Below are 144,179 nucleotides of genomic sequence, written 5' to 3'. Positions count from 1 at the left end.
GACGAAATGGATATTAATTCAAAACAAGGAAGGAATTGATCCTATAAGTTACCAGAAGAGTACTTACATGTTACACTGACATAGGAAGAAAGCTCTGAAATAGGTATTTTTCCTTTGAAATCACATTATACAGTTGTTTACTAACAATTCACAATCTCAAAATATGCAATGGTCGAGGTGGGAAATATCTACAACTTATACATATGCAGTTTTCCATAATAGATATTTGAAGGTTTTGGTCCAAGTATCAGTCAAACTGAACAAGAATCCATACTGCAAACCAACTCTCAACTGAACTGGAGAGTTTGTATCCTGCAGCTTATGCACTAATAGTCTATACTGTATGAACGTCTGATAACTACACATCACTTGACTTTCAACCTCCCAAGTTTAATATCCAAAACTTCTTGATGAGTTTAATGGACAATCTCTTATCTTGTATGTCACGAACCTATAAAGATTCACAAATTCCTGAAAGACAATGGAAATGATACCGTTAACCACTTTGGCACTCTTGCTCCTTGGATGCTGTCACTGTAGGGGAGATAAGGTTTGACATCAAGTACTGGCTGTCAATAAAACTAAACCAAGTAAGTTTGATTTGAAAAAAAAAAAATCAGAACAAAAAGAAAATGGATGTGGCCAGTTGAGATAAAAATTGTAAAACTTACTGTCCCATCAACCAAATCCACACCAGAGAGTAGAAGCATACTCCTGTGTACAGCTTCCACCTAAAGTACACAGTATATTTTTATAAGACTCCAGACTTTCTCTTTTTCATAAGCATATTTTCAATTTTTTTTTTTTTTTATATGCAGTCAAACTTTAACTTTAAGATAAGAACACAAACAGAACGGTTTTATAGAGTAAAAATAATTAAAATGGTTATATGACAACAAAAAGGAATTAAACCTAATGTTGTGAATATCACATTTAAGAATGAATAAAAAAGAACAGACTCGGGAAATCGAAAACAAAATAACCAAGATAAAAAACACTAAGAACTAATGTGGTTCGGCTATATGTGCCTATGTCCACGGGGTAACAACATTAGTCTTTCACTATATCAATAATGAATACAACGGATAATCTTGCCAAGTCTCTAGGATTAAGACTTGTTGAAAAACCTGAAAAAACAAGAACAAGAAATACTCTTATCTCTTTCTTTTCTCTCACACATACTTTGCCCTCACAATATTGTCACACTCTAACTCCTTGAGTGGTATACAACTTATTATTTTGCTCCAATTCAAAACTAGTGCAATAGCCTGTTTATATAGACATAGGAAAGGTCTTCTTCAATAAGCATTACTAATCCTAATTGGAATCTAGTTATGAATCCTTCCCCACTTGAGAAACCAACTCCAATTGGGAAAACAACTTAAATTGGGTAAACAACTCCAGTTGGGAAAACAAATCCAATTGGGAAAACAACTTCAATTGGGTAAACAATTTAAATTGGATATACAACTTCAATTGGGAAAACAACTCCAATTGGGAAAACAACTTCAACTGGGTAAACAATTTAATCCTCTAAAACTATAATTCCTGATAGACTCGGGACAACTTATCATGGGCTGAAAAAACCCAACACCTAATACATTATTCCGCATACCTCACACCACTTCTCTAAATGCCGGAAAGGAACTTGGAGAGTAAAGAGTAAAGTTAAAAATGTAAAATAGTTGGCCTAACACACAGGATGCATAACTATAATACGATGTTAGAGAACGACTAGACCCAATAGCTTAATGTATATTAAGGTGTCCTTCCTCACGTGTGGCCCCATCCTGAGTGTAGATAGGGAGAGAGAAAAACATTTGGGTGCCCCCGACCTTGTAATATATGGGTGCAGCCCCACCCTGTAACATATGGGTGCAGCCCCTCCCTGCACCTTGCAAACCAAGAAAGAAGTGGGGGAATGGGGATTGAGTTTTAGAACCCTGTACCTGCAAACCAAGGCTATGATACCATGTTATAATTAGAGCATTCAATCAAAAACCAATTGGTAATTGGTGGATAGGTCTAAGACATATATATTTGATGCAAGGCTATATATTCATGATGTAAGTATTCCCTCAAGAAAAACCAAAAGAAAGAACAAAAAGAGAAAAAGAACGAAGCTATTAGATGGGTTTCCAATTGTGTGAGATTACTGAGTTTTGATAGTTTTTGAAAAACTTCACTTCCACAACCAAGGTTCAGTATTAGTCTAACGCAGAATGTTGATATTTTTTTTTCTTTTTTTTTTGAGTCACTATAAAAAGGTCTATTCAGCAGTAGTATAACCCTACCTTGGCAACAGTGAGTCCAATGGGGCATGGCCTGTGTGGAGATCGTGTTGCAAAGACTCCCCTCCTTTCACCGTTTAGTCTTGGTACCCTCACCTATTCATCCAGTCGACCTTTCCACAAAGTTAAAAAGAATAGCTAATCACCAAAGGCAAAGACAGTAGTATACCATACTCAGAGGCACACACACCTTGGCCTTGAACCTTGACTTAGTCGGATCCTTCCAAAGCTTCTCCAGATTTGTATTTAGATGGAAAACATATATAACCCAGCAGTGAGAATATTCTCCAAGACCCTCAAGCGATGCTGGAGGAACACGAGCTGAATTAAAAATCAAACAGGCCCTGGAAAGAGGAACAAGTAGAGGTTGTCGAGGGGTCCCATTCCTGCACAATTAAAAAGTGAAAGATCATCAATGTGACATTAAAGAAACCTTGCATGCACAACAAATGTGCACATTCTTACTTTTCCCAAACAAATATGCACTTTTTGAAAAGCTTTTTATTTTATCAATATATAGACAAACAAATGCAACAAACTTCTGGCAACCAAAGATGGGATAGCTTGAAAATGAGCAGACCTTAAGCCCTGAGAAACCAAGCATTCCCAAGGTGCAACTGCAAACTAAAGGTGGCTGAATATCCCATTCATGCACCAGTGTAAACTGCGCGCGTGTGTGTATAGGTGTGCAACATGTTACTTTAACTCTACGATAAACCTTATTCTAATAATTTCAACTGCAATGTTTAATTTATCTATCTGACTCCTTTTGCTCTGACAAGTGACAGGATAAAAATCCAACACATCCACTGGGGATGGAACCCAGAACTCAACCTCAACCCTTTAGATTTAGAAGGAGATAGGTGCTACTAAGCCCAAAGGAAATAGAATTTTTTCTAGCACTGCTGAAAGTTTTCACCATAATTTGATTTCTGTACATACTTAAAATCAAAGGGACAGAGCGTTTTGAAAACTACCGTTTTACTCAAAGGAAAAGACAAATGAAACCTATTAACTCAATCATCGGTTTTGGAAAATCAGATAATTTGGATATCAGTATTGGTCGGTCTGTTTTCTCTTTGTACTTTAGTTCCTTGATTAGCATCAGATTTCTTCAACCACTTCATGAGGAGTAAACAATTCTAGTGATTAGTAAACAATTCTAGTGATCAGATCTAGCTATATACCCACCCACTCAATCACTTTGGGCGCAATTGTATCATATTGATAGACAGATGATATATGAACATACAGTCAAGTGATGAGAAACAAAGATCTTTAAGTCGGAATACCAAACTTTGTCCACCCAAAATACCTGGTAGAGAAGCATGACTGGACGACACCAATAGGTGCCATGGGGTAAGAAGTCAGCTCCAAACTATCCAACTTAGGTTGCGTCAGCGCTTCTCTCAAAGCCTCCAAATACAAAATGATAAAGAATTAGCAAGCCGAGAAAAAACGCGAATGACATGTGAAATGCCAACGCTACGATCAATGTTACTTCCGGATACGCCTATGGACTGAAATGAACACAATCATGATCCAGGCAAATCCCTAAACGATTACGTAATGAAGTACAACAACATAGGCAAATAGTTAAGGTACTGTCCGGACAACAACCAATCAAATTTCCAATCACAAATGTATATGAAATAAACCAGCTCAATTAAATGCAGAATCACTGCTGGAGAGTGTACCTGCTGAGCCCGAATTCGACCTTGCCGTTCGGCACCACATATGTCTGAGGAAGCCTTGAGAGATTTCTGGAGCTCACCAATCTTGGAATCCAAATCCCTTGATTTTCTTTTCAACAAATACACTGTTAAAAACCAAAAGAAAGATAAATTACAAGAACCCAAATGCAATGCAGTAAGATGAACTACAAGAAAGAGAAATTACAAGAAAAGGCGGTGGAGGCGGAGAGCGCTACAAGCGCAAAGGTTATGGTGGCTCTTAACCATTTTGATTCATCTGTGCTGTAACTATAAGCCATGGAAAATTGTAACGGATTCTCTTCTCACAGTTAAAACAAAGAGTTTCCCCATCTGGGCGCTTGGTCGTGACATATAGGGTTTGGACCGAGGGTGGAAAACCGAGTTTTTTTTTTTTTTTTTTTTTTAACAAACAGTATTATTTCCATTAAAGGCTGAGCTTAGCATCAAAATGAGTTAGCAATAATATAGTTCAAATTTGCCTTTGGCGAGAATCGAACCTAATACCTCTCATTTGTAAGTGAAGATGAATATCACTAGGTCATAGTATTAAGTGGCAGAAGGGATAACCAAGTTGAAAGACCATGATTCGCCCAATAATGATTCTTCAGGCTAGTTGGCTCCCAGCTCGGAAGAGCATTAATTTGATCAAGTCCTAATGGAAGTAGAACTCTTAAAGGGTCAGACTCTGGCGTAGCTCAGTCGAGTCCTGGTTAAATTAAAATTGCCAAGAATCAGTTTGGTTTTCTAATAAGATTCGAATTATTCCATGAATCAAAACCTATGGTTGATCAGATAAGAATGAATCAAGTGCACAAAGGAACTAGGTTCAGAAATCTTTGTCCAATTCAAAGAAGCTAAAATCGGATAGAGTTTGAGTTTTGGCTAAAGAAGGGATTAAAAGGTTAAAGAGATGATATCTAGGTGATTGCCGAGTAAGCATAGTCCTATCAGGATTCTACCTTGGCAGACCTAATTACACGAAATCCATATAGAAGTGGTTATTCAATGTGAGAAGCCTCTTCAAATCAACAAACAACTCAAAGCGTTTTACGAGAAAATCCTCACTTTATGTAAAACCCTTCTCAGAACCCTAAGAAAAATACTAATTATCCTACCTCTCTTGTCAACACATCTTCAGTTTGGATAAGGAAACAACACTATGTTGACAACCGGCGACATCTTCAGTTTGGGTAAATAGCACTGGAGCTATAAATCAAGTAGACTTAGAAGCATCTTCAGTTTGGACAAGTAAACGACATTACTTCTAGTTGGTTAGTTATTATTCGTCTAGGCCAGCAAAAAGTTTTTAATTTGTTTGCCTAAAGAGGTCACTTCATTAGCTTCCCGGTGAACTGAGGTGTTCTATATGGTTAGTCCCATGTGCATTTCGTAGTTCGGCATTTAGGCAGCCAAACCACCATTTATCACAAAAACACTCATCTCCTTTAAGTATATTTGCCCATACAATTTGATACCAATTTGACGCAATTATATTCTCACAAATATAGTTTAAGCTATCAAACCTGATGCAAAAGGGCCTGAACTTCACAATTAATTAAGCAACCTTGTCTTTAGGTTCTAAAACCCCCTAAGCCGAGAGGTGTTACTTCCTCAGTTGCAATCGCTTAGGTACAGAAGTTAGCAACGCATTTTGTTGGAAATGTGCTCTAAAGCCAATCATGAGATGATATTTTACAAACATTTCATATGTTAAACTAATCTATAAAATATCGTTATTGCACCCTCACTAAGACATTAATAGGGCGATAGCTCAAGCTAGTGAATCAAGGTCTCATTAGGTTCCAAACACCATTGAGAGACTAAACCACATGATTGAGAATTGTGTATAATGGTGACATCGCTAATCTCAAGGTTGCTCCTAAGGATAATATAGATAACCGTTGTCTAGCCTATTATTCAACTATCTTTGGAATGACATCTTAAAAGGTGTCATCACTAAACACAGTTGATTGGCTTTAGTGCAAGTGGGAGATTTTTAAAAATGTGCCCTAAAGCAACATGAGATAATATATGAACATTTCACATGTTAAACTAATTTAGTTTAATGTAAGGGCAAATGTTATTGTTTAAAGCATCTCATTAAACGTTATATGCTTAAACGATAAGTCCAAGGAACATGTGGGTAAAAGATGTGATATAAAAAGTTAGATTCATAAGATCTTTCGCTTTCATACAAATATCCTAAATGTTCATGATCATATGATTGCTAATTTGGCATTGATAGTCTGGATAGATATGTCTGTACTATGTTTTCTCCCTAAAGAGTGACTAGTCTCGAGTTATTGGTGTGAATGACACCAAGATAACTATGTAGGTGCTCAATATTTGTTTTATGGCTAGGTCCTTAATCTTTGATTATGTTAAAGATATTCCATTTGAGAGTGTCCATGACATCGTTGGGTTAAATTACCTAGTCATGGAGGCAAGTGAGTGTACAACAAGAGATCTCTAACCTTCAAATTGTTAAGGGGAGAATACTTTATAATATGATTAAGAGTCTCTCATCAGAGCACATGAATGAGATTTAGGAAGTACGTCTCAAATCACATTCAATGTAATCATATAGACAAGAGAATCACATTGAAGAGTAGACATGAATAGACTATCAACCAAACAATGTCATCAAGAGTATTGATGTAGAGAAAGCCGTATTGCATTGTAATCTCAAGTCGAATAGGTTATCCAACCAATTCTAAGCTTGGGTAGCCATGACATACTGTTAGGTGTCCCTCATGGTTTTGTGGAATTCCCGAAGATTAGCAATCACTAATCTTTAACAAAGGGAGAATTGAATGTTATTTCAATTTCGCAATCAACTGTTAAGAGTTAAAATCAACCATTGCCTCGCTGATTGAAATGTAATGAATCGTACATCGTATAAGGATGAATGTGAAGAAATATCAATGAGATGGGTAAGTAATTAAATAGTTTAATTAAGCATGGTCAAGATAAAATAATTGGTTAATTAATCATACGAAATGTTTCATATTGGACTTTAAGTTAGTTTCGTGTTTTGTAATCCAAATGGGTTTGGTCAATAATGGCCCATTATGTTTAAGTTGTGCAACAACTAAAAAAAAATGGGCAGTTAACCCAACTAATAAGGGATGCTAGCCATAAGAAGGAAGTGGCTTACGTACAAGCTTGCCATTCACTTGGAAGTGGGTATACAAGTGGCTTTATAGCCAAAACTCATTGGGGTTTTTTTGAAAAGAAATTTGGGGGCACAACAACTCTCCTTTTCTCTCTAAGGAGGCTATCCATCTACAGGAAAATAGCTAGCAATATTTCTTACTCTAGACTATCCATCTTGTGTTCACACTACATCCTTGGTGTGGAGATTAGGAGGCTTTCAAATTTGGAAGCTTTGGAGATTCTTTTTCATCAAATCCTCAAGAAGCAAAGGAGCAAATTTTCAAGGAGAGAAGATCCAAAACACAAGGAGGCATCCATGGAGTTTGGAGTGAACTTGAGGGCACTCCACTTGGGTGATAATCTTGTGTAAACAAGGATGAGCTTTAAGGGTATGAGAGCTCAAAACTCTTTTCTCTTTAATTTATAAAGAGTCTTGGTTTACCAACACTAGGACTTGAATTTCAGCAAATTTAGAATTTCTTTTGAGTTCATGCCATCTTTAATAGTTAATTTTATGCATGTGTTGCTCAAATGTTCTAAGTTAGACAAAAGTTTCCCTTGACATTTGCCACCCTCGTCACATATATTTTACTCGCCTGACTGAGCTCAACCGCGAGTTGGCACGCTCGCATTCACAAGAAATACATAGTTAGCTCACAGTTACTTGGCCTACATGCCACGTAGACTTCGTAATTTTTAGGGTCAACACTAGGCCCTTTGAAAATTGAAAATGAAGGAAATTTTGTGAAAAACATGTTCATTTGAGCAACATCTATAGCATGCAATTAACAAATTAAAGGCGGAATCATGCTTGCATGCACTCAAAACAAAACATTACCCATTAAATTCAAAGCCTAGTAGATTGGTGAACCAAGACTCAACTCAAAAGAAAGTGAGTTGAGAAATTTATACCTTTGTAGATTCCTCTTTGCAAAAGCAAAGGATAATCACCCAAGAGATAGGGCCTTCATTCCTTGCTTCTTAGATCCATGGATTTGGATGGAAGAATAGGTTTCTCCAAGTTCCCAAAATTGAGAACCTCTAAGTCTCCACACCAAGGTAAGATGTGAAGAAGAGATGAGTGACCTTGGAAGAGAAAGATTACTAGCTAATCCCTCCAAGGGTGGCCGGCCTCTTTAGAGAGAAAGGAAAGCTTTGTGTTCTCTCCAATTTCCTCAAAAAAACCTTAAATGAATTTTGGCTATAAAGTCATATTTATACCTTCCTTCATTGGAGTGGCAAACTTGTTATTAAAGCAAGTTCACTACCCTCCTTTAAATGGCCGGCCTTAAGGGTTTATTGGGCTTTCAAGCCCTTTGTTTATTCAAGTTGTCATACAACTTGAGTTAATGGGCTTGAAATTCAAATCTCATTGGGCCTTGCGGCCCAAAACTAACCCTAGGTCTATAACGAACTTATTCGTTTGATTAATTAACATATTAATTAATTCTAGCCATAAATAAATAATTAAACCATTTAATTATCCTTACTCATCTCCGTTGTTTCTTCAATCTCTACCTTACACGGTGTACGATCCATTAGGTTCCTTTTAGCGAGGCAGTGGGCGATTAGAACTCTTTCAAATCGATTGTGAATTGAAACTTACTTTCAATTCTCCCTTTAGTGATTATACACGTTTAGGGCTTCCACAAACCATGAGTGACACCTAGCAGTATGTCATGGTTACCCAAGCTAATCAGAAGAGGTGGATAACCTATTCAGTTTAGGATTACAATGCAATACGGTCTTTCTCTAATACAATACTCTTGACCACATTGTTTAGTTTGATAGTTTATTCATGTCTACTATCCAATGTGATTCATTTACTTATATGATTACCTTGAATGTGATTTGGAACGACTTCCTAAATCTCATTCATACTCTGGCCAGAGATTCTTAATCATATCATAGAGTATTCTCCCTCAAACGGTTTGAAGGTTAGAGATCCCTTGTTGCGCATTCACTTGCCTCCATGGCTAAGTGGCTTAACCCCAATTATGCCGTGGACACCCGTGAATGGAGTGACTTTGACATAATCAAAGATCAAGGACCTAACCACAAGACAACTATGATGCCTCAGGTCAAAGGACTACTTTGCATTATCCCAACCATGAGTTCTCATGTGACATGAGTATGAGAACTCTTCGTTGATCGTGTTCAGTAAACTCATTCCTTATTGAGCACCTACGTACTTGTCTTGGTGTCAGTCACACCAATGACTCGAAACCAGTCACACTCACTAAGTGAAGACATAACACATACTGATCTTAACGGACTGTCAATGCCCAATTGGCAATCCTATGATCAGGAACGTTTAGGATATGTATACGAAAGAGAATGGTCTCATGAATCTAACTTCTCAGGAACGTTTAGGATATGTATACGAAAGAGAATGGTCTCATGAATCTAACTTCTTTAAATTACATTCTCCTAATTACATATTCCTTGGACTCATTGTTTAAGCATATAACATTTATATGAGACGGCTTAAAACAATAATCTATGCCCTTGATATTAAACTAGATTAGTTTAACATGTGAAATGTCCGTAAAGTATCATCATATGATTGGTTTTAGGGCACATTTCCAATAGAAAATGCATTCACCAAACTAGAAGTGGGGGTCTGATGTATGGAACTCCCATCACTGCTAACGGCAGATGTTCTCCAACTTTGTTTGATATTCTTAATGAAGTAGGAACCCTTTGACATGCCTATTGATGAGGCGATATTATACTATATATTTTACCCTATTCTTAGTGTTGATGCACAAAATTAGCGAGGACTTTGATACAACAGAAAATGTTAAGTTTGTGACCTTCGCTAGATTGCTCCAATCACTGGTGTGGATAAGTAAGTAAATGGATAGGGACAAGGAAGCAAACATAAAATGTACGTGGTTCACCCAGATTGGCTACGTCCACGGAGTAGAGGAGTTCTCATTAATTGTGAAGGGTTTACACAAGTACATAGTTTCAAGCTCTCCTTTAGTGTGTATTAGTGAATGATTTAGTACAAATGATGTTTGTACCATACTTGACCAATCCTGAAACTACTGAGTATCGGTCAACGTTATACTGTCAAGGACCCAAAAGAGTTTCCCTCTAACCAGGAGGCCAATCACAGAGCGACACGTGTTGACATCAGAAGCCAATCATAGCGCGACACGTGTCAATATCAGAAGCCAATCACAACACGACACGTGTCAATGTCAAAACAAAGCTAGAAACTGTTTTCTATAAAAGAAGATCATTCTCCCACAATATTTCCTAATGTCATTTGTACTAAATCATTCACTAGTACTCACAAAAGGAGAGCTTGAACCTATGTACTTGTGTAAACCCTTCACAATTAATGAGAACTCCTCTACTTCGTAGACGTAGCCAATCTGGGTGAACCACGTACATCTTGTGTTTGCTTCCTTATCTCTATCCCTTTACATACTTATCCATACTAGTGATCGGAGCAATCTAGCGAAGGTCACAAACTTAACACTTTCTGTTGTAGGAAAGTCCTCACTAATTTTGTGCATCAACATTTGGCGTCGTCTGTGGGAATGACACTTATTCCTATTCTTTTTAGCTTTGTTAAGCTGGTTTCCACCATTCGTACACTCTCTTTTGACCAGGCATCCCTTTCCAACATGGGGAGCGAAGGAAGCCACAGCACGTAGAATGACACCCCTCTTGCACTTGGTGCGAGGCAACGAAAGAAGAAGGGAAATAGGGTTGCTCTTCAAACTAAAGTCGATGAGCTAGAAGCTCAGAACAACAAGATAACAATGAAGAATGAGGTCCTCTAGGAGTAGTATGAGAATCTCTTTGAGACGCTCCACGAAAATAGGCGTACTCAAACACGCGAGCTCGTTACCCTTGTAGACATCAACTATCATCTGGGTGCCCCCCAACACGGAGGGTCGCCTTCCTTCGACATGGGTATCCCTAATGAGGAGCGAGCTAATCATCAAAACATTGATCAACATGAGACTTCTTTCAACCCAGCTGGTTCGAACCGAAGTAGGAGAAGTGGAGGAAGACACATTCTTACAGAAGAAGTGGAAGGATCGAAAGTCGTCTTTCGCGACTATCAAGATTTCCTAAAGCAACGTCGAGACAATCCTATCCATGTAAGCTCGAAGATCAATGACCCATGGGTCTCTAAAAGACTCGGTCCTCTCCTATGTCTCAGGCCGGCTACCAATTTAGGGAAAAGACAACAAGTCTTAGAGAAACACGAAGGTATAGGGGACTAAGAGATGTTTCGACAGACATAACTTGGAAGTCAGTATGGCGAGTCCAGGGAAAAATCACATGCTTTTGATCAAACCTTCATACTTCCAAGAGGATATGGAGATTTACGAAAGAAAGCTCCAGTGGTACATGACTCCACTCAGGACCCTCTTGTCCTACAACTTCTTAAGGAAGTAAACAAGTTGAAGGCCGAATGACAAGTTGAGATACATGATTGGAACCAACCTAGGCCTTACAAGGAGGATCCTCGACACCCTCTTTCAAGCGAAGATAAGACAAAAGCTTGGTTTACAACTCTATACTGGAATGGAGGACCCAATTGAACACCTTAACCTCTTTGAGTCCACCATGGCATATCAGATGCACACCGATGGAAAACGATGTCTTCTCTTCCCCTCCACCCTCTCTGGCGGAGCTCTAAACTGGTATTGTCGTCTTCTACTTGAGACAGTAGACTCATTTGAGAAACTAAGGAAACTGTTTGTCTCTCAACACATCTTCTAAACCGATCGCTTGCATTATGCAGATGACTTGTACACTATTCGCCAGAAGCCGGACGAGTTACTATGAGAGTATGCCGGTCATTTCAGCTATGAATATTCTCGCGGCGTTGAGGCAGATGACAAGATTGCCTTCAAGGCTTTCATGGCAGGCCTACGTGATTGTTTCTTCAAGTACATGATCAATGCTAATACTTAGAAGGCTTACTCTGAGGTGATGGCACAGGCTTACAAACATGCCTCCGCCGAGGCAAGGACATATCAAGGGAAACCCCCCACAACCACCCTTTATCAGCAAGTAGGGAGTGGAAGTCGGATCCAACCAAATGAGAAGACCTCGACCTTCCAAACGGCAGTAGTGCCTTCCTCTACCTTACTTAATACTTTGCCAAGTCAACAGACATATCAATCTCAGGGCAAAAGGAAAGATTTCCATCCTTACCTTTCGTGATCATATTGAAGCTTTGGCACATGAAGGAAAAATTGATCAATTCCTCTTTCACCCTCCAAGGGGTAACTGTAACCAACGCCAGGTGAATGTGATATATTCTATAAGTGGTGGCACACCCACATCTAAATCTTCTAACAGGGCCATGAAAAATAATGAACGAGCTTTAAGGTCTGGCCACCAAGTGTTTCACGTGGAAGACATCACGGGAGGTAAGTATCAAAAGCCTAACTGGGATCCAATATGTTTCTACCCTGAGGAACAAAGAAGTATCATCTACCCTCACAACGACCCATTGATTGTGGAAGCTCATATAGCCAACTTTAAAGTACGACGAATCCTGGTAGACACGGGGGCTTTAGTTAATATCATGTTTGCTGAAGCTTTCAGGGCACTTAATGTAGCTGAACACTTGCTCGATCACTTGATTTCCCCTCTGATAAGCTTCTCTGGTGATATCGTGCAACCTTTGAGGAGCATACATTTACCTTTCACCATTGGTACAGGCCCTTATACAGCTACCATTACCACTAACTTCCTGGTGGTTGATTACCCAACGACATACAATGTCATCTTCAGACGCACAGGCATTAATGATCTCAAGGCCATGGTATTCACACATATGTTGTTGATGAAATTTCCAACCCCCTATGGAAATGGTTACATCAGAGAAGATCAACTTAGTGCACGATCATGTTACAACACTTCGGTCAAGCAACAACACCTGCATGTGCCCAAGGAAACCCTTTCTATACATGACCAAGTCATAAAGACCAGCCCAGACGAAGCCAACTTGGATCTTCACGATGGCAATAGTCAACTCGACGATCCTCGAGATGACTCTTTCACCCAGCAAGCACAACCCGCTGAAGAGTTGGAGAAGGTCTCTATCTCAAAAGATTATCCGGATCGCATGGTGAAGATTGGCACCACCTTGTCACCACCCATTTGGTTGGCATTGATCTCTTTTTTGCAAGAGAACACTGAGGTCTTCGCCTGGTCATACGAGGACATGACAGACATCTCTCCCGATATCATCTGTCATCGCTTAAGTATTGACCTTAAGACCAAACCAGTGAGACAGAAGCGAAGATCTTATGACGCTGAACGGTATGAGGCAATGAAGGTAGAAGTTGAAAAACTTAAAGGCATATGCTTCGTCCGCGAAGTCAATTATCCAACGTGGGTAACAAATGTTGTCCTTTTTAAGAAGAATCTGACTAAGGAAAGTCTCCTGCTCTAAAAGGTCTTGTGGATAATGTGTGTCGATTACATCGACCTAAACAAAGGATGCCTAAATGATAGCTTTCCTCTTCCTCTTATAGATAGACTTATAGACTCTACGGCAGAGTGTGAACTTTTGAGCTTCATGGATGCTTACTCAGGATACAACCAAATCCTCATGAACCTTCCGGACCAAGAACATACAGCCTTGACTACTGACAGGAGACTATATTGTTGTAAAGTCATGCCCTTCGGCCTAAAGAATGCAGGAGTAACTTATCAGAGACTGGTCAATTCAATGTTTGCCGAACAGATTGGGAAGAGCATGAAAGTTTACGTTGATGATATGCTAGTCAAGAGTAAACATGCTGACCAACAATTCACCAACCTATCTGAAACTTTCACCATTCTGAAGAGGTATCGAATGAGGTTGAACCCCAACAAATGTGCCTTCGGCGTAGGCTTTGGCAAATTCTTAGGCTTCATGATAAGCCAACGAGGCATTGAGGCTAATCCCGAGAAGATCAAAGTAATCCTCGATATAAAGGAACCGGTAACTTCAAAAGATATCCAAAGCCTTACTGGCGAGGTGGCAACCTTAACTAGGTTCATCTCTAAGGCCACAAACAGATGTGCTCCTTTCTTCAAAGCACTTACGGGAAGTAAGAAGTACATTATATGGACTGATGAATGTGCTGAGGCATTCAAGAACCTCAAAGACTACATGAGTAAAGCCCCTCTGCTCTTTGAACCTGAGGTTGGTGACACTCTCATTATCTATCTATCGGTATCGGCTTCAGCAGTAAGTTTCGTTCTCATTCGAAATGATGATAATATCGAACAGCCTGTCTACTACGCTAGCAAGGACTTACAAGATGCGGAAACACGATACTCCAACATTGAGAAATTGGCTCTAGCATTGGTCATGTCTGCTCGAAAACTTCGCCCTTACCTCTAAGCACACTCCATCATCGTGCTTACCAATCATCCTCTTCGACAGATACTCCAAAGTCTTGACACTTCCGGACGAATGATCAAATGGGCGATAACATTGGGTGAGTTTGACATTTCCTACCAACCAAAGCCAGCTGAGAAAGGCCAAGCAGTGGCAGACTTCATCGCCGACTTCACATATCCTATTGACATTGTTTCTACGCCTAAAGAAGTGGTTTCATTACCCTCGAAAGCTCAAAAAATAGAACCAACAGCCCCAGCATGGAGTCTATATGTTGATGGCTCGTCCAACCAACAGGGTTGTGGAGTAGGACTAGTTTTTACGACCCCTGACAAAGTGGCAATGGAGTATGCTCTTTGTTTCAAATTCAAGGAGTCAAACAATGAGGCCGAATATGAAGCTCTCCTAGCAGGTTTACGTTTGGCCAAACACCTTGGGGTTAAACAAATTGATATCTTTAGTGACTCCCAATTGGTGGTTAACCATGTCACTAACAACTTTGACGCTAAGGATAGCTCCATGGCAGCATATCTAGCACAAACACAATTATTGCTCAAGCACTTCCACTACCAGATCATCCAAATTCCTCGAGCGACAAACAGTTATGCATATGCTTTTGCTCACCTTGCCTCATCGATGAAAGACAAAATTAGGAGAAAAATTCAGGTCAAATTGTTGGCAGCACCAAGCACCATGGCTACGGAAGTGTGCAACTTACAACAGGGGGATTGTTGGATTACCCAATTTATAGATTCCTTGCTCATGGTACCCTTCCAAATGACAAAGTCCAAGCTAAGCAGATTCGATACAAGGCTACCCGTTACTTGATCATTAATGACCAACTCTACAAGCAGGGTTTTAACCTACCATATCTAAGATGCCTTTCGCCTGTAGAGGCAGAAACTGTCATTCGGGAAATACATGAAGGAGTCTGCGGAGATCATGCTGGATCTCAATCCCTAGCACACAAGGCTTTTCGCCAAGGATATTATTGGCCAACACTCTACCAAGATGCCATCAGAATATCCCGCTCATATGAGAAGTGTCAACGCTACGTAACTATTCCTCATTCCTCTTCCGAGCCGCTCACTCTTATGATCAGCCATTGGCCCTTCGCCTAATGGGGACTTGATTTGATCGGCCCAATGCCTGCAGGGAAGGGCAAGGTTCACTATGCAATCGTTGCAGTTGACTACTTCACAAAGTAAGCCGTAGTAGAACCCTTGGCAACCATTACTGAGGCAAAAATAGAAAACTTCATATGGAAGAACATCATTTGCAGATTTGGCATTCCCAATGCGATTGTCACTGATAACGGGCGACAGTTCGACAACAATAAGTTCAGGATGTTCTGCTCTAAGTTCAACATCAACTTATGTTTTGCCTCCCCAGCTCATCCCAGTCTAATGGATAAGTTGAAGGCATTAACAAAATAATCAAGCGAACTTTGAAAACCAGCTTGGACAAGGCTAAAGGTTGTTGGCCAGAATTTGTACCCCAAGTTCTTTGGTCATACCGCACTTCGTATTAGACATCAACATGAGAAACCCCATTCTCACTTGCCTTTGGTACAGAGGCAGTTGTCCCAGTTGAGCTTGAGCAAGTAACGTTCCGAGTCCAGAACTACGTGCAAAGCGAAAATGACAAACAACTTACCCTCAACTTAGATCTAGTCGAGGAACATAGAAACCAGGCTCACTTGAGGAATGTAGCCTACAAGCAGCGCATCTCCAACTACTATGACTTAAGGGTCAAACCTCGTTCTTTCAAAGTGGAGGACTGGGTATTGAAGAAAAAATTACTCTGCGACAGAGTTTCGAGTGAAGGAACACTTAGTCCAAACTGGGATGGACCGTTTGAAGTTGTTGGCATCAGTCACCCTGGCTCCTACAATCTTAGAAGCTCCGATGGTAAGACCCTTGGCCATCCATGGAATGCTGAATACTTGAAGTACTATTACAAGTAAACTCACATTGTACAAGTGTTAAGCTTCAGCCGTTCGGCATCCTATGTAACGAAAACTATTTGGCATGAATTCAATAAAGAGGTGATTTAGACAACTCGGTCCTAATCCTTTTACATTCCTAACAATGAAACACTCGGTTTCATTACCCTTAGAAGCTCAGAAAATAGAACCAATAGCCCCAGCATGGAGTCTATATGTTGATGGCTCGTCCAACCAACAGGGTTGTGGAACAGGACTGGTCCTTACGACCCCTGACAAAGTGGCAATGAAGTATGCTCTTCGTTTCAAATTCAAGGCGTCGAACAATGAGGCCGAATATGAAGCCTTCCTAGCAGGCTTACGTTTGGCCAAACACCTTGGGGTTAAACGAATTGATATTTTCAGTGACTCCCAATTGGTGGTTAACCAGGTCACCAACAAGTTTGACGCTAAGGATAGCTCCATGGCAGCATATCTGGCACAAACACAATTATAGCTCAAGCATTTCCACTACCAGATCACCCAAATTCCTCGAGCTGCAAATAGTCATGCAGATGCTTTGGCTCACCTCGCCTTAGTGGTGGAAGACAAGATTGGGAGAAAAATTCAGGTCGAATTGTTGGCAGCACCAAGCACCATGGCTACGGAAGTGTGCAACTTACAACAAGGGGATAGTTGGATTACCCCGATTTATAGATTCCTTGCTCATGGCACCTTTCCAAATGACAAAGTCCAAGTTAAGCAGATTCGATACAAGGCTACCCATTACTTGATCATTAATGACCAACTCTACAAGCGAGGTTTTAACCTACCATACCTAAGATTCCTTACGCCCGCAGAGGCGAAAACTGTCCTTCAGGAAATACATGAAGGAGTCTGTAGAGATCATGCTGGATCTTGATCCCTAGCACACAAAACTTTTTGCCAAGGATATTACTGGCCAACACTCTACCAAGATGCCATTAGAATATCATGCTCATGTGATAAGTGTTAACGCTAAGCAACTATTCCTCACTCCTCTCCCGAGCCGCTCACTCTTATGATCAGCCCTTGGCCCTTCACCCAATGAGGACTTGATTTGATCGGCCCAATGCCCACAGGGAAGGGCAAGGTTCACTATGCAATCATTGCAGCTGACTACTTCACAAAGTGGGCCGAAGTAGAACCCTTGGCAACCATTACTGAGGCAAAAATAAAAGACTTCGTATGGAAGAACATCCTTTGCAGATTTAGGCATTCCCAATGCGATAGTCACTCACAATGGGCTACAGTTTGACAACAATAAGTTCAGGATGTTTTGCTCTAAGTACAACTTCAACTTATGTTTTGCCTCCCAAGCTCGTCCCCAGCTTATCCCAAATCTAATGGACAAGTTGAATCCATCAACAAAATAATCAAGCGAACTATGAAAACCAGCTTGGACAAGGCTAAAGGTTGTTGGCCAGAATTTGTACCCCAAGTTCTTTGGTCATACCGCACTTCGTATCGGACATCAACAGGAAAAACCTCATTCTCACTTGCCTTTGGTACAGAGGCAGTTGTCCTAGTTGAGCTTGAGCAAGCAACGTTCCGAGTCCAGAACTACGTGCAAAGCGAAAATGACAAACAACTTACTCTCAACTTAGATCTAGTCGAGGAACACAGAAACTAGGCTCACTTGAGGAATGTCGCCTACAAGCAGCGCATCTCCAACTACTATAATTCAAGGGTCAAACTTCGTTCTTTCAAAGTGGGGGACTGGGTATTGAAGAAAAGATTACTCTGCAACAGAGTCTCGAGTGAAGGAACACTTAGTCCAAACTGGGATGGACCGTTTGAAGTTGTTAGCATCAGTCACCCTGGCTCCTACAATCTTAGAAGCTCCGATGGTAAGACCCTTGGCCATCCATGGAATGCTGAATACTTGAAGTACTATTACAAGTAAACTCACATTGTACAAGTGTTAAGCTTCAGCCGTTCGGCATCCTATGTAACGAAAACTATTTGGCATGAATTCAATAAAGAGGTGATTTAGACAACTCGGTCCTAATCCTTTTACATTCCTAACAATGAAACACTCGGGTTCAAAGCTTCAACATGAATGCTTCCAACATGAAACAAAGTCTAAGTATATGTCAACAAGATTATACAAATAAACGAACAGCTTCACAATATATTCGTTCAATCATACATTCCAACACATTCATACATAAGCCAACTGTGCTTTGAAAGGGTTCAACATACTTTTTGTCATTCGACACTTGCTACAATGTGCCTAGACACCTTGCCCTTATTCTCACCAACTAGGTGATGAAATGTGAAGAAGGAACTCATCTTCATGCCACCAACCAGGTGATGAAATGTACAACCTGTACTCTAATATCATTTGGCAACTTACCACTCATGCCACCAACCAGGTGAAGAAGGAACTCATCTTTATGCAAATGTTGATGCACAAAATCGGAGGTCTTGGAACAACGTAAATCCGACCGTGAATCTGCGAGAAAGTAAATAACATAAGATGTATCGTGGTTCACCCCAAGGTTTGGGCTACGTCCACACTGATTATTGTATTTATTTGAAAGGTAAGGGAGAGAACCTCTGTAGTGTGATAGGGGATGTGAGGAGGCGTTTGAGGGTAAGAGGGCCTAGGAATTGGCCTTCCCTAATTGTGAGGGTGAGGAGTCTTTTTATAGAATAAGAGTTCCTCACTTATTACATATTTGCCTCTTCCCTTATTACATAATTACATTTAAGTCCCCTGAGTATTTGTACGAGATCTAAATACGGAGGCCCTAAGTATGGTATAAACAGTGGTCCCCCAAGTTTTTAGTCAATAGAGTCTTTTGGCTGGAGACTTGAAATTTAGTCCATGTGTGGGCCGAAGTAACTAGATGTTGTCTAGAACTGATGCTCGATATAAGGCGGTGCCCAATCTGAAATGATGCTCAACTAGAAGTAGCACATGTTGCAAGGCTGCTCTGCTTGTGTTGCCTTGGTTGGCTCGGCTTGTGGCGTTGAAAGTGAGATAGTCCCTTTTATAGAATAAGGGATCGCTTCTCATTACAAAAATGATGGGTTAGAGTTGGTGCTCACGGTGAGGCGATTGCTCAGCTGGCGACGATGCTTTCTAATGAAGGTGAGTAAGTCCCTTTTATAAAATAAGGGCTCGCTCCTCAATACATAAATGATGGGCTAGGAGTGATGCTTGCGGCGAGGCGGTTGCTTAGTTGGCGGCGATGCTTTGTAATGAAGGTGAGGGAGTCCCTTTTATAAAATAAGGGCTCGCCCCTCAGTCCATGAATAATGGGTTAGGAGTGATGCTCGCGGCGAGGTGGTTGCTCAGCTGGCAGCGATGCTCTCTAATGAAGGTGAGAGAGTCCCTTTTATAAAATAAGGGCTCACTCCTCAGTACATGAATAATGGGCTAAGTCCCCCAAGTATTTTTATGAGGCCCAGTTGAGGCCTAATATATGGTACATAATGTAGTCCCCCAAGTCTTCGGTCAATAGAGGCTGTTGGCTGAAGACTTTAAATTCAATCCATGTATGGGCCGAAATGGCGGTTGTTCGGAGACGGTCTTTGTAGACCATGCACTGAAACTTTGTAGGTGAAGCTTTGCAAGTTGAAACTTTGAAGCTCGAGCTCTGTAAATGAAGCTTTTGAAGCTAGAGCTCTGTAAATGAAGCTTTTGAAGCTAGAGCTCTGTAAATGACGCTTTTGAAGCTAGAGCTCTGTAAATGAAGCTTTTGAAGCTAGAGCTCTGTAAATGAAGCTTTTGAAACTAGAGCTTTTGTAAATGAAGCTTTTGAAGCTAGAGCTCTGTAAATGAAGCTTTTGAAGCTAGAGCTTTTGTAAAGGAAGCTTTTGAAGCTGATTACATGAGTGATGCTCATGGATGTTGACGTGAGTGATGCTCATGAATGTTTATATATGATTGAATGAGTGATGTTCATGAATGTTTATGTATGATTGACAGAAGTAATGCTCATGAATGTTTATGTATGGTTGACATGAGTAATGCTCATGTATAATTTGAAGTACTGGGCGTATTTTTTATCACCTGGTTGGTGGTAATAGCGGCAGGTTGCTGAATAATTTTGGAGTATTGGGGGTACTTTTGATCACCTGGTTGGTGGTAATAGCGACAGGTTGTCGAATAATTTTGGAGTACTGGGCGTACTTTTGATCACCTGGTTGGTGCTATTTTGGGCTTATGGGCCTTCGTCATCCATAACATGCTAGCCCATTTATTTTGGGCTTTGCCAGATTTTTTTTTTTTTACTATTATCCTCTGATGAGGTTTATACAGATGTCTCTGAAAGATAGGAAAAATAAATTACATCATACAGAAACAAGAAAAGTAAATCACATCATTCTGGTGGGGTGTTTATTCCTTGCTTTTGCTTTCTCTTTTGCTTTTGTTTTTCTGCTTTTACTTTTGCTTTCCTTCTTTGCTTTTGCTTTCCCATGTGCTCTTTTCTTTTCTGCTTTTGTCACTCCATTTCTTTGCCCACCCATGTTCCCCATCTCTGTCTGATGCAATCCTTTAGGCGTAGTTTTTGATAATCTCCAAATCCTTAATGTAAGATCATCACTGCAGGTAATCATTTTGTCTCCATTTTGCTGTCATGCATGTGCAGACATCAACTTGGCCTGTTATCTTTGGCGGGGTCGGTTAATAATGGTGAGCTCAGCCAAAAAGTCGTCTTCACCCTGGATATTATCCCGGGATGCTTTCTTCATCGCCACCTCCAAATTCTCTCCATTCCCTGCGATCTCACCACCCAGCCATTGATGGAGGAAGATGAGAAGGTGGTCAAGTCCGTCGTGGCGGGAACCATCCCTTCGTACTCTCTGGAGTCAAAGCTCGGAGATTGCAAGAGGGTAGTAGCTATCAGTCGCGAGGTGCTGCAGAGGATTACAGGGAAGTCTCTCACTGGTCTGCCATTAGAGGGTTTCGATTACGAGTCAATTTTGGGTCAGTGCTGCGAGATGCCAGTGTGGTACGTTCAGATTCCGGTTGGGATTGCCAGGCCTCTTATGCTCAATGGTAGAGAGTTCTCTGTGGCAATAACCACCACCGAAGGTTGCTTGGTTGCTGGCACCAACCGTGGCTGCAAAGCTATCAACTTGTCCGACAGAGCCACTAGTGTGTTGCTGAGAGACGGGATGACCAGAGCGCCTTGTGTGAGGTTCAACTCTACTAAGAGAGCTGCCGAATTGAAGTTCTACTTGGAAGACCCCAAAGAAGAACATAAACAGGGTTTTCATTGATATCCATCAGAGCATTATGGATGTTCATGTCGGATTCCTCAGCAGCTGTTCCAATAGAGTACCACCCCAGTATGTAAAAGTACGGGAACACCTTCTTATAGAGCTCTTGCTTCTTTTCGAGGAAGGCGCGGTCGAGGCAGTGAGTTGCAAGATCATAGAGGAGTTCGAAACCATTGAAGATCTCGACCGTGCAGCCCTTATGGACCCCAATAACGCAATCGAAGACTCGCGGACACGAGGAGAAGGAAGATGAGGAGGGTGAAGGCCCATAAGCCCAAAATAGCACCAACCAGGTGACCAAAACTACGTCTAGTACTACAAAAATTATTCGGCACCCTGCCACTATTATCACCAACCAGGTGACCAAAAGTACGCTCAGTACTACAAAAATTATTCGGCACCTTGCCACTATTATCACCAACCAGGTGATCAAAAGTATGCCCAGTACTCTAAAAAATTATTCGGTAGCCTGCCGCTATTATGACCAACCAGGTGATCGAAAGTACGTCCAATACTCTAAAATTATACATGAACATCATGAAGGAATAATTTTGAAAAACATGTTCATTTGAGCAACATCATATAGCATGCAATTAACAATTAAAGGCGGAATCATGCTTACATGCACTCAAATACAAAACATTTACCCATGAAATTCAAAGCCTAGTAGATTGGTGAATCAATAATCAACTCAAAAACAAAGTGAGTTGAAATTTACCTTTGTAGATTCCTCTTTGCATAAGCAAAGGCTAATCACCCAAAGAGATAGGGGCCTTCATTCCTTGCTTCTTAGATCCATGGATTTGTATGGAAGAATAGGTTCTCCAAGTTCCCAAAATTGAGAACCTTTAATTCTCGACACCAAGGTTCGATTGAAGAAGAAATGAGTGACCTTGGAGTAGTAGGATTGCTAGATGTACCCTCCAAGGTGTTGGCCTCTTTAGAGAGAAAATGGAGAGACAATTCTCACCAATTTTCCCCAAAAATAAACCCATTTATCACTTAATGAATATTTAGTTATAAAGTCATTTATATAGTCACTTCTTTAAGTGACCTAAATAACCAAACAACCCTAATTCATCTTCATGGCCGGCCATATAGGGATTTATGGGCTTTTGGGCTTTAATGAATCTTTATTCATTAAATTGTCATACAACTTAAGTTAATGGGCTTGACGTTCGAAGCCCATTGGGCCTTAAGGTCCAAAACTATCCCGAAGTCTTTAACGAACTTATTCGTTTGATTAATTAACATATTAATTAATCCTTGCCATAAATTAATGATTAAACCATTTAATCATTCTTACTCATTTCCGTTTAATCTCCAATCTCTACCTTTTACGGTGTGCGATCCATTAGGTTCCTTTTATCGAGGTAGTGGGCGATTAAAACCATTTTACATCGATTGTGAATTGAAACTATTTTCAATTCTCCCTTTAGTGATTATACACGTCTAGGGCTTCCACAAACCATGGTTGACGCCTAGCAGCATGTCATGGTTACCCAAGCTAATCAGAAGAGGTTAGAGAACCTATTCAGTTCGAGATTACAAATGCAATACGGTCCTTCTCTAATCTAATACTCTTGACCACATTGTTTGGTTTGATAGTTTATTTTCTCATGTCTACTATCCAATGTGTGTCTTGTGCTTATATGATTACCTTGAATGTGATTAGGAACACATTCCCAAATCTCATTCATACTCTGGCCAGAGATTCAAATCATATCAGAGAGTATTCTCCTTCAAGCGGCTTGAAGGTTAGAGATCCCTTGTTGCGCATTCACTTGTCTCCATAGCTAAGCGGCTTGACCCCAACGATGCCGTGGACACCCTCATGATGGAGTGACTTTGACATAATCAAAGATCAAGGTCTTAACCACAAGACAACTATGATGCCTCAGGTCAAAGGACTAATTTGCATTATCCCAACCATGAGTTCTCATGTGACATGGAATATGAGAACTCTTCGTTGACCGCGTTCAGTGAACTCATTCTTTATTGAGCACCTACCGTACTTGTCTTGATGTCACACACACCAATAACTAGAGACTAATCACTCTCCCTGAGAGAAGACATAGTACGTACCGATCTTAACGGACTGTCAATGCCCAATTGGCAATCCTATGATCAGGAACATTTAGGATGTGTCTACGAAAGAATGGTCTCATTAATCTAACTTCATTAGATTACATTCTCCCAATCACATATTCCTTGGACTTTATCGTTTAAGCATATAACATTTATATGAGACGGCTCAAACAATAATTTATGCCCTTTATATGTTAAACTGGATTAGTTTAACATGTGAAATGTCCGTAAAGTATCATCACATGATTGGCTTTAGGGCACATTTCCAACAATCTCCCACTTGCACTAGAGCCAATCAGCTTGGTCATCTTGATGATACCTCTTCTGTAGTCATTTCATAAATGGCTGAATAGTAGGCTTAGGTAGTGGATATCTATATGTGTTATCCATAGAAGCAACCTTGAGAATAACGACGTCACCATTATACATGATTCTCAATCATGTGGTTCAGTCTCTCATTTGAGTTCGGATCTTGATGAGACCTTGATTCCCAGGCTTGAGCTATCGCCCCATTAGTGTCATACACTTTCTGGTTGGAACCGAATAGAGAGTTCATAAATGAACTTTCCCATCCAAACAACATTGTTGTAAACTTCTATATGGCAATATATCTTGCATTCATAATGGAACACACTAAAGTCATTACTTTAATGTTTCCATCCAAATATCTCTTTAGTCATAATAAAGAGATATTCGTTTATCTCTTCATTCATAATGAAGAAACGTCCAATGATGGATTAGATTCATAATCTAATACATTTACGCTTCCAATACGTTACTTTGATTCTTCCTCGATCTTTGAGGAATTTATCCTTTAGTATTTCTTAAATACTTAAGGACTCACTTGACAGTTGCCATGGTTCTGATCCTGGGCTTGCACTGATATCGTCTTGTACCGTTCTAGGTACAACTCATATCAATGTTTTTCATACAATATGAAATACATAAATCACCTTTGTGCATGTGCATAAAGGATTCTATTTACGCATTATTTCTTTGGGAGTCAAAGGGGCACGTTCCCTTTGAGAAGGGTAACTTGCTAGTCTCACTAGAATCGTCCTTCTTATTGAAGTTTATCATCATATGAGAAACTTCCTAGCATCCATCGTCTATTATTAGGGATTGATATAATCCAATTATATCATGAAATATATCATTATAGATTTCCATCCCATGTATATAGACTATATCTCCCATATACATTCTATCGTTTATAGAATGCTTAAAGTCATAACTTTAACGAAGAAGTATTCTTTTCATTTCCAAAATTAATATATCATATATATTTAAATTTTTAGGAACATGATTAACTCCCACTAATCTTTTGTAAAACTAGTAAACAAAAGATTCATTTACATCTTTATGAGAAATCAAACGATTTGATCATTTTTCTCATAAAATGCAAATAGCTCCCACTAACTTGCTAAGATCCATGATGGATGGATCTCTACAACTTACATGTCTTGTGATTTATAGTTTTAGACATATATTATCAAGACTATCTTAATAATGGTTTCGGAAACCCATATTATGTCCAAACATTGAATCACCATTTAGTTGTAGCTAGCAATCTTCGAATTAATTGAAACTAAGACTACATCAAAAATGGTTCCTTTAAAGTCAACCATTCTCTTTGATTGTAGTCACCTTAAGCTACCAATTAGCTATGAAGGTTTCATTATTTCGAGTCAAATGGTACTTTACCATTTCCTTGAGTATATATCGTATATGCACTCAATGTAGTCATAAGGATTTTCATTCTTATTTCTTTCGAATTAAGAGGTGCAACTCTATGACATAGTCATAAAGTTCAAAACCATTCAACTGAGACGGTTTATAAATCCTTATCGACTACCTTGGAGCTTGTGGTATAGGAACTAGGTTGTTATATTTGTTGATTACTTTCTTGTCTCTCAAAGAACCCATTCTTTGAGTTCTATCTCTCGTTCATTTGCTTTTAGGCAAATCACATTGTAGAATTACAATGAACTACCCAACAAAACAACATTTGTTAGTTGGTTTATAGAAGCGATATCCAAAAGTTATTTTAAGGATATCCTACAAGATTATTATCAAACAAATATTGCTTGTTAGCACACAACCCCAAATCTTTAACATGCTTAAGATTTGTCTTTCTTTCCAACTACATCTTATGGAGTCATGAAAAATATTGGAAGATCTTCTCATTGACAATCATATTGTTTTTAGAAGTATATATCCTATATATGGGTAATTGATAACATCTAAAGAACTAAATCTTATTCAAGTTCGTTCTTCTCCTAATGGAGAAATACATTATCTTATGATGCTATTTTCCTTGATATCTTTCAAGGAAACTTATCTAAAGTGTTACCTTTCCTTGGATCAAATCTAAGGAGGTAAATACTTTAGATGTCTTACTCATCAACTTACATTACTTGAATTCTTTGAAACATTTTGCCAAGTATTCGGACTTGTGTTTATTCAAAATAAACTATAGTCCAACCGAGAGTGATCTTCGGTGAATGTAATTCAACATGAGTAATATTATGTTTGTGGACAAGTGCCACTAACATTTAAGTGAATTAACCTCAACAACTTTGTGATTCTTTCTTCTTTCCAAAAGAATAAAGATTCGAACATTTCGCCTCTATACAATTTTAACAAGAAGGTATTGGATCCGGATCTAACGATCCAAAGCATCCATCTTTCACCAACTCATAACTTATGTTTTTAGAGGAATCACAACTTAGTTGGGATTAGTCACTTCCTTGCAACCTTTTGGGTTTTAAGCATCATTATTTTCTAAACAGTTAACACTACCATATTATCTCTACTATAGAGATAATTAATTAGATTACCATAATCCAATCATTGATTAATAAAGAACATTGTTTTGTCAAACAAAACATTTATCCATTTCACATAGTGACGGAATTTAGTTCCTTAAAATTGGAATATAAAGACAATCTATGTTTTTCCAATTTCTTTGGTAGTTCATATGAGGAAGTAAGTACCATCTGCTTTCGCAGAGATCTACATTTGATTCACGTTTCCGAATGTGAAGCACTTTCTCTTCTCTCATTAATCTTCTACTTCTTATTAGCCACACTTTTACAACGATTGTAAAACATAGTTGCTAATACGAAATCAAGCATTCAAGTAGAAGAACCAACTGTTTTGAACTTTTCAAGAACAATTTACAACACCTTCGAAAAGTGTGTTCTTGACATTTGCAAGACATTTCTTGCAAATACCCCTTCCAATATCCATCCTTTCATAAAGAAAGTTTGTTCCCTTGGAGTTATTTATCTTCTTTATTTGACTTTCACCTTTGACTACATTAGTCATGGTCCCTAAACTCCCACTATCTCTCTTGAAACCTTTTTCAATTGTGTTATACACATCAAACATTTTGGAGAGCATGTGGTTATTTTTCACTACATAGTTTACAATAAACTTAGTGAACGATTAGGATAGGGAAACAAAGGTGAAGTCCTTGCCTAGTTTCCGTCTCGTTAAGTGGTTTATCACTTCAACACTTAATGATTCAAAATCATTATAAGTCCATGTTAATGGACTATTTTTGTCAACCAACCATTATGTTCTAAACATAATTACAAACTTTAAAGAGTTGTACAAGGCAACTCTTATTTCTTCACACAACAAATTGTAAGTGAAGAATCATGGCACATAAAGTGTCCATGCCTTTGTGCCTTCTTCTCAAGTTCTTTGTTCATTTAACAAAGAAACAAGCACTAAGTGTTTGCATTGACTAAGAGTTGTTCAAAGCAACTCCTATTTCTTCATACAACAAATTGTAATTGAAGAATTATGACATTTAATAGTGTTGTCCTCTTTATGATAGACCTTTTCTAACATATTCTTCTAATGATACATTATCAATAGGAAGATTGTGAGGATGAGACTACTTTGGTACTTTTACAAGCCATTAAAGACAATCTATGGTTTTGTAGTACCAAGTCCGTAAACTAAACGTTCGGCTTTTATTTGTCAAGTGTTGGATAGCGTTTGCAAATATATTGGTAATCAAATACATAACGAATATAAATTGATTGATTTTAAGCCATTTGATTTGGGTCTTTAAATCAAAATAGCAGCACCCACTATTTTTGGCAAATTCCATATCCCTCATAGGAATTCGAGAGTTTTGGATGAAACTCCTAGTAGGTTATGGGAGGCTCACTATTACCAAGCCCACCTCACGATGATACGATGTATGGCTAGCAACAATAATAATGAGAGAGTACGCTTACTCATTTGCAACTAATGCAAGTACCCATCTTATTTGGCCTCTAGAGAATGTCACCTCACAATGATATGATGTTGGCTCCATTTCACTTAGTTAAGTTCTTCCCACCATGCTTAGTGTGTCAAGGGGTTCAAGAATAGCCTCACGATGATACGATGTATAGCTATCCTCGTTGCCTACACTCACCTCATCATATGTATATGGATTCCTCCTGAGTATAAGCATGCACTTTGTACTCCCCCATGATAGGGTGAAGCCGGTGTACAAGTCATAAACGATTGGATCCCACCACGGTGGAAGGCCACGAAGAGATATTCTAAACATCTCTCGCTTATCAACTTAATATTGGTTTGGTTGAGGGTTTTGTGTCTCATCACATATAAACATACATTTTAATCTCTATTAAAACTATTTTGGTCCTATTACAACTATTGGTCCATCCCTTTGTTTTAGTTGTACATAATACTCCCACTATGCTTTTAAAACGATTTTTAAAGCAAGAGTATATGATACTACTAACATAAACTTTGCATTCATTTGATGGACTATATAGTTGCCTTAGGGCCTAAGGATGATTATGAACCTTTGTTTAGATTCAACACGAGCCTTGTGTTGAATCTCGGTCTAGGAATGAAGATTGATTTTAGTTACGCGTTTAATCACATTAAGGCGTGTTGTCTTATGGGCGTTGGACCCAACTACTTCATTTTCATGCATATCGTATAAAGCAAGAAAGAAGTACTTCAAAGTAAAGGTGAGCTTATGCTCATTACAACATTTGCATATAACAAATTACTTTAAAGTAAAGAAGAGCTTAAGCCCTTTTACAACATTTGATCAAATCAAATTACAACCAAAATCTAATCTACACATTCCCATGGTTCAAACAAATTTGAAACGCCTTTCACATAGCTCAATTATATTAGGCTTAGGTTCATAATCACCCTTTAATTAATTAACACTTTAACTAATTAATGAATGCAACATTTTCATTTGGTTTTTGTATCCATAAAATTGATTTAAATGGAGCTAAACAAAATGAAAATCCAATTCTCATTTAAAGAGACAAAACAATTTTGTTCTCATCCTATTTGGGCCATCATGCAATTAACCTCAACTTTTGGGCCATATTGCAATAACAAAAACTTTTGGGGTCACTTTGTATAATACACAAAAGTCACAACTTCATGTAAATACAACTAGAACCCAAACTTTTAATAATGCAAAAACTTCATTAAAGGAACAAAACAATTTGCCCTTTAGCGTTTTTGGACCTAAACGTCAAAACGTAAACTTTTGGGCCAAAGTGCAAATACACAAAAGTATCAAAACTTTATGTAATTGCATAAAAGCCCCAAAAGTACTCCCTTTGAGGGAGTGGCTGGTTTTAGGGAGGGATAAGGTTGGTGTGTGTGTTGATTTGTGAGTTTTGTCAAAAACATGCAAGTGTATGTAAGATAAGATATGTTTTTGAAATAATTCAAACACAATTATTTCAATCATCATTTATACAAATATTTAACACTTTAAATACATAATAAATCATTTAAAAACATATCACATAAACTTTATGAAATAATTCAAAACTTTGAATCAAAACACCAAACCTTTTTGTTCTTGGCAAGAACATCAAGAACAATGAAGAACATCCATGAAAAACCCAAATTTTTCCATGAACTTTTTCCACCCAAAAACATTCCAAAACCATTCTTACTTAAGGGAAATAACATCTAACCAAACTAGGGTACTTAGGGGTTCCAAAGAACACATTAAAACACTTTTAACAAGTCAAACAAGAACCCAAAAATTCACCCTTTGATTTTGGCCGAATTTTCCCAAAAGCATGGCACCAAATTTTAGCTCCAATATTCATGCTCATATGAACAACATCTACAACATTTGAGATAGCAAATTTTCCAACAAAATTTACTTTCAAAGAAGCAAGAATAAAGCTTGTAACAATTACAACTTTTAGATCACATACTATGAACTACAAAACACAAAAGGATTCACCAACTACTAGACCTAGGCTCTGATACCACTTGAAGGAATAATTTTGAAAAACATGTTCATTTGAGCAACATCATATAGCATGCAATTAACAATTAAAGGCGGAATCATGCTTACATGCACTCAAATACAAAACATTTACCCATGAAATTCAAAGCCTAGTAGATTGGTGAATCAATAATCAACTCAAAAACAAAGTGAGTTGAAATTTACCTTTGTAGATTCCTCTTTGCATAAGCAAAGGCTAATCACCCAAAGAGATAGGGGCCTTCATTCCTTGCTTCTTAGATCCATGGATTTGTATGGAAGAATAGGTTCTCCAAGTTCCCAAAATTGAGAACCTCTAATTCTCGACACCAAGGTTCGATTGAAGAAGAAATGAGTGACCTTGGAGTAGTAGGATTGCTAGATGTACCCTCCAAGGTGTTGGCCTCTTTAGAGAGAAAATGGAGAGACAATTCTCACCAATTTTCCCCAAAAATAAACCCATTTATCACTTAATGAATATTTAGTTATAAAGTCATTTATATAGTCACTTCTTTAAGTGACCTAAATAACCAAACAACCCTAATTCATCTTCATGGCCGGCCATATAGGGATTTATGGGCTTTTGGGCTTTAATGAATCTTTATTCATTAAATTGTCATACAACTTAAGTTAATGGGCTTGACGTTCGAAGCCCATTGGGCCTTAAGGTCCAAAACTATCCCGAAGTCTTTAACGAACTTATTCGTTTGATTAATTAACATATTAATTAATCCTTGCCATAAATTAATGATTAAACCATTTAATCATTCTTATTCATTTCCGTTTAATCTCCAATCTCTACCTTTTACGGTGTGCGATCCATTAGGTTCCTTTTAGCGAGGTAGTGGGCGATTAAAACCATTTTACATCGATTGTGAATTGAAACTATTTTCAATTCTCCCTTTAGTGATTATACACGTCTAGGGCTTCCACAAACCATGGTTGACGCCTAGCAGCATGTCATGGTTACCCAAGCTAATCAGAAGAGGTTAGAGAACCTATTCAGTTCGAGATTACAAATGCAATACGGTCCTTCTCTAATCTAATACTCTTGACCACATTGTTTGGTTTGATAGTTTATTTTCTCATGTCTACTATCCAATGTGTGTCTTGTGCTTATATGATTACCTTGAATGTGATTAGGAACACATTCCCAAATCTCATTCATACTCTGGCCAGAGATTCAAATCATATCAGAGAGTATTCTCCTTCAAGCGGCTTGAAGGTTAGAGATCCCTTGTTGCGCATTCACTTGTCTCCATAGCTAAGCGGCTTGACCCCAACGATGCCGTGGACACCCTCATGATGGAGTGACTTTGACATAATCAAAGATCAAGGTCTTAACCACAAGACAACTATGATGCCTCAGGTCAAAGGACTAATTTGCATTATCCCAACCATGAGTTCTCATGTGACATGGAATATGAGAACTCTTCGTTGACCGCGTTCAGTGAACTCATTCTTTATTGAGCACCTACCGTACTTGTCTTGATGTCACACACACCAATAACTAGAGACTAATCACTCTCCCTGAGAGAAGACATAGTACGTACCGATCTTAACGGACTGTCAATGCCCAATTGGCAATCCTATGATCAGGAACATTTAGGATGTGTCTACGAAAGAATGGTCTCATTAATCTAACTTCATTAGATTACATTCTCCCAATCACATATTCCTTGGACTTTATCGTTTAAGCATATAACATTTATATGAGACGGCTCAAACAATAATTTATGCCCTTTATATGTTAAACTGGATTAGTTTAACATGTGAAATGTCCGTAAAGTATCATCACATGATTGGCTTTAGGGCACATTTCCAACACATCACTCATGTCAATCATACATAAACATTCATGAGCATCACTCATGACAATCATACATAAACATTCATGACCATCATTCATGTCAACATTCATGAGAATCACTCATGTCAACATCCATGAGCATCACTCATGTCAATCAACATAAACATTCATGAGCATCACTCATGTCAATCTAGCTTTAAAAGCTTCATTTACAGAGCTCTAGCTTCAAAAGCTTTATTTACAGAGCTCTAGCTTCAAAAGCTTCATTTACAAAAGCTCTAGCTTTAAAAGCTTCATTTACAAAGCTCTAGCTTCAAAAGCTTCATTTACAAAGCTCTAGCTTCAAAAAGTTTCACTTGCAAAGCTTCACCTACAAAGCTTCAGTGCAGGGTATACAAATACCACCTCTGAACAATTACCACTTCGGCCCATACATGGATTCAATTTGAAGTCTCCAGCCAATAGACTCTATTAATCGAAGACTTGGGGGACTACACTTTACACCATATATTAGGCCTCAACTGGGCCTCATGAAAAATACTTGGGGGACTTAGCCCATTATTTATGTATTGAGGAGCGAGCCCTTATTCTATAAAAAAGACTCCCTCACTTTCATTAGAGAGCACTCATGAAAAATACTTGGGGGACTTAGCCCGTTATTTATGTATTGAGGAGCAAGCCCTTATTCTATAAAAGGGACTCCCTCACTTTCATTAGAGAGCATCCATTATTCATGTACTGAGGAGCGACCCCTTATTTTATAAAAGGGACTCCCTCACCTTCATTAGAGGGTATCACCGCCAGCTGAGCAATCGCCTCGCCGCGAGCATCACTCCTAACCCATCAGTTATATATTGAGGAGCGAGCCCTTATTCTATAAAAGGGACTCCCTCACTAGAGAGTATCAACTCTAGCCCATCATTCATGTATTGAGGAGCGAGCCCTTATTCTATAAAAGGGACTCCCTCACCTTCAATGCCACAAGCTAAGCCAACCGAGGCAACATAAGCCACGAGCCTAGCAGCCTCGCAGCATGTGCTACTTCTAGTTGAGCATCATTTCAGATTGAGCACCACCTCATATCGAGCATCAGTTTAAGACAACATCTAGTTACTTCGGCCCACACATGGACTGAATTTCAAGTCTCCAGCCAAAAGACTCTCTTGACTGAAGACTTGGGGGACTACTGTTTATACCATACTTAAGGCCTCCGTATTTAGATTTCGTACAAATACTCAGGGGACTTAAATGTAATTATGTAATAAAGGAATGAGCAAATATGTAATAAGTGAGGAGCCCTTATTCTATAAAAGGACTCATCACCTTCACAATTAGGGGAGGCCATTTTCTTAGGCCATGGGAAGAGTTTTCTCACCCTCAGAAGCTTTCTCCCTCACTCCCCTCACCTCTCAGAGAAGTACAATATCAGTGTGGATGTAGCCCAAACCTTGGGGTGAACCACGATACATCTTATGTTATTTACATTTTTGCAGATTCACGGTCGGATTTACATTGTCCCAAGACCTTCGGTTTTACTGTTTGTACCATACTTGACCAATCCCGAAACTACTGAGCACCGGTCAACGTTATACCGTCAAGGACCCAGAAGAGTTTCCCTCCAACCAGGAGGCCAATCATAGCGCGACACGTGTCAACATCAGAAGCCAATCACAACATGACACGTGTCAATGTCAGAATGAAACTAGAAACTCTCTTTTGTAAATAGAAATCATTCTCTCACTATATTTGCTAATTTCATTTATACTAAATCATTTATTAGTACTCACTAAAGGAGAGCTTGAACCTATGTACTTGTGTAAACCCTTCACAATTAATGAGAACTTCTTTACTTCGTGGACGTAGCCAATCTGGGTGAACCACGTACATCTTGTGTTTGCTTCCTAGTCCCTATCCATTTACTTACTTATCCACACTATCCACCTCCTTGGTACAACAGAAAGTGTTAAGTTTGTGACCTTCGCTAGATTGCTCCGGTCACTAGTGTGGATAAGTAAGTAAATGGATAGGGACAGGGAAGCAAACACAACATGTACGTGGTTCACCCAGATTGGCTACGTCCACGGAGTAGAGGAGTTCTTATTAATTGTGAAGGGTTGACACAAGTGCATAGGTTCAAGCTCTCCTTTAGTGAGTACTAGTGAATGATTTAGTACAAATGACATTAGGAAATATTGTAAGAGAATGATCTCTATTTATAGAAGAGAGTTTCTAGTTTCATTCTGACATTGACACGTGTCGTGTTGTGACTGGCTTCTGATGTTGACACGTGTCGCGCTATGATTGGCTTCTGATGTCGACACGTGTCGTGCTGTGATTGGCCTCCTGGTTGGAGGGAAACTCTTCTGGGTCCTTGATGGTATAACGTTGATCGGTGCTCAGTAGTTTCGGGATTGGTCAAGTATGGTACAAACACTTAGCATTAATTTATTGATTATTTTGGTAGAACTTTGATACTTTGTTATATATTTTTAATGTAGGACATTTGATTTCCTTTGGAGAAAAAAGTAACCAAACGGATGAATTTTGGAGTGATTTAAATTGGAGGATGTTCGTGAGTCTTTCAAGATGATTGCATCAAAATTCCATATTTTTCTACCTAGCCAGTTGACCATGGTGAAGAAATAAAAGCCCAGCGTGCAGCTTTCCCATATTGACATTTTTGGACATTTTGGGTATTTTGAAGGTCAAGACGGCATATTTTGAGGAAGATTCCTTCTGAGGATTTGTAGGTGACGTCTTCAAATTTCAAAAGAGACCTTTTAGGACCAAATCGGAGTTGATTTGGTCAGTCAAAAGACTAAATTTCTGAGAATTCCGAATTTCAGTTCAAATAGGAAACCTTTTATTTTTTGTTTTATTATTTTATTATGTTTCCTAGTTTTATTTTAAGACCTTTTAGGGTTTTATTTTGTAGTAGTATAAATAAGGGTTTTTAGCCATTAGGTTTAAAGAGGGGAGAAAACGCATGCACACTTTAGAGAGCTTTTGGATTCAAGTTTATTTTCAAGGTGTTTTCTATCCATGTTTTTAATAATATTTTATTTTATGATTGTTCGTAACTAGTTTCGTTTGCTAGGGCGAGGCCACGAGCCTTAGCAAGAATATGTAGTTCTTTTCAATTTGCTTATGATATTATGCATGCAAGTTTCGAATTATTAATCACTGTGCTTTAAACTATCTAATTGTCTTGATGGTTGGCCACCATTACGATATTTAGAAAAGTAATTTGATGCAATTTTGGCCGAGGGCTGTCCTTGAAATTGACGTTGGCTTCTTGTGGTTAATATGTGTAACTTCTTAGGATAGACGACACATCTTAAGGGTTACATGGTTTTTCAAAAGGTTTTCACAAAACTTAATGAGTCTTGCATGTTCACATTCGATCTGGACCATGGACGGGTTACATGTTAGATATATGTTCTATGTTAGAGGTTCAAAGTAGGGCATACTTTAGGAAAACCTAACCTTCAAAATATGCATGTGTAATTCATAAGTAATTGGAAGAACTACGTAGGATTGTTAAGGTGACGGCGGAACCCTAGTGCTCAAATTTATTTTCAAAACTATTTTCTTTTGTTTTATTTAAATTGCTAATTTATTTAATTGTTTTTAATTAAATCCGTTTTTAAAATTTTAGGTCATAAAATCACTTTTTTTTCAAACTTTGTTTTCAAATAATTAATCAAGATTTGGTTTTAACATAAATCATTCATTCAATCATTGTGGAAAACGAACTTGCTTGAGCTGCTATACCACGACAACCTTGTACTTTTCCAGGAGCATATCAATATGAGAAACAACTTAGAAAGAAATTGGAACAATCCATATTCAGAGTTTTATACCCTAAGTTTGCAAAAGCATCTTGAGCACTATTTTGAGCATTTTAATGTACCACAAGAGCTCTTGGTAGAGGACAAACTCTCTAAATTGTTGAAATCAACTGAGTTGTACATTGAAATAACCAATCAAGGGTTTCAAATTCAAGCATTAAACCATGAGAAAAGTTTTGATGATGAAGGGGAGATTGGTGAAGGAACTGAGAGAAATATGCTACTTGCTTACGCCCAAAGGAGGAAGCAGCACATGATAATACAAAAATTCTCCCAGATCCTTTGGCTACCCAAGTTCATGTCCCATAAAGCCTGCAGGAAGACATGAGTGTTAATATGCTAGGGGAGGTTCACATAAATTTAACATCTAATATGTCGCATGATCAGCTCTCTAACACACATATCGACTTAGATACAGGGCAGATGACTTATACAATTTATGTTGCTGAATTGACAGTCTAGCAGTACAAGCATTCAAATTTAAAGAAAATCTAGGCGAGTCCTACAAGCAAGCTAAAATCTACAAGGAAAATAAGCATAAAGAGCTTAATGGCAGCCAAATTCCTCATCAAGAAATCCAGTCAGTGCATAAATTGTGTGTGTTAAATACAAGGTTTAAGTTAGTTCGACGAAGACGTAAACCTTGCTAGAGGGAATTCTATTTGATTACAAAGATTCATTCACAAAGAATGCCAAATATGAAGGATTCAACCACTCACCTGAAACGCATAATTGATAAACATCTCATTCCGTACCTACTTTTACCCTGCGATGCTACTATGGAGTGCTTAACTCTAAGAGAACAAGTAACGTGATCATCAATTTCTTCCTCTACGTCTAGCTATAGACGTTAACTAAAGCGCTAATTGGGAGGCAACCCAATTTTTCTAACTCTTTTCTTTTTATTTCGTTTATTTTATTTTCCCGTTTTTATTCCTAATTACAAAAATCACAAAAAAAAAAAAAAATAAAAAAATTGAAAGAAAAAAAATTGCAATTTTTAATTCTTGTTATTTTTCTTTACTTATCTAATTAGGTTTTTGATTTGTGATTGCATACTGCATTCGGAACTGATTCGGTCTAATCTCAACTACGTGTGGAATCATACATTAACCGTTCATTCACCAATATACATGACCATATGAAAATCTATAATACATGCATGATTCTACAGTAGGGGATCCAAGTGTCCAGAAGGGTCCATATATCGCAGATTAAGTTTTGCGCAGATTTTCCTCGGCATTCATAATCAAGAGACGTGCAAAATAAATTCAGTCATACATGATACATGGACACAGAGACAAATTCCAAAGGGAAGTATACTGATGCATCGCATTGTACATAGATCCAGTGACTACCTTTCACATATTCAGATTAAGAAACAACATAATAAGTTTGGGGGTTGTCGACTATTTACCTTTCTTTTAGATCTGAAAATCATGGAATGGACTCTGCCAAAACTTTGCTTCCTCAAATCGGTGTTTGAGTTTTCTTTGTCACTCGAGTTTTCCTGGCACAGATTTGGATGTGCATGAGTAAGAATTTCAGATATCGCCAAGTGGAGACCATAATCGCAGAGAAAATGCATGATGGTGACAATCTGGGCTAGAATCAATGATCGCCATGGCTGGGTCCGGCTTTTGACAGAGATGGAAATGAATAGAGATACAGTTATGGAGGCACGGCTGGGTATCTGTGTTTGGGTTCGACAAAATCCAGGACCATTGGAAGATTTGGAATGACTAGAGAGCTAGGTAGGAATTGTTCGGGTCTTTGGTTAGAGAGAGGGCTGCGAGAAAAGAGAGAGAGTGTTGCAGATGCTAGGGTTTTTCAATTGAAACATGAAGCTGCTAAATCAGCTTAGCTGTTGCTCAAGATTAACACAAGTGTGGACTCGTACGTGTTGGTCCGCACGTTTTCACAAAGCCCTTGGTCACGAGTTCGATCCTAGCACCTGGTAATTTTCTGTCTCATTTTTCTATTTTGTTTCCAGCGCTTTTCCCCAACTTCAGGTCTTGTCTTCGAATCCAGGTGTGTTAGTTTCTTTGTCTTTTGTTTTTTGTTTTCTTTCTTATTTTATACTTTCTTTTATTGTTTTCGTTATTTTATTTTCTATTTATATTTTCCTCATTTATTTTCTTTGTCTTTGTTAGCTATTTTAAGTTTTTAAGGTTTTAATAATTTTGTTTTCTTTCATTATTTTCCACACCTTGAGGACGTGTGATTTAAGTTTGGGGGTGGGAAATATAATTTTAGATTTTTAATTTTTAAGTCAATAAAAAAATTTCAAATTTTAAGTTAATATCCATAGATTATTTTAAATGTTAGAACAAATGGACATGGTGAAGGTTAATCCCACAATAGTCTTTTCTATTTATCATTGCTTAAACACTAATTCATGAGTTATACTTTGAAAATTTGCACATTCACACCAACATGGTTTGTGGGGAGTGAGATTGAAACACTTACTTTTAGTCTAAGTTTAATTTTAATTTTTGTTTTAAGTAAAGTTAGTTATTGTTAGAAAGTAATAATTGTTCCACCCGACACTTTGCTTAGTAACCGGGTTAGTCCTGTCTGATCAACAATGATTCTCGCGTCAAACAGTAGAATTTTGGCATGGGGCAGGGTAATTAGTTGGTTTCATAGCCTTTTCAACTCGAGTTAATAAGTCATTAGGGGTGTTCTACACCTAGTGCCCTAAAGCTTTGTGGTTTGGGAGTCATTGACTTAAAACTCGCTACATGGGTTGGATTGAAAGAAGAAAAAAGTTATGTTTTGAAGTTAGTGTCACATCCATTGAAAGAAAATAAAAGTTATGACATCCCGACCCGGGCCCCCACCACATCCCAGGCTCGACTCTGCCGTAGCATGATATTGTCCGCTATGGGCCCCGACCACGTCCTCACGGTTTTGTTTCTAAAAATTCATATGAGAACTTCCTAGTGGGTCCCCCATCATGGGATTGCTCTCGCGTGAACTCGCTTAACTTCAGAGTTCCGATGGAACTCGAAGCCAATGAGCTCCCAAAAGGCCTAGTGCTAGGTCGAGATGAGAATATACATATAAGGCTTATACGATCTTTACCCCTGGGTGATGTGGGATGTTACATCTAGTATGTGTGAAATAAAAGGACAAGAGGTAAGGGTTTTAGTCGAGTCTCCTTAATTATGTTGGTTCACTTTACACCAAAGGAAGTTCATCAATTCTTTTCTAATTGATTCTAAATGGCTTAGACTTTGTAGTGGGATTATCTAAAACTTTTGGAAAGATGTTCTAATTTTTAACGTTTTCTATGGATTGCAACTTGAAGGTGAAATTTTGTCTTAGTTGACTTTCAATAAAGTTTGCTAGTTTGCAAGTTTTTATCTTTCTTTTTGAGTTTTGTTTTGCTTGATGACAAGCAAAAAGCTAAGTTTGGGGGTATTTGATGAGGCGATATTATACTATATATTTTACCCTATTCTTAGTATTAATTTATTGATTATTTTGGTAGAACTTTGATACTTTGTTATATAATTTCAATGTAGGACATTCGACTTCCTTTGGAGCAAAAAGTAACCGAATGGATGAATTTTGGAGTGACTCTAATTGGAAGATGTTCATGAGTCTTTCAAGATGATTGTATCAAAATTCCAGATTTTTCTACCCAGCCGTTTGATTGTGGTGAAGAAATAAAGGTCCAGTGCGCAGCTTTCCCAGTTTCTAGACGTTTTGGGTATTTTGAAGGTCAAGACGGCATATTTTGAGGAAGATTCCTTCTGAGGGTTTGTAGGGGACGTCTTCAGCTTTAAAAAGAGACCTTTTAGGACCAAATTAGAGTTGATTTGGTCACTCAAAAGACTAATTTTCTGAGAATTCCGAATTTTAGTTCAAATAGGAAACCTTTTATTTTTGTTTTATTATTTTATTATGTTTCCTAGTTTTATTCTAAGATCTTTTAGGGTTTTATTTTGTAGTAGTATAAATAAGGCTTTTTAGCCATTAAAGAGGGGAGAAAATGCACATACACTTTAGAGAGCTTTTGGATTCAAGTTTATTTTCAAGGTGTTTTCTATCCATATTTTTAATAATATTTTATTTTATGATTGTTCGTAACTAGTTTCGTTTGCTAGGGTGAGGCCACGATGACACACCCCGATCCTAGAATCAAGGCGTGCTGGCTGTCACGTGAGTGTGACGTAGCCAAAAGTGCGACACGGAAGCAAGATATAACAGAAATATGAAGGAATTTAAACCAACCACTAGCAACATAACCTACTAGCATACAAGAGAGAGTTATAAAGTAAAACACACGAATTCAGAGCGTAGGTATAAGTGCAGTTAAGTAGGACCATAATTAAAGTACAACACCCGTAGGTGAGTCCTACATGCAGAACGTCTGTCAGAATGTCACAAAAGACCTCGTGAGCCACCAACTGTTAACTAGAACTTGGAGGGGTGCAAAACAAAGGTGAGTGGGTCAGTAAAACCAAAGATTTTCCAAAAACATTTTATTTAAAACGTTTCTAACCCCTCACCGTAAAACCTGTATACTTTCCCAGAAAAATAGTATATAAACATATATATACATATATCATCAAAACTCCGCTCACCAACTATCAACATAACATCTCAAAAAGAATATGCCATGCCATGCCATGCCAAAATATAATATGAATGCATCAATATAATCAGGTGAAATAATAAATCAACCGGAAACCCTGCAGTGGTCCTGTACGGCTGATTCTATAGCTCACTATCCCATCCAGCCGGAGTCACCAACTGTGACCTGTACGGCCCTGCCGAAGTCACCAATTGTGAGCAGTACGGCCCTGCCGAAGTCACCAACTGTGACCTGTACGGCACTACACTGCACATAAGTCGGAACTACCTATAGTAGTCTGTACGACTAAGATGGTGAAATAATACGCTCTAGTGCTTCTCTCATCAATCATCTGTGCACATAATCTAAGGTCACCCACCAGTCGGAACCCCTCTAATGGTCTGTACGACTGGCATGTCGGAACCACCTCTAGTGGTCTGTACGACATCCACCTACTTGGATCCAAGGCGAGCGTGCGGTGTGGTGAATAATATAAGCACTAACACCAGAGGTGCAAGTTATGAGCTTTCAACATAATTCACATAAAATAAATCGTCTGAATAATGTAAAGACTCACCTGTGCGTCCACCGCGTCAATTCACATATATATGCATCAATTATCAATTTAAATATCTCAACAATTGCATGCATGGCAATTTAAATCATATTTTCATATAAACGCATTTTCTGGGAAAATAGTAGTATATAGGTAATACGAAAACAAAACTGCCCACTCACTGGTAAGTCGATGGGTCGTAACCCCCGTGACGTCCCTGGATGCGCTCGTCCTCAGGATAGGTGTCACCTATATGCGAAACAACTATAAAAACGTTAATTTAAACACATAACCAACAATTCGAAATAACTTCTCATACGATGCTCAATTTGGGTATATGAATATACCACATCGACCTACTCGACGTCATGGACGTCGAGAAATTTTTAGAAAAATTTTTGGAAGCTGTATGCGCCCCCACGAGCTGGGACAGGCACAGGGACACGCGCCCCCACGCGCATCATCCCTAACCTCGGCTCGCCGGACTGAACTTTCCGGCGGCTGGTTTCCGGCCAAATTTGAAACTCCTTGTTCTCCTTCGTTTCTCAACCATTTTCTTCGTATTTTATATCAATTTGAAGCCCCAAACATGTAGATTCACGATATACTACTTTAAAGCTCTAAAAACAACTAAATCTCATCGGGAAAATCCAAGAAAAACCGGCCAAACTCGAACCTAGTGATCCCGACGTCCAAAACCTTCAAACGAAGCACTCCAAGCTTCCTTGGGACCTCACTAAGCTCACTATAAGCTTAGGATTCCTTGAAACACAACATTTCACGTGTGCATGAACAGTGACACAAATTGGGGGGTTCGGGTTTCCCGTTATATCGAAGGTTTCACTATCTAAAATTAGTACCATTCAACTCAGGACGACGAAAGGATGAAGAATCTTACCTCAATAGCTTCGATCCGCTGAGTTTTGGAGGGTTTTGGGTGAGGTCCGTACGATATGGGTGAGAGAGAGTGAGAGAATCGTGAGGGAGGAGAGAGAGAGTTACGGGAAAGAGGGAGAGGACAGGGAGTGTGTGAGGTGTCCAACACCAATCCTCACCATCCATTTCATCTAATTCCCTAACCACAAAATTAACAAAAGCCAAAATTTTAATCCAAAACTTATAATAAGTTAAACCAAATAACGTCACACACACATACCTTAATACCCGCTAAGGGTAAATCCATCATTTCATGCTCCCGATATAAAATTTTCGGGACGGGCTGTGACACACGAGCCTTAGCAAGAATATGTAGTTCTTTTCAATTTGCTTATGATATTATGCATGCAAGTTTTGAATTATTAATCACTGTGCTTTAAACTATCTAATTGTCTTGATGATTAGCCACCATTACGATATTTAGAAAAGTAATTTGATGCAATTTTGGCGGAGGGCTGTCCTTGAAATTGACGTTGGCTTCTTGTGGTTAATATGTGTAACTTCTTAGGATGGACGACACATCTTAAGGGTTACATGGGTTTTCAAAAGGTTTTCACAAAACTTAATGAGTCTTGCATGTTCACATTCAATCTGGACCATGGACGGGTTGCATGTTAGATATATGTTCTATGTTGGAGGTTCAAAGTAGGGCATACTTTAGGAAAACCTAACCTTCAAAATATGCATGTGTAATTCATAAGTAATTGGAAGAACTACGTAGGATTGTTAAGGTGACGGCGGAACCCTAGTGCTCAAATTTATTTTCAAAACTGTTTTCTTTTGTTTTATTTACGTTGCTAATTTATTTAATTTTTTTTAATTAAATCCGTTTTTAAAATTTTAGGTCATAAAATCGCTTTTTTTTCAAACTTTGTTTTCAAATAATTAATCAAGATTTGGTTTTAACATAAATTATTCATTCAATCCTTGTGGAAAATGAACTTGCTTGAGCTGCTATACCACGACAACCTTGTACTCTTCCAGGAGCATATCAATATGAGAAACAACTTAGAAAGAAATTGGAACAATCCATATTCAGAGTTTTATACCCCAAGTTTGCAAAAGCATCTTGAGCACTATTTTGAGCAGTTTAATGTACCACAAGAGCTCTTGGTAGAGGACAAACTCTCTAAATTGTTGGAATCAACTGAGTTGTACATTGAAATAACCAATCAAGGGTTTCAAATTCAAGCATTAAACCGTGAGAAAAGTTTTGATGATGAAGGGGAGATTGGTGAAGGAACTAAGAGAGATATGCTACTTGCTTACGCCCAAAGGGTTACATGGTTTTTAATTAAATTCGTTTTTAATATTTTAGATCATAAAATCACTTTTTTGTCAAACTTTGTTTTCAAATAATTAATTAAGATTTGGTTTTAACATAAATTATTCATTTAATCCTTATGGAAAACGACATTGCTTGAGCTGCTATACCACGCCAACCTTGTACTCTTGCAAGTACTTTTAAGTGTTTTTATCCCTACTTTTGCAGATGGTAAAAATCCCTATCCCCTATTTTGGGAAAAAGATCATCACTGGATCCTTTTCCTAGTCGGTGTCCGTTCATCGTACATCGTATGGTCAGTTTTCATTAGGTACTATTTATATTTGAATTTTAAATTATTTATGATCTCACGATGTACGATGAATGAACACGATTGCGAGATCCCTAGGAAAAAGATCCGGCGAGGATCCTTTCCCCCTATTTTGGAACTACTTTTAAAGTATTTAGAAATATTTCAGATCACTAAATGTGATGTGTTTCTGATCATGTGTGGCATAAAAATTTGAAGAACTATTGAGTTTAAAAATGAACTTGAGGTACTTATGGGTTTAGCTTGCAGGAATTGATTTCTCTATCAGAGTTTTTGTTCCGACCCACCCAACCAAAAAAGGTTCATGACCTAATTGTGTTCGAGCTGCTCATAATGGATTACTTCACACCACAACCAATGTTTTTTTTTTTAAGGCATTATTATTTTCAAAAAAAGCTAAATGTTGTTTAAAAAAACTCGGTTTGTCACCCCCATCATGTAATATATGGTAGAGGACGTGAGTTCTTTGTTGTTCTATACTCAGTTTGAATTACTTTCACCAGAAAAAGACTCCTACTATTGTGGATGCAAATTTCCGCCACTTTCTTCTTGGACAAAATTGCACCTACAAATCAATTAACACCTTAGGTCAAGGCCAAGAGCTTCACGCGTCCACGATGAATGGGGGGGGCTTTGGCCGAAGAACCTCCGATGCCAAAGTTAGAATTTAGAAAGAAAAAGTGTTTAGAGAATTTTTAGAGAAAATGGGGTCTAATTTATAGAGAATGACCAATCCCCTTTTTAAAAGATGTGGCTGACCCTTTGGGGCTCATTTTGGTGTGTCATGGGTGATGGGTTATGTAATGGGGGATTAATTGGCATAATGGATCATTTAATTGGTGATTTAATGGATTAATTGGGAAATAAATCCATTAATTCACCAATTAATCTAATTTAAATGGAATGTTTGGAATGGTTACCTTGTGGAGTATATGGATGAAATAACTTTTATTTGTTACCTTTTTTGGGCATTTTTGACTTGGTTAAGGGATGATTGCCCGCTGCTTGTGTGTAGGAATCCTGGTAAGCCTCAAGGGTATTTTTGTCCTCTTTTATCCAAAAATCCACATGTCGTCTTGTGAATATTTTGGCTCGACAAATGCCCCCACACATGTTGGGTTGCTCGCAGAAAAGGGCAGCAGGTGTAGAGATCTTCTTGCTTTAGGAAAATTAGGATTGCTTCCTATTTTGATGTAGATTCTCTCTTTAATAGGAAATTAGATCCTTCTACGAAAGGGAAAATAAATTTTTCTCAAAGCCTATTTAAGTCCACCTTAAGTGGGTTATTAAATCAACTTCGAAGAGCAATTTATTCTACCCTACAAGAGAGAAAGAGAGCTTAGAGGATATTTGTTCCCCCTCCTCTAGCAATCTTCTACATCTTGCCCGTGCAAATGACCGTCTTTCGTTGCTTTCTTCGTCTTCTCCGTGCCGCACCGATGTAAGAAAAATTTAATTTTTCTTATTTTCTTCTTGGATAGTGCTGTCACGGGGCAACCATCGGGGTGGTTAGGCACATCGGCTAGCAGGAGCCAAGAGTCGGCTCGGCATGTGTCGAGGAGGTGTTGTGGCAGAGACCACAGCTTTAGGCTGATCGGTTTGGCTAGAGCCAAGGGCAGCTTATGCGGCTGGGGTTGCAGATTGTGGCACTGGGACATGCTAGGCGAGCCACATGGCTCATGTCCTTTGGGCTCTTGGACCTTACTCGGGCCAAGCTGGAATGCTGGCCTCGTGGGCCTTATGGGTTGCTGGAATGCTGGAATGCTAGGCATGCGGGCCTCATGCCTGCTAGAATGTTGGGTTGATCTCCTCTGCTAAGTCCCGTGAATGGCGTTGGCTGCTTAGTTCTCTTTGCCGGAAGTAAGGTGAACTGCTCCCAAAGATAAGTTAAAGAGGATCAAGGCGGATGCATTGGCTCATCTGATCGCTGTCGTAAAGCTTACTATGAATGAAGGTGGAAAGAAGAGATCTTCCCCGCCTGCTCAAGAGATGCTGGTTAAGAGAAAACTGAAGACTTTTCCACTACTCGTAAGGGTCTACTTGTTGCCGAGAGGTCTGTGATTGGCATGACTTCTTCCGATGGGAAGAAAAATGAGGCTGCTAGATCTGAGCATGTGGCGCCTGCCATCGAGAATGGCTAGTACGATTACTGATAGGGTTGTTCAGTGTAGAGGTCCTGTCGTGCCCCCAGTGCCGAAGTCTGTACTAAGACGTCCGTTGGAAGCTAAGTCTGGTTCACCTTTGGAGAGGCTTGCTATTATGAAGAGCGATATGGTAGACTTTGCTGCTAAAGTGGCACTAAGACCCACTCCCTTCGTTGCAAAGTCTGACTTCTCTGCTGGGAAAGAAGAGACTACTCGAGTGGGCAGCTGTGAGAAATCCACTAAGCTTGCTTCTAGGGAGGTTGCTGAGACCCATATCCTTTTAAGAACAGATCTGTTTGAAGACATGGACGCTTGTGCCAAGTTTGTTGATAGTGTTAGAAAGGTTGTTTGCCCAAGTTCCTTTGCGAAGCATATGACCCAATATAGAATGACTGCTCTACTTGTTATGATGCAGATGTAGCAAGGTTGCCAATGAGGTGGCAAATACTATGGCAGTTGAAGCTTATTCCTCGGCTGAGGAGATCAAAAGGTTGGATTCTGAGTTCGTTTCTTTGAAGGGGACTAATATTTCTGCTCCCACTTCTTTGCAGCTTGAGACTGCTCGCCAAGAGATCGTTGACTTGAAGACTAGTCTTGACGCGATCCAAGTTAAGTATGAAAGTGCAGAGAAGGAGATTGGATGTTACATACCTCAGATTCAAGATCTTGAGTTTGCAATTTATGAGCTTCGTTTCGCTGCTTATGCAAAGGATGAAAGTTGATTATTGCTTATAATCAAGTGATCCACTTCAAAAGAATCGTCGATAGGCTTGAACCCCAAGTGTTGGAACTTCAAGGTGTACTGAAGATCAACGAAAGTTTGAAGAAGGAAGTGGATGAACTGTAGCGCGTCCGTGTTGGTCTGCTTGAGGAGAATGAGCAGCTGAAGGGTGAGAAGGATGAGCTCGAGGTTTCGAGACCTTTTCTATTTCTTCGGAAGACTTGCTTGCTTTTACTTTTGAGGCTTCCATTGGTGAAGTAGTTGGAGAAATTGGTGCCCAGGCTGGGGCAGTCGGGGGTGATGCCGCTGTTAAGAGCTTCGCGGCTGCTGAAGGTGTGGCGACCGAATAGTCGTGGGATGTCCAGGCTGCTAAAGTGTAGTCCTCTAGGTAGCCTTTAGGATTTTCTTTGTTTTTCCTTGTAGCTCTTGTTTTACTTGAACTCCTTCGGCATTTGCTAATTGTTTATAAACATGTTTCCTTCTCTTTTCTTCATCTTCACTTCTTTTGTTCATGCCCTAACCTTTAAACTTTATAATTCAGTGGCAGGCGTGTTACTTTTTTATAAGTAGACAGACCCGCGTAGCTTATGCAGTTGTATGTGTTGGTGTAGAGCTTTACAAAGTTGTTAGCCATAGGGTTGGTAGCCGGATGCCTTACTTACAGAAGCAAACAAGTCAGCGTAACCACTAGGCTGTTAACCTTGGCTTTCTCCAATTCCGTAAGTTGCGTAGCAAGTATCACAACACTTTAGGACTTGGTGTAGGTTGTTCCGCGCTTGGCAGAGGTGAAGTTTATCGACTACGTAGCATGTTGGTAGTGGATAAAGCTTCGTATATGCGCTAGCTTGTTTAACCTTTCACAAGAATGTGTGGTTGTATAAGCCTAGCGCGGAATTATTGCTCAAAGGGCAAGCCGTAAGCAGTCTTCCAGAAATCGTAGGCTACCTTAGTGCACTCGGTAGCAGCTTTAAGGTTCCAGGGTAATCGTCCATCGGATGTACTGCGGAATGTGCCCCCTCCGTCTCTAGGGCCCGGTTCCCTACATATTAGGCCAAGAGACCCAAAATTCTTTAGTTAGCTAAGCCTTGAAAAAGACCATTGTGGCTACTTCTAGGAATCCCGGCGTAAAACCATCGTGCATCTAGTTATACTAGGGCAGCTAGGCTCATCCACGTCTGGATATTCGGAGTGTAGAGTTTATCCTCTTGTCTTGGAGAGCTGACCCATGTGGGTGCTGGTGAATTGGGTTACCCTCTCGCACTGGAGAGCAATTAGTTTACCCTCTCGCACTGGAGAACATGGTTGGTCCTTCAGGGGGCCCAATTCCAGCGATGAATCCCTAAGAAGAGCGCGGTTTTCTTTTGAAGTGCAGGAGTGATAAGTTGTTGTAAGCATATAGCTGAGCCAAGTTGTGATTACTTCTAAATTCCTCATTAAAAAATGAGTGAAATGAACGAGAACTTGGCTGTAGGGTATGAACTGCATAACAACTGGATAATCCTTAGCTTATGAGGTAGTGCCCATCGAGCTGCTTGAGTTTTTGGGCTTTGATGTAGCGGGCGGCCACACATGGTACTTCCTTAGATTGTAGGCGTTCCGTTTTATAGTGGCGAGGGTGTAATTACTTTTGCTGCCTACTCTGTTGATCTTGTATGGACCTTCCCAGATGGGATCCATCTTTTTGGAGCCTTTTCTGCGGGCAATGATGAAGGCTTTTCTTAGTACTAGGTCTTCGGGCTGGAATTACCAGATCTTGGCCCTTATGTTGTAGCTGGTGATGAGCTGCTGCTGGTAGGCTACAATGCGGGTGATGGTCTGCTCGCACTTCTCCTCTGGCAGATATAAGCTTGTGGTCATCTCCTTACTGTTCTGCTCAATGCTTGGTAGTATAGTGGTGATACTTGGCTTGATGACATTAGGATGAATAATTACTTCTTAGCCAAATGTCAAAGAGAAAGAAGTCTCACTGGTTGCTCGTCTTTTGGTGGTACGATATGCCCATAGACATCCGGGGAGTTCGTCTGGCCATTTTCCCTTCTTGTTGGTGAGGGATTTCTTGAGGCAGTCGAAGATCGTTTTGTTGGATGTTTCGGCTTACTCATTGCCTTGAGGATATATTGACATGGACATGTGCTATTTGATGCCATACTTTTGGAAGAAATTCGCCAAATTTCTGCCCATGAATTGTGGGCCATTGTGGGTGACGATGGACTGAGGGATGCCAAATCGGTAAATGATGTTCCTCCATATGAAGCGCTCTATGTTAGTCTGAATGGTGATCATCATGGGCTCTGCTTCTACCTATTTGGTGAAATAGTTGGTTGCCACGATCATCATGCCTTTGCCCCTAGTAACAGGCAGCATAGGTCCTACCAGGTCGATTGCCCACTGCATGAACAACCAATGACTCATCTGTGGGTGTAGCTCGCTGGCAGGCAGTGTTGGTATCAGCTTGTAGCGTTGGTAGTGGTTGCACTTTTGTACTAACTCCTTAACATCTTGGTGCATGATAGGCCAATAGTAGCATGTGGTAAGAGCTTTTTGTGCTAAGGATCAACATCCGGAGTGGTTTCCACAAACGCCTTCATGGATTGAGCTTAGAACTTTCAAGTCGTCGAGAGGTGCTAGGCAGCGGAGATGTGGTCTAGTGTGGGATCTTTGGATGAGAATGCTGTGACACTTAGGCTACTGGCTCCGTCTTTATGCTTGGCTTGTCAAGATATTCCACCGGAATAGAGCGTTTTGAATAGGTGATCGAGGGTGGAGCCTAGGTCGGCTAGTACGTCTGCATAGGCGTTGTCAAGGCTAGGCGTGAAGGTGTTGCAGGGAGCCGTGGAGCTAGGGCCATGTTACATGTAGCAGGAGATGCTCAACTTCTGGTATTGGGCCACTCTAGAGCTGAATAATGGAGCAAGGGTCGGCTAGGGCCGTGTGACGCGCAGCAGGAGGTAATGCTCAACTACTGGTACATGTTGCTCTTACGTAGAATCTTCTAGGGCGACGAGGACAAAACTTGCTTCTGAGTGTTCCTTCCAGTGTTCATCTGCCCTTGGCGTGTCTTTTGGGCCGAGTTGTTGCGTTCGTCAGAAAACTTTGCATCCACCAAGGTCTACGCCTTTATTGTCGCGCGTCTGGATTCAGCGGAATAGTGCGTCATGATGATGACTGCGTGCGTTTGAAGGTAAAACTTAAGCTTTCAAGTTACAACAACTATTGCCAAAGTTAACTTTTGAATTTCTAATAGCATCGAGAGAGCTTTTGAACTGTAGAATACAGGTAGTCGGGTCCCCAGCTCTTCTCGCATGATGATAGAGCTTATTGCTGCTCTAGATACCATCAAACATGCGAATAAGTCCTCCGCTACTTCTGGTTTGGATAGTAGAGATGTGATGTCCGGTACTTCTTCAAGTCCTTGAATATGCATTGGCAAGCCTCGTCCCAAAGTGCATGCTTTTCTGCCAGAGCGAAAGAGTCTGCCAGAGTTAGATTTTCTTTCATGATCAATTTTTTGAATGACGGGTGGTCTGCTGGAAGTCCTTTTTGGAAGGCTGCTCTAGCTATCGAGTCGTTGCATCTGACTATCCTTGCCTTCTCTGCTTTGAACCTCCTCACATAGTCACGAAACGACTCCTTTAGGTTCTTCTTGACGTCGAACAAATGGTCGGACTTCTTTTTGATCGAGCGATAGGATGAATATTCTTTGGTGAAAACTAAAGAAAGTTCGTCGAAATTCCCAATGGATTGTGGCAACAGGGTGTAGAACTAATTTTGCGCCTCGCTTTGTAGAGTGGTGGCGAATATCTTACACATAAGATCATCGTTGTTTCGATAGAAGATCATTGCGCTTCGGTAGTGCTTTAAGTGTCTCTCCGGGTCTTTATCCCATTTGAAAGATGTGAAATGTGGCATATTGAACTCACGTGGAGGCTCTGCCTGCTCGATCTTGTCCGTGAAGGGTGACCTACTTATATTGGTCATGTTCCGTTGAAATACCTTGTCGGTGACCTCATTATGTTGGAAATTGCACAATCGTTTGGTTAAGAGTCTCTCTACTTCTTCCTGAATTTGTCTTTGTTAGGGTAGCGGAGCTCTTGGCTGCCCTCAACCGTGACTTGATGGTCTAGGCTGCTCTTCCATGTGTTTAGCTCGTCTATGCTGCGAATGCGGTACATGTAGTGCGTTCCTAGCAGGCGAGCGAGTTCTTCGCACGCTGCCGGTTGAACTTGAGCCGTATTGAGTGATTGCTTCTCTCCGTTCATCGTGCTGCCTACTTCAATGTGAGGTGGATGATGCTCATTGCGGGCTTAACCGCGAATGAACATTTCACTTGGAAGGCTGCTCATGTTGACTATCGGAGTGTGACCCCAATTGTGGAGGTATGCTAGTTTGTGGGCTTAGTCGAGAGTGCACGCTCTTTCGTGCTCTAAGACGGGTGTATACGCTATCTCGGGGACCTAATCGAGAGTGTACATTGCTTGAACGCTTGGTTCATGGCTGGTCGAGTAGCTGCTTACTGAGACGCTGCTGTAGAGGTTCTTTGTCTGCCCTTGTTCTACTTCGGGACACCTTATCTGGGGCACATTACATCTCGGTGTGCTATAAGAGCTGGTTCACCAAGGTCGTCTGCTGTGCGAGGGCGCTCGTCAACTCTATGACATGTCGAGACAAGTGTTGTTCTCCATTTGGGTTAGAAGAGCTTGGAAGAAATGTTTCTCCTTGAGCAGTGGAAGTGTAGTAGACTCCGGGCGCGAGATTTGAGTTGGGAAATGTTAAATCTATGAAAAAATGTGGTGAGAATGCCTTCGGCTCAATGGTAGGTCTGGATAGTTGAGATAGTCTTAGGCCAACTTGGGCTGCTTGGAAAGCCACGAGAGCAAACTGGGTCACTGGAGTAGGCTGGGCCGCGAGAGTGGGCTGCTCGACGGGAGCAGGCTGGACCACGGGAGTGGGCTGCTCGTCGGGAGCAGGCTGGGCCACGAGAGCAGATTGCTCGGTGGAAGCAGGCTGGGTTGCGAGAGTAGGTTGGGCCATGAGAGCAGGCTGCTCGGCGGGAGCAGGCTGGGCCACGGGAATGGGCTGCTCGTCAAGAGTAGGCTGGGCCACGAGAGTGGGCTGCTTGGCGGGAGCAGACTACTCGGAGTGTGATGCACATGGGTGCGAGCCTTGGGCTCAGCTTGGCCACACATTGAGTTCGCGTTGGGCTTAAAGTGACATGGCTTGGGTCGTGGCCTCGGTGCCATGAGCCTTGGATGGCACTGCTTAGGCTGTGGTAGCGGTGCCATGGACCTCGTCGCAGGTAGTGGTGACCGTGGTGGCCACTGCGGTGGTTGCCATGGTGGAGCCCCGTATCGATGGTGCCGCTCTTATGGTCACATTTAACCTCTTGGATCGCCATGGTCCCATTTCTTGAATATTAGAATTTTCTAAATTTCTAGCCATTATATTTTTCTTATACGTTTTATCAAAGAACCTTTGCAAATAAAAAATTCTAATAGTAAGAACGTATGAAAAATATTCAAATGGACTAGAAAATAGAGAAAAACCTTTTTATGCGAGAGTCTTCTACGAGTATGGATATCAGCTCTCAATAAAAACACCAATTTGTGGATGCAAATTTTCGCCGCTTTCTTCTTGGACAAAATTGCACCTACAAAACAATTAACACCTTAGGTCAAGGCCAAGAGCCTCACGCGCCCATGATGAATGGGGGGGGCTTTGGCCGAAGAACCTCCGATGCCAAAGTTAGAATTTAGAGAGAAAAAATGTTTAGAGAATTTTTGGGAGTTCTGCAAGAGTATCAACTTAGGTCTTTTTAGAGAAAATGGGGTCTAATTTATAGAGAATGACCAATCCCCTTTTTAGAAGATGTGGCCGGCCCTTTGGGGCTTCTTTTGGTGTGTCATGGGTGATGGGTTATGTAATGGGGGATTAATTGGCATAATGGGCCATTTAATTGGTGATTTAATGGATTAATTAGGAAATAAATCCATTAATTCACCAATTAATCTAATTTAAATGGACTGTTTGGAATGGTTACCTTGTGGAGTATATGGATGAAATAACTTTTATTTGCTACCTTCTTTGGGCATTTTTGACTTGGTTAACGGATGATTGCCCGCTGCTCGTGCGTAGGAATCCCGGTAAGCCTCAAGGGTATTTTTGTCCTCTTTTATCCAAAAATCCACATGTCGCCTTGTGAATATTTTTGGCTCCACAACTATTGTTCTAGAGGCAATAGACTTGTTTGATACTTGGATATTGCATCCATTTTTTGGAACTCTTGGGTTGCACAACGGCATCAACGTGCCCAGACAATCAATAGTGATTAATGAACCTCACTTCAGGTAGAGCACCTCAGGTGGTTTTTAACATCAATGAGCGTGACTACTGTAGACATCGAAATTTCGATGAAATAAATGTTCACCAACAAAATAAATTTCGACTCGCTATGACTTATGTGGCACACTATAGATCTCACAAATCGCACACATGGTATGTGACTCATCAAAGTTGAACAAGTCATTAACAATGATACGTGTTGACATCTGGTAATGCAAAAGAATATGTGGCACACTATAGATCTCACAAATCGCACACATGGTATGTGACTCATCAAAGTTGAACAAGTCAATAACAATGATACGTGTCGACATCTGGTAATGCACAAGAATTACCAAAATAAGTTGATGGTGCAATTAAGGAATTATCTTTTAATTGACTTTGATTAAATCAAAATATAAATCCTGTCAACTAAATTATTTGGTTAATACTAAATCAAATTCTCTGATCTGATTCAATCGCCGTAAGATTAATTTACCAAGTTGTTTGATTTGGTTTACCAAATTATTTGATTCGGTAGACTTTGATATATATCAAATATAAATATTTCAATTAATTTATTTGGTTAAATCACCAAGTTAATTGATTTGGTTCTTTCCATCCATAAGATTAATTTGGTTAAGTTACCAAGTTAATTGATTTGGTTCAAATTAATACCAAATCGAGTTCAAATCAAGTTTTAGTCAAGACAATTCGTGGAGACAAATTTCATAAATCAAGGCCCTGACAAATGAATTTATCCAATGCAAAGAATCATGGAGAGACCTATAAATATGAGGCTCCAAGACAAAGAAGGGAACTAAAAAAAACACACTAGAAACTCAAAAGACTTGGAAAATTCTATGCATTCTTCATCACTCTGGCAATAAACCACCAAGCACCAAACACACGTGTTGGTTCATCCACCACCAAAGATGAAGTCCACCCATCACTTGACATTACTCGTGGTCTAGTTTCATTCAAGATCAAGCCCCCAACAGCCTTTGAAGAAAACACAAGCTCGATTCAAGATCAAGTGTTCATCACCCTTGAATTAAATTGTACTTTGGAGTAGACTTGACATTCGTGTCATTTTCTGACATACTCGATATCTTAATGGGTCATGTTGTATAACACTCGTTAAAGTAACCGGTAATATGAACCGACCCAAAATCGACCCGTTAATATTATAAGGTAATATGACTTAATTCATTACCCATTAAAGAAAATATATTTTATAAATAATGAAAATGAAAAACATAATTTGACCCAAAAAAAGGAAAATATAATACTAACATAATATATGCATACCACATTATCACATAAATATTACTTCAAATCATTAAAAAAAAACATTTGACTTTCAAGTATTATATACTCCACAATAAGAGCCTCATGAAAAAATATTAGTATATTACTACAAAATACCAAATGTTCAAGGATATGCAAAATGAAAGGAATTGCGTTTCAAGGTTGAAGAACCTTGCACGTTTTGTTTGATATTTTAAAATTACTTGATTTTTTTTATTTTTAATGTGTTTTTATTTTTATTTTTAATCTCACTCTTTGAGTATGGTTGTCACATCCCTGCCCAGGGTCCACCATATCCCGGGTCCGCTCCATTACTGTAGCATGATATTATCCGCTTTGGGCCCCGACTACGCCCTCACGGTTTTGTTTCTGAGAACTCACACGAGAACTTCCCAGTGGGTCACCCATCATGGGATTGCTCTCGCGCGCTACTCGCTTAACTTTGAAGTTCCGATGAACTTTGAAGCCAGTGAGCTCCCAAAAAGCCTCGTGCTAGGTAGGGATGAGAATATACATATAAGGATCACTCCCCTGGAAGATGTGGGATCTTACAATCCACCCCCCTTAAAGGGCCCGACGACCTCGTCGGCACAACACAGCCAGGGTTAGGCTCTGATACCAAATTGTCACATCCTGACCTGGGCTTCACCACATCTTGGGCCCGTTCCACCACCGTAACACGATATTGTCCACTTTGGGCTTACCATTCCCTCACGGTTTTGTTTTTGGGAACTCACGAGCAACTTCCCAGTGGGTCACCCATCCTAGAGTGCTCTAGTCTCCTTCTCGCTTAACTTCGGAGTTCCTATGGAACCTGAAGCCAGTAAGCTCCCAAAATGCCTCGTTCTAGGTAGAGATGGAAATATACATACAAGGCTTACATGATCCATTCCCTTGGGCGATGTGGGATGTTACAATCCACCCCCCGTAGGGGCTCGACGTCCTTGTCGGCACACTTCCGGCCAGGGATTGGCTCTGATACCAAATTATCACATCTCGAGCTCGCTCCACCACCGTAGCACGATATTGTCTACTTTAGGCCCCGACCACGCCTTCACGGTTTTGTTTCTGGGAACTCACACGAGAACTTCCTAGTGAGTCACCCATCATGGGATTGTTCTCGTGCGAACTCGCTTAACTTCGGAGTTCCGATGGAACCCGAAGCCAGTGAGCTCCCAAAATGCCTTGTGCTAGGTAGGGATGAGAATATACATATAAGGATCACTCCCCCTAGACGATGTGGGATCTTACAATCCACCCCCTTAAGGGGCCCGACGTCCTCGTCGGCACACCCATACTGAACGGCAGAATGGCTCTGATACCAAATTGTCACATCCCGGCCCGAGGTCCACCACATCCCGGGCCCGCTCCACCACCGTAGCACAATATTGTCCGCTTTGGGCCCTGACCACGCCCTCACGGTTTTGTTTCTGGAAATTCACACGAGAACTTCCCAGTGGGTCACCCATCATGAGATTGTTCTCGCACGAACTCGCTTAACTTCGGAGTTCCAATAGAACCTGAAGCCAGTGAACTCCCAAAATGCCTCGTGCTAGGTAGGGATAGGAATATACATATAAGGATCACTCTCCTGGACGATGTGGGATCTTACAATGGTTTACTATAAAAATAAATAAATAAATAAAACTTAAATTTTTTAAATTTATATAGAATAATAATACAAGAATACATATTTAATGTACATATACACTATGGCAATTGTGTTTTATAAGAAGTTTTTTTAGTAGTTTAAAAAATTAAAGTCATCAAAATAATTTTTTTCTTAACGAGTCGAAACGGGTTACCTTCGTGTCACCCTCGTGTAAACCTATTAAAGACCCGTTATTAACGGGTTCTTATCGTGTGACGCAATAATGACTTGATTAGTTATCGTGTTGATCCAAAACCCGATATTTTCGTGTCGTCTACATCTCGTGTTAACAGGTTGTCTAAGAAATTGATAGGTCTACTTTGGAGATCGAATTAGGGGAATATTCTTGTAAAGAATGAACCATAGAGGTTGTAACACTAAATATTTATTAATACAAATTTATTTTGTACACGTGTTCTTGTTTCATTCGTTGCAGGATATTTTGTGTTTACAACTACAACATGAGTTACTTATGGCAAACGCATATGCCCTAAGAGGGGAACTTTTGTGAAAATATTTTTGAAACCCACAAATGACGGAAGTTGTTTTTCAAGTTCCAAGAGGCATATCGTAAAGATGTGGAAAAATGTTTTGGTAAACTACAAGCTCAATTTATCATAATTCAACGGGATCCTCGTATGTGGATTAGAGATACCCTTCGAAGCAATATGATGGCTTGTGTAATGCTACACAACATAATTGTTAAGAATGAGCGGGATGATGATGAAGAGTCAAATGACGACGTTTATGAATCAATGAACTCAAGGAAATATGAACACTCAATTGAAGACTTTGAGCCTATGGTAAATTGTGTTCTAAAAATCAGCATAGGCAGTTGTAGCCGCTGAAATTAACCCATAGTTGATAAAAAAAAAAGAAAAGAAAAGAAAAAAGGATTTAGGCGAGAGCTAGAGTGGCCTAGGCGAAGTTTGGGCAGGCTAGGCAGGAGAAAAGGGCGCTCTAGGTGTTTCTTTTTTAGCTTTCCAATTTCATAAGAAACTCCATTAACACTTCAATTTACAAGAAATAAACTCGATTAGATTATAATTCAAAATTGGACAAAACCCAAAATAAATTACCTTGGTGTGTAAAGCTTGTCTCTTATTTTATGGTTGAAATTATGGAAAAATTCGAGTATTAAGATGATAGTTTTTGCATCTAATCCAATATCATAGTAGATAAGGTGGTGAGTTTCCACCCATGTATCCCAGGTTCGAAACTCTCTCCTCTAAATTATTGTAATAGTTTTGAACATTCATCTCTCTTATTAATAATATATATGTATTTTTTAAATGATAGTTTTACTTCCATTTTTTTTTTTTTTTTTTTTCTGTTTTCAAACTAATGAAAGGAGGAATAGAAAGCTCTTCTTGGTTCCAATGAAGAAGAAGAGAGAATATGAGTTTCTCTCCCCCATTCCAACCCCACGTGACCGACTCTCACCCCACCTTTTTTTTCTTTCTTTTTTTTTTTTTTTTTAAAATTGATATCCAATCAAGTTGAGCCAACTAGCATCTAAATAACATGGTTGAATGCGTATTAGGTAAAAATTCTTGCATGCTCCAGGGTAAACATTGCACTAGCAAATGAAAGGTTAGATGATAGTGAATGATCCAACGATCGGGGAAGAAGCATAACTTTAACTTGGCAATCGGTAAAGACTTCCAACAAAATTGATAGAGAAAAAGAATAAAAGTTTAAAATTACCATATGAACAAAAAAAAAAAAAAAGGACAAAGCATAGATAAGATAAAAAGAAGACAAAAAAAATCACATACAAGTAGCAAGTCAAGGAGGAAGAAAGCTTTCGTTTTTCAAGCCAGCGGAGAGCATCCTCTCATTGTGATTTAGGCACCTTACCCAACCTTTCTCTCACCTCCTCCCTCTTCCAATCCTCCACTTCTTTCCCTGTCAACCTCGCCCTCATCGATGCCGAATCCGCTGAAGCCTTACTCTTTCTCCAATTGAAATCCTTAGTCTCCAAGGTTACACATGCCTTATTGAATCTTAACATACAGAAAAATGACATTGTCCCCATATTTGCCCTTATTTCCATCAACTTTCTAATTTGCTTATTATCTCAGGAAGGAGAAAGCAAAAATGGACTAGCATGAAATCATCTTCAATTTAGCTTAGGGCTTTTACAATTCAACTTTCAATTCTCACAGAAATTGGTTGTAAAAACTACGACATACGGATATTTGAATGGTTTTTGTAATAAATTATGTTACTAAGCAATATGCATCAAAGTTAGAAGACGGTCCAAGTTTCTCAGTAATAATTTCCATAGAATGGAAGGGGTTGTTGAAAAGTTGTGGAAGAAACTAGAAAGGCAAATCTTAATTTAGAGAGGTCACTAAGAGCACAGTGATGTTAAAAAATATCCTCAAATTGCAAGACCAAAGGCACCAAACTTTTTCAAAACAACGACAAGTGTGTAACTTAACCCTGATGAGCACATATTTTATTATTTATTTCACCCTGAAGGTTACATTTTATGATGATATGTTGGATTTAAATGAGAGGAATTATATGACTTAGAGTTTTTATAGTCAAACTAATTAATTTGATCAAAATCATGCTAGTTTCTTAGTTTTTAATATAATGTCCATTTTATTTTTTTTATTTCATATGTTAGATGATATTAGGGACAATGTCCAGTTTAAGTTGGGGGGGGGGGTGGAGATGAAAAAAAATTGAAAATTTTCAAACCTTTCAACAAGAATTGGATTTGCGTTGTTTTTATGTTGCTTTGTCAATTTTGAGTCAGTTCATTAGTTTGTCTTGTTCTCACTACTTAAAAAAACACTAAAAAGTTGGAAATTTTAAAACGGAAAAAAAAATCATAAATTTGAAAATCCAAAAATGTTTTCTTATTTTCTTTATTGTTTTGAATTAGTTTTTTTTTTTTTTTTTTGTTAGTTTCCTGACTCTATGATATGATTGAATTGAATCTGAACCATGGTGATTGAGTAAGTAGTAAGCACTTGTTAAATTAACTTTCGTATTTTCTTGTTAGCTGTGTACCTATTGATGTAAAACTAGAGCATGATTTAATGCTTCGTATGTAACATAGTGACCTAATGTTACCCTTGTGAGCCTAATATGATTGAACATTCATGGATCAATCACATTTATTCTTGTACGTATGATCTCATTCTTACATGAATCTCTAGAACTTGCCCTATATCTCTTGATTCATGTAATAACATGGAAAAGATATAGGCCATTTTTGGATCGTTTGAGCCTTTCATGCCTACCTTATATGCCAATTTTATAGTTAGTAGCCCTTTGAGCCTTAAATTAAGCATTTTCTTTGTTAGCCACATCTCCTTACCATGCTCCGATATTAGAGTTGACCTCTTATGCACATACATATCCTTTATTGTTTTGAGAAAGTATTATAGAAGTTGTGCTATTAGGGTTTTGTTTATATAGAAAAATGGCTAGTGTGTACTACATTGAAATTAAAAATGAGGGGTGTTGTAGCTATGTAAATTTAAGGGTTGTTAATAATAATAATAAAAAAAAAGTGACTACAAATTTACAAGCTACTTGTTATTTTATGTGTGGGTGGTATGAGTTTCATTTATTCATTTAAAAGTCTGGAATAAATTAGAGAGGGTTGAGTATGCAATTTCATAGTTTGGAGGAATAAACTTTTGATGAAAAATGTATATTTAGATTTGAAGTTTTAATGCGGGAGTAGCATGTGCTACTTGTTGCGAGTTATATATTAGTTAGAGTGTAAATATTAGTTTATTGTCCCACATTGGTGAAGTATATAAATAATACCAATTGTAACTCCTATATATACTCCACTTTGGAGATTAATGAATATATAAGAAATTCTCAAATATTGTCATATATATTTTTGGTATTTACCATGTTTAGTTCAATATGGCATCAGAGTAGTTTGCTCTTGGTGACCTGTGTGCTTTAATTTTGTACCCACATTTTTCGTGATTTCCTTCGTAAAAAAAATTAAAAAAAAAAAAAAAGTGAATAGTGGCGCGCTACAGTACAGTGTGTGAACAGTTGTCTGCTTTGTGAATAGGTCCTCTACAGTGCCATAAACAGTGATTGCTACAACCCGCGAATAGTGCTCTGCTACAGTGCCGTGAACAGTGCTCTGCTACAGTATCTGGTAAATTGTTTTCATTCCGCTGTATATCGTTTGTGCCTTTATTATTTGTGATTTTTGTTCAATGGCTCAATATAATCATAGTGTTGTTATGCATCTTGGTGGAACAAATAAATGGATAATAGATACTGGGGCCACTGATCATGTGACTAGTGACCCTAGAGTGTTTGATGAATTATGTGACTATGTTCGTGATCCGTATGTTACTAGTGCAAATGGAGCACATTCCCCTGTGAAGGGTGAAGGCACTATCTCTCTGACTCCAACCTTATCATTGATCCGTGCTTTACTTGTTCCTGATCTTAAGTGCAATCTTTTGTCGGTAGGAAGACTTCTTGATACCTTATATTGTTCTGCTCACTTCTACCCTACGTATTGTTATTTTCAAGATATTCAAACTCAGAAGATAATTGGTCATGGTAAAAGAATAGGGGGTTTGTACATCTTGACTATGGAGGATACTGTTGTTTCTGGTTCAAATAATCATCAAGTTTTAAGTGCTAAAGTGGATGACAGACATGAAATTTGGTTGTGGCATCGACGATTGGGACATCCATCATTCAGTTATATGAAACATCTATTTCCTTCTTTGTTTCGCACTTGTAGTGATTTAGAGTTCAATTGTGAAACATGTGTCATGGCTAAGAGTCATCGTGCTTCATTTCCTATAAGTGATTGTAAAGCTACTTTGCCATTTGATTTGATACATTATGATGTGTGGGGTCCAGCGAAAGTTACTTTTAATGGATTCCGTTGGTTTGTTACTTTTATTGATGGTTGTACTCGGTTAACTTGGGTGTTCTTGATGAAGAATAAAAGTGATGTTCCGTTACTTCTTCAAGAATTTTGTACAATGGTGTCTACTCAGTTTCAGACCGAAGTTAAGGTCTTCAGGTCTGATAACGGGGGAGAATATGTGAATCACACTTTGGCATGTTTTTTTCGTGATCATGGTATTATTCACCAAACGGCTACTCCGTTTACACCCCATTAAAATGGTGTGTCCGAACGGAAGAATCGTCAAATAATGGAAGTTGCTCGGTCCTTGATGTTGGATAAATGTGTTCCTAATCATTTTTGGGGTCATGCTGTTTTGGCTACTGTGTATTTGATCAATTGTTTTCCAAGTACGGTTCTTGATTTTCAGACACCGTTCGATGTGCTACAACAACATGTTTCTCTTGTTTCTGTATCAAAGCTTCCTCCGAAAGTGTTTGGATGTATTGCGTATGTGCATGTCTACTCTCATCAGCGGAGTAAACTTGATGCATGTGCTCTCCGGTGTGTCTTTATTGGGTATGCTAACAATCAGAAAGGCTATAAGTGTTATCATCTTCCGACTCAAAAAACTTATATTACCATGGATGTCACATTCCATGAGGAAGTTTCGTATTTTGTGAAGCCCTCTTCCGACTCTCCACTTCAGGGGGAGAGAGGGAGTGAAGTGCAGATTCGAAGAGATGGTATGGATGATGTGTTACAGGCAGAGTTGGGAACTGATAGGAGCATATTTATGCGACTTAGTTAGCTTTTTTCTTGGTATTTATGTTGTTAGTTCGTAGTTATTTTAGTATTTTAAGCTATTTTCGTGTGTTTGTAGGTCCAAAGGGTTAATGTGGTAAAGAAGTGCATTTTGGAGCATTTTGGAGCATTTTTGGGCATGGAATGGATAGCATATGCTTGGAGCAAAAGGAATGGACGAAATTTGAAGTTTGTGCATCATCCTCTCCCTATAAATAACCATTTTAGCACACTCATTTCACCCAACACATTCACCTACCACTACATCCACTCATTACAACCACCCAACACATTCACCTACCACTACATCCACTCATTACCACCATCCACTACATCCTCTCCCTAGCCTATAAATACATTCATCCACCCTTCATCAGGGGAGACATCAATCCAAAACACACACACACATCATCTACACAATTCTCCACTCTTTGCCGCATTCAATACAACCTTCATCCAAACACATCCATTCATCTTCACATCCATTCCTCCATACAAACAAACCTTCAAACACTTACCAACACCTTGTGCCGTAGCAAAGGAAGGGAAGGAAAGTGCTTGGACGTGCTTGCGGTCCAACTTGGATCGTTGGAGCGTTTAGGTGTTTTCTTTCTTTTGTTTCCAATGTTTAAATTCATTTTCTTTTGTTTTGTTGTGAATATGAGTGGCTAAACCCCTCTTGGCTAGGGGTGATTTCAAAGCCATGATTATGTGTGTAATATGATTTGATAAATTCCAGTTATGAACTCTTGAATCGTAAATGCAATTGGCTTAACTATTTGATTGATAACTTATTTGTATTTGTTAATTAAGGGTCGACACTTAATTGGCATGCATAAATCCGTTGCTAGAATATAAGGAAGTTTCACATAATCGTTACAAACTTATATTCACATGTAGTGAAGGTCGCTTATAAACGATCGCGTTAAGTTTAATTCTAGCATGAGTAACATGATGTCATAGTTGTAAGTGCTTTGTCAATGCTTATGATTTTCATTAAACGTAATGATCTTTGATTGTATCTCTATTATGATGTCATATAGGGAACTTTAGAAGAATGTTTTGGGTTGTCGAATGATGTCATCCAATCCAATAAAACAAGGAAAATCTGAGAGTTAACTAGTGATGTCACGGTTAATATGGAGCATTTTCGTTCATAATTCAATGAAGTAGTAACTAGAAATTGAGTTATTTGCATACATGTCATGTGTGGAGAAAAAGCCTCTGGCTATCTCATCCATCATTTTATTTCTCACATTTGTTTTACAATCTGTCTAATTTTTCATACTTGTTTGTTTGTTTCAACTTCATCCAAATCAAAACCCCTTTTAGTTTTTTGTTTCAAAGTGTTTCAAATCTGTTTTAGTTATGTTCTTAAGTGTTTTGATTCAAGTAAAAGTCAATTTTCGTTCAAAGTCATTCCTAGTGTCTAGTTTAAGTTTATTTGGTTGTTTTAATCTGTTTTGAGTATTTTAAGTTTGCTTTGAGTCTTGTGAGTCTTATTAAGTGTTTTTAAATTTAGTTTTATGTTTTTGAATCAGTTCAGAGGTTATTAGCAAGCCCTCCTAATCCCCGGTCCAGAACGATCCCTACTTATACTTGTACTACAATTGTCAAAAGAGAGTTAAATTTGTGTGTTAAGATAATTTTCACATCAGGAACAAAACCTATTATGTTGCGTGATATTGATCAGTCGACTACAGATAGTGATCGGTCACCTGTTATTCCCAGAACTATTTCTACTGATGATATATCAGATGTGCCCAGCGAGTTGCCTATTAGTATGTCTGACGAATTGCTTTCTAATGATCGGTTGCCTACTGCTGATATGTCTAACGAGTTGCCTGATAATGGTTCGTCCAATGATGATTCTTCTAACAGTTTGGTACAAGATGGTGGCACACATGAGGTAAATTCTGACGATTCTTCTACTTATCAGTTGCCTCCACGAGCTAATCATGGAAAACCTAAAGTACAATATGAGCTTGATATGCATGCCAAAGCCAAATATCCTATCAACAATTATGTGTCTACTCATCGTTTATCCAAACCATATGCATCTTACATATGTCGACTATATATAGTGATCGGTCACCTGTTATTCCCGGAACTATTTCTACTAACGATAGATTAGATGTACCCAACGAGTTGCCTGTTAGTATGTCCGACGAATTGCCTTCTAATGATCGGTTGATCGGTTGCCTGCTGCTAATATGTCTAACGAGTTGCCTGATGATGGTTCGTCCAGTGATGATTCTTCTAACAGTTTGGTACAAGATGGTGGCATACATGAGGTAAATTCTGACGATTTTTCTACTTATCAATTGCCTCCACGAGCTAATCGTGAAAAACCTAAAGTACAATATGAGCCTGATATGCATGCCAAAGCCAAATATCCTATCAACAATTATGTGTCTACTCATCGTTTATCCAAACCATATGCATCTTACATATGTCAGCTATCTAGTGTATCAATTCCAACAAAATTGCAAGATGCCTAGTCTGACCCTAAGTGGGTTAATGTCATGCAAGTTGAGATCGAAGCTTTGGAAAAGAATTCTACCTGGGATTTGGTTCCTTTACCAAACGGAAAAAAAGCCGTTGGATGTAGATGGGTGTTTACTATTAAGCACAAAGCAGATGGTTCTATTGACCGGTATAAAGCTAGATTAGTTGCTAAGGGTTATACTCAAACCTATAGGGTGGACTATCATGAGACATTTGCTCATGTTGCCAAACTTAATATTGTGCGTGTTCTTCTGTCCTTAGCAGCAAACCAGGATTGGCCTCTGTTGCAGTTTGATGTTTAGAATGTTTTCCTTCATAGTGATCTTAAGGAGGAAGTGTATATGAATCTCCTACCTGGTATTGGAACATCTCCTGGGAAAGGTGTTGTATGCAGGTTACGAAAGGCTTTGTATGGTTTGAAACAATCTCCTAGAGTGTGGTTTGGGAGGTTTACAAGTTCAATGAAGAAGTTTGGGTATATCCAGAGTCATTCAGATCATACTTTGTTTCTAAAGCGACAAAATGGTAAGCTAACAGCATTGATTATTTATGTTGATGACATGATAGTAACTGGTGATGATCAGAAGGAGATACAACGTCTTCAAAAGTACCTAGCTACTGAGTTTGAGATGAAAGAATTGGGTGAATTGAAGTATTTTCTTGGAATCGAGGTTGCACAATCCAAGCATGGTATTTTTCTATCTCAACGGAAATATGTTCTTGATTTGTTAGCTAAAATAAGTATGTTAGATTGCAAACCTGTTGATACCCCAATTGAGCAGAATCATCGTCTGGGCTTATTTCCAGATCAAGTTCCTACTCATAAGGAACGATATCAGAGGCTTGTGGGGAGATTAATTTATTTGTCTCACACTCGCCCTGACATTGCTTATGCAGTTAGTGTGGTAACTCAGTTTATGCACTCACCTAGTGAAGCTCATATGGATGCAGTAACCTGTATTTTGAGGTACTTGAAGATGGCTCCTGGCAGAGGCCTGTTTTTCTCCAAGAATGGTCATTTGAATGTCGAAGGGTATACATATGCAGATTGGGCAGGTTCGATCACTGATCGGCAATCTACATCTGAATACTTTACGTTTGTGGGTGGTAATTTAGTTACTTGGAGAAGAAAGAAACAAAAAGTGGTGGCTAGGTCAAGTGCAGAAGCAGAGTTTCGTGGTATGTCGTATGGTATATGTGAGTTGTTGTGGTTGAAAAAATTGTTGAGAGATCTTGGGTTTAACCCCAAAGGTGCTATGAAACTTCATTATGATAACAAGGCTGCTATTGAGATTGCTCATAATCCAATGCAACATGATCGAACAAAACATGTGGAGATTGATCGACATTTCATTAAGGAAAAATTGGATGCTGAAATTATTATGTTTCCATTTGTGAGATCTGAAGATCAACTTGCTGATGCTCTTACTAAGGTTGTGTCTAATAGTGTGTTTTCCAACTCGCTTGACAAGTTGGGCATGCGTGACATTTTTGCATCAACTTGAGGGGGAGTGTTGCGAGTTATATATTAGTTAGAGTGTAAATAGTAGTTTATTGTCCCACATTGGTGAAGTACATAAGTAATACCAATTGTAACTCCTATATATACTCCACTTTGGAGATTAATGAATATATAAGAAATTCCCAAATATCGTCATATATATTTTTGGTATTTACCATGTTTAGTTTAATATTGGTATTTACCATGTTTAGTTCAATACTACTTGGTGATAGGAGCATATTTATGCGCCTTAGTTAGCTAGTTCTTATGCATTTTTGTTATGTTTTCTTTGTTAAAGTAGTCTTTTAAGCTACTTTCTTGTGTTTTCAGGTTTAGCGGACGTATTACATGAAATGATGCAATTTGGAGCTTTTGGAGCAGAAAGTGAGCTTGAAGTGAAAAGGACATGCTTGGAACGCAAGGTTGGGATGAAATTGAAGAGTTGAAGATTTGAGGTTTCCTACTTGAAGTAGGAAAGCTAAGCCTAAAAGTTTCCATTTTGGGTTGATCTTTCCTAAATCGGAATTGGCAACCAAAGTTTCTAAAGTTGGAAGTTTCTATTCTTGGAGGTTTCCATTTTCGTGAGTTTCTATTCTCGGTTTTGGGCTTTTGGATGACCCATCCTTAACTCTTGGACCTATGCCGTACCTAAACCCTAACCCTAGCCCATTGTTTCAGCCGCACCTAGGCCTTGTTCACATGCAAAATCTGATTGGAAATCCCTAAGCCTATGCCGCACCTTTCCATCCAAAAAGCCCTATTTTACAAACCTTAACCCTAGCCCATTGTTCTAATCTGAATTGCTAGGGTTTTTAAGTGCCTATATATATATTTCTACACCCTAGCCGCACAGATAACCCATTCTACAAATCAGAAATCGCAAAAAATCCCTTCCCCCACCTTGCCGCAGCCACCATTCATTCCAGCCACATCCATACACCTTGCCGCAACTCTCCTTCATTCCAGCCACCATTATACACCTCCATACACCACCCACACACCTTGCCGCACCCCCATACCATCCTAATTCCCTTCCTACATCAGAAAACCATCCAAACAGCCTCTAAACCAACTCTGCCGCAACAAGGAGAAGAAGAAAGAGGAGCTTTCTGTGCAGATTTCAAAGTGGACTTCTTTGGCATTTTAGGTGTAATCTTTCTTATGTCTTTGATGTTTCAATTCAATAAACTTTGTGTTGTGAGTATGAGGAACTAAACCCCCTTAGTTGGGGGGTGATTCGAAACCATGTACATGCTTGCAATTTGATTCGATTACATTCAGTTGTTATTTCATGAGTTATGGATTCAATTCGTTCATCTATTTGATTGATAACTTATTTGTGTATGTTGATTAAGAGTGCACGCTTAACTTTCATGCATGAATATGATGCTAGATTACGAGGGAGTTTCACCTAATAGTTACAATCTTATAATCACAAGTAGTGAAGATCGCTTGAAAACGATCGCGTTGAATGAACTCTTAGCATAAGTTTCATGCAATTCATAGTAACAAATGCTTCGTCAATGCTTATGTTTTTCATAGAACGTAATGATTCTTGCTTGTATCTCTATTATGCAATTCATGTAGGGAACTTGTAGGGAATGTTTTGGGTTGTCGTATGCAATCATCCAACTTAAGAACTTGTGGAAAAACTGAGGGTTAATTAGTGCAATTCACGGTTAATCTGGGGCGTTGAGTATTTATAATTTATTGGAAGAACAACTGAAAATCGTTTTGTTTGCAAGTGTGACATGTGTGGAGAAGAACCTCCTAACTAGCCTTTTATCCATCCCTTTCACCAAAATCGTTTTTACAATCTGTGTTAATTAAAGTTTCTGTTTTGTTTTCAATTTCTGTCCAAAACTAAATCCCCTTTTATTTTGAAGTCTTAGATTAGTTAGAAAGTGTTTTGATTTGTGTTTCTAAGTGTTTTGATTCAAGTTTTCACTCAAATTCGTCCAAGTTCTTGTTAGGTTCTCAAAACTGCCCAGAAAGTGGTTTTTAGGCAGTTTTGAGTCATTAGGTTGCTGTTTTGAGTTTTAGGTTTGTTTAAGTGTTTTAACCTTTAGTTTTGCATTCTTTGAGTCTAGTTTAGTGTTTTAAACTTTGTTTTTGAGTTTTTAAGTCAGTTTCCAAGTGTTTAGCAATCCCTCCTAATCCCCGGTTTAGAACGATCCCTACTTACATCTTTGCTACAATTTGACAAAAAGAGGGTTTAATTTGTGTGCTTATCTATTTCGCATCACTTGGTTTGCTGGGTTTGCTTTCAAATTAAGGTTGTTGATGTTGGAAAACTTCTAATGTGTACTTTCTCAAAAAGTTTTGGTTTCCATATCCGTTCTTTTATTAGCTTATCTCTCTTAGCCCCATTACAACCCAACTAAAGATCTTTTGATCCAAGGAAATACTTGAATTTGATACTGAGTTAGGTTGACAAGCAAGCATGTGACGGCATGTTTAATGGACCATTTATGTGAAACACATTCACCTAGAAATATGTGTGAATGAGTATGCCCAGTGAGAAGGTCATTTGTTTGCATATGATGATTTTAAAAAGCTTGGAATTGCATTGACATGGTTATTACACGCATTACACTTCACAGATGATTGGAAGGTTTTTGCTAACATGTGGAATATGGTTGATTCACTTACTTTGTGCGTATGAAAATAATTTATTATTATGAATTCTGGATTGAGATTCTTTGAGGTTACACAAGGGGAAGCTAATGTTTTCCATGCTCTTACTTTTTCATGTTTTTCTTTCTTTTGCTCGAGAACTAGAAAAATTTAAGTTGGGGGGATGAGCGCATATTTTATTATTTATTTCACCTTGAAGGTTACATTTTATGATGATATGTTGGATTTAAATGAGAGGAATTATATGACTTTAAATTTTTTATAGTCAGACTAATGAATTGGATCAAAATCATGTTAGTTTCTCAGTTTTAATATAATCAGGTGGTATGTTTAAATGCATATGACCATTGATTGAAGTGTAGACTATGAATTTAAATTACGATTTAGAAAAATACACGTGGCTTAAATTTGTTTTACTTCAATCTCCTTGCAGTTACTCATTAGAATAAAATTGGAGGATGTCCATTTGGGAAATACAATTACCATTTCGAATCAAATAGAGAATTGAAGAGGGCAATATGAAGGTTATGGTTGTGGTTTTAAACTTTTGTTAGTTACAGAGAATGAAAGAATGAAGCTGAAGGGGAAAGGCAAAAGAAACAAAAAGGAACAGCTGGAGTTTAATTTGCATTAAGTTAGATATAATTGGTATTAATTTAGATATAATTGAGGCTGCTCATTATTGAAGAAATCAATGAAAGAGTGAAGAAGAAAAGAAAGAAAGAATAAGATAACAAGTAGAAGAAGCAAGAAAAATTTTGGAAGACAAAGAAGAAAAAAAGGGCTGATTAGTATAAATTGGGCTGGTCATTATTCAGTAATCTAGATGCCATAGATTGTTAGCACATATGAGTATACGTAGTAATCTAGATGCCATAGATATTATATAAAGTATGGGAGCTAGATCGTCAAATTGGATGATTACGCACTAATAATTAACTGTTGGAATTAAATTGGATTGGTTATGGTGAATCGAATGCTCTAGTGTCCTTCACAATCAAATTATAATTTGTTTTTCTCTACTTGTTTGTTATTCTCAATCATTTTTTAAGTTCATTTCCCTTTTACATTCACAATTTTAGAATCCTTTCGCAAATCATCAATGTTACAAATTTCAATTCAAGTGCAATTAAAATAAGTTAGATAATTAGAATTATCAATCTTAGTTGGAACGATCTTGTGCTTGCCTACTACACTACTTTATGATCCGGACATTTGCGAGTATTAAAATTTGAACTTAATTGGGTTAATTTCGGTTAATCTAATTTTGACAACAAACCCCAAACATGAAGCAACAAAGGAATAGAAAAGAAAATCAGAGTGTTGGTTCCCCCCCCCCCCCCCCCTTTTTTTTCTCTAGATCACAAAATAGTAGAGTTGTTAAGAGTTCGTTTTCATGACTACGATTGAAATGGTCAACGTAATCATGCTTTTGACTGAAAGATCACGGAACAGTGGAATATCTGGGATTTTGTTTCATGAAATGATGAATTAACTATGCTTTTGATTGAAACAAGACACGTTCATTTGGTACTGGTAGTTTGTTTGCAAGGACGATAATAATCTGCAATGTATTTATAGTTTTAATTTTTAACCTAAATTTGGGATGTAGAACAAAATTATTATATTAAATGCTTCGTGTGGAGCAAAAAATAATCACAAAGTGACACGTGGATTTCAGACCAAAAGAGGACAAAAATACCCTTGATGTACAACGGGATTCCTACGCGCGAGCAGCGGGTAATCATCCTCAACCAAGTCAAAAGTGCCCAAAATAGGTAACAATTCAAAACCTATTTCATTCCATATATTTTTTACCTCATTTTCCCTCTTTTAGCTAATCAATTAGCTATCATTCTATAACCTACAAAATATTTCCACATAAATTGAGCTAATTGGCTAATTAATGAGATTATTACTTAATTAATCCATTAATTGTCAATTAAACTATCCATTATGCCCAAAAAATACACTAAAGGCCGGTTCCCCAAAGGAACCAGCCTTCTCCTTCATCTTTCCACCATATACTTCCTTTTTTTTGACATTGATTAGTTAATCAATTAAGCCATTATTTTAAATTATACCATAAACTCCCGAAAACATTCCTTTTATTATGTTAATTAGCCAAATTAATATATTTATTCCTAATCAATATGTTAATTGCTAATTAAATCACCAAGTAACACCCAAAATGTGCATAAAGGGCCGGCCACTCTTTCTCCAAAGAGGATCGGCCATGCCCTATATATTGGCTCCCATTCTCACCTAAAACCTGGGTTCACATTCTTGCAAAATTTCAAAAACTCTCTAAACACTTTTTTCTCTCTAAATTCTAACTTTGGCATCAGAGGTTCTTCAGCCAAAGCCCCCCCATTCATCGTGGGCGCGTGAGGCTCTTGGCCTTGACCCTAAGGTGTTAATTGTTTTGTAGGTGCAATTTTGTACAAGAAGGAGGAGGAAATTTGCGTCCACAAATTGGTGCTTTCATTGAGAGCCGAGATCCATACTCGTAGAAGGCTCTCGCATAAAAAGGTTTTTTCTCTATTTTCTAGTCCATTTGAATATTTTTCATACGTTCTTATTATTAGAATTTTTTATTTGCAAATGTTCTTTGATAAAACGTATAAGAAAAATATAATGGCTAGAAATTTAGAAAATTCCACAAGTGAAAATTCCAATACTCAAGAAATAGGATTGCGGAGATCCACGAGGCAAAATGTGGTTGTAAGCAGAGTGCCACTACGAGGTTCCACCATGGCCCAAGTCGTGCCTTCCAAGCTTGCGCGAGCTTGAGCCCAAGCCTCGCATTCGCATGCACCACACACTGAGCAGCCTGCTTCCATAGCCCAGCCTGCTCCCACGACCCAGCTTGCTCCCGTAGCCCAGTCATCTCATGGCTTCCTAAGCAGCTTAAGTCGGCCTGAGACTATCTTAACCATCCGGACCAATCATTGAGCCAGGGGCATTTTCACCACATTTCTCAGCAGATTTGACATTCCCCAACTCAAATCTCGAGCTTAGAGTCTACCACCTTTCTATTGTTCAAGGATATGCATTCCATCCAAGTTCTTCCAATCTGAATGGCGAACAAAACTTGTCCCGACAAGTCATAGAATTGGCGAGCGCCTTTGCACAACAGACGACCCTGTTAAATCAACTTTTGCAATGCACCAAGATCCAACATGCCCCAGATAAAGTGTCCCAAAGTAGGACAAGGGCATACGTGGAACCTATCCGATAATGGTCTGGCAAGCAGCCACTCGACCAACCACAAAATGAGCATTCAGGCAGCATACATTCCTAATTGGGCCCCCGAGACAATGTATACTCCCGTCTTAGCACACGGAGGAGCGTGCACTCTCGGCTAGGCCCACAGGCAAGTATTCATTCACAGTTGGGGCCACACTCCGATAATCAACACGAGCAGCCTTCTAGGCAAAGCGTTCATTCTCTGCTAGGCCCGCAAGGAGCATTTTCCACATCACATCGGAGCAGACAACACAACGGACGAAGAGATGCAATTACTCAATCCGGATCAAGTTCAACCGGCAACCTGTATAGAATTCCCTTACCTGCTAGGGATGGACCACATGCACCGCCGCCGCAGCATGAACAAGCCAAAAGCATGGAAGAGCAGCCTAGACCAGAAGATCAAGACCAGGGGCAGCCGAGAACTCCGCTACCTCAGCAAAGGAAAATCCAAGAAGTGGTAGAAAGACTTTTCAATGAACGGTTGCGTGACTTCCGGATGAGATCGAGCAAGCAGAGCCTCCAAGCAAGTTTAGCATGTCGCACTTCACATCTTTCAAAGAAGATGGAGATCCAAAAAGGCACTTTAAGCACTACCGAAGCGCGATGGTCCTTTATCGGAACAATGACGCTCTTATGTGCAAAATATTCACCACCACTCTACAAGGCGAGACACAAGATTGGTTTCACACCTTGCCATCACGATCCATCCAGAATTTTGATGATCTTTCCTTGGTTTTCACCAAAGAATACTCATCTTGCCACTCGATCAAGAAAAACCCAAAGGAGTCACTCCGTGACTACGTGAAGAGGTTCAAAGCAAAAAAGGCGAAGATCGTCGGATGCGATGACTCGATAGCAAGTGCAGCCTTAAAAAAAGGACTCCCAATAGACCACCCACTGTTCGAAGAAATGATGAAAGAAGACCTAACTTTAGTAGATTCCTTTGCCCTGGCAGATAAGCATGCACTTTGGGATGAGGCTCGACGAGCAGAAAAGGCACCCGAGCAGCCTCAAAAAGAGTCGACAGCTGCTCAAAGGAAGAAGGACGGGAAGCAGCCCAGCAAGGGCAGGGACCGACCTATGACCAAAGAAGGCTCGATAACCAAGAGCTATTCTAAGTTCTCAATTATGATTCATCAAATCCTTTGTGACATCAAGAACGAGCCATGGTTCAAGCTGCCGAAACAATCAAAATGAGATACTTCCAAGTTAGACCACACCAAGTATTGCGCATTCCACCGAGGTCCTGGTCACACAACCGACAACTGTTACACTTGGAAGAACTACCTGGAGAAGCTCATGAAAGAAGGAAAAGTCGATAGATACTTGGACAAGCCAGCTGTGTAGCCAAGAATGAATGCAGATGATGATGAGGAGTCACCAACCAAGATGATTCGAATCTATGGTATTTTCGCCGAATCCGAGCACTTAGGGGCCACTGATAACTTCAAAAAAGGAAGATTCAACAGGCTTTACTAATCTTACAAGTCCAAGCAGTTGATACCCAACCTGGACCCATTATTAGCTTCACTGAGCAGGATGCAGAAGGCGTCGATTTCCCACATGACGATGCACTAGTAGTATCTGTCCAACTAGCCTATGCTATAGTTGACAAAATGATGGTTGACAATGGAAGTGCAATCAACCTACTTCAACTCTCAATCATTCGGAATGTGGGTCTGGAAAGCACAATCATACACCGAGCAGAGGTACTTACCGAGTTCAACAGACACACCTTAACTGCCATCTGATACATCACACTTGACGTGAAAACACTGTCAGTCATCTTAAATCAAATGTTCACAATCATAAGCGATTCATGTCCCTACAATGGGATTCTTAGGAAACCTTGGTTGATCAATCTGGATGCTGTCATTTCCGTCAATTATCAAAAAATCTAATTCTGCATCCTAGAGGGAGGAGTCGGAAAGATTAAGTCTGACCAGGCCTCATCCCGACGATGCACTGTGCAAATGTTGAAAGAATAAAAAAAGAAGACCTTTACCCCCGTAAAGGCTACCGAAGTCCAAAGGGACAAAGAGGCTACCAAATAACAATTACAATAGGTGGATTGAGAAAATGGCGCCCAAGCAGACGAGATAGGATGGAAACCCGAAGAGGACGCCGAAGACATCATTCTTGATCCCCAGCAGCCGGAAAAGACGGCTAAAATTGGCTCACGTTTAAACCTAGTTAAGAAGGAATAACTCACAACTTTCCTTAGAGAAAACCAAGACGTCTTCGCATGGTAACCATCTGACATGCTCGACATTGACCCCGAGATGGCCTGCCACAAGCTATACGTCGACCCCGCTGCCAAACAGGTAATCCAAAAAAGAAGACATTTCGCACCCGAGCGAGTAGTGATCATTGAGGTAGAAATTGACAAGCTATTGGAGGTCGGATTCATAGAAGAGGTAGCACACTCAGCATGGCTTGCCAATGTTGTACTAGTCATGAAGAAAGAGAATGGCAAATGGAGGGTTTGTGTAGACTACACCGACTTCAACAAAGCATGCCCAAAAGACCCTTATCCTGTCCCCTGGATCAATCTATTAGTAGATTCAACTTTTGAGAACCAGCTGCTCAACTTCTTAGACGCATACTCCGACTACAACCAAATAGCCATGTACGAGCCCGACAAGGAAAAAATCACGTTCGTGATAGAGCAAGGCACCTACTGCTACAAGGTCATGCCCTTTGGCCTAAAAAACGTGGGAGCCACTTACCAAAGGCTAGTAAATATGATGTTCAAGAAGCAAATTGGGGTAACCATGAAGGTCTATGTTGACAATATCATGGTAAAGGGCAAGCAGCGGTCAGATTACATTCGCAATTTGGCAGAAACTTTCAATATCCTTAGAAAGTACAAGATGAAGCTCAATCCTACCAAATGCACGGTTGGACTATCTTCAGGCCTATTCCTAGGGTACTTAGTAACCCAACGAGGAATTGAAGCACATCCCAAGCAAATCTGAGTGATCATAGAGATGAAGTCTCCAACTACCATGAAGGAGATCCAAAGCTTGACCGGACGAGCAGCTGCCCTCAACCTCTTCCTCTCACGATCCACCGAATGATGCAAGCCTTTTTTCAAAGATATCAAGAGGGCACAACGAGAAAAATGGGATGAAGAGTGCGAAAAAGCTTTCCAAGACTTGAAAAAGTATCTCATATCACCTCCCTTACTATCCAAGCCGGAAGCAGCAGAGGATTTATACATTTACTTGGCAGTCTCCAAAGTAGCAGTAAGCTCTGCCCTCATAGGAGAAGAGCTGGGGGCCCAACTGCTGCCGTTCTACACTTCTAAAGCTCTTCTCGATGTGGAAATAAGATATCCGAAGATCGAAAAATTAATTTTGACATTAGTTGTTGCGGCTCAGAAGCTCAGACCATACATTCAAGCTCATACAATCATTGTCATGACTTAGTATCCTCTACGATGAATCTTACATGGTCCGGACGCTCCTCAACGAGTGATGAAATGGGCATTGGAACTTGGCCAATATGGTTTAGTTTTCTGACCTCGCACAGCGATAAAGGCCCAAGCCTTAACAGATTTCATAACAGAATTCGCACCTAGCCTAGGCGATGCAACAGAGCAGCCTAGCAATACTCCAGAAGCCGAACATACCTTAGCCATGCTTACACCCCCAAGCGAAGATTTCTAGCATTTGCATGTTGACGGCGCATCCAACAACAAAGGTTCTGGAGCAGGCATGGTCCTTGTTACCCCAGACGGCTCAATGCTCGAGCAGGCGATCACTCTAGGCTTCAAAGCATCCAATAACGAAGCAGAGTACGAGGCCCTACTAGCAGGTCTTCGAATGGCAAAAGACTTGATGGTGAAGAAGCTCGCAATTCATTCTGATTCCCAACTAATCACTAGCTAGGCTACTGGGGAATACATTGCAAAACACCCAAGGATGGCACAATAACTAAAGAAAGTACGTTAGCAACTTAAGGCATTTCAGACTTACATTCTCACTCAATTTCCGCGGGCAGACAATGTCCATGCAGATGCGCTAGCCACCACCAATTTAAACGTTCAATTCTGGTGAAATATCTAGACAAGCCAAGTATAGAGATGGAGCTGACAGCCGAAGTGTCACAGGTTAGTGTAACTCCCAATTGGCAAAGTTCTATTATAGACTACTTGGTCAACAGCACACTACCCACCAAAAGATTAGAGTTAAGGAATATCTAAATCAAGGTGGCACACTACTATATGTGGAATGGCATTCTCGTCTGAGGATCTTACCCCGGACCGCATCTCCGCTGCCTAGCACCTCCCGATCACTTAAAGGTTCTAAGCTCAATCCATAAAGGTGTTTGTGGGAATCACTCCGGAAGTTGATCTTTAACACATAAGGCTTTTAACGTAGGCTATTACTAGCCTACCATGCACCAAGATGCTAAGGAGTTAGTACAAAAGTGCGACCGCTGCCAAAGCTACAAATCGGTATCAGCACTGCTTGCCAGTGAGCTACACCCGCAGATGAGTCCTTGGCCATTCATGTAGTGGGTAATCGACCTGGTAGGGCCTATGCCGCCTGCTATTGGGGATAGATGCATGATGATCGTGGCAACCGACTACTTCACCAAATGGGTAGAAGCAAAACCCATAACGACCATGACTAAGACGGACATAGAGCGCTTCATATGGAGGAACATCATTTGCTGATTTGGCATCCTTCAGTCAATCATCACCGACAATGGCCCGTAATTTGTGGGAAAAGATTTGACGAAGTTCTTCCAAAAGTACGGCATCAAACAACACATGTCCACGCTAAGATATCCGTAAGGCAATGGGCAGGCCGAAGCATCCAACAAGACGATCCTAGATTGCCTCAAGAAATCCCTCACCGATAAAAAGGGAAAATGGCCGGATGAACTCCCCAGATGTTTATGGACATATCGTACCACCAAAAGATGAGCGACCGGTAAGACTCATTTCTCTTTGGCATTTGGTTCGGAAGCAATCATTCCTCCCAACATCATCATGCCAAGCATCAACACTCTACTGCCAAGCATTGAGCAAAACAATACAGAGATGGCCACAAACTTAGATCTGGCAAAAGAGAAGCGCGAACAAACCATCACCTGCATCGCAGCCTACTAGAAACAGCTCATTTCCAGCTACAATAAAAGGGTCAAGATCCGGTAGTTCCAACCCGGAGATCTACTCCTAAGAAAGGCCTTCATCACTACTCGCAGAGAAGGCTTAAAAAGATGAATCCCATCTGGAAAGGTCCGTACAAGATCAGCAGAGTAGGCGGCAAGGGTAACTACACCCTCACGACCATGAATGACAAAGAGATCGAGAAGCAATGGAACGCCTACAATTTGAGGAAATACCATGTGTGACTTCCCACTATATCAAGACCCGAAGACTCAAGCAGCTCAACGGGCACCACCTCGTAAGCCGAGGACTATCCAGTCGTTATGTAGTCTTTTACAACTAAGTTATTTGTTCATTTTTCAATAAAGAATTCAGAAATAATTTGCAATTTGGCTCGACTACATGTCTACAACAACTTATCTTTCATGCACTTCAAAAGAAGATCGAACCCCCTTTTGGGATTCACCGCATGAATTGCACCCCCCAAGGGACCAACCATGCTCTCCAAAGTGGGATGATAAACTCAACACTCTGAATATCCAGACGTGAAAGAGCCTGGTTGCCTTAGTATACCTAGTTGCACGATGGCTTGCGTCGGTATTCCTAGAAGTAGCCACAATTATCTTTTCAAGGCTTAGCTAGTTAAAGGATTTTGGGTTTTTTAGCCTAATCCGCAAGGAACCGGGCCCTAGAGACGGAGGGGGCACATTACGCAGTACACCCTACGGATGGTTGCCCTGGAAACCTAAAGCTGCTACCGAGTGCACTAAGGTAGCCTACGATTTTCTAAAAGATTGCCTACGGCTTGCCCTTTAAGCGGTAAAACCACGCTAGACTTATACAACCGCACATTTTTGTGAAAGGTTGAACAAGCTAGCATGCATACACGAAGATTTTATCCACCGCCGACATGCTACGTAGTCGATAAGCTTCACCTCTACCAAGCGCAGAACAACCTACACCAAGTCTTAAAGTGTTGTGATACTTGCTACACATCCTAAGGAATTGGAAAAAGCCAAGGTTAACAACCTAGTGGTTACGCGGATTCATCTACTTCTGTAAGTAAGGCATCTGGCTGCCAACCCTATGGCTAACAACTTTGCAAAAGTTCTACACCAACATCTACGGCTGCGTAGGCTACGCAGGCCTATCTGCTTATAGAAAAGTAGCACGCCTGCCACTAGTCTATAAGGTCTAAAGGTTAGGGCATGGACAAAAAGAAACGAAGATGGAGAAAAGCAAAGGAAGCAAGTTTATTGAATTTTCTACCAAAATTGATAAACAACTAGCAAATACCGAAGGAGTTCAAGCAAAAGCAACAAAGGAAAACAAAGAAAATCATAAATGCTACATAAAAGACTACTCTTCAATAGCTTGGACATCTCATGACTACTCGGTCGCCACACCTTCAGTAGCCTTGATGTTCTCAGCAGCGGCATCATCTGGCGATTTACCCTTGGCAGCTCCAGCCTGGGCACCAACTTCTTCAACTACTTCACCGATAGAAGACTCAAAAGTAAAAGTAAGCAAGTCTTCTGGAGAAATAGAGAAAGTCTTGAAGTCTTTACCGGAAAACTCAAAGTCAGATGGTCGCCTATAGATATGATCTACATAACCCAGCTTGTAGAAATCGGCTTGACTTTAAGTAAGGGAAGCCTTGAACCCAGCCTTTTCACCCTTCAACTGCTCATTCTCCTCAAGCAGGCAAGTACAAACCCGTTGCAACTCCTTAATTTCCTTCTTCAGATTGTTGTTGGTCTTCAAAGCACTTTGAAGTTCCAACACTTAAGGTTCAAGCCTATCAACAACCTTCTTGAAATGGATCACTTGGTTGTAAGCAGCAATCAATTCTTCATCCTTTGCATAAGCAAGGAGCAGAATTCAGAGATGGAACGCTCAAGATCTTGAATTTGAGGTATGTAACCCTCGATTTCCTTCTCTGCACTTTCGTACTTTACTTGGATCGCATCAAGCCTAGTCTTCAAAACCATGATCTCTTGGTGAGCAGCCTCAAGCTGCAGAGAAGTGGGGGCAAAAATGTTAGATCCCTTCAAAGCAGCAAGCTCATATTCCAATTTCTTGATTTTTTCAATCGAAGAGTAAGCTTCGGCAGCTATGGTTCTTGTCATCTTTTTAGCAGCCTTGGTATCATCTTGGTTAAGGAACATAGACTCGGCTGTCCGAATTGTTGTTTTCTGCATCATGGCTAGTAGAGCAGTCTTCCTATACTTGGATGTGTGCTTTGCGAAAAGACTCGGGTCAACAATCTACTTAATACCATCAACAAACTTGGCACATATATCCATGTCTTCAAGTAGATCTGGCTTTAAAAGCGTGCAAATCTCAGCAAGTTCCCCAGAAACAGTCTTGGTGGATTCTTTAAGCCTGCATGAACGAGCAGTTTCCTTCTTATTAGCAGACGAGTAGGTTGCAGCAGCGGAGGAAACAGGTTTTGGAGCCACTTTAGTGGGCAGGGGCACCTTGTCACTCTTCATAGTAGCAAGCCTCTCCAAAGGTGAGCCAGACTTAGCTCCAGATGAACGCCTTGGCACAAACTTCGACACTGGAGGCATAGAGGAACTTCTACACTGGGCAATCCTTTCAGCAATCGAGCTAGCAACCTTCGGAGCAATAGGCGTTACTGGCACAAATCTAGCGGTTCTTTCTTTCTCACCCTTAGAAGAAGTCAAGTCAATCACAAACTTGGGAACAATTGATGAACCTTCGCGAGCAGTGGAAGCAATCTTCGGTTTCTTCTCAATAGGTATCACTTGAGCAGCCGGAGAACCCCCGCGAGCAGTCCTCGGTTTCTTTTTAGCAGGCATCTCTTGAGCAGGTGGGGAATGTTTCTTTTTCCCACCTTCATTGGTAGCAGGCTCCATCACAGTGATAGGACGAGCCGGTTTCTTTTCAGTAAGCATCTCTTAAGCAGGTGGGGAATGTTTCTTTTTCCCACCTTTATTGGTAGCAGGCTCCATCATAGTGATAGGACGAGCCAACGCCTCTACCTTGATCCGTTTTATCTCCTCTTTTGGGGGCAGCCCACTTTTTTCCCTACTAAGAGGACTAAGCAGCCAACGTCATTCACGATATTCGGAAGAGATACCCAGAGCGACATGTACTTTCTTCATGTCCGGAGAAACCTTAGGAGTTGAGCTGAATTCTGAATCTACAAAAAACAGCTGAAGATAATAAGAAAATTGGCTAAAACAAAGCAGCCAAGAAGATTAAGCAGCCTGCTTACCAGATATGAAGACCGTTGGTACATGCAGCTCGGGGGAAGAATCAGACTCCCATTCTCCACTTATCTCCAAAGTCACTTTGTCCCAGTCATGATCTCCCTTGCTCGAGTTATCAAAAAGCTTATGGCAAGATCGCAGTTGCCCAACTTCGTCAATGTGATCTATGTCAAATAAGTACCAAAATTCGTTGACGGTTAGATCTAAGTCAAAGAATTCGCTTAGATTGTGGATTCCCACCATCACACGGACTGCGTTTGGGGGCACATCTCATGGAGCATAGCACTTCTTGGAAGAAACGCGGCATAGCAAAAGTAAGCCCTAACACAAAATAGTAGGGGTGGAACTTGATGGCTCTCTGTTCCACTGTATGGTTCCCGGCTGCTACCATCCTTAACTCGCTTCACACACACTCCCGACGGAATGGCATGCCAATACGCCTTAAGAAAATCTCTAAAAAAATCATCGGAGTTAATCTTGAAGTGAGCAGCCTTGAAGTAGCCAACCTTGCTCAAAGACCCACCTTGACGGTACAACGGCGGCACACCATCATCATTGTTGTGGCTCGAGGAAGACATGCTTGAAAATTCTACAAAAAACACAAGTGGGATTCGTTAGAGAGTTGTTTACCAAAAAAAAAAAAAAAGGAAAGCAGCTCTCGGCAAAAAAAAAAATGAATAATAAAAAAATTAAATAAATAGCAAGAGTTTCAAGCTGCAAGGACCCAACCAACTTGCCAGGCCCCACGGCCTGGCTTTTCTCCTCCATTCCCACGGATTCCCTCTTGTCCCACTCCAAGTTCAATCACCAGGGCACCCACGGCAGAGAGCTGTCATGACTTTTCCAAGCCACCTCGACCCCCGTCGAGCCAATTTCAAGTTCCGAAGTTTCAAAAAAAATTACAAAGACAAGATAATTAATGTTTTCTTACCTAGAAGCAGTAAGAAGACGAAGCAAGCAACGAAAGACGATCCTTTGTACGGGCAAGATGTAGAAGATGGCTAGAGGAAGGGGAATAAATATCCTCTAAGCTTTCTCTTGCTTGTAGGGTGAAATAAGTTTCTCTCAAAAAGTTGATTTAATAATCCACTTAAGGTTGAGAGAAATTTATTTCCTTTTCCTTTGGGGCATTTGTGGAGCCAAAAATAATCACAAAGTGACACGTAGATTTCGGGACAAAAGAGGACAAAAATACCCTTGAGGTACAACGGGATTCCTATGCGTGAGCAGCGGGCAATCATCTTCAACCAAGTCAAAAATGCCCAAAATAGGTAACAATTCAAAACCTATTTCATTCCATATATTTTTTACCTCACTTTCCCTCTTTTAGCTAATCAATTAGCTATCATTCTATAACCTACAAAATATTCCACATAAATTGAGCTAATTGGCTAATTAATGAGATTATTACTTAATTAATCTATTAATTGTCAATTAAACTATCCATTATGCCAAAAAAATACACTAAAGGCTGGTTACCCTCTCTCCCAAGGGAACCGGCAATCTCCTTCATCTTTCCACCATATCCTTCCTTTTTTTACATTGATTAGTTAATCAATTAAGCCATTATTTTAAATTATACCATAAACTCCCAAAAACGTTCCTTTTATTATGTTAATTAGCCAAATTAATATATTTATTCCTAATCAATATATTAATTGCTAATTAAATCACCAAGTAACACCCAAAATGTGCATAAAGGGCCGGCCACTCTTTCTCCAAAGAGGATCGGCCATGCCCTATATATTGGCTACCATTCTCACCAAAAACCTAGGTTCACATTCTTGCAAAATTTCAAAAACTCTCTAAATATTTTCTCTCTAAATTCTAACTTTGGCATCGGAGGTTCTTCAGCCAAAGCCCCCCCATTCATCGTGAGTGCATGAGGCTCTTGGCCTTGACCCTAAGGTGTTAATTATTTTGTAGGTGCAATTTTGTTCAAGAAGAAGGAGGAGGAAATTTGCATCCACACCTCCTGTTTTCAAGAAGTTGCCCTGTGAAATCCGTCCAATTGCATATAAAGGCGCGAAAATTGAAACATTGTTTACTAATCGTACGGTTAACATGAAAAAATAGAGTTGTGTATGACCTATCTTATTTACTTGAAGTTGCCCTACGAAATCCGTCCAATTGCAAACACATATGCAGAAACTGAAATACTGTTTGCCAATTGCATGGTTAACATGAAATAAGAGAGGTTTATATCACCTAACATGCAATATGAGACAATAGAGATAAAAGGTCAGTTGAATGTAAATCTTGTAGACAACTTTCATATGTTTTACGCTTATAATATATATATATATATCAAACTTTAATACATCATACTATTAACTTCCAAGCATGTCACATGAACAATAGTATTAATAGTAATTAAAACATAGAACAAAAGAAAAGAAGCCATTCTACGATGAGTTGAGACTTAATACAGCCTTAAGACGATATATTTGCAAACATGCTACCTAAAACTAGTCAAGGAAAAGTCGAAAACTAAAGTTTCCTTACTTCATACCACAAACCCAAGATTGTCGTGATAGGATTTGATGTGTACTCAAGTAATCCCATCCTCACACTTTGCCCAATGATAATGTAACCATGTAAAATAGTGTTAGATGCATCTAACATGAAGAAGATAACACAAACATAAGTGCTTGTACCTTTGTTCAACGAACATCAAGCTTAAGAAGTTACCACAAGGACATAGACAATTTATGTACCATGATTTTGTAAACACGAAAATTCCTACAACAAATGAAACAAGATCACATGTACAAGATAAATTTGTATTAATAAATATTTAGGGTTACAACCTTTGTGGTTTATTATTCCACAAAAATATTTCTCTGATTCAATCTCCAAAGTAGAACTTGATTAAGGGTGATGAACACTTGATCTTGAATTGAGCTTGTGGTTTCTTAAAGAGTCGTCAAGGCTTGATCTTGAATAAAATGGGATCACGAGAAGTTTCACATGGTGGGTGATTTTTAGCTTTGGTGGTGAATGATTTGGCATGTGTTTGTTGTGCTTGTTGATTCTCCCTGAGCTTGATGAAGAATAATAGCACGTTTGCATAAGGGTAATCGGAATAAAAAAACATAATTGAATTCCGATTACAGAATATTCAGTTGTTTACTTAACAACGGGGAATCAAAATAGTGGTGGGGCTGACACGAAACTAGGAATTTGATTCCTGAAATTGGAAGAACGGGATTCATTGGATAGATGAGGTATTTTAATTCCCAAAGGGTGAGGGTATCCGGAATATAATTTTTGTTCCTATTATGCCCTCTTGCTCACCGTGCATTACCTGTTTGGATGCCGGAAAAAAAGTACCCAAAACAGGATTGTGAAGAAATCGAGGATTTGAAGATTGTAAAAATGCAGAGGCTTTTATGAGAGTGAGTGAAAATGATTGGAATTTGCTAATGAGAGAGAAAGTAGAGAAAGAGAGAGAGAGAGAGAGAGAGAGAGAGAGAGAGAGAGAGAGAGAGAGAGAGAGAGAGAGAGAGAGAGAGAGAGAGAGGGAAGGAAAGAGCTTTGACATCTTCTCGTTCAGGAGGTCTGGGGCCAGATTGCTCGCTACCTTGGTGATGCCGGCTTGTTTGGTCTTTGACGGCTTTGATTTCTTTCCAGATTGTGCTCGGAGCAATGAATTTGGCTGCGGGGATGGGTACATTATATAATCTTCACTTTAACCAAACAAATAAAAATAATTAATTTATTTATAATAATGGTATTGTCTTCACTTTAACCAAACAATTAAAAATAATAAATAAAAATATTATTAAAAATAAATATAAGAAAAGAACAAAGGCATTTTAGTAATCATATTAAATTTTATTCTGATTCAAGTGAATTAGTAAACAACATATTTGAACTCAATTTCATTCATATTCCCATTCCATAATATTTAAGTAAACAACTTCAAAAAGAATCTGATTCTGATTCCTTTTCATTTCAACTCCTCCTCAATTCAATTCCTCCTCAAACCAATTCCTCTTATTTTGATTATGGTTACGTAAATAAGCCATAAGAGTGTTTGTATGTTTGGTGTTTGTTTTGGTCATATAGCTTTCCAATTTCTCCAAAGGCTTAAGCTTGCTTTGCTTTCTCTCTGACCTCTTTCTTGAGAATGAGCCTTGTCACAGCCCGTCCCGAAATTCATTTATCAGTGATGTAAAATGACAGCTTTATCCTTGGACAGGAAAATGGTAGTGTGTATGTGTGACATATTGAGACTTAGAGGTTGTTTTGTGGTCTTGGATTGGTGACCACGTGGATCACACACACACCACACTCACTCCTTCTCTCTTATTCCCGTGCTCTCTCTCTCTCATTCCTCAGACTCTCTCTCTATCCTTCTTCTTGTACGGACAAACACCAAGAACCTCTCAAACCTCACAGATCGAGGAAGAAAATGGTACCATTATGTTCGTGAAGACCCTACGAGTTCAAAGGTATCAATTTCAGGCAAGGTTCTAAAAAACGCTAGGCGCTAGTCGGGTGGTGGGCTAGCGCCTAGCGCCTAGGCAGCTAGGCGGATTTAGATAAATTTTTTGTATATCCTGTGAATAAGTGCATAGTGACTCTTACAAAACAGGTAGAAAATGTACAAAAGAAATATTTCTTTCAATAAATGAAGTAATTCATGAAGTCGTCTATTTTCTTTAGGTGATAATCTGGGAGGCCAGTGGCGCAACAAAACTGTTGGCATCATATATTACCAGAACAAGTCTGGTTGAGCAGTTCCAACAGTACAGGAATAAGTCCCATGGTGAAAGTCTTCGCTAATGGTAAATTTTGATCACCCTATACTAAACAGCAGCTCAGAAGCCATATGACAGATGAGCAATCAGGTTATAACTAACATATCAATTCTTGCTGCGAATTTTAACATGCAACCAATCCAAATGATCTTTCCTTCCAATAACAAAGTTGTAATAAAAGCATCACTACACCTTTTCTTTCCTACCCGAGAACATTTTCTTCTGGAACAAAGCAGTTCTAAAAAACAAGTTCACATCTGCGAATCATAATAATATGGTATACTTCAGAACAAGTTTTCATAGGATAAAATTAACAACAACTCAAATGTTCGAATGCTACACATGCAGACACTGACAGAAAAGAAAATCGAGCTACGAAAGTTACTAGGCATCAAACTCTTCTTCACCATATCCCTCCAAGACCCTCTCCGTGTCAGACTCGAACTCAATTTCTTCATCATCTCCTTCTTCTTCCGTGTCCTCATCCGATATAAAATCTTCTTCTTGAAGTTCTCTTACTTGAACATTTTTAGAACTCCCCCTAGGCTCTAAGGAACTACCTACCTCCAATGTCTCTCCAATTCCCGAGCCAAACTCAAGTTCTTCATCACCACCCTCCACAATCCATCCTTGAGCCATACTAGCTTCACTTGCAAGTAGTATGTCCACTTTCTTCTCCTTTTCTCTTTTCTTCTTGTTCATAATCCTTGCATTAAATTGGACATAGACTAAATTATTTAACCTTGTTGTATCTAGTCTATTCTTTTTCTTTGTATGTATCCTTCAAAAGAACTCCAATTTCTTTCACAACCGGATGAACTTGTAGTCAATGAGAGTATCTTTATAGCCATCCTTTGCAAATTAGGCACACCATTTCCATAATTATACCACCATGCAACTAATGAAAAAAAAAAACACACAATTAGTAATGAAAAATAAGTAGTAAACTCAAATTTAATAAATAAAATATAAGCATATGTGAATAATATTCATACCCGGATTATAGTTTTCATCATTCTCAACGCATCCAAGTTCGGCCAAATGTCTTCCAAATCCACCTTCTTTTACTATATACTTGTGCATCTCAACATTTATCACTTGGTTTTGAACCTCATAGTTATCGGGGAAGAACTTCTCAACACAAGTAAAAATCCCCTCCATGACAATTGGATCATGTTGTATGCTTTGATCCTTGAAGAAATAATAAGGGTTCAAGAGGTAGCCTGCCAAATGCAATAGACTATCAAGCCGCTCATGAGCTTTTTCATCAATAATTTGAAGAATTGGTTGATAGTTGGCCTCATTGTTCTTGAATGTCTCTTTAATCTCCATCTTTGCTTTTTGTAGCTCTCCATACAAAAACCCCATTGATGGCTTCTTATCCCCATCCACAATTTGAAGTAGCTTGAATAAAGGTTCAAATACTTTCAAGCAAAGTAAGACCCCACTCCAAAAATGTGAACTCAATATAGTAGCATATGCTGCTTTTCCCTTTGTAGTCTTGACATGTTTGCATTGTTCCCATTCTTCACTAGCAACCATTCAAGTCTTTTTTTCTTATCCATCAAGCTTTGCAATGTGAGGAAAGAAGTTGCAAATCTAGTGACTCCGGACCTTATTATGTCTCTTTTCTTGGTATGCTTCCTCATCAATGCCAAAGTTTTATGATGTGCATAAATGAAGATGGTTAAAGTCTTTGCCTTGTCAATAACTCCTTTGAACCTAGGGAGATTACCAATCCCTTGAAGCATGAGATTCAAAGTATGAGTGGCACATGATGTCCAAAACATATTCGGCCTCTTTTTCTTCATCATGTTTGCCGCCGCCATATTGTTAGAAGCATTATCGGTTACCACTTGAATCACATTTTGAGGCCCAATTTCTTCAACACACTTGTCAACATATTCAAAGATATATTTCCCGATGTGTGCTTCACTAGAGCATTCCTTAGAAGAAAGAAATATGGTGCCTTCCTTGCAATTGACACATAAATTCATTATGCTTCTTCTTTTTCGGTCACTCCAAGTATCGGTCATGATTGAGTAACCATTCAAAACCCACTCTTCTTCATGTTTCTTGAGTGACTTTTTTACTCTTTCTACCTCTTCTTTCAATAATGGCTTTCTTAATTCGTATTGGCTTGGAGGTAGGTAACCCGGGCCAATTGACCAACCGCTTCTATCACACGCTTGAAGCTATCATTATCAATAGCATGGAAAGGAATACCGGCTTCATACACCCATCGAGCCACATATTGATCCACTTGATGTGCTCTTGCCTTCCAAATTGCATCATGGATGTTTTGTTGCCGAGTCTTCTTACTTCCCTCATTTGAAGAATTGGGATTGATAGAGGATGCAAACCTATCCATAGGTCCAAGAGTGCGAGGCCTTTTCCTTGACCCAACCACTTCAATGTCTTCTTCTTCTTCTTCTTGAATTTGTTAAAGTCGCACCTCTTCCCTCACTTCCACAAGGTGCTTATCCCTTTGTTTCTTCTTATTTTTTGCTTCTTCTAATGTAGCTCTACATTTAGCTTTATCCTCATCCGAAGACTTTGTGCACACCGCTACATTTCCCCTTATGTTGGCTACGTGCTGTTTTAATCTTTGTACTTCACCACTAATGATTTTGTTACACAACTTACATTTCACCCTATCTGAGTTTGTAAGTTTTGCCAAGATCCCATATTCCCATCCCACATCTTTCGAGCTACGCTTCAACACATTTTCAGTTTGAAAGGAGGACGACATTGCATTAGATGCTCCAGAAGATGAGGTACCAGTCATCACACAAGAAAGAAACAATCCTAAAGTTCATATAAAATAAACATTACAAACTATAAATTACCGTCCCATCCAATAAAAAAGAGCAACACTACATGTGAAAGGTTGCAAATGTGAAAACCTTAAAATGCAGCAAGTGGTCCATGCATGCATGAATGAAAATATATGGCATGTGAATTGAGCTAGGGTTTTGGAATATATGAATGGTAGTGCTAAAGTAGCTTAATTTCAGTGCTCAAACTCCAATTGCATTTTGACTTAGTTAGCTTTGATTCTGGCCTTACATTTTGATTCACATCCAATCTATTTATATAACAAATTATAGATTGCCCTCAACGTGAAACACATTAGTGCACTACACATCATATTTAGCACATTGAACCGAGCATGAATATATAATTATATCGATGCTTTCCTTTCCCAGCAGATTAAGTAGATAATACTTCTATGATCTACCTTTGTGTAAGAAGGAAAAATTAATTAAAAGAAAGAATTCAAAAAGAACAACTGCAGGAATATGCTTAACCATAATAGACTTTGTTTAATAACTGAAACTAAATATGTATTGAACTTCAAGCATATACACTAGTGCCTAACGACATTGGAAAGAAGTTCAAAAGGTGCACATAATACCTGAATAAATGGCTTTTTTTGAGGAATCAATGGCTTTTTTTGAACTTCAAGCATATACACAGTGGAAGTGCTCTCTTTGAGGAATCAATGGCTTTTTTTCTGTCAGCATGTACATGCTTAAAAGGATGATTAAAAGAAAGAATTCAAAAAGAAACATACCTGAATAATTAGCAGAGATGATCGAGGTGTGGATTGGAGAATTGTAGCCCTACCAGTTTAATACCCAAATTTAACCCTAAGATCAAATTGAGGAAAGATAATTTGGTATGTTAGACCATAGCCCAAGATCAAATACCTAACTCTCAAATTTCTTTACCCATGAGTTCATGACACTACAAGATAGGAGAAGAAGAGAAAAGGGAAGAAGATGGAAAAATTACCTATTATTGCCCGAGGTAAAATTGGCAAAGCTACTAGAAGCACAATCACGATTCGCAAGCACGTGGTCCTGGAGGCTGGAAGCACAATAGCTCGCAAGCACCGTGCACTACAATTGAAGAGTTTGAGAAATGGGTAGAGACAGAGAGACGACGACGACTTGGTTTTTGGCTTTTGCTTTTTTTTGTGAAATTAGAGTAAGAAGAGAAAGTGCAGGGCACGGGTTAGAATTAGGCTTAATCTAAGTTTTTTTTTTTTTTTTAAATTTCAAAAAAAAAATTAAAAAAAAAAAATCGTCCAGCTGCCTAGCCCGCTTAGAGCCACCCTGATTTTTCCAGCCGTTTTGCACGAAATCGCCAAGGTTCCAACCCGCCTAGCGCCTAGGCAACCGCCTAGCGCCTAGGCAACCGCCTAGGCCGTTTTTTCGAACACTGATTTCAAGTAAGGAAACCTTCGATTACACGTGGAAACCCTAGCCCCAATTTTGGTCACTATTCATGTGGATGTAAATATGTTGATTTCAGGGAATTTCAAGCTCATAGAGAGCTTTATGAGGTCCTAAGGAGGCTCGGGGTGGTTCATTGGATAAATTTGGAAGTCGGGATAGCTAGTTTCGAAGTTGATCGGATTATCGAGCTTCCTCAAGTTAACCTGATTCTACATGTTGTTAGATTTCCAATGGTTCAAATTTCATAAGTTTTGGTGAAGAATCGAGTGAGAACAAAGGTTTTGAAGTTTTACCCAGTTTTCCAACGACCGGCGACTCACTGGAGACGAAGACAGAATATTCCGTCAGTTTGGATGGAATATGTTGACGTCGTTAGTTAGATTTAACAGTAATAGTTAGAAGTTAACAGAATATTCCTGGAATATTCCTGACTGGGTTAACTGACGCCGTCAGTGTGCCTGGCACATGGCCGCGCTTGGGGGGCGCGTCTGGCCGTGCCATTGTCGGTGCGTGGGGGCGTGTGAGGCTTCCAAAAATTAATCTAAAAAATTTGGGGATGATCCTGAGGTTGTGTAGGTCACTATAGTATATTCATATACCTATTTTGAGCTATGTATGAGAAGTTATTAGCTAGTTTTGTCTATATGCTCTAAAATAACGTTTTTATAGTTAATACGCATATAGGTGAGACTTATCCTGAGGACGAGCGTATCCAAGGGCGACTCGGGGGTTATGACCCGTCGACATACCCGTGAGTGGGCTTTTGGTTTTCAGTATATAGTATATACTCGATATTTTACCAGAAATATGTGTTTTAAATGATAGTATGCCATAAATGCCATGCATACAAATTATAATTCAAGTATGAATTGGTATGTGATACGTTATATATATAATTGTGGTGCTGTGGACGCTAAGGTAAGCCCAGGTAAGTTATGTTTGGTTATGTTTGGTTATATGAATCATCAATGATTTGATATGTGATTAAATAATGTTGAGCTCATAAAACTATACTTAGGGTGATTGTGATTTAGCCATAGATATGGCACATGCCTGTTTATTATGTCACCTCTTGCACCATATGCTCATATTGGATCCAATTTAGGTGCACAGTCTTGTTGTACAGACCTTAATTATGGTTCCGACTCGTAGGTGACTAGCGATTTATCGCCCAACTATTATGTGAGAATGGTTGTTATTGATAATTGCAAGTGTACAATATCGTCCAAGTAATATAGTGATAAGTAGAGTGTCGTTCAAACAAGGATCGGATTAACCTAAATTTACTATTGAGATTGACTTCAAACTAAACTTAAATAAAAGATGGATAACGATGACAAATTCAAATATGCAAAAACCCAAACGAAATTGAAAATATCAATTGAACAAACACGAAGTAAAAGTGAATGAATTATGAAAAATTAATATATTGAAGCACTAGGACATCAGGTTCCTCATTCTCAATCCCATCTAATCCCGTTATTCATATTAAACTCAATTTATTCCCATGTTGCTAGCAATTATCCCTTGATTCGTCAATATTTCCTTTCAGAATATACTAACTGTGTTTCTAACTATCTACCCATGTTATGTCTAGCCACAGAAGTAGATAATTGAATCCCTTTACGCTAAATGGATAATTTCACAATACTACACAAATCATAACCAGTATGTCTACTCAATTATGTAATTCATGGTAATCGTTATGAGAAGCAATCTACTAAACTCAACCTGTCAGTCCCAATTTAGTTCTTCACACAAATAATGGCCAGTTATTTGATAACGATAAAGCACAATAACAATTACTCAACATGGAAAACAACCGAGATCAATATGAAATAATAAGAATTAGATGTTCATGATAAGAGTACACCCTAATCCTAGCAAAAGGACTTAGTTCATGATCGAAATAAAATACACCACGCTAGAATTCGAAAACAAAGAAGGAAACAACTGAAATTCCATTCTCCACTCCACAGCAAAGCTAGAATTCCCCCAATTGCTTCTTCTTTCTCTCGGCTTATGTATGTCTCTGCACTGTGTTATTTTTTTATTTTTCTCTTAGGTCTCCACCCCTCTTGCGGCTCTTGAAATCTCCCCCATCAATTGGAGAGAAGGGTCCGTTCCGTACATCCCCCGGTTGGACTTTTTTTTTTTCTTTTTTTTTGTCTTCTATCCCTTTGCTTTTGTTCTCTAATCCACATGCCGTTTTTATGAAGCCCAAATTGGACTTAATTTGATAAAGCCCAAATTCCAGCACCACTCTCACATAGCATCAGTCCACTTCGTTATTCTTTCGTGCTTTCCTTGTAATTCTTCTAAAAAATCCAGTTTTCTCCGAAAAAATAACTTCTATAAAATTCACACAAAATACATCAAATCCAACTGTTTTATATCAAACCATGACTAAATTAATAGGTAAAAGAGATACAAAATATACCTATTATATCAACCTAACAAATACCCCCAAACCTATCTTTTGCTAGTCCTCGAGCAAAACATAAAATGAAAAACAAATAACATTAACTAAAAACAAAAACCTAATTAAGCCCACTTTCGCTGGCGAAACGATTGCACTGAGCATGTGCAACAAGCCTTTAAACCCCTAGGTGTCCCTAGTCGGAGGAGTTGTGTCTCCTGAGGGTTTACTAGTTACGCTACCCACAAACGCTTTACTGAAAAGCAAAGGTGTTACAGTTATCACTTCCATCAATTAATGAAGACCAATGCATGCCAATCATACTTCCAAAACTAAAGTTGTGCCCTTATAAATCAATGCATCACAATGGAAAGTATGAAGCCAACATCCCAAGCACTCCGGCTTAAAAACAACCACACTTTGCGTGTGTACAAATTCGCCTCGACTCTAAGCCTCACAAGATATCACTCAATTTTCTCATAGAACCTAGACTTTCTCTCTTAACAAGCATATGTGATGAGTTTATGCAAAAGGAATCAATATATTATCACATATGATCAACATTGAAAAACAGCAATTTCTGAAAATAGATCTCATGAAAGGAATCGAATACTAAGAACATGGGTATCAACCTTCACCAAATAAGCTAGACTTCCCTATAAATCCGTTAGGTCTTTGAAACGGGTGTAATGTAAGGCTAGGTATTTGGGCTAAGAAAGAAACGATATGGAAAAGAAAAAAAAACAAAAACTTGAGAAACACCAAGACTTTTCGTATGTAGTTCGGTTGGCACCTCTTTGAAACTTGATATATGATTTGTGGCATCCAGGACTCATGTTATAATGAATGGTACAATTTCTCTTCTTTTTTTTTTTTTTTTTTTTTTTTTTTTTTTTTTTTTTTGGAAATAACTACAAGAAATAATAATAAGAACCATGGTACCTCGGTACACGCCACTACTTTGATGTAGAACTCAACCTTGATTTCTTTTGATATCACCTTGGTATCTCTCAAGCTATATGGTATGGCTAATATAGGGTAGATTGGATAAGAATTTATGTGAGTAATGAAAGATAAGGCTAAGTGTTTGGCTTCAATGGGGTTAATGGAGCACACAAAAGGTAGGGAATAGGCCTTTTAGTGGTGGAGAACATGCATAGCCTAACTTCGTTTCTATAGTTCCATCTAACCCAATGGCAAGAATACCCAACATATATTAAAGTTCTTTAGTACCCAATGCAAAATAATGTTAATGAGATCATAAAAATTAAAGAAAGAAATTGGAAAGTGTTTAAGAGTAGAAACAAATTAACCCTCTCAAGAAAAGCTTTGGCACAACAACTCACATGGGTAGTCTCCACTATTTCTCCACATCATCCAAACATGGACAGTTTGTCCACCAAAGTACTTGAGACATGGCAAAATGAATGGTAAAAAAAAAATGTGATGCAAAAACATTCTAGGCAACCCTTTAGCAAAGGAAGAATTCTTAGCAAGACATATACATCGCCATTAATAGAATAAAGTGATAACCTTAACAACTTATGCTTCCAAGCTCTTATTGTTTCCAACAAATTCTAACACCCAATCCCAAAATTTTAATTCCTACCTCATCCTAACAATTTTAACAAAACAATTCATCACATAAGGATGTATAAATATAAGCATGAAAGAAAGTAAGAGAATAGGAAGAGAATACACCTATTTTTGGCATCATGGAAGATGGAATGGCTTTAAAAATAATGAATTCCGAGCCAAAATTGTTGCCTTCATCATAGGATAAAAATCTGCAAAAATAAGCAAAATTGACTTTTAGTGACAAAAATAATTCCCAGAAACCGTCGCTAAAAGTATGAACAAGCCTTTTGTGACAGAGAAAATCTTTGAAGATCGTCACTAAAGCTCTTTTATGACAGAAAATCTGCAGAAATTATGCAGCAAATTTACATGTTTATTTTCACTTTTTGAGCTTCTAAACCTCCCAATTCACAATGTAGGTCGAATTTTTGTCCCAAAACTATTCCAACACATCATATTAACCATTCTAAACATGTTAGCATCACCAAATTAACTTGAAAAACATCCAAAATTAATTTAGGCAGATAAGTTGATTATGACCAAAATATGAACTCAAAGTGCAATTTTTCAATTTCTTTGGCACATAACAACAAAGCCGCTCCAAACACATTTGAAATGACAAACTAAACATGTTCAAATCATCATGTGGGTGAAGAACTCAATATTATTAAACTTGGAACATAAAAACCTTAGCTGTTGACCTTAAAAACAAAAATTCAAATGAATCAACCAAACTAACAAAAAAACTAGGCTCTCCCCCCAAACCTAAACTAAACATTGTCCTCAATGCAAAATCACAAAAAAAAGATGCACAATGAGTAGTATGGAACAGAAAGGAAGAAAATGCAAAACTAATAAACAAAGAAAGGAACGAATGAACCTGGTTGGGTTGCCTCCCAACAAGCGCTTAGTTTAAAGTCCTCAGCCCGACTTGGCATTGCAATCAATCGGGAGAAGCAAGGGTCACAACATTCGTGTTTCGCTCAAAACTGGCAGCAAGATATGGCTTTAATCGCTGTCCATTAACTTTGAATGTAGCATCCGTTGTATGATCACGAATTTCAATCGTTCCATATGGAAAAACTTGAACAACTGTAAAAGGACCTGACCATCGTGTTCGCAACTTCCCAGGGAAAAGTTTCAGCCGAGAATTAAACAAAAGAACTTGCTGGCCAATATAAAACTCACGACGAAGAATATGTTGATCATGCCACTTTTTGGTACGTTCCTTGTAGATTTTAGCATTTTCATATGCATCATTCCGAAATTCTTCCATCTCATTCAATTGAAGAGCTCTCTTTTCTCCCGCTGCGTCCATCTCAAAATTAAGCTTCTTCACTGCCCAAAATGCTTTATGTTCCAGTTCCACAGGTAGATGACATGCTTTTCCAAACACCAATCGATATGGAGACATACCAATTGGAGTCTTGAATGCAGTCTGATACGCCCATAGCGCATCATCCAACTTTGCAGCCCAATCTTTGCGTGAAAGTCCCACGGTCTTCTCTAGAATATTCTTGATCTCTCGATTGGAAATCTCAACCTGCCCACTAGTTTGTGGATGATAAGGTGTAGCAACCTTATGTGTGATTCCATATTTCGCCAAAAGAGCATTGAAGTGACGATTACAAAAGTGCTTGCCTCCATCACTAATAATGGCGCGCGGGGTGCCAAAGCGAGTGAAAATATGCTTCCGGAGAAAATGAACAACAACCTTAGCATCATTAGTAGGTAAAGCAATTGCTTCAACCCATTTTGAAACATAATCCACAGCTACCAAGATGTATTGCTTGCCATAAGATGATGGAAATGGTCCCATGAAGTCAATACCCCAAACATCAAAAAGTTCGACTTCTAGAATATTATTCAACGGCATTTGATGTCGACTTGAGATATTTCCAACACGTTGGCAGCGATCACATGTAGAAATAAAAGTATGAGCATCCTTGAACAATGTAGGCCACCAAAAACCAGATTGTAGTACCTTGGCAGCAGTCTTTGTGGCACCAAAATGACCACCACATGCTAGAGAATGGCAATGTCGCAATATTTCCTCCATCTCGTCATCAGGAACACACCGTCTTATACATTGATCCGGACAATGCTTCCACAAGTACGGCTCATCCCAATAGTAATGTATGACTAACGAAATGAATCTTTTCTTCTGTTGCCAAGTCAAATCAGGAGGCATGATATTACTAACTAAATAATTGACATAATCTGCATACCAAGGAGTGACTGACGAGTTAATGGTAAAGAGCTGCTCGTCAGGGAAGTTTCGGAGATAGGAACTAAGTCATTATCACCTTCATGATGCACAATTCGAGAAAGATGATCCGCCACCACATTTTCAGACCCCTTCTTATCCCGTATCTCTAAATCAAACTCTTGTAGTAACAACACCCATCGAATCAACCGAGGCTTTGCATCTTTCTTGGATAATAAATACTTTAAAGCTGAGTGATCGGTGTAGACAATTACCTTTGAACCAATGAGATAAGAACGGAACTTGTCTAACGCAAAGACAACGGCTAGAAACTCTTTCTCGGTAGTGGCATAATTCAATTGTGCGTCATTGAGAGTTCGACTAGCATAATAAATCACATGCAGTAGCTTATCTCTCCGCTGACCCAAAACTGCTCCAATAGCATAGTCACTTGCATCACACATAATCTCAAAAGGTAATTCCCAATCCGGTGCAACTATCACAGGAGCTGTCGTGAGCTTCATTTTCAACACATTGAACGCCTCAAAACATGATGAATCGAATACAAACTCCGCTTCTTTCAGGAGCAAGTTACACAACGGTTTTGTAATCTTAGAGAAATCCTTAATAAAACGTCGATAAAAACCAGCATGACCTAGGAAACTTCGAACTCCTTTGATGGAAGTGGGTGGTGGTATCTTTGAAATTGTCTCAATTTTCGCCTTGTCTACCTCAATGCCGTTGACCGAAACTTTATGTCCCAAAACAATCCCTTCTTGCACCATAAAGTGACATTTTTCCCAATTTAGAACTAAATTGGTTTCTTCACATCTTTGCAACACCGAGGACAAATTATCCAGACAAGAATCAAACGATGAGCCAAAAACTGAGAAGTCAGCCATGAATACCTCAATACAACGCTCTACCAAGTCAGAAAAAATACTCATCATGCACCTTTGAAATGTAGCAGGCGCGTTACACAACCCAAAAGGCATACGCCTATACGCAAAAGTACCGAAAGGGCATGTGAATGTCGTCTTTTCTTGGTCTTCTGGTGCAATCGGAATCTGATTATAACCAGAGTACCCATCTAAAAAACAATAGTAAGCATATCCAGCAAGTCTATCCAACATCAAATCAATGAATGGAAAAGGAAAATGATCCTTTCGAGTCTCATTGTTCAATTTCCTATAGTCAGTGCATACTCTCCATCCTGTTGTAGTCCTCGTTGGAATTAACTCATTCTTGTCATTCTTAACCACTGTAACTCCACCCTTTTTCGGTACCAAATGCAAAGCACTCACCCATTTACTATCTGAAATTGGATATATTATTCCAGCGTCTAATAACTTCAAAATCTCAGCTCGTACCACCTCCTTCATATTTGGATTTAATCTGCGTTGATGCTCAACTGAAGGCTTGTAATTGTCTTCCAACAAGATCCGATGCATACAAATGGACGGACTAAGTCCTTTAATGTCAGCAATACTCCACCCAATTGCCATTCTATGCCTTCTTAACACTCTCAATAGTTTTTCTTCTTCAACTTCACTCAAATATGTAGAAATTATAACAGGTAAAGTTTCAGCAGCTCCCAAGAAAGCATACTTTAAATGTGATGGCAATGGCTTCAAATTTAAGGTAGGTGCGGCTATGATACTTGGCAGCGATTTTGAAGGTACAGATCCAAGGTCTTCGAACTCCAATCGATCACTCTTTGTAACTGATTTGAAAGCATCCAAATAAAGAGCACATTCCGCTAACAGTTGATTTTCATCTTCTGAAGTAGCAGCATGAACTAGTGCAGCTTCCATAGGATCACTGGGCTTCTCAACTCTGAATTTTTCAGAAATCGCGGTCTCGACTAAATCAATGCGAAAACAATCTTCCGCTTCTCTTGGAAATTTCCCAGCCTCGAACACTTTGAATGTTGCTTTCTCTTCCCCAATTCTCAATGTCAAAACCCCTTGTTCCACATCAATTAAAGTCCTAGCTGTGATAAGAAATGGCCGACCCAAAATCAACTGAGTCTCATAATCTTCTTCCATATCCAACACCAAGAAATCTGCTTGTCAACCTTCACTAACACATCTTCGATAATTCCCTCTGGATATGCAATTGATCTATCCGCCATCTGCAAAGAAACAGTAGTGGGTTTAATTTCACCTATTCCAATGGTCTTAGCAACAGATAAAGGTAATAAATTAATACTAGACCCCAAATCACATAATGCTTTTTCAAATAAATTAGTGCCAATAATGCATGGAATTTTGAAACTCCCTCTATCTTTTTGCTTGAGCGGAAGCTTTCTTTGAAGGATTGCACTGCATTCTTCTGTCAACTGAATCTTCTCATGATCACCAAATTTTCTTTTCTTTGAGATGATATCCTTCATGAATTTAGCATAATTCGGCATCTGCTCCAAAGCATCGGCAAATGGAATATTAATCTCCAATTTCTTAAACATCTCTAAGAATTTGAAATACTTCTCATCTAACATATTCTTCTTGAGCCGTTGAGGAAAAGGAATAGGGGGCACATATGGCTTCACGGGTTGGACAACAGGCTTAGGGAGTGGCGTGGCTGCAATGAATGATTGTGGTGAAGCTTTTGAAGTGGTTCCCAGTATAGCTAGTGGCTGTACAACATCGGACAGTGGATGCTCCTCTTGTGAAATGGTTTCTACCTTTTCTTCCTCATTGTTTTTCTCAAAATCAGCTGCTGTTTTCACTTGTTTCCCTCTTCGAAGAGTTATTGCTTTAGCTTGCTCATGGTTTCTCGGATTAACTTCAGTTTGGCTTGGAAAAGAACCTTTTTCTCTAACTGCCAAAGAATGAGCTAACTGCCCCATTTGAATCTCCAAATTTTTTATTGAAGCAGCCTGGTTCTGAAGAGTTGTCTCAGTTTTGCTCATAAATTGATTTGTATTGACAGAAAGAGTATTCACGTTACCAGCAAGCTGTGCAATGACATCTTCCAAATTATTCTTCTTCTCTTGAGGTTGGAAACCAGATGGTGGCTTTTGTACATTCTGATTATTAACCCATGAGAGATTTGGATGGTTTCTCCATCCTTGATTATAAGTATTGGAGTATGGATCGTTACCAGGACGTCTGTAAGCATTCACCATGTTCGCTTGCTCTTGAACAAATTCTGGAAAATCAACACTATACGGACAACCAACTGTGGCATGACCAGGAACTGCACATATGGAACAAACCTCTTGAACTGATGCTATCCCATTCATAGAAAGCAAAGTGTCAAGTTTACTAGCAATCACATCGACTTGTGCCTTTGAAGCAAATTCGGTAGAATTATTAATCTCAAAAACTCCTGCCCGTCTTCCTCTTGCTTCAGAATGTTGTGTTTCGAGTGCTAGAGTATCAAAAAGTGCTTGACATTCGGTTGGCGTCCTGTTCTTAATTGATCCCCCTGCATAGTTGTTCACTGCAGCTTTGCTTGAAACTGTTAATCCTTTATAAAATATCCGCATGAGAACTAGAGTAGGCAAACCATGGTGCGGACACTGAATCAACAAATTATTAAATCTCTCCCATGCCTCAGAAAACGTCTCATCTGCCTGTTGAGTGAACTGCATGATACTATCTCTAAGGGTATCGGTCTTCTGGGTCGAGAAGAATTTCTCCAAAAATTTATTCTGAATATCGTTCCAACTCGTCAAGGTTCTAGGCCTCAAAGAATTCAACCAAGTCTTCGCTTTGTCTTTCATAGTGTATGGAAAGACCTTCATCCTGAGATGTTCCTCGGTGACTCCTTCTACCAATGCCATGTTGGACACCATATTGAAGATATCTCTAATATGTGCCAATGGATCTTCAGTGCTCATGCCATGAAAAGAAGGCATCATATTAAAGTGGATAGTCTTCAATTCATAATTCCTTGCAACTGCAGGAAGAGCTATGCTCGACGGTGATTCCGGAATGGTTAGCATATCAAGATCTCCCATCGTTTCATTCTGAACTAACGCCATCTTGCTCTCTTGCTGCTTTTCTTTCTCACTGACTTCTCTTTGTTCTCTTCGGATTTCACGGAGTATTTTCTCAATTTCTGGTTCAAACTCAAGTAATACACAATCCGACGAACGAGTACCAAGCATTCACCTTCAAGAAACAATGAGACAAGGTGAGAATACTCCGAGAAAAAAAATAATCAAAATAAAAAAAACGAAAATAAAATTTAAATAAACTAAATAAAAATCACAAAAGTAAAATAGAATTAAATTCGATCCGAGGCAGCGGCGCCAAAAACTTGTTATTGATAATTGCAAGTGTACAATATCGTCCAAGTCATATAGTGATAAGTAGAGTGTCGTTCAAACAAGGATCGGATTAACCTAAATTTACTATTGAGATTGACTTCAAACTAAACATAAATAAAAGATGGATAACGATGACAAATTAAAATATGCAAAAACCCAAACGAAATTGAAAATATCAATTGAACAAACACGAAGTAAAAGTGAATGAATTATGAAAAATTAATATATTGAAGCACTAGGACATCAGGTTCCTCATTCTCAATCCCATCTAATCCCGTTATTCATATTAAACTCAATTTATTCCCATGTTGCTAGCAATTATCCCTTGATTCGTCAATATTTCCTTTCAGAATATACTAACTGTGTTTCTAACTATCTACCCATGCTATGTCTAGCCACAGAAGTAGATAATTGAATCCCTTTACGCTAAATGGATAATTTCACAATACTACACAAATCATAACCAGTATGTCTACTCAATTATGTAATTCATGGTAATCGTTATGAGAAGCAATCTACTAAACTCAACCTGTCAGTCCCAATTTAGTTCTTCACACAAATAATGGCCAGTTATTTGATAACGATAAAGCACAATAACAATTACTCAACATGGAAAACAACCGAGATCAATATGAAATAATAAGAATTAGATGTTCATGATAAGAGTACACCCTAATCCTAGCAAAAGGACTTAGTTCATGATCGAAATAAAATACACCACGCTAGAATTCGAAAACAAAGAAGGAAACAACTGAAATTCCATTCTCCACTCCACAGCAAAGCTAGAATTCCCCCAATTGCTTCTTCTTTCTCTCGGCTTATGTATGTCTCTGCATTGTGTTATTTTTTTATTTTTCTCTTAGGTCTCCACCCCTCTTGCGGCTCTTGAAATCTCCCCCATCAATTGGAGAGAAGGGTCCGTTCCGTACATCCCCCGGTTGGACTTTTTTTTTTTCTTTTTTTTTGTCTTCTATCCCTTTGCTTTTGTTCTCTAATCCACATGCCGTTTTTATGAAGCCCAAATTGGACTTAATTTGATAAAGCCCAAATTCCAGCACCACTCTCACATAGCATCAGTCCACTTCGTTATTCTTTCGTGCTTTCCTTGTAATTCTTCTAAAAAATCCAGTTTTCTCCGAAAAAATAACTTCTATAAAATTCACACAAAATACATCAAATCCAACTGTTTTATATCAAACCATGACTAAATTAATAGGTAAAAGAGATACAAAATATACCTATTATATCAACCTAACAATGGTATTTAACATGTTTATATTACACCCATTATTGTCGTATAGACCTGTTTGTTTGGTTCCGACTATGTGCAGTATGTTGCCGTATAGGCCATTGTAGTGACTCCGGCTAGAGTAACTTTGAGCTATGAATTCAAACGTATAGATTACCTTAGGGGCTCCAGCTCACATGTTTTATTCCTATGAATTTAATCTTACTTGAATTGCTTACTCTATTATATCTTAGCATGGTATACATATGAAAATGATTATGTGAAGCATGAATTGATATGATTTCGTATATATTTATGTATATGCTTATTTCTTAATTTTGGGAAAAATTATACATGTTTTACAGTGAGGGGTTAGATATGTTGATAAATGAAATGGTTTTGTAAAACATTTGTTTTTGCCCACTCACGTTTTCTGTTTTGCACCCCTCCAGGTTTTAAGTAAGCTTGTTGTTGGTGGCTTAAGGACGTCAGCAATTTTGACCTATCTAAATAATAGTAGGACATTCCTAGTACTGTATAACTAGTACTTGTCTTACTGGACTGCACATAGACTTATTATGTTTGATTAGGAGTGTTTACTGTTGTAACTAACTCCTATCACTTCTTGTTTAGTTGCGCACTCTAGTTATTCAGTTTTTAATTATTCGTATAATTCTTATCTCTATTGCTTCTGCACTGTGCACATGGCTACGTCACTCTCACATGATGGCTAGCATGCCTTGATCTCGGTCGGGGTGTGTCAGTTTGGTATCAGAGCCTATGTTTAGCAGTCCTGTGTAATTCTTGAATGTTCTAATCCTTGTGATGTCTTATGTCAGAACTATGTTGCCTCGGATAGAGCTTCGTTAATCAGCTGAATCTAGTTTCCCTGATATTGCTCAATTAAGGGAAGCTATAGTATCTGCCATTCAATCTGCATTCCATACTCCCCAAAGAACACCTCTTGAGACAGTTTATAACCTGAAGTTGACTCATTTCATTGGAAATGAAGGTCATGAGGGGGCAGAAAAATGGCTTAATCATATTAAGAAGACCGTTCAAGTGATGCAGAGTTAGGGGAATCTTCCTCCTGATAGGTGGGTCGAGACGACTACCTGGTTTTTGGGAGAGTAGCATGCATCCTGGTGGAAACAGGAGTTATACTAGTTGACCCCAGCGGAGATTACGGACTGGGAAGTATTTAAAGATCTGTTTCGAAAAAGGTTCATTCCTCCTGAGTACATTGATCGTAAGAAACAAGAGTTTACTCATTTGAAGCAAGGAAAGATGTCAGCTATTGAGAATTACAGGATGTTTACTGATTTGTCGAGATATGATCCGGAGGTTACTACTAACTCGGTTGAGATGTTCCGCCGTTTCAGATTGGGTGCTAAGAATAAATGGCGTTCCATAGCGACATCGACTCACTGTGCCACTTACCAGGAGTTTTATGAGATTCTACTAAAGATTGAGGACTCAGAGAACATGCCTAGTGAAAGTGAGGAGATGACAAATGAAAAGGGCAAGCATTTCAGAGACCCCGCAAGACCTAGAACTTTAAGAGGAGTGGTGGCAGCTCCAGCTCTTCTAATGGATGATTGAACTAATATGCAGAGGAGAGGTGGTAGATTTACTGGAGGCACTAGGCTCCAGAGGTAGAGAGATTTTGGTGGTTCAGGTGGATCCAGTGCTCCCTTATGCCGCATATGTAATATTAGGCATTTTGGGGAGTGTAGGAGAGGCAGCAGTGGATGCTTCACTTGTGGTCAGATGGATCATAAGGTTGCTCAATGCTCTCAGAGTCAGCGGAGACCCCAGCAGCCTTTCTTTCCATCACCTGCACCTACCCAGCAAGCTTCAGGATCTGGTGGTTATACTCAGACTGGACGAAGAGGTGCCTACCACTATCAAGGTGACGCTGCTCCCTACATCTCAGGACAGCAGCAGTACTCTCAAGATCCTCAGTATCAGAGTGGGTACCCTCAGTATCAGGGAGGATCTATGTCTTATCAGCCACATTCAGCCGGAGGATCTCGGTGGTACCAATGAAGACAGCCCCAACAGGGAGAGATTGCTGCTAGTAGTGCAGGATCTTCGAGGCAGTCAGGTCAGTAGAGGCAGGGACGCGATATTCATGCCAACAGAGGTCGTGGTGGACGACAGCAGAATCAAGGGCGTATCCACAACATGTCACTGCAAGATACCCAGAATAATCCAGATTTAATCATGTGTACGTTAAATATTCTTGGTCATTTTGCTAAAGTATTGATTGATTGTGGTGCTACATATTCTGTTATTTCTCATACATTTGCTCAAGTGACACGACCCCATCCTACACCTTTAGGATATAATTTAGAATTTTCTATGCCTAGAGGGGATAGATGTTTTATGGATCGGGTATATCCAGGATGTCCAGTGATAGTAGAGGATGTTATTATGTCGGCTAATCTTATGCCGTTGGATATTATGGATTTTGATGTGATTTTGGGCACTGATTGGTTGCACTATAATCATGCCAAGATAGATTGTTATGGAAAGATAGTCACATTTCATTGTCCTGGATTACCTGAAGTTACATTTGTAAGAGAACCTAGTGGGGTGAGACATGGTATTATTTCAGCCATGGAAGCAAAGAGATTGTTGTCAAAAGGTTGTTAGGGATATTTGGCTCATATGGTATTGAATGATGATGCTCCTAGTAGTGTGGAGGATGTTCGTGTGGTCAGATATTTTCCGGATGTATTCCCTGAGGATTTGCCTGGATTGCCGCCAGGTTGAGATGTGGAGTTTGTTATTGATCTGCTTCCAGGTACGAATCCTATATCCTTGACTCCTTATATAATGGCTCCTGCTGAATTAAGGGAATTGAAAGTCTAGTTGCAAGAGTTAGTGGATAAAGGTTTTATTCAGCCTAGTACTTCACCTTGGAGAGCTCCAATTTTTTTGTGAGGAAGAAAGATGGAACCTTGAGGCTGTGAATTAATTACAGGCAACTGAATCGGGTAACCATTAAGAACCGTTATCCATTGCCTCGTATAGATGATTTATTTGATCAACTTAGAGGTGCATGTGTATTTTCTAAGATCAATTTGAGGTCAGGTTACTACCAGTTGAAGATTAAAAGAGAGATTTCGGAATTCGAGAATCGGATAGTATGCTTATGCAGGAAAGCAGAATGTATGTGCTGAATAATGTTGAGCTCATAAAACTGCACTTAGGGTGATTGTGATTTAGCCATAAATATGGCACATGCCTGTTTATTATGTCACCTCCCGCACCATATGCTCATATTGGATCCAATTTAGGTGCACAGTCTTGTCGTACAGACCTTAATTATGGTTCCCACTCGTAGGTGACTTGCAATTTATCGCCTAGCTATTATGTGAGAATGGTATTGAGCATGTTTATATTACACCCATTATTGTCGTATAGACCTGTTTGTTTGGTTCTGACTCTTGTGCAGTATGTTGCCATATAGGTCATTGTAGTGACTCTGGCTAGAGTAACTTTGAGCTATGAATTTAGTCGTACAGACTACCTTAGGGGTTCCGGCTCACATGTTATATTCCTATGAATTAAATCTTACCTGAATTGCTTACTCTATTATATCTTGGCATGGCATACATATGAAAATGATTATGTGAAGCATGAATTGATATGATTTCGTATATATTTATGTATATGCTTATTTCTTAATTTTGGGAAAAATTATACATGTTTTACAGTGAGGGGTTAAATATGTTGATAAATGAAATGGTTTTGTAAAACATTTGTTTTTACCCACACACGTTTTCTGTTTTAAGTAAGCTTGCTGTTGGTGGCTTGAGGACGTCGGCAGTTCTGACCTATCTAAATAATAGTAGGACATTCCTGGTACTGTATAACTAGTACTTGTCCTACTGGACTGCACCTAGACTTATTATGCTCTGATTAGGAGTGTTTACTGTTGTAACTAACTCTTATCACTTCTTGTTTAGTTGTGCACTCTAGTAATTCGGTTTTTAATTATTCGTATAATTCTTATCTCTATTACTTCCGCACTGTGCACATAGCTACGTCACTCTCACATGACGGGCAGCATGCCTTGATCTCGGTTGGGGTGTGTCAAGCCTAGTATTTATAGGTAAGAGATTGAGTCTTATTTTAGAATTCTTAATATGGATCCCGTGATTTGTGGGAGTGATTTTATTTGATTTAAATTTGAGCTAATTATTTAATTTAGCTCTTAACTAAATTATAATTTTTATTAGGAAATTAAACCTTAATTGATATAATTTGATCAAAATAGGATTAATATGACCATTTTTTTTATTTGATTTGATTTAATTTAGACTTGATCAATTAAGGTTAATTCTCTTTTTGACTTGATTTGATTTGTTTAGTGAGGATACCAGATGTCGACACTTGTCACACTTGATAATTCATCCCAACTTTGATGAGTCATTTGCCATGTGTGCAATTTGTGCAACTTATGGTATGTGCCACGTAAGTCCCAACGAGTTAAAATTTAATATGTTGGTGAACATTAGTTTTACCGAAATTTTGGATGTCTATAGATTCTTCACTTACAAATAGTTGTACGAAGAAATGAAAGTTGTCAAAAAACAAATCCTGAAATGTTTGTAATACCAAGATAATCATTAGGGACTGTAGTCCGGTGATACGGACTAACAATGACTTGAGAAACAATTCTCTTAGCTTTAGAGATTACAAGCAAAGCTCTCTACTCTTCCAATAATCTGTTTCTCTCTTAGTTTCACCTCTAGGGTATCGCCTTTGATCTTAAACTTAGGAGTCTACTAAGAACTACGGTGGTTTGATCCATGTGCATTGGTACAAGGTATGTAGGCAATCTAGATGGGCTAGATGCAACTGAATCCTCCTTTTGGTAACATTCTTGTTCGTGATTTGTATAGTGGTTCGTAGGCAAACAACAACGTGATTGTATCATTGCAGTTAGGATTTGCTATTTTGCGGTATATGTGTGGAGAAAACCTAATTTAAGGATGCTTTAAAATGATCTCCTAATGCGTAGTTTGAGGAATTATGAAATAGGGCTTTTCACTCGTTGTCAAAAGTTGAATTGGAGATGTTTATCTAGTATTTAACAAGAAGTGTGAAGGGGTGGACAATTAATTTGGAAGGCTAAAATCACTCCTTGCTGAATTCATACAAACCAATAAGGAAGAATCCATTGAGTAATTGGAATCCCCTTCTTACAATTATATTCAAATTGAATGTTTCCAAATATGGAGTTGGTAGTGTTGTTGGTGCCATCATTAAAAATGATTGGGTGAAATTGATGGTGGTCATGACTGTGACGAAGTTATGGCAGATATTTTTGAATTGCAAAATTTCTTATTGATTGAAGAGAGTCGAGGTGCTGATGGGCACTGAATTGATGAAGCTAATAGGCTGATGGTTTAATTAAATGTAAGTGATTGAAACTATATGGTTCACGACGTTGTAATTTTGTTGCTCATAGATTGAAATTTTTTCTATTTCATGTAATTTTTGTAATTAATGTGTCCATGGAGGAAGCTCCTCCATAAATGGAGGCTTATCTTCTTGAGGTTATATCTGATCCTAATAAGTTTCTCTTAATGTTTTTTCTTTTTTGTTGAAAAAAACGGATAATGCTAGAATGATTCTATTGTGTAATGCTATATTGTGTAACATGATCATACCATATTATCATACCTTTATTATAGGAAGATGACTTATTTGATACACAGGGATTCCGTGCTAATAAAATAAAGATATGTGTAAGTTTTTATTTACATATCGTTGTTTCATTGGCACGGGGGATACCACTTGACGATGTACATGTGCTATATAAATTGTTCTCTTATAGAGGTCCCGTACATGATTTTTCACGAATGTGCGATTGAGATTTAATTAGGAGAGCAAAGTTGTATAGAGGTGATAGAACATGTACAAATAACTGTATATTCTTATTATTTTTCTTAATAATTTTGTATGTAAAGTAGAAGACAAAAAGGTAAATCATTTATAATCTAAGAAATTAGTGGGTAGTTAACTTTCCTCTATATCTTTAATTTTTAAATAAATAAAAATTTAAATAAGAAAGAAAGAATAAAAATTATAAGTAAAGAATAAGATGTAGAAATCACTTAGTACTACGGTCTAGTGTATTGTTTTTCATTCGTAACTGAGAGGTCTTAAGTTCAATTCTGGTTAAAGACAAATTTGAACCACATTATTATAGTTAGTTCATTATTATGGTTAATAAGATAGGGTAAATTACACTTTACCACCTCAGATTTGAGGTCGATTTCAATTCCTTACAACATCTTTAAAATATTTCACTTTCATATCTCAAGTACTATTTTATTTCAATATAATACCTCATTTACATTTTCCATCCATTTGTCTGTTAAGAGCTGACGTGGCTGCCACATTTGTGCCACGTGGCAAAAAAATTATTTTTTTATTCATTTCAAATATTATAATATTTTCCCTATTAAAAAAAAAAAACTCATCTTCTTCCTGTAGCCTTCCCCTTCCCTACAACCCAAACACCCCATCCCACCCCACCCCACCCCACCCCCCCCCCCCCCCACCTCCCCCGCAACCCCTAACAACCCTCCCTACCTTTTCACTCCATGGTCGAAGCCCCCGCAACCCCCCACGCCATCACAAACCAGGCCGACGCCATTTCTCACTTCTTCCGAAATCAGATCTCTCCTCTGTCGACTCCAATGGCTTCCCTCACCCAAGCTTCTACTGCCCTTTCCACCTCCTTCATGCCCGCTCTGGTAATTGGATAAAGTTTCCATCTTTCTTTCCCTTGTTTTTTTCATTGTTTTGTGTTTGGGTTTATGGGTGTAGATTTGGATCCTCAGATTGTGGAATTTGTGAATTTGGGTAGATTTGTTGAGCTGAGTTTAGGCAATCGTCTTGCGGTTCGACGACGATTGGGACTTTCAAGTTCGAGATAGTTTGGCAATAAAAGTGTGGTTGATGCGATTTTTTCTGGGGTTTTTGGATGGGAGCGGGATAGGTCTAGGTGCGAAGGCAGCGGGAGCAGAGAGTTGTCGTGGCGGAGGTTCGTGAAGGAGTTTGAGGAGAGAGGATGAGAGAAGGGGTTAAGGGACGTGAGGTCGTCGACGTGGTCGAATTCGAGGGATTTGGGGTGTGACCAGTCTAGAGTTAGGGTTGCGGAGGAGGTGGGGGTGGGGTGGGGTGGGATATGGTGTTTGGGTTGCAGGGAAGGGGAAGGCAACGAGAAGAATAATGGGTTTTTTTTTCTTTTTCTTTTTTTCGTAATAGGAAAAAATATTATAATATTTGAAATGAATAAAAAATTATTTTTTTGTCATGTGGCACAAATGTGGCAGCCACGTCAGCGCAAATGTGGTAGGCACGTCAGCTCTTAAAGGATCAATGGATGAAAAATGTAACAGAGCTATTATATTGAAATAAAATAGTACTTGAGGTACGAAAGTGAAATATTTTAAAAATATTATAAGGAATTGAAATCGACCTTAAACCTAAGATGGTAAAATGTAATTTAGTTAATATTGTTTGTTAATAAAAAAAAAGAAAAAAAGAAAAACAAGAGGAGAATAAGGTGGAATATAGCGTGAAAAACACACAAGCCTTAGCCACTGACTAGTGAGTGTGAGAGCGACTGCGACCAGCGACAGAGCAGACACAGAGAGGGAAAGAGAGGGAAAGAGAGGGAAAGGGGGAGAGAGTTGAGAGCAGCAAAAGATAATAATGTTGATAACGCTCAGAGGAGCCTTTTCTTCTTCTCCGCTTTGCTTCAACAACCCCCATAGCCGTAGCCATAGCCATAGCCATAACCACAGCTTCTCTCATCTTACTCCCTCACCCTCTACAGCACTGAAAAGATCGGTCTGCAAAACCAGCTTCTCCGTTCGGAGAAAACCCAACTCCACCACTACATCTTGGAAGCTTGGCGTTCTCTCCAGCCGGTAATTTCTCATTTCCTTCTTCTTTTGACGGAATTCTGGAGTTTTCTCCCACTTGGGCTTTTGGATTTTGGTTTGTAACGCATGTTTTCAGTGACGATTTTATAGTCTCTGTTTGTTTCTTTGTTTGTTTACACTTTTCCATTCTCAAGTGCAGCAGTTAGAATAGCAAGAAATTTAAATTGATGGTTTGGATTAGATAGAATTGGGATTCGAAAATATTGATAGTATTCCCTCTCAATTTGCAACCTCAAGTGCATATTTGACCATTGAATCTTGAAATGCATTCAATCAAAGTGAAAGCTACGCGATACTGTATGAATTCAATTTGTTTTGTGTACAATTTAAAAGAAAAGAAGAAAAAAAGACGGCTTGAAGTATTTCCTAGAACTATAAAGCTGAATTATATAGATATGAAAGTTATCGAGCTGATTTAAGTTATTTTGCAGCTCAGAAGCCTCAGTTTTTGATCCCTTGGGTATAAATTCAGATGTCAATTCTGGTGTAAATGCTACATGGGAAAGTTTCGTAGGCATATTATCACAAACGTTTGAGAGTGCCTCAAGTTCGAAGAAGGAGAAACCCACTTCAGCTAGAGGCTTGGCAGGTTTGTTTCGTAAAGAATAAGTAATATAGCTTAAGATCCTTAGATATTTTCAAGTTGCAGTTAAAATTTGTAGTTTACAGCAGTTGATTAGAATACTTTGACATTCACAGCTGCAATAGAGGACAGTTCCATTGATTTTGGAGACTTCTTTAAAGGCCCATTACCCGGAAAGTTCCTCAAGCTGTTGGCATATCTGGCCTTGTCTCGACTCGGGATATATATACCTCTTGGTGGGGTTAACCGTGAGGCTTTTGTTGGAAATTTGGACGGTAATAGTTTATTGAGCACCTTGGATTCTTTCTCTGGAGGAGGCATTGGAAGACTTGGGATATGTTCACTTGGTATTGTTCCATTCATCAATGCCTCGATTGTCTTCCAGCTTCTTGCACAAATTTATCCCAAGTTGCAGGATCTTCAGAAAAGAGAAGGAGAAGCAGGAAGAAAGAAAATTCTTCGGTATACTCAATATGCTTCAGTTGGGTTTGCCATAGTCCAGGTTAGGGAGTTAGGCCTTTCTTTTCAATTGCTGCACTCATTAATCAAAATGATAATATATGTTTTGATGACAACATTTGGAACTTGCAATCTATTTGCATGTATATCATTGTTTTGCTAGAAGTAATTGAGGATTCAGTTAAATATCTAGGGAAAGAGTTGTATTGATAAGCACTACAACAATAGTAGTTGCTAGTTATGGTGGCAACACAGGAAGTACTGATAGTCAAGGACTCAAGCTAGAATGATGTGGTGATACAAGTGGCATGATGGTGGTGTTGATATCATCCCAGTGATAGTGACAAATGACAATAGTACATAAGTGTTAGGATGAAACGTTGGTATTCATGAAAATATGGTATCGTGAGAACTCAAAGTAAAAGTAATGAAAACTGAGGGTAGTTCGGTGTCTGATGGTTTTGGGTAGTTTTTATTAGGAAAAATGGTGAATACTCTAGATGAATCTGGAATCTAAGTATGCAGTTCACTGTAAGATATTGGGGCAGTCTGGAAGGTTAATATGTGCACCCAGTTCTGAAAATTCCCTTATGTACATCAAAATATAACTTTTGAATATGCTGTCTGTGCATGACTTTTTAAAAATTATTATTTCTTGAGATATTCTTGCAGTGTGCTTATATCTGCCTCTTTTTTAATGGAAGGCAATTGGCCAAGTATTCTACCTTCGTCCATATGTCAATGACTTCAGTACAGAGTGGGTCATCTCTTCTGTTACCTTATTGACACTTGGCTCAGTATTGACAACTTACATTGGCGAACGAATCACAGACCTAAAACTCGGAAATGGCACATCTCTTTTGATATTCACAAGCATTATCTCATACTTTCCAGCATCCATTGGTAGGACTGTTGCGCAGGCATTTCAGGATGGTAACTATGTTGGACTTGCCACCATAGCTGTCTCCTTCTTTGTATTGGTCCTTGGTATTGTATATGTTCAGGTAAATGCTTCTTTTAATACAAATATCTGCTTTCTGGATGTCGAGAAACATTTGCAATAATCTAAACAAAGGGTTTCAGGAAGCAGAAAGGAAAATTCCACTTAACTATGCCTCAAGATATAACACCAACAGAGGTGGAGGGCTTCAAAGATCTGCTTACCTACCCTTTAAGGTTTGTATTCTTGCTTCTTAATTTTCTGAAGTGGTAGAATTTCAGAGGATTTATGGTCATAATGCTAATGATTAGAAAATACTAATGTGGACATACTTGGAAATATATGTAATTCTTTCCCCGCCAATTCAGAGTGGTTTTGATCACTTAGACCCCCTTATGGGACAGAATCTCTTCGTTCGCCCACAAAGGTCAGCAGAGAGATGTTTTAACTATGTCACCATTCAGCAAATTTATATGTTCTATTACTAGTTCTTGCTTACACATAAGTGTACTCTGTTGGAGAGTCTCCTCAATACCTACTTGGTTACAGTGCCAAGAAATTGGGTATGCCTGTCTTGCAAGTAAGACTACTACCATTTTTTTCTATTTTATTCCCCTCTAGTTGATGAGGGTTCCCTGTCATACAGAAAGAGAAATAATTTTTATATAAGTCTTTCACTGCCTTACAAGCATTCCTCAATGTGATGTTTCTTGTCAAAAGATGGAAATAGAACAACTGGAATGATACCGTATCCATGTTCATGCGTTTTGGTAGTGTTATTCCACTATCACCAAATCTCCAGTCTCAGCAGTAGGTTCTTTTATCACAACTTTTCCCCCTGTAGGAGTATCCTTTCTATGAAATTGCCACTTTATGCATGTTCTGGCCAATTCACTAATTATTTTCTGATCATTAAGATGTGTGCATAGTACATACTCATTTGCATGCAAATGTGTGTTTTGTGATTGAATAACCTTTTTCTAGCAAAAAAACTAAAAAACTCTTTCCACACCTTTGTAGGTTCTGCCTTTTCTTCTGTTTTTATTTTATTTTCTGCTTACTCATGCAGTATTCATGAATAGATGTATGTCGTGCTTATGAATATAGGTGCACACCTCAACTCAGGAAACAAAGTATAGGAAGGTGATTAGAAAAGTTTCATTTTACTAATCTGCAACATCTAGGTTTATTTCATATGTTTTATAATATCATCGTGCATTCTGCATTGGTATAGCCTTTATGATGAACTGAGCCTGCCTCTGGTGTACTCACTATCCTTTAGTATCCTTGATATTAGGTCAAGTGATTTTCTGTAGATAATTGTTGTTACCTTTGGCTTCTAGTGTTACCGAATACATCATATTCTTCTCTTTCTGATATTTCCATTTCTTTTCCAGCACCCTAGTTTCAAGTATTCTATATGCAAGATCTTTGCCAGTAACAAAGTTCCCTTTCCATTTTATGAACATCACCAACCAGTGCTATGGTTGCTTCTCAAAAGTGCTCTCCTTTCTTTTGTTCAGCTTATGTTAATGATGATTTATTTTGAATACTGCTTATATTGACGCTAATTTATAGATACACTTTTTCCGTCCTTATGCCCAATCATTTTTTCCCCTAATATGTAGCTTATCTAAATAATTCAACTAAGCAGGTGAATAGTTCTGGAGTTATGCCAATAATATTTTCTACATCATCATTAGCTCTTCCTGGTACTATAGCACGCTTCACCGGTTTAGCTGCATTGAAGAACGCTGCAGTGGCTTTAAATCCAGGGGGTAAGAAGCTGCAATTTTTAGTGGTAATAGGTGTTGGAGTTGGACATAAAAGTTGAAAAGAATAACAACTATGTATTGGCTTATATACTTATACACTATCTTCATTTCAACCTGCATGATTGAGCTTGAAAACCTGCCACATTTTTTCCATTATTCACCTGTATATACATCTAGTGCATCATCAAACATATTTTATCGTCAAAGTCTTCTGCTTTGAATTTGACAATCTTCTTGATAATTAACTACAGATTTCTTATTCGTTGTCAATATTAAGTGATGACTGGACTTGGGGTTTTAGTTATTTTGCTTTTTGGTTTTGGTTTTATTATGGTTATCTAGAGATCCTATGGAGTTTTGAGATGAAATTAGATTTTTTGTCATTTAAATTATCATTAATTATCTTGGGGAAGTTGTAACGGTAGTATCGATTACAGATGTAGGTTAATAAATTGAATGACAGAAGAGGAATAGTTCCATCGTCTAATTAGCACTTATATTCCATTTTTAGCATTTGGAACATCTGTTATACTAAATGTTTCCAGTTAACTTTTTGTAGGTTCTTTCTATCTCCCCACCAACATCCTTTTAATAGCCTTCTTCAACTACTACTACACTTTCCTACAGTTGGATCCTGACGATGTAAGTGAACAGTTGAAGCGCCAAGGTGCATCAATACCACTTGTACGACCGGGTAAAAGTACGGCTGCATTTCTTAAGACAGTAAGTTTCTTCTTTGTCAAAGAAATATGTGGCTGATTATTTGCATTACTACCATGGATGTGTTTAATCAGTCAGTTTGATGCTCAATTAGCCATAAAACTCTTTTGTAGAGTTAATTGTGATGGGTGCATAAATCGGCATGTTTCCTTGGTTTGTCAAGTAGCATCGAATTTAATAAGTAGCGAATTGCCATCGAACAATCAACCTGTGATGCTAAGAGTGAATATTAATAGCATCTTCCTGTCTTAAGTGTCCATTTTGTTGCCAACTGTATCAAGTTTGAAAAGGTTATTATGAATGACTCATGCAGCTTTCTTTATATTGGTTTTACTTTTTCAGAGATTGGTTATGATTTCCAAATAGAAGTATCCAGTATTAAGTTATCGCTTAAATGTCTTAGCTATTTCCCTTCGTGAGTTTTCTTGAATGTCCAACGAGAATAGATTGGAGTCGGTTCTGTTGACCCTTGAAATTACAAAGCCTACGTGGCGTGCAATGCTGAGTAATTATGAGCTAACTACGTAATTCGTGTGAATGAGAGCGTGCCAACTCTCAGCTGAGCTCAGTCGCACAAGTAGAATAGATGTGGCGGTGGTGGTGTTGAATGCAACTGTACTCGAGCGATTATGGTAGAGGAACACATTTCGACCTTGGGTTCTAGAACCTAAAGACAAGGTTTCCTAGATCATTGTGAAGCTTAGGATGGCCTACATCATCTTCGGTCACCTCAACTATATTCGTGAAAATATAGGTGCGCCAAATCGGTATAAGGCTGTAAGGACACAAGTATTCAAAAGAGATGAGCGTTTTTATGGTGAACGTAGTTCGGCCGTCTAAATGCTGAATTGCGAAAGTGCACCGGAGAGTAACCAATCATAGAACACTGCACTTCGCTGGGAAGCTGATGAAGTGACCTCTTTCGATGCAAAAAGTTCGAAACTCTACCAGCCGAGACTTGGATAGATAACCAACTAACTAGAAGCTGTGCTGTTCACTTGTCCGAACTGAAAGTGCTCCTAAAGCGCCTAGTTCTATGACTCTAGTGCTATTCACTTATTTGAACTAAAGATGTCCCCGGTTGCAAACACAATGTTGTTCACTTATCCAAACTGAAGATGTATTGGCAGCAGGGTTAGGATAGTTAGTGTTTTTCCTAGGGATGTGAGAAGGGGCTCTCTACGTTGCAAAACCTCTTGTATTTATAGGGATGAATTCCGTGATGGCCAAGTCTACCGGATGACATAATTATGATAATATTCTGATTCTTCGGCATATTTACTGAATATACACATAATTATTCCGGGTTGAAATATTCTGATTCTTCGGCATATTTACTGAATATACACATAATTATTCTGGGTTGAAACTCTATTGCCTCCAAGTCTCGTCATCTTCGACCAGGACTTTGAGGCTAGATTGATCATGTGATTGATTCGAACCTTTATCTGGAAACAAATCATGGTCCTCAATATTTTTCTCATACAACAGCTTAGAGTATATGGACCGAGTGCGTGCTGGGTCCAAACAGGTCCATATTACCAAAAATAAAAAAACTAAATGAGGTTGATTGGTGCATCTGTTTTTCCCCTTTCCAGTAACTTTAATTTATGTCTTGAGCGGTGAGGATGTGGAAAAAAAAAAGCTTAATTTCAACAGACGGAACTTAAGATATTTGGGGTTACCTCTCTCTTATTTAGTATAATAAAGACATCTGATACTATGCATTTGTTTTTATTCACGGTAATGCCAACTTGTATATTCATGGCTTTCAAGGTTGATTCACAAAGCATTTTTATATGCATCATGCTGATCCAGTGAACTTCCTTTTACTTTTATTGGGTTGCAATCCAACTTTCCATTGAAGAGTATTGCAAAATAGTATATTGCTTCCAAGTTCTTTCCATTATATCTCTTTTTTCCGTATATGCACGGTATTCTTGATATTCATTAGACATGGAGTCCTTGATACGTATTTCTGGTTACCCTCTCATATATTTATGACTTCAAGGATTGATTCACAACATAGCATATTGTTTTTAAGTTCTCTCTATCATATGCCATTTTCTTACTTTTTCTTCTTCTGTGGATCTCCGTCAGAAAGCATGAACTTAGTATTAAATGTTAGATCTTTTCGTCTTAAAATTGAAATGAATTATTAATGTCTTTCGATGGTTGGAGGCAGGTTCTAAGTCGAATATCAGTGCTTGGTTCAGCCTTCCTGGCAATCCTGGCTGCTGGTCCTTCAGTAATTGAACAAGTGACGCACCTCACTGCATTTCGTGGATTCGCAGGCACATCTGTTCTCATCCTTGTTGGTTGTGCAACTGACACAGCAAGAAAAGTTGAAGCAGAGATAATATCTCAGAAGTACAAGAACATAGAGTTCTATAACATCGATAAGTATGGCCCGTAATGCATGACAGATTAAAAACTTAGCCTGCTGTACAAAGGATGTGTATGCAAAGGAAACGAGTAGGGACGAGGGGATGTGGTTTGGCATGAATAGAGTTTCATCTGTTAGACATGTACGAGTTGAGATACTAGAGATCGATTGAGGCTTGTACGTATGCTGCACCGCATCCACCAATTTTCTTGTAATATTTGAACAAGACGTTTGGAAATTCAAAGGGAAGCCGAAATGAATTTGTAATGCTCAGGTTCTTACCGTCAAAACTTAAAAGCACGGCTGATTTAGAGGTGGAAAAAAAACCGAAAATTCCAAACCGAATCGAAAAAATCCCGAAACCAAATCGAAAAAATCTCAAACCGAAAATCTCGAAAATTTTGGTACCCAATACCGAATTGAACTGAAATTAAAAAATATATATATTATTTAATTTTAAATATATATTTAGAATTGGAACAGCCATTCGATTTTGTTGAGATTTATTCTCAACTGTTGATTCCAAATAAACCTCACTCAAAGTCTCAGACTCTCAGTCACTCTCTCTCGACCTCACGTCACCTCACCCTCCTCGTAGTCCTTGACCTCACCCTCACTCCATCACTCTCTCTCTTGACCTCACCTCACCCTCACTCGGTCACTCTCTCATGACCTCACTTCCTCACCCTCCTTGCTGATTTCTCTCGATCTCTCTCCTCCTTATTTGCCGTCTTCGAATCCGGCCACACCCACATCACACAAGTGGATCACCTCTCTTTGGACTGACCTATCACCTCTCTGATCTCTCTCTCTCTCTCGACTTCTCATCCCTCACTGTGCACCGATTCTCGATCAAATCAGGTAAATTTTGGAATTAATTTAGGGTTCGAAATCTAGATTAGGGTTTGTGAAATTTGTTCATGTTTTGGATTGGATGTTCATGATTCCAGCCCTAATTTAATTTCTATATTTATGTTTACCATTAGGTTAGGGTTTATGAATTTTTTTTCCTATTTAATAATGCTATTACTGGAATTTGCAAGGTAAAGTTTTCTGGGTTTTTACTTTGTTCCTCCAAAAGGGTCTTAGAAAGTCTAATTCTTTAATACATTTGTGTGGGTTTTGTTCAATTGGTGGGTTGTAAATCTCTTATTGATAACATCTAAATTTTCATTTTTAATCCAAGGGTTTTGCAGCTCCACATTTTGATGTGCTTTCTGCTCTACTTTGTTTATTTTTCATGAAAGTTTTGTATATTTTTCATAATAATAATTTTTGTTGCTTCTTCTGGCTTTGCATCATCTAATTTTTTATTTCAGTAAATGGAAAACCAGAAAGTAAAAAAAGCATGTTTTGATGCTTTTTGCCTTCAAATTTTGGGGCTTTGTAAGGTAAATTTGTTAATTTTTTTCTCGTTTCTAAGATTGTAGTATTTGTATTTGCAGGACCTCTCCTGGAAGGTTTCATATTTGTTAATTTTTTTCTTATTTCTAAGATTGAACTCCGCCTATGTAAGTTTATCTTACATTGCCGGTCCCAAGCCCAGGTAAAGGAGGAGGGGGAGGGCGTCAGGTAGTCGACAGCCGGCACTCCACAGTTACGTCGAATCCTTATGAAAATGAATTCAGAACGAAATCGCGCTAAAGCTAGGGCGTCACCCGTAAGTGGCGCGCTGTGTGGCCCGAGCACAGTGATAAGTGAGCAAGGGTCGCTGTATCTCCATAGGCACCCGGATGCAGTGTTAAATGAGCAAGGGGGCCATAGAAACTTCTTTTCGAACGACTCCACTCAAAGTTGTTTGGGAGCATATGCACCTATCAACTTTACACGGGACACACAAAAGAAGTACTTTGATTCCATTGGACGGGGGAGGGTGAAGAAGCTAGGACAGAAGGGTAGAGTTCAGGAGAGTAGAATGCGTTTAGGAACGTGGAACATAGGAACCTTAACGGGAAAATCTATGGAAGTAGTGGAAGTTATGGTGATGAGAAGGATAAATATTATGTGCCTACAAGAAACTAAGTGGGTTGGTCTTAAGGCAAAGGATCTAGAAAACTTAGGGTTTAAACTTTGGTACTCGGGCACAAATAGAACGAGAAACGGTGTTGGCATCATCGTGGACAAGACCTTGACACAAGATGTTGTAGATGTCAAGAGGGTAGGAGATAGAATCATGGCAATCAAGATTGTAGTAGGACAAGAACTTATCAATGTGATTAGTGCGTACGCACCTCAAGTAGGGTTGGATATGAGTTCGAAGGAGAAATTTTGGGAAGACCTTGGAGACTTGGTGCAAGGAATTGCTCAGACGGAGAAGTTATTTATAGGAGGAGATTTAAATGGACACGTGGGCAGGGAGACAGGCAACTATGGAGGTTTTCATGGTGGCCATGGTTTTGGGGAGAGAAACGAGGATGGGGAAGCTATCTTGGATTTTGCAATGGCATATGATCTCTTCTTAGCCAACACCTTCTTTAAGAAGAGAGAAGAACATGTGATCACCTACAAGAGTGGGTCGTCAAAAACACAAATAAATTTTCTTCTAATGAGGAAAGGGGATCGTATAACTTGTAAGGATTGCAAAGTTATACCAGGAGAGAGCGTGACTAATCAACATCGCTTGTTGGTGATGGATGTACATATCAAAAGAGTGAGAAAAAAGAATAAGACTTGGAAGTGCTCAAGGACTAGATGGTGGAATCTAAAAGAAGAAAAACAAGTCATTTTCAAAGAGAAAGTAATCACCCAGGGTGTGTGGGATAGAGAGGGGGAAGCTAGCCAAATGTGGGATTCCATGGCTAGTTGTATCCGAAAAGTAGCAAAAGAGGTATTAGGAGAGTCGAAGGGCTTTGCCCCACACCAAAAGGAATCTTGGTGGTGGAATGAGGAGGTACAAACAAAGGTGAAGGCTAAGAAGGAATGTTGTAAAGCCTTATACAAGGATAGGACCGATGAAAATGGTGAAAGGTATAGAAAAGCGAAGCAAGAGGCGAAGAAAGCTGTGAGAGAAGCTAAGTTAGCGGCTTATGACGATATGTATAAGCGACTAGATACCAAAGAAGGAGAGTTGGATATCTATAAACTAGCTAGAGCAAGGGAAAAGAAGACAAGGGACCTAAACCAAGTGAGGTGCATCAAGGATGAGGATGGAAAGGTTCTTGCTACAGAGAACGCGGTTAAAGACAGATGGAGAGGTTATTTTCATAATCTTTTCAATGAAGGACATGAAAGGAGTGCTTCTTTAGGGGAATTGAGTAACTCAGAAGAGTGTAGAAACTACTCTTTTTATCGTCGAATCCGGAAGGAAGAAGTGGTTGTAGCTTTGAAGAAGATGAAGCATAGAAAAGCAGTAGGCCTAGACGATATACCAATCGAAGTGTGGAAAGTTTTGGGAGAGACAGGTATAACATGGCTCACTGACCTTTTCAATAGGATTTTGAAAACGAAGAAGATGCCAAATGAGTGGCGAACGAGCACTTTGGTGCCTATCTACAAGAATAAGGGCGACGTACAAAATTGCATGAACTATAGGGGTATTAAGCTAATGAGTCATACAATGAAGCTCTGGGAGAGAGTCATTGAGCATAGATTGAGGCAAGAGACACGGGTTTCGGACAACCAATTCGGGTTCATGCCAGGGCGCTCAACCATAGAGGCAATCTATCTCTTACGAAGATTGATGGAAAGATATAGAGATGGGAAAAATGATTTACACATGGTCTTTATAGATTTGGAAAAAGCGTATGATAGGGTCCCAAGAGACATTCTTTGGAGGATTTTAGAGAAGAAAGGAGTACGAGTAGCATATATCCAAGCTATAAAGGATATGTATGAATGAACAAAGACTGCCGTAAGAACTCATGAAGGACAAACCGAAAGCTTTCCCATAACTGTAGGATTACATCAAGGCTCATCCTTAAGTCCTTACCTTTTTGCGTTGGTAATGGATGAGTTAACAGGACATATTCAAGATGATATTCCTTGGTGTATGCTTTTCGCAGACGATATAGTGTTGATAGATGAAACTCAGGAAGGGGTAAATGCAAAGCTTAACCTTTGGAGAGAAGTGTTGGAATCTAAAGGTCTTCGCCTAAGCCGATCAAAGACAGAATATATGGAGTGCAAGTTCAGTGCAAATGGAGGCCAAAACGAGTTAGGGGTGAGGATCGGAGATCAAGAAATACCAAAGAGCGACCGTTTTCGTTACCTAGGATCTATCTTGCAAAAGAACGGCGAATTAGATGGAGATCTTAACCATAGAATACAAGTTGGATGGATGAAGTGGAAGAGTGCATCCGGCGTGTTGTGTGACCGTCGTATGCCACTGAAGCTTAAGGGAAAATTTTATAGGACGGCAATAAGGCCGACGATGCTGTATGGCACAGAATGTTGGGCGGTGAAGCATCAACACGTACACAAAATGGGTGTAGCGGAGATGAGGATGCTTCGTTGGTTGTGTGGGCACACAAGAAAGGATAAGATTAGGAATGAGGATATCTGGGGTAAAGTAGGAGTAGCCGAAATTGAAGGAAAGATGAGAGAAAATTGGTTACGGTGGTTTGGACATGTGCAAAGAAGGCCTACTGACGCTCCGATTAGAAGATGCGACTATGGGACAGAGGTTCAAGACTGAAGGGGTAGAGGAAGACCTAGGAAAACTTTGGAAGAGACTCTAAGAAAAGACTTAGAGTACTTGGATCTAACGGAGGACATGACACAGGACCGAGCACAATGGCGTTCAAAGATTCATATAGCCGATCCCACTCAGTGACTTGGATTTTCCAAGTCTCCAACCGAGAAGTTTTCCTCACTCGGGAAATTAAGGGAATACTACCTCAACCTACATGCTCCACTCACAAAGCTTCAACATACAAGCTTCAACAAAAGAAAATTCAGAGAACTTAGCGAAGAAGGCTTTGGTGTATTTAACACAATACGTTGAAATGAAGGAAAGCTATTTATTGATATCCCTGATAAGTCACAAATATGTACATATACATGAGTCAAAATAAACAAACAAGAGGGAGCCTTCACAAAGGTTTCTTAGGAGAAGTCTCAGCAGTCGGTAGAGCCCCAGAAAGAGCAGGCACTGGAGGGGGATCATTTGGAGCCTCAGTACTGGACAGAACCCTAGAAGGAGGAGGCAGCAGAGGTTGTGAAGGATTATTTTGTGAAAACATGTCCATTTAAGCAACATCTTTAAGCATGCAATTAACAATTAAAGGCGGAATCATGCTAGCATGCACTTAAAAACAAAACATTAACCAAGAAATTCAAAGCCTAGTAGATTGGTGAACCAAAACTCAACTCAAAACAAAGTGAGTTGAAATTTATACCTTTGTAGATTCCTCTTTGCATAAGTAAAGGCTAATCACCCAAAGAGAGGGCCTTCATTCCTTGCATCTTAAATCTATGGATTTGGATGGAAGAATAGGTTTCTCCAAGTTCCCAAAATTGAGAACCTCTAAGTCTCTTCACCAAGGAGAGATTGGAGAAGAAATGAGTGACCTTGGAGTAGTGGGATTGCAAGATGCACCCCCCAAGGTGGCCGGCCTCTTTAGAGAGAAATGGAGAGACATGTTCTCTCCAATTTTCTCCAAAACAAACCCTAAATGAATTTTGGCTATAAAGTCATATTTATACCTTTATTCATTTGAGTGGCAAACTTGTAAATAAGTCCAAGTTCACTACCCTAAACAATATGGCCGGCCATTAGGATATTTTGGACTAATTGGGCATTTGTGAATCATTATTCATTAAGTTGTCATACAACTTAAGTTAATGGGCTTGACGTTCGAAGCCCATTGGGCCTTAAGGTCCAAAACTATCCCGAGGTCTTTAACGAACTTATTCGTTTGATTAATTAACATATTAATTAATCCTTGCCATAAATAAATGATTAAACCATTTAATCATTCTTACTCATCTCCATGGTTTCTTCAATCTCCTCCTTACACGGTGTGCGATCCATTAGGTTCCTTTTAGCGAGGCAGTGGGCGATTAAAACCATTTTACATTGATTGTGAATTGAAACTTACTTTCAATTCTCCCTTTAGTGATTACACACGTTTAGGGCTTCCACAAACCATGAGTGACACCTTGCAGCATATCATGGTTACCCAAGCTAATCAGAAGAGGTAGAGAAAACCTATTCAGTTTGGGATTACAAATGCAATACGGTCTTTCTCTAATCTAATACTCCTGACCACATTGTTTGGTTTGATAGTTTATTTATTCATGTCTACTATCCAATGTGATTCGTGTGCTTATATGATTTCCTTGAATGTGATTTAGAACAACTTTTCTAAATCTCATTCATACTCTGGCCAGAGATTCTAAATCATATCATAGAGTATTCTCCCTCAAACGGTTTGAAGGTTAGAGATCCCTTGTTGCGCATTCACTTGCCTCCATGACTAAGTGGCTTAACCCCAACGATGCCGTGGACACCCCGATGGGGTGACTTTGACATAATCAAAGATCAAGGACTTAACCACAAGACAACTGTGATGCCTCAGGTCAAAGGACTAATTTGCATTATCCCAAACATGAGTTCTCATGTGACATGAGTATGAGAACTCTTCGTTGATCGCGTTCAGTGAACTCATTCTCTACTGAGCACCTACGTACTTGTCTTGATGTCACACACACCAATGACTCGAGACTAGTCACTCTCCCTAAGAGAAGACATAGCACGTACCGATCTTGACGGACTGTCAATGCCCAATTGGCAATCCTATGATCAGGAACATTTAGGATGTGTCTACGAAAGAATGGTCTCATGAATCTAACTTCATTAGATTACATTCTTCCAATCACATATTCCTTGGACTTTATCGTTTAAGCATATAACATTTATATGAGACGGCTCAAACAATAATCTTTGCCCTTTATAGTTAAACTAGATTAGTTTAACATGTAAAATGTCCGTAAAGTATCATCATATGATTGGCTTTAGGGCACATTTCCAACAGGTTGATCATTTGGAGCTTCATTACGCGGTACAACCCCAGAAGACGAAGGCAATAAATGCCTTTGGAACAAACCCACAAATCTCTGATGATCAAGTAAAACCTGACCATCAGATTCCTTCATCTGGTCAAGCTTCCTCTTCATGTTTATAGCATAGTCATGTGCGAGCCGGTGCAACTGTTTATTCTCATGCTTGAGCCCTCTAATCTCCTATTTGAGACTCATCACTTCAGCCGCCAATGATTCAACTTGGCGGGTTCGAGAAAATAGGCGTTGGGCCATGTTAGACACAGAACCTGCACACTGAACACTGAGAGCCAGAGAATCCTTAACAGCCAACTCATCAGACCGTTTGGAAAGTAGTCTGTTATCTTTGGGAGTGAGAAGGTTCCTGGCCACTACCGCAGCGGTCATATCATTCTTCATCACGGAATCCCCAACGGTAAGAGGACCAGTAGGGGAGACGAAGGATGGGCGCCATATGTTGTCTGGAGAAGGCGTGGCTGCCTGTTCAACAAGGTTCAAGTCAAAATGACGGTTGGAGGGGCCAGACATTTTCAAAAGTGTTGAAGAGAGAAGAGGTCGGACAAATCAAGATCTTAGAAGTGCAAGAATGGAGCTTCTACTGGTGGAGATTCAAGTGTGCTTTGGAACTTAATGCCAGCCTCTATAAAAATCTGCATTCGACGGAGCTTCAGAAATCGAAGAGGCGTTTGCTTTCTCAAAAGCTGGGCTGCTCAGAGACCACGAGACGTTTGCTTTCTCAAAATTTGGGCTGCTCAAAGACCACGAAGGCCGATCTCAGAAATCGAAGAGGCGCTTGCTTTCTCAAAAGCTGGGCTGCTCAGAGACCACGAGGGCCGATCTCAGAAATCGAAGAGGCACCTACTTTTCCAGCCTTGTCAGCACCTGTCAGCTTTGCGGAAATTATGGGCATTATGTCGAAGATTTCTGGTGAAGTAGAAAGCACATGAATCTTACTGTTCAATCACCCACTTCCCATACGCAACATTAGCTCATGGGTACTACAGATAACTTTGCCAAAGTTCTCTGACAAAGTTGAGACACGTGAAGCTTGCAGCTCCCACTACACCGCTCTGACCAAGAAGGGTAAAAGAATAGCAAAGAAAAAGCACTAACAAAGTTTAGACACATAAATTTTGAAGGTCTAGCTACCATATTATTACCCACAAGGGTAAAGGAATAGTACCACTGCTGTATAATTGGAAAGTCCCTGTGTGTCAACCTCTGTGCTTCGTGGCAAGAGACTAGCAAACATGCCCAACATTTTCTCACATTCGAGAAAACACTCCCAACAAGATTGCTTGCTCCAAAATCGAAGAGGCACCGCCGTCCGAATCTCGAGAGCCAGACTCCCAACATGATTATTTTCTCAAAAATCGAAGATACATCGCTATCCAAATCTCGAGAGCCAGACCCCTAGCAGGTTTGCTTTCTCAAAAATTGAAAAGGCATCGTTCTCCGAATCTCGAGAGCCAGATCTCCGACAGGATTGCTTGTTCGAAAACCGAAGAGGCACCACTTTCCCAACTTCAAGAGCCAGATCTCCTTGGATAAAGCTTGTCTGTAATCTTTACACGCAACATCAGCTTTCCAGATACCACAGACCACTTTTTCAAAGTGCTCTGACAGAGTTAAAACATGTGAAGCTGGCAGCTCCCACTACCGTGTTATGACCAAGCAGGGTAAAGGAATAGCATTACTACTTGTTGTTAGGGAGACTCCTATATATGTTGACCTCCATCCCCAACAGACAGGCAGACCTGCAAAAATGCTCAACCCTTCCTCATATCTGAGAGGGCACTCCCAAAGAAGCCTTTCGAAATATTCAGCTTTCTTTCCCCCCGATAATACCTCTACAAACAAGCTATACTAGAGCAAGAATATCTCATATCATCAGGGTTAAAAGCAAGAGTATCCCATATCATGTTTTTTCCTTGTCTTTTCCTTTGGCCTTGTTCTTACCTGCAAGACAAGGAGAAAGAGAGCAATCAGTCAGCACTTGGAATCAAGCTTCCAGTCAGGAACTGACTGCCTAGAACCCCTTACTTGATTACTTACCTGGCATTGCTGTCGAGTACTCATCTTCAACATCTTATGCTTCCAGGGAAGATACCGCATCTACCTGAGGAACAGATAGGGCAAGTGAGAAGGATACAAGGAAGCATGTGGAGACAAGCGTAACAACACACGTGCCAATACATCCACTACTCTGTCAAAAGCAAAAGTATCCCATATCAGCAGGGTCGAACGTACTATAGATTTGATGGACTTGTTTTGACCCTTAAATTCTTCAGTCGGCCTTATACTCTGGAGGAAACCAGAAAACCCTCCAGCCCAGTTCAAGAATAAGCCTGTGGAAAGTTACTTCTTCAAAAGCAAAAGTATCCCATATCATCTCTTCTCATTTTTCTTCTCTTTATCCTTCATGCTGCCTGCAAGATAGGGAGAATGTGAACAATCAGCCGGAACTCGAAATCAAAGTTCTGATCTGGGACTGATTGCTTGGAGCTCTGATTGCTTACCTTGTCTGTCACCTCTTTCAGCAGATCCCCTAGCTCGGCGACTTGGAGGACTCCTACTACATGGTTTATATCGCGCTTGACCAAGCCTGAAACTACAAGTAAGCTTCAAGTGAAATTGATACATTACCTTGTGCATCTCCACCAGTTAAAGATACCACCCCTGGATGGAGGAAGAGTACTTCCAGAGAAGATGCCACATCTACCTACGAGACAGATAAGGCAAGTCAAGACGATACCACACTCCGGTACTTAGAAGTTTCGTGATTACGAGATCATTCTCCCACAATATTTCCTAATGTCATTTGTACTAAATCATTCACTTGTACTCACTAAAAGAGAGCTTGAACCTATGTACTTGTGTAAACCCTTCACAATTAATGAGAACTCCTCTATTTCGTGGACGTAGCCAATATGGGTGAACCACGTACATCTGGTGTTTGCTTTCCTATCTCTATCCATTTATATACTTATCCACACTAATGACCGGAGCAATCTAGCGAAGATCACAAAAAGCGACTGTTTTCGCTACCTAGGATCTATCTTGCAAGAGAACGGAGAATTAGATGGAGATCTCAACCATAGAATACAAGCTGGATGGATGAAGTGTAAGAGTGCATCCGGCGTGTTGTGTGACCGTCGTAGGTCACTGAAGCTCAAGGGAAAATTTTATAGGACGACAATAAGGCCAGCGATGTTGTATGGCACAGAATGTTGGGCGGTGAAGCATCAACACGTACACAAAATGGGTGTAGCGGAGATAAGGATGCTTCGTGGGATGTGTGGGCACACGAGAAAGGATAAGATTGTGAATGAGGATATCCGAGGTAAAGTAGGAGTAGCCAAAGTTGAAGGAAAGATGAGAGAAAATCGGTTACGGTGGTTTGGACATGTGCAAAGAAGGCCTACTGACGCTCCGGTTCGAAGATGTGACTACGGAACAGAGGTTCGGGGCCGAAGGGGTAGAGGAAGACCTAGGAAAACTTTGGAAGAGACCCTAAGAAAAGACTTAGAGTACTTGGATCTAACAGAGGACATGACACAAAACCGAGCGCAATGGCGTTCTAGGATTCATATAGCTGACCCCACTTAGTGGGAAAAGGCTTTGTTGTTGTTGTATTTCTAAGATTGTAGTATTTGTATTTGCAGGACCTCTCCTAGAAGGTTTCATCCTTTGGAATTCTACTTTGGTGGTTTTAGGGTTTTCTCTCTCTCTCTCTCTCTCTCTCTCTCTCTCTCTCTCTCTCTCTCTCTTTCCCTATATATATATATATATGTATGTATGTATGTATGTTTAGATATATTATTATACAGGGTGTGTGTGTGTGAGAGAGATTTATAAAGCTAACTCTTAGTTAAAGGATTTGAGTTTAACTTCTAGGTGAACATAAATTTATAACTCTTTTTCTTTTTATTCAGATTACATCTACCATTTGAGTTCATATTTGGTAATCTGGGTTTTGTTTTCTGAGGTTTTTTTCATTTGGTTAACACTTACAAATTACAAATAGGAATTTTGATTTGAAACCGGTTTGAGTTAGTTATAGTTTGGTTTGTGGAAGATTAGCTTTCAAACCCACCAAAAGATGTAACTGATTAAAAGCCCAAAAGCCGAATATGTCAAGTTTCAACCCAATAGCCCTAAAGCCCAAATTTAAAATCTAATCCCAATTTGTCCCGAAATCCCGAAAATATTTCAGGATTCCCGAAAATTTGGTTTGGCATTGGTCTTGAAATTCCCGTCTTGAAAAATTTCGGTTTGAGATTCGGGATAGTGTTTTCGGTTCGGTATCCCATATCGAAGCAGCCCTAGTTGATTAGGGTTTTCTTTATAAAATTTGCCAATTTTAGATAACATTTTAAAAACAAATTATTCAAGATTTGAAATGAAAGAAAGAAAGACTAATGGAGTGAGAAAGGGAAAGACGTCGGTGGTGGACGGTGGTGGTCGATGGTGTGACGTTGGAGAGAAAGGGACCGAAGAAGAGAAACAGATGCAGTGGTCTATGATGCTGATGGTGAGTGACTGGATGCTTGAAAACAATTGGGCAAACATTTGATTTGACACCCGCCCCCGTTCTTTTTTATTGGCAAAATCTCACTCCCATTCTCGAATTGGGGGGAAATTAAAATGAAAATGAGCACAATCAATATTTTAGATTGTTGAAGTGGCTAGACGAATTCCCCAGTGTTCTATGGGCAATACCTCGCTACCAAACGATGAGCAACTAGTGAAGCTCCAATCTCCTTGGCATTCGGTTTAGAGGCGATAATCTCTCCCGACGTCATCGTCCTGAGAATTAGCATTATACTACCAAGTTCAGAGCAGAACAAGAAGAAAATGGCCTCCAGCCTAGACTTGGAAGAGGAAGAACATGTGAAGTTTGCCACCCCATCGCAGTTTACCAACAACAACTCCTCTCTAGTTATAACAAAAGGGCGAAAATCCTGCAGTTCCAGCCAAGAGATCTAATCCAAGAAAAGCCTTCATCTCTGCCCTTAGGGAAGGCTCTAAAAAAAGGAATCCCGCATTTTGTCACCATAACCTGGACTCGTGCAGGCCTATTGAAGTTCGATGTCCCAAGCAGATCGAGGAACAAGACCTCACAAGTCGAGAATTATTTAATTTGTTTTGCAGTTCCTACCTTTTAGCAGAGTTTGATATTCTTTTATTTTCGATGAAGGTTTGAAGAGTTATCTACAGCTTGCCTCAACTACATGCTCACAACAGCCCCCATAATCTTTAATGTGAGAGGGTAAACTAATTCTCAGACATCCTTTTGGGGTATGCTCTCCTTCTGGGAGAGGTAAGCTGCTTGAATATCTAGGCATGGATGGGCCTGACTACCTTGGTGTAATTGGGTGCACAACGACCTACGCCAATATTCTCGTAATTAACCATAATAGTCTTCATCAAGACTTGGCTAATTGAAGAATTTCAACCCCCTTGGCTTAATTTGTTGAGACTCGGGTCTATCTACCAGAAGAGGAGTAATGTGTTCCCTGAACCTCTGCCCACGAAGATCCATACAACTGCATGCCTTCGATGTGATTGCCCACAAAGATTCATACAAATGCATGCTTTTGTTGTGACTAGTTAGCAATCTTCGTGTTCATATAAGAATTTATCAGTTGTTGACATGCTACGCAACCTATAGGTCATATGTACTACAAAATGCAGGACAACTCTTTCAGTAACTGCTTATGAATTTCTAAACAATTACACAGTTCTACTGTGGTAAGTTAGCGATTTTCATGTTTACACTAGTCCTTAACACATGCTACTAGCTCACAACCCATTGGATTGGTTAGATAAAGTGCATTGCATTCCTTGAATTATTTCCCATAAAATTCCAAACGAGTGCATACTTATGATGTGATTAGTTAACGAATTTTGTGTCCAAATGATCTTTATTATGTTGTGATTAGGCTACGCAGCTCAAAGGATCGCATACTTGAAGACCAGCTAAGCATCATATGGTCAGGGGGAAACCGCTCACAACAAGCTCAGCTGCTTAACGCCTCAAGAAGCCAAGACTCATGACCATAGAAGTTACATGGACTCGTTTGATTACTTCAAAAGTAGTGTGCCCAATCGCTAGTCCTATTGCTAAAAGTTTGCAAGTTTTTAAGCTGGAGGTCACGACAATAGAGATTACGTGGACTCGTTTGCTTACTTCAAAAGTAGTGTGCGCAGTTGCCGGTCCTACGGTTAAAAGTTCTACAAGTTTCTAAGATGAAGCTCACAACCATAGAGTCTACGTAGACTCATTTGCTCACTTTAGAAGCAGCATGTCTAGCCGCTGACCTTATAGCTAAAAGCTTTGCAAGTTTCTAAGTTGAAACTCTAGGGTATAGAAGTGAGTTCCTGGGATCGTCTCCTTAAGTTGAAGCAGTGTGTCCAAGAAAAGTTACTAAAACATTTAACCAAAACACACGTCTAAAGTGACTTCTTGCGATCATTTGCTTATTTTGAAGCAGCATGCCCAGCCAAGGGTCTTATGACTGAAATTTTTGCAAGAGGCTTCAAAAAAGCAAAGTTACGAAGATGAAGTAAAGCGAAGAAAACGGTTTATTAAATTTCTAGTAAATTTATAAACTGGCTCAAATGATGTTGAAGTCCAACAAAGGCTAAACAAAATGAGAAAAGTCTAAATGAAAAAGAAAAGCTTCTAAGTCAAACAAAAAGACTACTGCAGCAACTCTGATGACTCTGTTCTTCAGCCGCTAGCTCACATTCTGCACCTGCGTCGCTTTTAGACTTTTCTTTTACTGCCTCAACTGTGGCAGCACGATCCTTGACTATTCCATCAGTGACAGGCTTGAAAGAGAACTCGAGCAAGTATTTAGGAGAGATGGAAAAGGTCACGAAGTCATTTTCAGTACACTCATAGTCTAACGACCACCCTAAAGATGACCAACATAACCAACTTATCCAAGTTGGCTTGCGGCTGAGACAAAGCACTTGTGACCTACCTTCTTTTGCTTTAGCTGATCATTCTCCTCAACCAAGCCAGTATGGGTATCCTACAGCTCCTCAAACTCATTTTTTCAGGTTTTCGCTAGTAGACAGCACACCTAGTAGCTCAATTTCCTTGGAATTAAACTCACTAGAAACCTTCTAGAAACAACTGATCTAGTTGGAAAAAAGGATGAGTTCTTGATCCTCGGCTAAACTTATAAGAACAAAGCTCCAATTTGACTCCTAATCTTCAGCAGATTGAGGTGGATATCTTTCCGTGTAACTTTCAGCAGCTCTTTAGACACAGCGAGCTTAGCCTTCATATTTTCAACTTGTTGAAGAATTGCTTCCAATTGTGTAAAAGTACGGGTAGAAACATTGGACCCTATAAGATCGACAAGCTTAAACTCCAGTTTTCAATTTTTGTTGCAGCTAAACGAGCTTTGACTATCATTATCACCTCAGCCTATTTTGCAGCATGAACTACCTCTTGGTTAAGACACATAGCCTCAAAAACCAAGATCAAAGTCTTTATCCATACGGGCAAGCAGGGAGACTCTCATGTCTTCAGCATGATGTTTTGTAAAGGAACTCGAGCATACCACCTTCCGAGTAAACAATATGGTTCTTAGGTAGGTTAGACTAGAATAACAAACAAACCTTAGGGAACTCTCCAGGAATAATATCGGAGGATTCTTTACAACTGCTCTGGGAGCAGTTTCCTCCTTCCCAGCAAGCGGAGCAGGTACGGCAACGGAATGAGAAGTAGGCATAGACACCTCTTTAACAAATAATTCCACATTCTCGTTCCTCATAATGGCGAGCCTCTCGGATGCCGAACCAGACTTTGGCTTATTCTCTACCTGTGACTCACGAGGAGGTAGCGAAGACCTCAGTTTTTACCCTTACTAGAAACAGGTTCGATAATGGTGATCAAATGGGTAAATGCGTCTTCCTTGATTTGCATGATCTACTTGATCAGATGGGTAAACGCATCTTCCTTGATCTTCAAGAGAATAGGGGAAAACAGCTTGCGCCATTCGTGATACTCAGCAGGAATACCTAGGGTGACGTAAACCTTCTTCATATCAGGCATGGTCTTTGGACTTGAGCCGAATTTCGAATCTACATAAGGAAAATAAAACATTCAATAATTCAAAGTCAAGAGAAGCACAACAAGAATTCCAAGCAGACCAAGAATGGAGTAGTTCACTTACCATCAATAAATTCAGTTGGGGCGCGCAGCTCATGAGAAGAGTCAGACTCCTACTCTCCATTTATCTCCAAGATATCCCTGACCCAATCATGGTTACGTTTGCTTGAGGAGTCGAACAACTTGTGTCGAGATCTCCGCTGCCCCACGCCATCCTTTGGATCGATCTAAAAAAAGTACCAGAACTCATTGATGGTCAAGCCCAAATCAAAGAATTTGCTTAGGATCGAGAACACCACCATTACACGAACTGCATTAAGGAAGCATTGAGAATTAGTGCATTTCATGGGGTATATCACCTCTTGAAAGAAGCGCGATATGGGAAAAATAAACCTTAACACAAAATATTACGGGTTGAACTTGATGGCTTTCTTTCCTGCCTTGGCAGCCTCGGTACATGATTCGTGACTATTTCCTTACTTCACTCGTTTCACATTGACTTCAGAAGGACATGCCTGTATGCCTTAAGAAAGCCTCGAGTTAGCTCCTTAGAGCCTATTTTAACATGGGTAGCCTTGAAGTGGCCCATTTCGTTAGAAGATCCACCTTGACGATACTTAGGCATGAAGATACTATTAGTCTTGTAGCCAAAGGGAGACATCTTGAAGAAATCTTGGACAAAAGGTTCAAGAAAAAACCTTCATGAAATTGCTTAAGGAGAGAGAAGAAAATTTATATTTATGGCCCAAGGAACCCAGCGCTTGGCCCCACAGCCCAAGACAAATGGCAGTTAAAGGGCATCTTGTGCCCCTTTCATCTAGGCTAGATTAGCAGACAATCTAGCCTCCTTTCTTCATTCTTTAGACCCAAGATCATAGGTGCCCAACACCTAAGCCCTAGTCCCCACAGCCCGTTTCAGTTAGACACCTTGTAGGCCCATGTTTGTGCCCTTCTAACACCTCATCTCTCACACTAAGCATAACAGCACAACGGGTCCAAGCCCGCACCTCTCTTTCTGCTTCTTCCTCTAGACCAACAAGGTAGGCTAGCGACACTTTTTTCTCTTATGAACCCAGTGGCCCTAGGCCATTCTTTCTGCCTTTCCCTCTGGACCAACAAGGTAGGCTTGCGGCCCACCTTTTTCTCTTGTAAACCTAGTGTCCCCAGGCCACACTCTCTTTTCTCCCATGTCTAGCCAACGACCGACCCATGTCACAAAGGGGCTAGAACCCAACTCTTAGCCCCTACCAGTTGTGCATTTGGTCTCATCCAACTGCTTGCTGAGCCTAGGGCTCGCACTTGTAGCATCATGGCCTCAGCTAAGCTAATCTTTGTCACATAGCTTGATACTTTCGGCTGACTGCTGAGCCAACCCTCCATAAAGTTGAGCCAAGTGACCTACCACGAAGTTGAGCCCATTGCGGCTCCCTGAAGAAAAGATGAAGGAAAGTTTTTAATTTTTCTTACATTGGTGCAGCACGAAGAAGAAGACAATGAAGATGATCAACTATTTGCAAGGGTAAGCAAAGAAAAAAACTAGGGAAGATGGTACAATTCCTTTGGTTTTCTCTCTTTGTTGTTGGGATAAAATTTCCTATCTCTTTGTTGTTGGGATAAAATTTCCTATCTAAATTTACTTAACTCTTTACTTAAGGTAGACTTAAATAAGTTCTAAAGGCAGTTGGTTTCGTTTTCCAAGAAGACTTCAAATCTAAGTCAAAGCTTATAATCTAAGGTGAATTAGGAAACAACTTTTGGCTTACCAATTTTGACTTCTACACCTTCTGTAATTTTTTACGTATAGTACAACAGGTGTGGGGGCATTTGTGGAGCAAAAAATAATTTAAAAAAATCCTGGAGTTATGTGAACTTTTTCCTGACTATGACATCATCAAGCTCTCCTGCCCATGGAAATGAACGTCAACGACATTAAAGATATGATTCACTACTAAATATTATCTTTAATATTCTCTTGATTGAAGATCAACTCAAACAATAAAGGATTTCCAATCATATCCAATCAAGGATATTTCTATGATAATCCCAAGATAGTATGTAACAATTAATATCATTGGGGTTATTCTTTCCTCATCCACCTTACACAGGATTGACCTTGGCCAATGAGATGCTACCATGTGCAGGGCAAAACCCTACACTTACCTCCCTAGAAATACATCATCTCCACCAGTTTTTGGTAAGCTTTTGCTGCGCACTTAAGCTCTAAACTCTATCTTTTAAAAGAAATTAACTTAGGCATTTGTGTAACCATGATTTTTCATGTTCAGAGTAAGGTGGGTTGAAATGTGAATACCTTAGAAGTCTTGTCATGGACTTCATAACCGCTGATGTGGAGTTGACTAAACGAGTTAGTGATGCTAACATCATCCTGTTCTAGAATTAGTAGGCGAAGTCAAACAACTTCGCTAAGATTAACTATGCTTGGTCTGCAGGATTCGGGAACTTGATCTGCAAGAAATTAGTAGGTTTCTTATAATCTTCGAGTCCATACAATCTAAAGGTTAGCATGTGTCGCAATTAATCACACTCATAAGAGGATGCAATATCTACTTCTTAGATATCTTCTGGGATTCTTCCAGTTTAATAAGGATTCTACTATCCTAAAAGGTCATATCCTCGATTGGTATAAGTACACCCTTTTCGGGCTCATCTCTAGTACCACAATCTTTGCGCACCTATTCTCTTGCCTATTGATTAAGTCTTAATATTGCCTACTAACTTGACCGTCGAAGAGCCTTTAACCAGCACACACGCCTTCCATATTTGGCTTACTCATGGTTGTGTGTTTTATTATAGGTAAACAAGCTTGAACACCATCACCTCTTACGGCGGTACACAAATTTGGTTCCAACAATTGTTGCTTTCATTGAGAGTGAACTCATATTCCTCCTGACCAAATTACTTTACCACAGACATTAACACAAAAGAAAGGTTTGTCAATGCCAATGTTAACCAGACGTCTGACAACATCCCGACCTCTGATGCTTCCATCGCACAGGTCAAGGATAACCTTGTCCCAAACATTACCACTTCTCTAGGAGCAAGTAATCTGACCCCTGATGCTGCAACCACCTTAGGGAGCAGAGAAACTCTATTTGTAAGGCCCCTTACTACTATTGATCATGTATTGGATACTTTGTTAAAAAACAACTCTAATGTTGATAAGTTGCACCATTCCTATACTACTTCTCGAGCAGAGAATCGCGCAAACTTCACGAATGTATAGAAGATGATGAAAACCCTGGATAACTCCAACAAACTTCATTCTTGTCCTAAACCAAGAGAATCCTAAAGGGTACCTAAGAGTAGCTATTGCACCCTTTTAGGAGTTATGATTACTTGCAGCGCACGCCAGTTCCTAGATTGTAGGAACTCCAAGACTTAAAGGATTTGAGATGTCCATATCTGGGTTACATTGCATGTCTTGTAGAACAAGCATGGTCATTTAGCGACATCGCTAGGACTCCGTCTATTGCCCTAGAACAGGATGATTGTGGCACCGCTGCTCGTTTGATATAGCTCCGCTCAGAGTTGATAAGTCTATGACCGAACTTATGAGGCAGCAGTATTCGGATCAGCTTTACTCCGAACCTGGAAAATCATGGTCCCATAATTGCCCCTAACTATGCATCTAAGAGGCAACCTATTTCACTTGGATTGTTACCCAAACCCATGCCTTTCGGTGTAAGTTGGAATACATATTGTTCAGTCTTCTATTTCATGTGTTGATCCGACTCTTGGCGTTAAAATGGAGATGTTTAGGATAAAGTTGGTAATGGTGAGATTTTGCATTTGAATTGTGTAAATGAAAAGAAAAAGAAATCTTCTTTGATATTTTGTATTGATGTTTTAGTTGTCAGATTCACCGATCCCAAAGTAAGTTGGTATGTATTCAACAACTATTTGATTTGAAATGCCTTCTTAAATACTTATTGCATCCTTATCCCTATTCCTTCACCATATCCCTAATTTCTTCATTTATCCACAATCATATTGATCATTTCACCTTCAACCTGCACTTATTTCCTCCATACTTTCTAAAAATTTCTCATTTTTAACAGAAACATGACTGCTACTTCGTCTGTTTATTTGGCTCCCCATAACCTACTATGGTCAGGGTTCGCAACAAAGAAGAGGAGATAGCATTTCTCGCAAATTGCAACCACTTACTGAATGGATGCAAGGTTTGGGGGAAAGATAACCATTACGTAACTAGCGACCTCTTTAAGCCTTTAGACCCCAATAGTCCTTAACACCAAAATCCATCCTTACTACTATATAGTTTGGACTAAAATTCCCTCTATCACTGTTATTCAAGGAACTTTTCATTTTCTTCTAGATTCGCCTTTGCAACCTTACACATTCATTGATACACATTGTTTATTGCTTTGAACGCCTAAATGATTGGTACAAAATTGAATTGGATATATCAGAATATCTCATCCTCTATACAATGCGAAGGAGTACTAACACTCGATACTATTTCCAATCTCGGTTTAATCTCTGATAGCCTTCTTACATTATTGATTTGCTTGGGCAAGACAAAGATTGGTATAGAGGTATCCTTCTTGTTGACGAAAATTAGGAAGAAGATATATCTGGGACGAGGGTCCCCAACAAACAAAGTATCAATGTTGATTGCAAAATCAACATCAAGGACCTTAGCCTGTGTTACCCTGAGCTCATTTAATAGAGCCTTCTGTATCATCCTCGCCGCACATCAGAGTTGGAAGTGGCTCATTGCACATAGGAGAGAGAAAGACTGCATGGGAGAGATCAAAAACCTTTGCTCCAACTATCCCATCCAGATCTGAAGTGGGTTGAGGCTAAAATTTTCAAGGTGCATCTAAGAATACAAAAGATGCCACCGAGGCTGAGATAAACAAGAAGAGGAAGAAATTAGAGGAGGTTGTTCCAGAGAAAAGTCGAAGAAATTAAGCAAGACAGTGAAGAAGGGTTGCAAGGTTTTTGGTGAAAAGTTTAACACTTTCTGAAAGATTTTGGAATTTCTAAGGAATCAAATGAAAATATCTGAGGGTATTTAAGGAAGATATTTCTGAATCACCTTGCCGTTGAAAATGAATAGTCATACCTCGAGATCAGTAAATCAGGCAGCTAAATTTAACTAGAGAAAGCAACAGACAAAACTTTATTTTATACACATACATAATAATTGAGTTAATCCTCATCATTGTGATATTGAAGGCATGATTCACGATGTAGTGCGCTTGAATACCGAACGCCTCAATGTTCAGGATGCTCACAAGAAATGAAGCTGAGATGCCACGTGTCTGAAGAAATAAAACAGTACGTGTAAAGCCCAAAATACCACATCCTCAAAGTGAAAAGAATATACGCTCACTCCTTGGAGCAAAACTCGGAGTGAGTAGAAGGCCAAGCCTACCCCCCAAAGGGGATTGATCTAATCAGGTGATTCACGGTATGATCAAATATAATCGACTTAACCTCTAGAGTGAGTCAGTCCACTTCGAAATACAGACTCGGCCAACTATCTCCATCCAGGTACTAAATTGTACAGTACCTTCTAGATCAGTGAAGTGTCACACTACAAGTCTTGCCTACTCGCTCCCCCACACCACAATGGAGAAGAGAAAAATAGTATTTTTTTATGTGGCGTCCGTATGTCAAAGCGGTCTCTTCACCGACCTCTTTTATTCCCTACCACTCAGAAGAATGTCGGGTAACATGGACCGACTCTGTAGGGCTTATAAATACATCTAATGACTCCTCAGCAAAGGTAAGACATTTATAGCCCAAAAATAAATTTTATCTCTTTCCTTCTACCACTGCTAACTTAAGCATCGGGGCCTTCATGCCAGGAATCACCTTCCTCGATGCTTGGACTTGCGGTGTTTACCTGTTTTTGGCTTGCTCAAGTTTCATTCCTCGATTGTTGGAAATCGGCTCCAACAGTTAGGTGCTTCCATTAAGAGTTTACATTCATATTCCCTCGTAAACAGTGTTATCCCCTCATGGTCGATTCCTTCCCAACCTCTGAAGTGCAGATCATCACCCTCGTGATCGAGCCCTTGCCTACTGACCACATGCCCATTGTGTCGATGGCGGAATATGTTCTGTGTCCGCATTCCCTCAGCCACTGTAGCGAAGCATGCTCGAAAAGATTAGCTCAGAGGTAGAAAACCTTCAACCAAACCATGCGTCATCCGCTTGTGATGTTGAAAGGGGTTTATTGCAACTGGAATTTATCCCATATCATGACACTGTTGGTATCCCAATCACTGGGATGAGGTATTAAACACCTTGGAAGGTCTGACCTCGACGTCATTCCCAACTTCTATCCATGCCCCAACAATTATCGAAACCCCTATAAGGGCGAGGAATGCCTATTTGGAGCCACTTCTATTCTTGTAATCTCGATATGTGTGGAGTCTAAAAACCAGGGCCCCCTTTGTTAACCCAAGGCGACTGAAGTTTGACCTCAATGGCCCAAGCCAGGCACATTTGGAGGGCAGCACGTAATAGTGTTACGAAGACGATCCTCTCTCCAATGCACCACCAGAAAAATTCATGCAGCCGAGAGTGAGGTACTTCAAAGGGGACTTCGACTCTTTGAGCCACATAATGTCATATCGGAACACTATGGCTTTGTATAGCCATAGTGACTCCTTGATGTGCAAAATGCTCTCTGCCACACTTGAAGGAAATGCCATTAAGTGGTATGCTGGACTCCTATCTGGATCCATCACAGACATCAAAACTCTGAGTGACGAGTTCATGAAGGCATTCTCCATATACAGGGTGGTGAAGTGTGGGACGAACACCTTATTCCTGATTCGTCAAAGGGACGACGAGAGCCTCATAGACTATCAAACAGTGCATATTGAGTTCACAGAGGTAAACAAACTCAATGATTGCATGGCCATCATCACGTTCAAGAAGGGATTCCTCATCGAGTTCGAGCTTAATCTCAAGCTCCACAAACCTAAGTACGAGTACATCACCCTCGCCAAGTGCTTTGACAAGGCAGAAGAAATATTTTCTTGGGATGCGAAGTATCGGCATAATGGAAAACCATCCAAGTTTGGTCCTCTCCCCAGTATTGTGGTTTCTAGGCAAGAAGATGAATAAACCTCGGTAAGAGCGTAGTGGAGGAAAAAATGGGCGCCCAAGGCACATGGACCACATGGAACCACGCAAAGAGCCTCTTAGGGATTTTTCTTCCTCTATTCTGCTAAACACTTCTCTCAACAATATCTTTGGATAGGATTAGGGACAAACCCTTTTTTAAGAAGTCACGCCTAATGGTGAATTCAAATCCAAACTCCAAGGAGTATTGCAACTATCACAAGGCCTATAGGTAGTCACACAACAAGGAACTACATAAACCTCAAATAGTTCATTGAGGATTTGCTCGATCGTGATCATTGCTGGGAATTTGTGGTTGATGAGGCAAATAAAGGTAAACAAGGCAACACTTAAGAAATAGCTCAGACGGACAAAAATGATGGAGAAGAGAGTCCTATAAAGAGGCCCACGCTCTATATTAATTGCATTTATGGGGCACATGAATACGTGGGGATTTCGCATAAAGAACAAATGATCGCCTGCAAGAAGCCAAAGATGGTGGCCTCTGTCAACAAACCATTCCCCATTGATGGCAACATAATAATGTTCTCGAATCTAGACTTGGAGCGAGTGTGCACTCAACACGACGATGTCCCTTTCATCACTTTGCAGATTACGCATACGAGGGTGAGTCACATGTTGGTTGATGGGGAAGCTAGCGTTAATCTGGTTTTCAAGGATATTGTAGAGCACATGGGATTACTCAACGACATCACAAAGACTTAATCAATCCTCATGGCTTCTAAAAGAACACTTGTCCAAACCCTAGGACTCTTAAATTGCCGGTCGTCGTCAATCCCTATAGTCCTATGATCAACTTTCAAGTTTTAATCTCATCTGCAAGCCCAATCGGATGGAGGTGCCTACTCTGACCATTAATTTTGCATAGAAATAAAAAACTGGGGGTCCTTTAAGGAACATCAGGGAATTCAACATTGATCTCGACCCCTAGGGTGAGGGTAAGCCGGAGTCTAAGGCGGATGAGGACATCGAGTATATAATTCTCGATCTAGAAATGCCAAAGCTCACGGCCAAAATCAGAGCCAAGCTCTCGGCGTAGGAGAAAGAGCTTTTTACAAGATTTTTACATGATAGTCAACTCGGCATAAGATATGTCGGGGATTGTGATAAGATTAAAGGCACACCACGAAGTAGCATGCAAATGTCCTATTTATTTTCCTTATTAACGCTAGGATTTTTCAATTGTAGCATATGAAACTAAGAGTCTTTCTTGCAGAAGATTGTTTTACCTAACTACTTAAAATTTGACAAAAACTGGGCTATTCCTCTTGCTCATTTGTATCTTTCCTAGTTCTTTTTTGCATCCTAGGCTACTCAAAAAATTCTTTTCCACTCCTTAAATTCATAACATTCATATGCTGTGCATTTGGATTCACCACGGTTTGGCTAGGCAACCTTACTGGTTGTTGTTGATGCCCCTTCAAACTTGCTAGTTGACTCATTTGTTGCTCAATGTTTTCAATTGCTTTGTTCATTTTCTGTTGATGAGATTGAGTAGAGTTAGCTAAAGTAGCAATTAAATTCTCAAGACACTAACTTGGAGCTTGTTGTTGTTAAGGCTGATATGGTGCTTGCGGTCTTGCTTGAAATAAGCCAGGTAGATGATTATATTTGTTGGGAGCTGATTGTTGCCCATATTCTTGATTGTTCCACTTTAAGTGTGGATGATCGTGCCACCCCGCATTATAAGTGGTGGAGTATCGATCATACTTTTGCCTTTGTTGCCTTTGAAATCCTCCTAACACATTATCTTGCTTAAAACCACCTTGATCCATCAACGAAGGGCACATGTCAGTGGCATGTCCTATCATTGAACATACACCACACACTTGTTTTGGAGCCACCATAACTTTTTGCACAAGATTAGTCAAGTTAGCTAATTGTAATTCAATACCAGAATATTATTAGCACTTGCCTCACTAACTTTCTTAAGAGATAGTTCATCTCTCCCTCCAAATTGTGAAGTGTTGCCAGTTATGCTCTTTAGCAATGCTTTAGCATTAGTTGGTGTCTTATCCATGAATGCTCCTCCACTTGATCCTTCAAGCATTACACGATCTGCGCCACACAATCCTTTATAAGAGTATTGTATGAGAAAATGCTCTTAAATCTGATAAGTAGGACAAGATGCAACCAAGTGCGTGAATCATTCATAGTAATCTCCAAAGGGCTCTCTATGTTGTTGCCGGATTACACATATATCTTTCCTTATTCTTGCAGCTTTTGTGGCCGGAAAATATTGCTCCAAGAATGTTTGCTTCACTTGGTTCCATGTGTTCATTAATTCATGAGGTAAATTGTAAAGCCACTATTTAGCCTTAGCTTCTAATGTAAATGGGAATGCCCGCAACTTGACTTGCTCCTTATCCACATTTGTTGGTCTCATTCTTGAGTATACACGTGAAACTCCGTGAGATGCTTGTTGGCATCCTCTGTTGAGAAGCCATAGAACTTAGGCATGGAGTGAATCATGCCGAACTTGAGCTTAAATCCTCCTTTTGCATTTGGATAAGTGATCAACAATAGTTGTTGATCCATATTTGGAGTTGCCAACTTGTAGGATTTAACTCCAAATACTTAACTGAAAGACCTAATCACTATCATGAAAGCATTAGAGTGATACATGAAGAAGACATGATTAGTTGCATAAGGAATCCTTCTACTCACTCAAGACCTTTATATTCTTATGGTAATAGAACCCTATGCTCACAGAATCCATTCTTGATTATTATCCCATTGTATCAAGTTCAGCAGAAAAGGGTTAGTGGATGGCAGTTGCATCCCAAACATTTCGAATGTGTTTCCATAATTATAGGATGTTAGTTTTCCATGTATCAAACTCTTATTGAAGTTGTATTATCCATATGTAATTCCACCTTTATTACAAGTTAAGTCAACATAGGATTCCTACATTCTCCCACATGGACGCTAACTAGTTGTGGTTTCAAAATTTCATGTACTACATAACTTCATCCACTATTCTTATAAATGATATGAGATGTTTTAGCCACAGTTCTTTCTTAGTTGTTTCAAATAGGGCTATGAACTTAGCTTCCATAGTTGAAGTATCTAATGTTTTTTGTTTGGCACTTCTCCATGAAACAACTGCACCAACAAGAAAGAATATGTGCCCACTCGTTGATTGTTTATCATCCACACAACCTGCAAAGTCTGAATCAGCACATCCTTTAAGTTCCAAGTCTTATACTCTTCTATATGTCAACATGAATGATTTAGTCCTTTGTAAATACATCAACACTTTCTTTGTTGCAATCCATTGTTGTTCTCTTGGACTTGTTTGGTATCTACTCAATACACTTATTGCAAAGGCTAGGTCAGGCCTCATGCAAACCTGAGCATACATTATACTTCTAATCAATGATTAATAGGAGCATATTTATGCGACTTAGTTAGCTTGTTTTCTTGCATTTTCATGGTTAGTTTCTACTTATTATAGTGTTTTAAGCTATTTTCGTGTGTTTGTAGGTTCAAATGACAAAGTTGGCAAGAAAGTGCAATTTGGAGCATTTTGGAGCAGTTTTGGGCATCAAATGGATAGCTTATGAATGGAGCAAGATAGATGGACAAATTTGAAGTTAAAAGGCTAGGAATGTGATAAAAAGATGAAGAAATCAATCTAAGACAAAGAAGATAAGGAATCAGCTCGAAAGAAGGAGTCATTATCCAAAACCTTATCCAACCTTATCTTATCCAAACTAACCTTATCTTATCTTATCCTTTCCTAATCTAGCATTATCCAATCTTAACTTATCCAAATTAGTTTGTGCCTTAATTCCAGCCATTTATAAGGGATAATTATGCATTTAAAATACATATTTCAGATTTTAGAAGCCTTATCTCCTCTCCCTACAAAAGTGGTGCCCCAACCCCTTCTAGAATCCCTTTTCCTAGTTGTGTCGCACCCTATATCCTTGTTCTTGATGGTTTTTGCTGTGTAATCCTAATTCCCCTTGGTTTCTGATTGTTTTAACCCATTCCACTTGAGTTTTGGTTACATAAACCTTGTCCCACTTTGATTTCAGGAACATATCCTAATCCTTAGGGATTGTGCCATGGGTTATAGCCTATAAATACATCCTTTCTGTCACAATTCAAACCACCACCCTCTACCATAGTTTTCTACATCATTCACCACACACAACTCATTGTGCCGTAGCTTTGCAAGGAGATAGGAGAGAGGAGCCCTTTGCCGTGCCTTGTCATTCACATTGGATTACTGAAGCGTTCTTAGGTGTTTTCTATCTTTTACTTTCAATGTCTAATTTAATGTTATCTTCAATTTCTAAAGACATGTGGAACTAATTTCTTTATAGTTAGAGGTGAATTTGAAGCCATGATTATATGCTTTGTATGAATTGATTACATCCAGTTATTGTTTCTTGAGTCTTGAATGTGGTTTGCTTATCTGAGTTATTAAAACTTGTTTATGTGTGTTAATTGAGGGTCGACACTTAATTTGCATGCATGAATTTGATGCTAGAGTATAAGGGAGTTTCACCTAATCGTTATGAACTTATATTCACAAGTAGTGGAGTTGCTAGTTACAATCGTGTTAAGTGAATCCTTGGCAGGAGTATCATGTTTTTCATAGTTACGAATGCCTCGTCAATGCTTATGATTTTCAAAGAACTTAATGACCTTTAATATGCTTTCTATCATGCTTTTCATAGTTAAGGGACTTGAGAAGGATAATTTGGTTGTGATGCGTATCCCGTCCAATTCAATGAAATAAGGAAAATCTGATGGTTAATTTGTGCTGTCACGGTTAATTTGGGGTGTTGTCATTCATGGTTTAAAGGAACAATACTAGAAATTGGTTTATGTTTGCATATGTCATGTGTGGAGCAGGATCCTTTAACTAGCCTTTCACCCTTTTAAAATCACCAAATTCGTTTTATTAAAGTGTTTTATGCAAAGTTTCTGTTTTAAGTTTTAAATTCGTCAAAAATAATCCCCCATTCATTAAGTCTTGTTAGTTGAGTCATAGTTTGTTTTCTTTTAGTCTTTTGAGTCAAGTTAAGTTTTATTTTCGTCCAACACACTTGTTAGGTCTAGAATTGAGTCTTTTTTATTGTTTGTTACTGTTTTGAGTCAGTTTTGGGTCTATAGAGTCTAGTTTAGTGTTTTTGAGTCCTATTTGTGTTGATTAGCATCCCTAGTTAATCCCCGGTCCAGAACGATCCCTACTTACATCTTTACTACAATTGTGAACAATAGGGTTTAATTTGTGTGTCGAGTTAATTTTCACATCAATGATGCATAAGGCTTTGATGTCATACTAAGTTTTTCCAAGTCATTTTTACAACATTGTGACTTGTTCAATCTATCTCCCTTTCCTATAGGCACTTCACCACTTGAGCAATCTTGCATCTTGAACAATTAGTGCCTTATCAATGTACGACTTTTGAGAAATTCCAAGTAACCCTTTTGATCTATCTCTTGTGATTTCTATCCTAAGAACAAAAGAAGCATTTCCCATATCTTTCATCTCAAATGTTTTAGATAGCAAGGCTTTTGTCTCAATCAACAAATTGATAGAGTTACTAGCAAGGAGAATATCATCTACATATAAGTTAAGGAAAATGTACCTAGAACCACACACTTTCAAGTATATGCAATCATCAATCTTGTTTTTAGTAAATCCAAAAGCAGTCACCTTCTCGTCAAACTTTAAGAACCATTGTCGGGACACTTGCTTCAATCCATATATGGATTTGTTCAACTTACACACCATTTTCTCTTACTCTTCTTTTATGAACCAAGTGGTTGTTCGATATACATGTCCTCCAAATCTCCATTAAGAAATGTCGTTTTCACATCCATTTGGTGAAGCTCTAAGTCATAATGTGCAACCAATGCAAGAATGATTCTGAGATTGTCTTCAGTTGACACTGGAGAAAAAGTTTCTAAATAATCAATTCCCTCAGCTTGTGTAAAACACTTTGCTACTAGTTGCGCCTTATATCTTTTAGTTTTGCCAGATGAATTTTTCTTTGTCTTAAAGATCCACTTGCTTCCAATAGCCCTCACATATTAAGGTGCATTAACCAAAGTCCAACCCCATTAACCTTCATGGAATTCATTTCTTCCAACATTGCATTCTTCCATAATTCTTATAGACATGTAAATTTCATTGCATACAAATGATACGGCACAAAGCTCCACATGGCATATAACTCATCACGAATACACAAGTCATCAATGACATGTGGCACAAATCAAGCAAAGGAAGCTCAAACCTTCCCCAAAATTTCGCAAAAGGGGGAATCTCTCCTTAAAATCGGCAAAGGGCCCAAATTGCTCTTAAAATCGGAAAGAAAACTAAGGTATCTTCACAAAACAAGCAAGAATTGAAGATTGCTCACAAAATAGGCAAGAAGGTCTTATAATTCGGCCAAGCAAGGGAAAGTGGCTGAAATTAAGACACAAAACATGCCTAAATTCTCCCATGGATGAATCAAGACACAAATCAAAGCCAAATCCATCTAAAGGAAAGCTTTGAGAAGTCTATAAATACAAGGTCCTCAGACAAGCATAAAGGTTGAAATTTTCTAAATTCAAGGCTGAAATTATCACAAAAGGAGAACCTCTGCCAAATCTTTGAGAACTAATAAGCTGCCAAAACTCTCTTTGAAAAACATACAACCAAAGCCGAAGCTTTCTTTCGACAAAGTCGAAGCATTCCCTTAAAGAATCAATAAGCACTTGTGTCATTTCCTTCCAGACTTTGTTGTAAGCTAAAAACTTGTAACGACATTCATTTTAAGATCAAGTTACCAAGACCATTGAATCAACGAAATCCTACA

The 144,179-nt window shown here is 39.2% G+C and overlaps 7 protein-coding genes and 1 pseudogene across 10 annotated transcripts in view; 5 read left to right on the top strand and 3 right to left on the bottom strand.

The window, feature by feature from the left end:
* LOC126596603 (uncharacterized) overlaps positions 1–4,352 on the bottom strand; it is a 6,964-nt gene extending 2,612 nt beyond the window's left edge. For 2 of the 4 annotated variants that reach the window (XM_050263240.1, XM_050263242.1), the window contains exons 1-8: positions 4,191–4,352; positions 3,989–4,110; positions 3,607–3,707; positions 2,482–2,677; positions 2,295–2,387; positions 1,836–1,949; positions 672–731; positions 495–569 (exon numbers count right to left, since the gene is read on the bottom strand). In XM_050263240.1, coding sequence (XP_050119197.1) covers positions 495–569; positions 672–731; positions 1,836–1,949; positions 2,295–2,387; positions 2,482–2,677; positions 3,607–3,707; positions 3,989–4,110; positions 4,191–4,284 — 855 coding nt within the window. In that variant the 5' untranslated portion in view covers positions 4,285–4,352. Of the gene's footprint in view, positions 1–494; positions 570–671; positions 732–1,835; positions 1,950–2,294; positions 2,388–2,481; positions 2,678–3,606; positions 3,812–3,988; positions 4,111–4,190 lie in introns of those variants that run through there. The other 2 variants (XM_050263241.1, XM_050263243.1) reach the window with 2 other exon arrangements.
* Positions 4,353–21,096: 16,744 nt separating this feature from the next.
* Positions 21,097–21,738, top strand: LOC126595432 (3-hydroxy-3-methylglutaryl-coenzyme A reductase 2-like). The gene has a single exon (XM_050261735.1). The coding sequence runs from the start codon at positions 21,097–21,099 to the stop codon at positions 21,736–21,738; it is 642 nt and encodes a 213-aa protein (XP_050117692.1).
* A 50,021-nt stretch (positions 21,739–71,759) lies between these two features.
* On the top strand, positions 71,760–72,353 carry LOC126595431 (uncharacterized). Its single transcript, XM_050261734.1, has one exon. It carries the CDS (start codon positions 71,760–71,762, stop codon positions 72,351–72,353), a length of 594 nt encoding a protein of 197 aa, XP_050117691.1.
* A 6,192-nt stretch (positions 72,354–78,545) lies between these two features.
* On the bottom strand, positions 78,546–79,103 carry LOC126595430 (uncharacterized). The gene has a single exon (XM_050261733.1). It carries the CDS (start codon positions 79,101–79,103, stop codon positions 78,546–78,548), a length of 558 nt encoding a protein of 185 aa, XP_050117690.1.
* A 17,647-nt stretch (positions 79,104–96,750) lies between these two features.
* On the bottom strand, positions 96,751–98,847 carry LOC126595427 (uncharacterized). The gene has a single exon (XM_050261730.1). The coding sequence runs from the start codon at positions 98,845–98,847 to the stop codon at positions 96,751–96,753; it is 2,097 nt and encodes a 698-aa protein (XP_050117687.1).
* Positions 98,240–98,346, top strand: LOC126598254 (small nucleolar RNA R71; annotated as a pseudogene).
* Positions 98,848–107,860: 9,013 nt separating the features above from the next.
* On the top strand, positions 107,861–115,343 carry LOC126596341 (preprotein translocase subunit SCY1, chloroplastic). Its single transcript, XM_050262894.1, has 8 exons — positions 107,861–108,198; positions 108,645–108,802; positions 108,913–109,298; positions 109,960–110,259; positions 110,339–110,431; positions 111,850–111,973; positions 112,530–112,693; positions 114,876–115,343. The coding sequence occupies exons 1-8, from the start codon at positions 107,981–107,983 to the stop codon at positions 115,104–115,106; spliced, it is 1,674 nt and encodes a 557-aa protein (XP_050118851.1). The 5' UTR covers positions 107,861–107,980; the 3' UTR covers positions 115,107–115,343.
* An 8,160-nt stretch (positions 115,344–123,503) lies between these two features.
* LOC126596342 (uncharacterized) lies at positions 123,504–125,695 on the top strand. Its single transcript, XM_050262895.1, has one exon. It carries the CDS (start codon positions 125,193–125,195, stop codon positions 125,682–125,684), a length of 492 nt encoding a protein of 163 aa, XP_050118852.1. The 5' UTR covers positions 123,504–125,192; the 3' UTR covers positions 125,685–125,695.
* Positions 125,696–144,179: the final 18,484 nt, after the last annotated feature.

Source organism: Malus sylvestris, chromosome 13 (genome assembly GCF_916048215.2).
Source record: "Malus sylvestris chromosome 13, drMalSylv7.2, whole genome shotgun sequence".
Classification (NCBI taxonomy): domain Eukaryota; kingdom Viridiplantae; phylum Streptophyta; class Magnoliopsida; order Rosales; family Rosaceae; genus Malus; species Malus sylvestris.
Note: the sequence above shows the minus strand (reverse complement) of the source record. Positions and strands in the feature narration are given on the sequence as shown.

Bases quoted from the DNA above. Each gene is read 5' to 3' on its own strand.
- LOC126596341 (XM_050262894.1), top strand. From the start codon at position 107,981: ATGTTGATAACGCTCAGAGGAGCCTTTTCTTCTTCTCCGCTTTGCTTC. The intron at 110,260-110,338 runs GTAAATGCTTCT...AAAGGGTTTCAG, and splicing joins TTGGTATTGTATATGTTCAG to GAAGCAGAAAGGAAAATTCC. The intron at 110,432-111,849 runs GTTTGTATTCTT...TCAACTAAGCAG, and splicing joins CTGCTTACCTACCCTTTAAG to GTGAATAGTTCTGGAGTTAT.
- LOC126596342 (XM_050262895.1), top strand. From the start codon at position 125,193: ATGAAGTGTAAGAGTGCATCCGGCGTGTTGTGTGACCGTCGTAGGTCA.
- LOC126595427 (XM_050261730.1), bottom strand. From the start codon at position 98,847: ATGCTTGGTACTCGTTCGTCGGATTGTGTATTACTTGAGTTTGAACCA.
- LOC126595430 (XM_050261733.1), bottom strand. From the start codon at position 79,103: ATGCCTGCTAAAAAGAAACCGAGGACTGCTCGCGGGGGTTCTCCGGCT.
- LOC126595432 (XM_050261735.1), top strand. From the start codon at position 21,097: ATGTGCAGACATCAACTTGGCCTGTTATCTTTGGCGGGGTCGGTTAAT.
- LOC126595431 (XM_050261734.1), top strand. From the start codon at position 71,760: ATGGTCCTTTATCGGAACAATGACGCTCTTATGTGCAAAATATTCACC.